Raw genomic sequence first — 136,869 nt, 5'->3', positions numbered from 1 at the left:
GAACAGTAAATGGTCAGAGGTTTGATCTTTCAATTTTTCTTGAAGGGAAGCTCGATGTTTAGTAAACTTGGTTCGATTGGGACTAAAGTTGTGACATTTGTTCCATTTTCAACAGGCACAGTTCTCTTTCACACCGCACACTGTCAAAGAAACCAAACCCCTTGAAAGAGCAGTTCCCCTCCTCACCTGCGGTGGCGGTGAGGATAATTATGCGGTGAACCTCATGTTTCTCTCCACTAATGCAGCACTCTGAGGGTGGTCGGCACAATGATGTTTTAAATCCATCCTATGTTGTTGTTTTTTACAAGTTGGTTAACAAATGTACCCCATTATCACTATAAATTCATTCAGGTTTTCCATATCTGGGAATTATCTCTTTGCAAAATACTTTAGCCACCAGAGCATCTTTTAGTGGAGAACAACTCTATCCATTTAGAGTAGGCATCTATTATAACCAGACAATATTTTTCCCTTCACTTTGATTTAGTTCTATGAAATCCATATGAATCATTTGAAAAGGATTTTTAGGTTCTGGAAACTTTCTTCTTCTTCTTGGTCTTAAGTTTCCCTGTTTCCCTGTGGGTTATGTTTAGCACAGATCAGACATGTTCTTCAAATTTTCTTTTTGTTTTAAGTAATATAAGTTTCAGTAATCTAATTAAGTAATATAAAAGGTCAAGCCGTAATGTATTATCCCCCCTGATGATGCATTACATGCTAATGTATCACAATTTCTACTACTATAAATAGAGATTTCGATGAAACAGGTTTATTATTTTACCTGAAACATTCTACCAGTATTCAAAGCTGCCCTTTTAGTTATCCACAATCATTTTTCTACTTCAGGGCTTCACTATTGCATATCTCTAGGTATCTTTTTGTGCAAAATAGTTTGTTCCTCTATATTTAACACTTTTATTTCTGCTGCTGCTTTTTGTTATTTGATCAGTAAACCTATTTCCAGTAGAGACCTCATTGGTACCTATTGTGTGAGCTACACACTAACAAACTGCTAGGTTAGCTGGCAGTTGATTTGCTTATAGATGATCTATTAGCAAAGGGGCGTTTTGTTACTGTTTTACCTGTAAATATGGTCAAATGTATCAAGGTAAAACACCACTAGATGGCCACAGTTATCTCTTCGTGCTTAGTTAAAAATGACCATCCTGAAATTAAACCAAAATCTCAAATCCTCTCATTTAAATATACATTTATAAATGTAATAATTTATAAATTTATATTTAAATATAAATTAAATATATATCAATTAATTGATATCAATTAAAACTTCCCATATTATTTCATTACTCATCAATCATTTGTTACTTCAACAACCCACTCTAAGGAGGAAATTGTTTCCTGAATTTAGGAAACTAAAGCTACATCAAAATCCTGCGTTATGTGATGATAATAACTTCTCTACAACTTCCTATAACCTGTTTCCAAGCAAAACCCAAAGGGTTAAAAAGCCTATTTCTATGTTCCTTAGGAAAAAGGTTCATTGGATCCTTTGTGATTTTAGATTTCACAGTTTATGTTTAAGGTTACTCCACTAGCCTGAGTTTTCTCTATTGTCAGATGGAGCACAAAACAAACCCACTCCCCCCTTCATGAACCTCCTCTCACCTCTTGCAGGGGCAGGAAAAAGAGCTGATAAGGATTTCAAGAGAAACTCCTAATTCTTCTGCTGCTTCATTAGCATTTGGCTCTTGTATCATGAGATATGTTTTAGTTTTCATTTTAAAATGTGGGAGTCTTCTGTTGCTTTACTTCTAAAGTTGTAACTTTGTTATCATGCTCTAGTGTTTTGCCAGGGGGCTTCATATGGTGGTCAGTTGGACCTGGTGGGGGTCGGAGTTGCAGCACCGCTGCAGCTTCTGCCTGTTCTCCCCTGCTGAGCTGCTGCAAGCTGCTGTGAGCAGGAGTTGCAACTCCTCCCTGGTGCTTCATTGTTCTCTAGTCTAAATAAACATACTTGTTGCTTCCTCCTGCTTATTTTTATTTGCAACACTCTCTCCTGTTTTTTAAAATGTATTTCTTATTTTATTTGCAACACTCTCTTCTTTCTGTAGTTGCTTTTAATCATGTCTTATTACAGTTTAGTGTTGATTCTCTACAAGTAGCTCCTCATGCACCAGTGTCACACAAAAAGATCTTTTTCCCAATAACCAATAGTTATTTCAGGCTTAATGTTAACCATTGATAGCAAATTGTGTAAATTTAGCAAAACTTCCTTTGTTTGATCAATTTCCATTTCATTCACTTCATCTAATCTGGGATGCAATGCCTCATTATCAGACTCTGGTTCACTCAGAGCTGATTCTAATTATACTCAGGCGTTTTGTTTCTCAGGACAGTTTCTGGCCAAATGTCCTTCTTTTCCACAACACCCTGAATTATTTGATCTTAGATTTCCTCTTCTCCCTCTAAAACCTCCTTTTTATAAAATATTCCTGCTGAAGCTTTTTTTTAATGTTTACTACCTTCTCAGCATGGAGGGAAATAATTCACATACTCATCTAATGTTCCAGTTCCCAATTCTATATAAATGATTTACTCATATTAACCCATAATTTACTATCCATTTGTTCAGAAGTTTTTATTTTCACAGGGTTCTGCCTTTCAATAACCTTCCAATCTTTACACTGCAGTTCATCTTTTGATTCACACTTACTGCTGTTTTACCCATTTTGAACAATTTAGTCCAGTTCATCAACACATAGGATTTTCTAAAACTGGGATTTTTATAGCGGGGTAACAATTTTAAAAAATATCAATTGTAGTCATTCTCATTAAAATATTTCTGAAACTGAACTGAAAAAAGAAGCAAGTTTATAAACAGTGTACAGAAACAATAAACCCCAGAAAAAAACACTAAAGTAAAAGCAAAACCGTAATAAAAATAAAAAGCACAAGAAACTCAAAACAAAAAACAACAGTAACAGAAGTTGTACCATTATGGTCTGGAAAGTGACCTCTTCACGGGTCCAAGCTTCTAGTTCTTCACTCGTGAAAGTTAAACTTGACTTTCCAGACTCGACTGTCTCTCCTGAGGGAAGATAGGAGGAATCCTTTCCTATGTCAGTGGTCTGGGCAGCAGTCGGTACCTGGATCCAGCTATCAATGGTGGCCTGTGTCCCATCGGTTTGTGCTGCCTTGGTCAAAGCCAAACTTGAGTTCTCAGGCTCAACTATCTCTTTCTCCAAGGGAAGGTTGGAGGAATCCTTCCCTCGGACAGTTTCCTGGATAGCGTCTTGGATCCAGGAACCAACTGCCACCTGGCACCAATCTTCTATTGCTGTGTTTGTCAAACCAGCACTTGAATTCTCAGGCTCAATTGTTTCTTTCTCCGAGGGAAGATTGGAGGAATCCTTCCCTCGGACAGTTTCCTGGATAGCTTCATGGATCCAGGTATCAACTGCCGCGTGGCACCAATATATTGCTGCGTTCGACAAAACAGCACTTGAATTTCCAGACTCAACTAATGCTTTGTCTGAGGGAAGATTGGAGAAATTGTTCCCTATATCAGCGGTCTGAACAGCGCTCTCTTTATGGGTCCAGTCTTCTTGTGCCGTCTTCGTCCGAGCAAAAGTTGAGCCTTCGGATTCAACTTCTGGGTCCTTACCAGCCGGTGAAGGACCAAAAGGAAAAGCACAAAGATCATCGTGCTCAGAGATCCAAGCTTCCCCAGCCGGGGAAGCTTGGATCTCTGGTGAGGAAGGCTCCTCTAAAACTTCCCCGGCCGGGGAAGTTTCAAAAAGGAACGCATCGAAATGAACATTCTGGGAGAAGCAAACTTCTCCAGCCGGAGAAGCTTGCTTCTGTGGCGAGGAAGGCTCGTTAGGAACCTCCACAGTGGAAGAAGGTTCAAAAAGGGATGCATCAAAATCATCGTATGCAGACTCGGTGCTCTCGTCCTTAGAGACACTTTCATCTGAATCGCTCCCAGGAAAGATCTTGTCAAAAGCCTTCTGCATTTTGGTGCTAACCAAATATCCAAGTCCAAAACCCAGGGGAAAAAACACGCCAACTAAAATCCTGTTCATGATGAAAAGCTTTGCTAGAAACAGTGTTGAAGTTCGAAGATCTGGCTGAATATGAACTGATGATTTGAAATACAAGCCCTCATAACCTCAGAAGTTCTTTGATCCTTTGACCACATCACAGATGAGGTCATAGCTACAATGAGGTCACAGTAGTTCTGAGGCAATGTCTGCTCGTTTCTATGGAAACGCTCAGATCAGTTCCACATGACCCAAAAAATTGACCCTTTGCAACTGTGTCACTTAATCATTCGAGGAGCCATGACAGACGTTGGAAGTGAGGATGGAAGTATGGAACGGAGCGACGAATAATTTTTAAAAGTTCTTTGGAGTCGGTGGTTTTTTTATTGCTTAAAAAACTTAATAGCTATGATAGCTGTTTAGTTAAGGTTTCCAGCAAAAAGGCGTGAAAATCTGTTAAGTATTTAGCGATTTATGATGAATTAAATGCGCTGATACTTCACTAACAGCACCGAGTGGAGCGGGCCGCTCTAAGATGGCGGCTCTATGTGACGTCAGCGACAATAGGCCGGAGCGGTCCATATGCCTCTGGTTTCTTTGCCTGCTTCTTTGCTGTTTGGACATTTTCTGCTCTATTTTTCAGCTCGCAGCCGGTTCTGGTTTTAGTTCTAATAGTTCATGGAGTGAAAACAAACAAACTTAGAGTTGTTCGAGTTCTCCAGAGCCGAGCATGAACGGTGAAGAATTAGCACTTGGCTCAGTTCACTTTCAAACTACTTTGGTAGTTCTTTATAAAAAAATACATAAAAACACTATGTTGTCGGTAAAGAAACTAACAGACTGCTTCCGACAGGAAGGTGAAACCCATAATAGCCTAGTTAGCTTACCTGACTTTCCACCGTGTTTTTCTCTTCATGGCAGATTCCTCTCCTCCCCTCAGCAGGTTTTCACCTCAGCTCAAATTAAAAATGGTGCTTAATTTCCCAAAATGGCCTTATATTGTTTTATCTTAAATTTTGGGGGGAGTTTCTATCGTTAAAAAGCTCCTGTGCTGCTTCTTCGGGTCATTTAAGTTTAATCAGTTCGGCCTATTTTGAGCTTTTAGAACGAGCCGTTTTAAGACTTCTTGTTACTTTAAATGCAACTAAGCTGCCGCTAGCTACGTCCCCATCACGTTTACACTCGCATTTGAAAATGGCCGCAATCTGATGCGCAATTATACAGCTGTACAGCTTTGAAAAGCAGAAGTAGAGCCTCCTGCACAACCAACAAGAATGCAGCACGTGGTTTCTGGATTGTAAGTCAACAACCAAACACTTGTCTTTTCCAGCAGCTTTTGTACAGCGTTAAACTCAGCTGAATAAAGTCCGGTCACAATGAGACGTTTGAATTAAAAGGCAGAAATGCCTTTGGGTTTTTTCTTTTTTTTTTTGCCTTTATTGAAAATTTTAAGAAAATAGAATGACAAGACACACATCAGTAACAAAAGTTTGACATGATAAACTGCGCAGAAAAAAGGATCAATGAAAAAACAATAGTCACACAAACTAACAATGTGAGGTAAGTAAAACAGAAAATGTTGCTAAATGTGAGAGGAATTTCAAAACCTAAGATATAAACATATTAGTATAAACATTGGGCCTTTGTGTTGCAATATTTAAACACCTTCTGAAATAAAAGTATTTCACTCAAATGTTAAAAATGGAGGTGATTTTTAGAAAACAGCATTTGTGAATAAAAAAACAAAACAAACAGGTTCAATTATTACTATATATTTGGTCTTAATCACCTTGTAGAAGACCAAACTGTATCATAACAGGAATTGGTATTTATGTTGAATTTCTTTCGCAAGTCATTCATAATTTTGAAATAATTTTTTTGTAGGAGTGGAACAGAAAGATATTTGGTTCTTGTTTTCTTTAGAGACATTATAACTAATAAAGTAAAAGTCATGTTCAAATTAAATAACTTTGTGGAAACATTTAAGAGTTCATTGTTGGATCTTAAAGTGAGAATAAATGCACGTTGCAGTAAGAACAGACCACAGTTCCTCCATAATGATGATGATTATTAAAACTAGATGATGACTACTTTGTCTCAGAATCTAAGAGTGACACGATGAAAACAAGGAACAGCAAAGGACAAGATAAAGACGACCAAAGTGACCACAGAAAGTGTAATGCAGGCCCTAAAAACCTTAAATTGTGGAAACAAGGAAACAGTGGAAACAAAACAAAACATGGTCAAAGTCAACTACGTCCCCGTTGGACTGTGTTGAGACGCTTATCAAGGACACACAGTTTGTTACACACATGGAATTCTTCACTTTTACACAAAGGCCTTTGTAGAAATAGAAACTTTAGCTGACGTAACACATCGGCTGATCACTGGGCGTGACTTAGCTGACGTACGACATGAACGACTTTCCAGAAATTTTGAATGCATTTGCAAGACCAAAACAAATGAATAAATGTGCCCCTATGTATTTTGCATTTGTGACAAAGATCTGAAGCATCAGGAAACATCTTCCGAAGGCAAACAGGTGTGTAATAGGTTCAGTAGAAGATTTTAAAGTTCTGCTCATGTATAGAAACCGAGGTGCAGTTGGGGAGAAGATACTTTTTAACATCATCACCATCATCATCATCATTTTTTGGGGAAAAATGTGTCTCGTGACCTGCATATTTTTATCATTTAAAAAAATCCAGATCTTACAATATAATTGCGCTTTCACCTGATGCAGTCTGCTACACAGCTGCCATGTTGCAACACCTGGAAATCCAAGGAAAAAGTAGATGTTTAGTGTAGAAGCAATGATTGTCGTTAATGAAACTATTTCGCTAAAAATGTACAGCTCTATGATTGTTTGTAAATATGCTGCAAGTTAAGAATCTTTTTCTTGTCTTTACATTATTTTAAAAAATAAAAAGTTACACTGTTTGTATAAACTCCAGCATTTCTCATGACTTGGTGCCTAAGAAATGAGAAGCAGCTTGACGGTCCTGCTCTCTCCTTGTTGGACCCTTCTGCGTTCACCAGCAGCCTGAGTTTTACCTCTCAGATCCTCTGACCTGCTGCCGTTTCACCTCCACTTCCCATCAGAGCTCCACAGTTCTCAGGTGTCTGTGAGGGGAAACTGCAGCCAGTATGCTCTGAGGCAAACACTCAGACTTCTCTGCTGTGTTGCCGCAGCAGGACCAGTGGGGCTTCCCTGGATGTCCCTTGTGGCCGTGACCGCAGCCTTTAAATCCTCCTGCAGAAGGTTTTGAATCGTCTAAAACATGCCTAAATGAAAACCATGCAAGCAATTGTTGTTTTTTTTTATATGTACCTGGCATGGTTCCTGGGCAGCCACAGCGAGCCTCTTTAGCGCCTCCGCTGGAGCAGAAGGAGCAGCAGTGAAAAGTCCCGTTGTGCTGCCTGAACTTCCTCTGCACATTCAGAATAAATGGAGAACCCTGCAGAAAAGCATTGTGAGCAGTTCATTCAGAAATAAGCCCAAACTTAACCCGTTTTGTTGTTGCAGGTTTCCCTTAAGTGTCTACTGAAGGTGTTTCGCTGCCATCTAGTGGCCAAAACTTTTGCAACAGTTATTCCAAGTTTTGCCAGGATGTGACAGAAATCTGAATCCTTTACATGTACTGTAGTCAAATTAACAGCGATTGGAACAGGAGAAACAGAAATATTACAGCAGAACGTTTTCTGGACCTGGACTTGTTCAGCACCTTAACATGTTGGGCTCTGACACAGACCCACACAGAGTACTCTCCTGGTTCCTCTGGTCTGTAAGAGACGCTGTAGCTTCCATCACTGTTGTCTACAACTATCGTCTCCACTGTGCTGCAGGACAAAAATAATTCATTTCAATAACAGAAGATTGGAAAATCAGAGAATTAGCTGTGAATATATATAAATAATTTCTATGGGTTTCTTATTTAGCTTGAGTATCTGTATTAGGTCAAAGAACAAAACTGTACACAAAAGTGCATTTCTGACTTATTCAACTTACTTTGAACATAAGGCCTTTTAAATGTCATTCACATAGTAATATTGTTTGTATAATAGATTCAATAATTTATAAAATACACAACTTTATGAAAAGAATTCAACTGAAACTTGTCTCAGTTTCTAACTCTTTCTGAATCAACGACGGCTGGCGGAGCGGACATGTTTACTCACCAGTTCTTCTTCTCTTTGTGGATGACGCTGACCAGGACTTGTTCTCCTCCTCGAGCCAACCGCTCCCCACCGGAGTCCCGACACACCAGAGTGAAATGTCCCTGCTGAGCTACCGTTCCCTGCTGCAGACCTGTGACCATGACGGGTGGAAGGTTAGAAAAACGGCGTCACTGAATTGTAACTGCATGGCATTAGAAAATCCACAAGAGATGTAAACTTTTCTTATATAGACAGAAACACTTCATTTCATCTCCCACAGAGTGTAGCCAACAACTGACACAACAAAGATAAAGATAAAAAGTTCGCTGCTCACCTTCTCCTTCAACGGTGCACCTGCTGACGTCCACTGTCCTGGAGAGGATCAAGCCCACCAACGGGTAGCCTTCCACCTCTCCTGCCGGCTCCCTGGGCAGGAAGCAGAAACTGCCGCCATCGTCAGGGGCAACCGTCGCTGGGTGGGGGTCGTACCCACTCTCCGCCAGGCTGGTCAGTCTTCTCAGGGTCACTCCTTTAGCGCTGAGGATCTCGGCATCGGAGCCACAGCTCAGCAGCCGCTCCGCAAACTCCACGCTCCCTCTGACGTCAAGCAGGGCCTGCTGCAGCTGCGCCCCCTGCAGGAGGAGGTGGTTTCTGAAGGAAGGAAGCGTTTATGGTAAACTAGGGCTGAAACGATTCATCGAATGATTCGAGTTCCTCGATGATTAAAATTCCTCGAGAAAAATTTATCTGCCTCGATGCTTCGTTAATTTATGTTTTATTATTTAATGCACCGTGTTCCGGCCGGGACATTATTTGCGTTGCGCGGAGCTCTGACTTCCACCTCTGAATTGTTGAAGAAAGCTGAGTGTTAGCGGCATAATGTCCAATGTTCAAGTTCGGCCCGTGGGGATTTTATTAATTTATGATAATGCCCAGGTTTTCATTGTCCTCGGGGGACCAATAAGTATCCTTTAAATCAGTGGTCCCCAACCCCCGGGCCGCGGACCGGTACCGGTCCATGGAACAATTGGTACCGGGCCGCGCAAAAAATATTTAAATATTTCCGTTTTATGTATTATTTGAGTCTGGAGGAGCTTTTATTTTGAAAATCCTTTAACCGGATTCTCTCGGTTACATGTTGCGCGCCAACATTGAGCCACAAGCAGCAAAATGAGTCAGAAACAGATCAGATTCTCTGGAAAGTTTCTTTATGAAGGGAAAAGGCCCAGAGAAGAGACAGGAGAATGGATTTATCCCGGCAGGTGATTCCCACAGTCCAAGCTCTACATGATATGGTGACCGGATGTTAATGAGGCAATGAAGCTTCAAACTGCTTCTCCACTAAAGACCATGAGCACCCTGAGCATCAGCAACACTTCGGGTGTTATTGTCTCTCTTCACTCCCAGATGGATCGTCTGGTTGCAGAGAAAGAAGCTCAGGGCTCCTATTAATTATCGTGAGTTAAAATTTTCACGAAAGTAAAATGTTTGTTTTTGTGGCGCATCTGTATCTTATTTTGAAGGGATATGTTACCATAGTGACCAGAGTCAGAGAGCGTTAGGGCAGTGGTTGAGACGAGATGAGAGGAGCAGAGCTTGTGAGTTTCAGGTCTGGTTCACACGGCACGATTTAAGGATTGTCGGCCGATTTTCCAAACCTCTGTGACCACAGAGCCGATAAAAGTCCAACAGGTTCGATCGGTCCGTGTGTCCAGCCACACGGCAGGAGCAACACGAACAGATTCTACTCACGAACATCCCGATTCCTGAAGAAAATCCAGTAAAACCCCCAACATACCGTACGTGAATTTAGAATAATCAAACACGGTGTAGAAGCAGCAGTGATAGTTTGTGACTCATTTTAAACGATAAAAGACGCAACAAAAAGAAAAGGCGTTTGATAAAAGACGGCAGGAGCAGCCGCTCTATTTGCTGCACTATGATTTGGATGTTTTTTCGTAGTTAACATTTTAACTGAATAAACATAACCACAAATAATAAATATATATAAAAATGACCTTTATATATAGTAACAAACATTTCCACATATCACCTCTGATGTCGACCGGACTCTCAGTTGCCACGTCAACTGTCTGGGATTCCCTCCGTTCTTACGTCATTGCGCTTTCTGATTGGCTACCTGTCACATTCAACAGGCTGCGTTCTGCTCCCAGTCAGGGAAAAAAAAACCACAAGCTGCGATAATCGGGCCAAGACAATGTTGAATATTCCAAATTTTAGATCGGGCATATTCAACACATCACACACTGCAGGACGTTGTAAGATTGTCGTAAAGGGAAAATCAGGGCAAAAAAAAAAAGGCTTTAGCAGGAACACCAATATGCAGAAGCCTTTCCCCCACCCCTCCACGCTGCAGCAAAATTGCCAAGTCTTGACCGGTCTGCGGTAATAAAAAGGTTGGGGACCACTGCTTTAAATGACTGGCGCGATGCCTGGAGTACGGCAGCCTTTCTCCTCTGGGAGCTGCTGGTTCAGAGCGAACGGCAGGAAGAGCACTGCAGGAGTATTTATACAGGTGAGCAGATAGACTGAACACTGCGGGTGGCTGAGTAGTTGATGTTTACAGTGTAAGTGTAACTTTGCGGACGAACCGCACAATAAATTTCATATCATCCCGCTTTCAACAAACTGGTGATGGAAATCATCGTTTCGGTACATGGCTGGTAGATGAGTTTCTGAGTGTGACGAACGAAGGTTCCATAAATATCCCGTATTGCTCCCCTGTTCTTACTTTTGTCCCCTGCTCTACCTGTACCTGGACTTAAGTTCGTCTGTCCCATAATCCAGCGGTCCCCAACCTTTTCAGTCGCACGGACCGGTCAGCCCTTCGCGATTTTGCTGCGGACCGGGGGGTGGGGGGTGGGGGTGCGCGTCGTAAGTATCGAGTTTGAGGCTGTTGTTGGGGGGGGGGGGTGCGCCGCAGTACTCCGATGTTGTTTTGTTACTCATTCTGCTGCAAGTTGGCTCAATTCTGACGCGCAAGACGTAATGGGTAAAATCCGGTTTAGGATTTTCAAAATAAAAGATCCAGAAGTAGCTCATTATTTCTTGCGCGGCCCGGTACCAATTGGTCCGCGGCCCGGTGGTGGGGGACCACTGCCATAATCTATTTCCTCCCCTCCACCCCATCCTACTTTTGTTCGTTCGCCTGCCCCCCACCTCCACCACTCCAAGCCCCCCCAACTCCAGGCAACATTTCCCGTATTCTCACCCAAAGCTTGACTGATATCTGATAGTAACACTAATGTTGTGCCAGATTTACCAATATTTTTTTTTTTTATCCGATTACTCGATTAATCAGTAGATTTCTCGATTACTAAAATATTTGTTTACAACAGTCCTACGGTAAACCAAATAGCAGGGAACAGTAGCTGTGTTTTCATTACAGAATCTGCTTTTAATATCTACAACAGTGACTACATGTTGTAGTCACACAGGTATATGCTACCTATTTTTATTTATTTTCCATAAAAGAAAGATTCTCATCTCCTTCTACAAAATAGTTTTTTTCTCTCTTTTTTCTAACATTGGAAAATAACAATAAGTAGGAGTAACTCTGTGAATGGACATGGTTGCTGACCTCTGACCCTAGGAGCATATCGGAATTGTTTTTATTTCCCCGTCTAAAAACTCATTACTGTTGCAGCAAAGCGCAGTAATGTCCTACCTGCGTTGTGCCCTGATCTCCTCCAGGCGGCGCAGCAGAGACAAGCAGTGCGCCTCCACAGCGCTGGCGTACTCTCGTGCGAAAGCTCTAATCTGATTGGCGGTTTCATCTACTCGAACCTGCAAACTTTCTTGAGAAATTTCCACCTTCAGGAGGATCAGAACGCGAAAAATAAAAAGTTGTGTTTTACATTCGAATATAAAAATCTAAACAGCTTATATTATTGAACAATAAATAAATGGGTGTTTTTGGGGACCTTTTGCAGCGAGTCCTCCAGTCGCTCCAGACGAGGCCGAAGGCGAGCGCTGACCAGCTCTCGTATCCGGTCGCCATGACGGTCGATGACGTCGTGCGTCGGACAGCAGCGGTGGTCCCGGTGCAGCGTGGCCGCGCACTCCAGACAGACCGGCAGGTCGCACGGCTGACAGAAGAGCCTCAGCTCCTGCCCGGGGTGAAGGGAGCAGAGGACAGGGCGGCAGAGACGACCGCGGGCCTTCAGCTCCGTCACGGCCTGAACAGAATGAGACGCGGTTCGCTTCTGCCGCCTGCAGGTAGGAGGGAGAACAGATCCTTCGTGATTCTTCTTCTTTGTGGGTTTTAAGGCGGGTGACATCCAACGTTTAGATGTAGTATCGCCATCTACTGTGCTGGAGTGTGGGGCTAAAGTATTTTTTCTTATCTATAATACCGTTTTCTTAGGAAATTTAATTTATTTATCTTACGTTTAAATACCTTGCTCAATTTTAATGTCTCCGAATCATATTTTCTTAATTCTTGTTTTAATTTTTCTTTACTCATCCTATATTTTTCACAGTGAATTCTTATATGCTTTACTGTTTCCATGTCCACACCAATACCACATCTACCTGTTGGATGTTTACCCACAAATGTAAAGTTTTATTTAACCCTGTATGTCCGAGACGTAACCTTGTTCCTTTCAGTTCTTCAAAATGTATGGCAAGATAAAAAAAAAAAAAAGATTCTGCCAAATAACGGAGGTCAAATAAGTCAGTGTAGTCAACAATGCACAAAGAACAGAACATCCAGACTGTCCAACAAAGTATTAGGGCCATTATATATAAAAAGGGGAAACATTGCCAAAAGGAGTATTTTCTTTCCAAAGAACTATGAAAATTTGAAATTTATTTTATGTTTATAAGTAAAAAACTTGGATATTCTCTGATTTTGAAAAGTGGCAACCAACAATGGTTTACAAGAGAAGAAATGATAGTTTAAGGCTGTAAAAGGCTTGAGACTGAAGTAGAGATTATGTCAAATTGGGTATCAGGGACAAATTTAAAAAGAAAAAAAATGTCTGCAGATGTTTTTTATGCAATCTGACTGCTGTTTTCTTTCTTTTTTATTGTATTTTTATTTATTTTTTTGGCAAAAATCAAGAGGCAAAAATTTACACCACAGAAGTTAGAAGAGATGTAGCCCAAAATACTTACATCTGTAAGTCTGGTGCAGAGGCTGCAAATCTAAAGTTTTATAGGCCTAACATTTTACAGCTTTAGTTTAAAAATATAAATAAAAGGTTTACAAGTATAATTTGTGTTGGTCTATTCATCCCACTAAAATATTACAGTTAGATATTGTAACTTCAAAAATAAAATAAAGAAAGAGGCATGAATATTTTTGAAAGGGTTTAAAACGATAAGAATTCAATTCAGATCCATTTTCAGAATAAAGTATTTAAATTTAGTCCTTTTTTTTTAGAGCACAGCAACACATTGTGTTCTCAGGTGTGGTTAACAAAAACTGGTGGCGTTTTGAGCTAAAACGGAGAGAATAAAACAGATTCAGTAACTTTGTCAGACTCCTTGAGAACAGTCCAGAAAGTAGGGCCTACTCCACCTGTGTGCCTGGCGGCAGAACTCGCACAGGTTCAGGCTGCACACCTCGCAGCGGCTCTCGGCGCTTCCTTCGCCGCACAGGTCGCAGCCCAGCGGGCCGTCGCTCACCAGGGTCTCCAGGAATACCTCGTCCAGCGCCAGGTGGTCTGTGCTGAGCCCGGCCGGTCCGGACTGGGGGATATCCACCTCGGTGTCACACTCGGGGCAGAGCACGGTGAACGAGAGCGAGTCTCGGTGCTGTTCCGCCGCCTCCGGTGAGGTGAAGCGGCCCCGCGGAGACACCGAAAACGGCTCCAGCTGCCCGATGCAGTCGGAGCAGAAGGTGTGCAGGCAGGGCAGGATTTTGGGCTCCCGGTACAAGTGTTTGCACACGCTACAGACTGCTCTGGGGCTTACAGAAGCACTTCTAGGTTCCGGTTCCGAGCTCACGGTCGGCTTGTCTGCGGTTTCTTTCTGCCCTGACTGGGACATGGTTGGTTTTGGGGGACTTCCTGTGCCACAATCAGAGCAAAACTCACCGTGAGACCCACCGAGTTCAGAAAAAACTCATCCCTGTATCCCTGTTGTTCTCTGCAAGTCGCACCGAATAACTGTTTGTCTCACACGAGTCATAAAACTACATTTACAAACTTTTCTGCCTAATTAAAATCCACTTTTCCTCGGTAAAGTAAGCTGCGTTCAAAGCCGCATGGGACATATGACACCTCACTGACTAACGGACCAATGGGAAGCTCCTCTTCGCTGTTCGGGGAGGTCCGTAAACATTCCTGGAGTCTTTACTGCCAAACAGGGACTCAGACAGATTATACTATAAAAAATATCTTATAAAAAGTCATAAAATATTTCTAACAGTAATAAGAAAATGCAATATTTTAATTAAACAAAGAACACATTTTTTATATTTGAAAAAGGGACGTGTAAATCATAGTATCTTAAACTTCAAAAGGACTTTTCTCATTTGCTGATTTAAAGAAAAGATTCTGTTTTGCAACTTCTTTTGGGCTTGATTGAAAAAAAAATGGAAATAAAGATATTATTCTGAGCAACAGGAAAAATATTTAGTCGGTCTTTCTTTTAAAAACATTTGCAATATTATATCAAGTTTAACAAAGTAAAGGCGCCACCTGCTCCTATGTATTGTGAAATTAAAGAGAAGGTAAAAATTAGGTTATTAAAAAATTTATACTTTGTGTTCAACTTAACATTTCATACAGGAAGAAGATTTTAATTTGTAATAATTTTTGATCTAGCTACAAATAAAGTCTCTATTTGGCTAAAAAAATGTTTTTTAATCATTTTATATGTTGCATATTCCCTTTAATCCAACCTTTTGTGATGTATTTTCCAGTTCTGTTGCAGTTACTTTATCCAAAACAACACAATCATTTACATCATTTAATAGAAGATCAGAAGCTAAAAATAAATACACTGTGGCCAGAAAAATAGACGTCTAAATAATTTTCTTGTCATCAGTTACAATACAGATAAAAACAATTATTTACATGTATATATAATAACCAGCACAATATTCCATGACATATATTACAATAAAAACGGACAGCTAAACTTTAGTAACCGCTACTTAAATAAACTGCATCACTTACTCTGTTCTTGAGTACATAGACAATATTTGACAACGATTTTAAAGCAAAGATAATAAGGTTGTATTTACCTACACCACATAAAACAAGCATAGGACACTGGTAATAACATTTAGATAAAACGATACAAGCTGCGTTGAAGCGACACTGAAGGTGAAGAATGTCCTTCCCAAAACACCAGAGCCTGGAAAACACACAAGATTAGACCCTGAATACAGGATTGTATATTTTAGACAAGTAGATGGCAATTTTCAGTTTCATAGTCTTATATTAAATATTTCGGCAACTTTTCACCTGAATTTATCGACTACAATTATTCAATAAGTGTTGCACAGCCCTTATGTTGAAGATCAAGATTCTTCCAATGAAGAGAAGATGTTGAAAAACTTCATAAGACACGTGCCACTGTACTGGAAGATTCACTAGGATGGGTCAATGTTTGAAAACAATCTGTAATGTGTATTTTTACTGCTTTTTCAGCAAAAATAAATAAATACAACACAAGTCTGAGAAAGATGCCACGCCCACAGTTACTGTGTTTTTGTTGCACATCTTAAAACTATTAAAACTAGAGCAATTTGCTAATCGTTGTGATGCCAGCTATTGTTAGCAATACATGCTGATGAAAATCAGTGACGTGCGGTGAGGTTCATAGCTGGTGAGGCACTGACTTTATCATAATCAGATTTACAAATATACTGCAGACCCCCTGCATGTTGTTGTTTACATAAGGAAATTTTGCGCATGAGGACAAAGCTGGAGGGCAAAAAGACTATTCTCCTACACCTAGACGCCTCATTGAGTGCTGAGTCCTGCGTTACGTCGCCGCCATCTTGTATGTGGCAGCAGAGCGATCGGAGTTCTCTAGTCATGTGCTGTTCTGACTTGTTTCAACAGTTTTACTATACAAACTGCATTCATGGGCATTACCTTTCACAGGTAAGGATGAAAGAGCAGAATTACTTGACTTTGCAGCCAGAAACTCGCTTCTAAACAACCGAGAAATGTTTCCTATGTAGCTAAATTGGCCCGAAGTAACCACTGATTGTTAGCGTAGCTAACTTTTTCATACTGTGTTTTCTAATGAGAGAGAGCTGATGAGAAACCGCCGTTAGAGGGGAAGTGCATTAAAAACCAGTGGATTTTGTGAGGAAAGGTCAGGAAAGGTCAGTGAGATGGAGCTGCTGTTCTTCAGTCTCTGTTTCACAGCTCGGCTTCACAATGTCGGTATTCAGCTATGTTATAAAGATGCTAAGAGTCAGAGCCCCAACACGCTGAAAATGTCTTTTTTCTGATTGTGAAGGAAAAATATACGTATTTTCTTTTACACTTTAGGATAATTTCTCTTTTATCCTGGGCTTTAGCTTGTGTACCAGGACGTCTCAAAAGTTAGAAACTCGTCTTTAGTCATTTATTTGATTACCAAACATATTAGTGTGTGAGAAAATGTGCCAATGGCAGGTATTAACTTAAAATACTTTGTAGAACAGCACTTTCTGAAGTTCGGTCCATTTACTTGTATTAGCTTACTGGCACATAAGCCACATCCAATATGGCGGACGCTGTGACGTATCGCAGCAACGGGCCGACCCGCTCCATCTACCGGCGTCTACGTATTCATGTCTATGCTTCTACATCCATAGCTGCGCTGCCACCGTAGAATAACTCTGTTCACTCAATCAAACTTGGACATGAAGATATTATTAATTTAATGCTGTGCTACACGGCAAAAACCGTTAAAGAACAACTCTGTATCAGCGCAGCTACGCGCAGACTGGTGGGCCCATAACACTTGGGCGAAGTGTCTTGCCAAAGGACTCAACAACGGAGACTAACGAATCGGGGGTTCAAACCGGCAACCCATCAGTTACATGATGAACTCCTATGTCCGGAGCCCTCCAGTTGACTTTACAACTCACTCAAACCAGCTTTGTATCTGATGGAGTCTATAAATCACACAGTTTGGTGAAGTTGATAAGAGTTTTTCCAAAATGTGAAAGCAAAATAACAAAATATGTTTCGAAGCATTTCTCGTCTGGCGTGACGATGGCTCAGGAAGTACGTATTTGTCCTGCAACCGGTGGGTTGCCGGTTCAAATCCTCTTTTCTCCATCTCAGTCGTTGTGTTTGTATCTTCACGGTCAAAGGTCGTGGTAGCGCCAATTAAATGGGAATTTTGTTTCTGTCAGGGCAACAATGTAGCTTAGCACCATTAGTGTATGAATGGGTGAATGACTGAATGTAGCGTAAAACACTTTGGTTTACTTGGACTTGATACAGCACAATGGAAATCCAGGACCTTTACCATATATTTTTGAGTAAAAGTATGCTGTATTTCATGAGTTTCGTCAATAGTAAATATGATGTGAATTTTCCCTTTGTTCAGTGTTCAAGAGCTCTTGTTATCTCAGTAGATGGGCATCATAAAGACTCAATCAAGACTGTACCTGTTATAGTTGTTTCGGTGACTGCCACCACTAAGTTGTTTTCGATCCTGCAGCTGTAGGTCTCGCTGACCTTCGCTGACTGTAGAGTGCTCAGGATACTGTAAATCCCTGGTGAGCGTTCAGTGAAACTTGTGTTTGCTTTCAGTTCGTTCCCGGTTTGGTTCAGCCACATAACAGCTGGTTTAGGAAACCAGCTGCTCGCCTCAGAGGTCAGGGTGTTGTTAGAGAACTTCAGTGTGGGCACCGAAAAGACTGCGACAGCAAAGGAACGTCTTTATTACGCACAAGGCAATTTTCTCAGAAAACTTCATTTAGGGAAACTGAAAGGTTACCTGCTGTCCGGAGCTGAATGCTGACTGTCCCTCGTCCCACAGAGGACCTAACGGTGCAGGTGTACTCTCCCTCGTCACTGCTTCTCACGCTCCGCAGCAGCAGAGAGGCGTTACCGGTGGCGACAACGTCAGGGAAGACCTGAGTTCTGCCTTTGAACCCCGAAGCTTGCCCATCAAGAGCCGGAGCTCCGTTCTGGTAACGATAAACCGTTCCCAGATCCGTTTTCTCCCAGCTGACCGACACTTTACCCAGCCTGTTTGGTTGACTTTCTGCAGAAACATAGCAGCTGAGAATCTGGTCCTCGCCGAGTTTGGCGACCGGTTTGGTGTTGCTGCTCATCACCTTGGACGTGGATTTTGCGGACGACAATTTGGTCTCAAAATATATTTTGTCTTATAGCCCAATACTTTAATGTATGAGGTGGGAAAACGTTTTAGAAGTACAACACTAGCTGCGTTTCCATTACGAATATGAGCAAACTTTGAAGACAGTCCGCTAACATTGAAAAAAACATAGTTTTACAATTGTGGTGTTTCCATTTCCATTAAATAAAAGCCGCAACTAAAATCGTACCTGAATAAGTTTGTTCACGCGATAAGTCAAACATTTCCTTTTGTCTTTTCTGCAAGTAAATAAAATCCAGTTGTCGATCCCAGGACTCGTGTGATACATAAAAAGCTTTTTCCATTACAGTTTTGCTACTGTTCATTTCAGTACACCCGAAAAACGACCTCATCCTCCGCAAAACACTTTTATTGAAAAACGCCAGTTTGTTTTAATCAAAATTTCCACGTTTCCATTCGGCAAATTTAGTTTCAAAATTCCAATTTTGCACAATTCTATGACCAATGGAAAGTGACTGTTAAATGGGGAAACTTCAACAAGAACAAGGAATCAAATGGAGGTTTACATATCAGGACGACTCTGCATAAAGAAACATGTGGTTGGTTGCTTGGAGATCCTTGTGTCATTCCAGCACACAGGGATCAACTGCTCTTCAGTATAAACAAACACAGAACACACTGAACACACCCATCGCATGTCTGCCATTACTAAGCCTGACTGAGTCACTACTACTACTACTACTACTACTACTACTAATAATAATAATAATAATAATAATAATAATAATAATAGGTCTGCAGGTCTTACTTGAGAAGGCCAGGGACAAGATGAGGATGATGAAGGCTGCTAACAGGACATTGAGGGTCACTATGCTGCATGTGGAGAAAAACAATCAGGAAACTGGAAGGAAGCAGGTTTAATAATCCATTTACATGTGAGAGATGAAAACTTCCTTGTTTCAGGATATTATGGCTCTTACATCCTTAATTGCTAGAATGTTACACTGGAAGTCTGATAAATGTCCCTCAGTATTCATGTGGGTTAAAGACATGAGGTTCTTTTTAGAACCTTGAGGAAATTACATGCACTATACAAGAACGTACAAAAATGGTTATACAAAAAAAAAACACAGCAATATTTTCTTAATTATTTTTCAAACGTAGACGTTTTCTTTTAAAAAAAAATCCTCAAAACTAGTGCATTGTATTGCATTTGTCCGATGCACTATTTTGTCAGTGTTATGTTACGGTGCATATATTCAACAAGAATCATATATTTATTGTAATCTGTTTGACTGCCTCCAATAAAAATATTTTGAAAACCAAAGTTCATCGTTTCATTCTGATAGTAGCACGAGTGGTTATGCATTTTACATATGTGCATTTAATTGAACACTTTCATATATATATATATATATATATATACATATATATATATATATGTATATATATATATATCTACATGCATATCACTTTTTCACACTTCATAACCTGAAACTGCAGCTGCAAGTGCATCTGGAAAAACAATAAAACCAAATTTCAGCACAATAATATAGTGAGACAAAACTGGGGTGATAAAAATAATCAGCTGTAGCAAAAACTCATTTCAAAATATTGAAAAAGTTCTCTGCATTATCAGAACCGAATTTCTGCATATCTTACGTGAAAAAAATGATTTGTCCGACCGTAGCCATGCCTCTAGAAGAGCCTCCTGTGGCTTGCTGCTTAGCTCCGTCCCGGTCCAGATGTTCTGCCTCTTATCTCCACAGATAATTCCTGTACATGTTTATCCTGCAGCCTGCACAGAGCCACTGTCTCCTGCCTTCCTCTCTGCATGTATAACACACCACCATGAGCAAACATTACACTGTAGGCGTGGGCTTCGTTCTGTTGTCACAGCGGCTCGTTTATCTCTGCAAAATGAGAACTTCAGCGTGACAGGTGGAAGAATTCAGTCAGTATCTAGTTTGGTTCATTTTAAGCTAAATGTTCATATTCTCATTATTGCATTTTTCAAATACTGACATAGCAAGCATGGTCAATGCTGGCTTAAATTCTTGGCGCGCTAGTGTATAACCTATTCTGAGGCTTTTTGTAATCTGTGCTGCTAAAAATTGCTTATAAAGATCATGTTTACGCTGTCGTACTTTATAATTAAACCCTGGACCTTGAATGCAACATTTGGTACGATGTTATAGCCTAAGTAAAGTACGTAAGCAAAAGTTTATTTATGTCGCACCTTTTCACAGACAGAGGTCATAAAGTGCTCGACTAAAAGGGCAACAGTAAACAAATTGGAAGAAATGTACAATAAGGAATAAAAGCTCTAGTTTATATAAGAGCATATTGGAATAAAAATGTTTTTAGCTGCTGTTTAATAGTTTCCACACAGTTCACACTCCGTAGAAGTCCATTCCACAGTCTGGGTCCAACATCTTGGAAAGATCGCTCTCCTCTTGGTTCTGGGTTGGGAGACCACTAAAACCTTTGGAGTTTTTAAACTCAGAATACAGGGAAAGGTATATATTTGAATCGAATATGAAATATGCAATGGACCCTGTAAAGGTCTGACAAAAATATTAAAATGAAACCCAGATCTGATTGGCGGCTAGGGTAGCAACATTAAAACAGGAGATGTATGGGTTTCTAGAACCTTGGACAATCTGAGCTTTCTTATGAAAACAAGTGAATCATGAAGAAAATATCACGAGGACGGACGCTTTATGATTGTGACAATAATGTTTCCTCGAATCCAGGAGGAAACAGAGAGACAGTGTGGAGCAGAAACAAAGAAGAAAGGAACCAAATCAATTTTAAATCATTACAACATTTTAATGAATAAAAAAGAATAATAGTAAACATATGCTTATGCATGAAAGTGAGAATAACAGAATCATAAAACAGTCCTGTCCTTCTGCATGATATACTGTTGCTAAAGAAAGTTGGTGTCTATGCTGGTCGTTCTTGTTCACGGTTGTTGTCTCCAGTTCCTTCTCTTTCGACTTCTGTCGTGTAAAAGGCCGATGCTGAGACTTTTCCCCAGACTTCAGAAATGTCAAGGACATTCTCACCGTCTGGTAGATGCTGGTGGTACCTGATGCTTTTAATGTAGGTCCCACAGAGTTTTTCTGCTTTCTCTTTTGCAATGTTTTGTAGCTGCTCATTCAAATGGTTGCCGACTTCCTCCGCCAGCAGGTTGTCATACACCACGCTGTAATAGGGAGCGCCACATCTGTACCCCGGTATGCAGGCTCTCCGAACTTCTGAGATGCTCCAGAGAAACAGAAAACCGCAGCACAGGTAAAGGCCGATGTCCTGAAACAAAAAGAGAAACAAATTTGAAAAATCTGCATTTTTTTTCTTAAGGGACGGTGACGGGAATTTCCAGCGTTTTCTCATTTTTGTTTAGCATCTGGCCGCTTTAAGGGTGACTGTCACTAGATGTTTTATAATATTGTATTTTAAGGTAATGCATGTTCTAAAGTCAAAGACTCAAAACCTTGTTGTACTCCTGTCTTCAGTCTGACAGCGAATTTCACTAAATAAATGTCAACATCACAGCTAAAGTTTGGAATGTCCTGTAAAGGAATGCAAAAGATTATTCTAAATAAGTTAAAGTTACTTGAAACTGACATCTAAACTAATCTGCGTTGAGCTCCATAATCAGTGCAGTGATACTCACAAGTGACGTGGTCTTGTACTCGTCCCGGATGCGTTGCTCTTCGTAGGTCAGATTTGCTTTGCAAGGCATTCCGGTCTGAGTTGAGTTGAAGTTTGTCTTCAGGCAAAAGTACCAGTCTCCATCAAAGAAAACCAGAGAAATCCAGAAAGCTGTGAGACTGGTAAACCTTATGAAAAACTTTCCGAAGTAGTTCACGACACATCTGTTTGGGCAATGGATTTTGAAGAATCGTTTACTGGAAAAAGGTTTTCGGCGGTAAAAAGGCTCAACAATGTTGACGACAAAAGTCAGGATCAAGGGAGGCAAAATCAAGTAAACGATGCCGCTGGCATGTAAACCAGGCCTGCAGGAGCAAACGAAGTGCATGTCAAATACATACTGCAGGATGGAGAAGAGGACGACCAGCAGGAACATGCTGACTGCATGTTGCACCAGTTTCAAGAGTTTTGTTGGAGACTTTGGATTCTGCTGCGCTGCGTCTGAGGAGTTGGAAGTCAGTGTTGCTCCCATGTTGCTCTGGTTGCGTCTTCTTGATGTTCTCGCCTTCCACTCTGGGTGAAGTCAAAATGGCTTCATCCCTGACGCTGCTGTCCACTTTTTAACAACAACTAAACCACAATCAGTGTGAGCCAGTGGTGAACCACAGTGTGCACTGTTCTGTAGCCTGCTTTCATAATGAGGCTGCCACTTGCTTTCAGTTTTCAGAGATTTCTGAAACTGTGCAACATTTTGTAATTTTAGTGAACATTTTAGTGAACATGAAGAAAGATGTACTTTGTTTTATGATTTTGTTTTTTCTGTTTACTTGTCCTATCTACCGTCCTGCTGCCTGTCTTGGCCAGGCCACCCTTCTGAAAGAGGTCTTGATCTCTACGGGTTTTTATTTGTTTAAATAAAGGTTTAATAAAAAATAAAAATCTGAATCCTTTTGTTCTCGCTCTGAAGGTGTGCGCATTGACAATCCTCTTTGAGTTATGATTGCACTAGACTTTTTAAAACCCCAACGCAGTCCGGCAGAGTCGCACTGACCCCGCATGTGCTTTTGTGTGGTTTTGGGAACTGACGGTCTGACGGGACACGCTCCATTTTAAAAGCCGGCGCACCTTTCCTCGTTCCTTGTGTGCAGGAAATATTTTGTTAATGTTTGGCAGAATGACTTTTGATGATTTTCAGTTAGTTTCCTTTTGCTTTGGTAAAGTTGTTACCAAAGTGGTTTCAATAGGGCGTCTGTTTCTTGGAAAGTCAAAGTTCAATGTGGTTGAACTGGTTGAAGCTAAATCTTTGCTAGCGGTTGTAAAAAATAAATAAGTATCTAAATTAAATGTAGTGGTGATTTGATCAACTTTTTCTAGGCTATTATGCAATTAGGCAACAGAATAACTGCATGATAGCCTTGCGTAATCTGAGGAAACCCATATGGTTTATGATTTACCCTCCAGTTCAGACCAACATGCTGTGAACCACTGCTTCAACATTTACAGGATGTTTTAATTTTGAAAGTGTGGTTAACAGCTGTGTTAATTCACATGAGGTTTACGTTCCCATTTCCTATTTGACACGCAGACCTTTGGCAGACTCTTTCTGCCGTCGGAAAAAACGTTTCATTACTTCCACAGACAAGTTTCTCTTCCCTTTTTGACTTCCATAGCTAATATCAAAAATGCCACAGATCTATTCTGTATCAACTTAATGGTTAGTTTCCAGTTTTTCTTACTTTGTTTCTTATGTTATTTAACTTTTTTGCTCCATTTTTTTCTTAAATAGAAACTCGTTATTATTATTTGAATGTATAGGAGTCATTTTGTGCCTTTTATGTGGGAAAATTAGGTTACCTTACTGTACTGTTTTCTGTATTTTGATAAATAGATAATAACAACTGTTGATCCATTAAAATCTTCTGTACAATGTAATGAAGAGGAAAACGCAGCTTAGTAATAGAAGAAAAGATGCTGCGCCTTCTGAACTTACACATATAATCTGATTTAACAGATGTAAAAAAAAAACAGACAGCAGCTGATTAAAACATCTTAAAAATTAGTTTTTTAACCAACCAAATGGTTGTGTGTTTAGGATTACATCCGGTCTGGTCATTCGTACTATAAATCACATGAATATTTGAGGTTGGTAGGATTTCTGAACAGGACATGAGAATTGATGTGGTTGCTTTTTTTTTTTTTCTCTGCTTGCTCGTGGATTCTAGGAAACCTTATGATAATCAGAATGTGTCTTCATAACATTCTTCACGACGCTGTAATCTGTTCACTTGTTTAGGTGTTTTAACAAGAGGCTGACTCGCCTTCAGGCTCACAACCTGCCTGATTCAGAACTCGTGGCCACTGTTTTAATGTTGCTACGCTGCATGCCAATCAAATCTGCTTCATTTAAAGCACAGAGCTTTATATGGACAGTTGCGTATTTTGGATTTGATTCAAATACCTCATCTTGTAGTCTTGAGTTTATCGACTCCTAACCTTTTAGTGGTCGCCCAAACTAATCCTTAATTCTTTCTCTTACGTTACATGTATAATTCCTATTTGCACTTTCTGAACCATTTGAAAGGAGGTTTGTTGCAGCTTATTTTTCAGCCTAATGTTTTTGTCTGTTTCAGTTTCTTTATTATTTATTTTTGCATTGACTGTTATACTGAACAAATCAAATGTTGTTTTTACATATTTGATCAAATTTGTGAAGTTATTGTTGTATTTTAGTGTGCTGTACTGGTCCAGAGCTATAAAATAAATTTGTAATTCAGTACATTTATGTCTGTGTTTTTAAAAAAAGAAATATTTTAACTCAATTCTGCACTGTTTATCTGTATCGTATCGGTATTGGCCAATACTAGATCACAAATATCGGTATCGGAAGTGAAAAAATTGGATCGGTGAATCCCTAGTTTTAAAACTCAGCCAATAAAGTTTTTATTCCTAGAAACTTTTACTTGAACTTGAATTTTTATGATACACATTAATGATCGTATTGCGTTTGTTTTCTGTATTGAACTGTTGACAAAAAGCTTCAAAGGTCCCACTCAGTGTAGCGATCTTGTTGCTAGGAGAGCCAGTGCTGGAAATTGAAATCACACAGGTGACTATCTTGCTCTTCTGATCGTAACTTAATTCTAAGATGTTCGTAAACATGCAGCTGGCCAGTTGCACAAACCACATGCTACACTGTGGACCTCCTGGGACACCATATTGGGGTTTTTATTTCCCTCCATATTGGTTTAGAGGCAAGTACAAAAACTACACAAAGAGCTACACAAAATAAATCCCTTCTTAACTATCAAAGTTAGAAAAATTGTTAGAGATACCAAAAATTGAGACCAGTAGTTTGTTCTTCTCTGACTTTATTTTGAGAGGGGGTGTTTGGCTGGGTAGTGTGAAGATTTCTGATGGAAACTGTTTTACAAACATTCTGAAAAATGAAGAACTTTGGAAGTAATGGACAAGATCTCATGTCATCTTGTCAAGACATGATATGAAGACCAAGATACAAGTTTTTACATTGAAATCCTATGAAATGCTTCTTACTCAGTGATTCTCTGTGGAGTGATCTGACTAATCTTGCGCAAAGTTTGGTTTTCTATATGTCATCTGGACGTGTGAGGTTAGGAGAATTTCCAAACAAGTCATGTGTTGTGCTGTGGTTGTTGTTTTAGTTATGAGTTCCTTAAGAACAAATGTATTATACCCCCCTGTCACGCAAATGTGATCTAAACCAGCCTACTGTCGTACCTGGATTTCTTCAGGCTTTATATCGTCAGTGACATTATGAACAATTACATTCAGACTTGGTTATTTGTGTATTTAGGATTTTAATAGACTTTTTAAACTAGTTCAACAAAATACAAAGCAAAGTTTGACAGAAAATGTTAAAAGAAAAGAAAAGAACACACACTTAGCAGCTGCTAGTAACAGACTACACAAGAAGTAGCTTTGCAGGAGCTAAAGTGTCAACATGACCTTTTCATGAAGAATTTTCTTACTTAACATTGAAAATCTAATGTGAAGAATTTACGCTGTCATTTTTGTGTTCAGCTACATTAAATGAATTTTGTCCTAACATTTATTTTCTGACACATCATTTGTTAAACAGTGCAGAACTCGATCTTGGTCTTCTTTTGAAATGTCAGCTGTTCAGACTTTGCAGGTGGCGAGTCCGTACCCGAGGCAGGCCCATTCGTTTGTCATCTCTATGAAGCCTGGAGACGATGTGAGGCCGCTTGCTGGAATATAGACATTTTATGATGAATATATCACATCATTTTACATCTATGCATAGTCATTAGCTTCAATAAGATTTAAACGAGACGCAGGTTTTAGTCAGTAAGGAACAGACAGATTTATTAAAGCAGTTGGTGTTGAGATGACAACACAGGATGGGAGTGGAAAATAAACGGTTCAGGTTGTTCACTCACATGAGAGCAGATTGTAGAGGTTACAGTAGTTGAGTCCATCATCAAGAAGGCTGGTGAAGCCCAGAGAAATGGACTGGCCCTGGCAAAAATATTACAAAAATATGCTTTTAAGGTTTTATGTGATGACCTAAATAATGATAAGAGCTTTGTAAAGAGCTCAATGTGTATAACTTTTAGCCATATGGTATAAACCATGATACAGGTGTTTTAAGATCTTTTTAAACCCTAAAATATGAAACAAGAAAACGGCTGAGTGTAGTGATAATCTTCTCTGATGCCCTCTGGTGGATAATCTAAGTACTGCATGTTGTATTAATCAAAAGCTCACAATCTCCACTGAATATAAACTATTTTTTTTTAATGTTTAGAATCAGACAATGTAAAATATCATTATTTTAAATAATGCTGTCTTTAATACGCAGAAGGAAGGACGATGAGAAAAAATTTGTAAAAATAAATAAAGTAAGAGAAAAATCTAATCTTAAAAATTTTTAATGAGGAATTTTTAGTTATAATTTCTAAATAATAAAATTGTATCTGTTTTTATTTATTATTATAAAATATAAGTCAATATAACTTATTGACACATTTTAATTTATCAATCTGCTTTGCTCCTCCTGCTAGCATAGCAAGTTTGTAACGAGGAAAAAGACCGGAGGAAACAGAAGCTGCTTTGGATTCTGCTGAAAAAACCCCAAGAATTCATGGCCGAAGGTAAGAGGCAGAATTTACACAAGTGTAATAATGATTAAATAGTAAATAAAACTGAGCAAAAACATTCTTGAGTCAGTGTTTCTTTATATATTTTGCAGCATTGTCTGTGGGCTAGCCAGAAGCTAACGCTGTTTCGGGGCTCATGGCATGAGATAGTTTGGAGCCTCCCGCGCTAAAGTGACGCTTCATGACGCTAACCGCTAAAGCTTCATGACGCTAACCGCTAAAGCTTCATGATGCTAACCGCTTTGCCCAATAAAAACAGGAAACACGGTGAGCGCGAGCAGCGGCCGTCACAGGTTCGAGTTCCGCTCACTCACATCCCGTTTCCTGTCTGAAAACTGTCAAATAAACGCAACTATAGCCTAAAAAATCCTTTAAAACCCCCCGAAATAACGGAGTTTCTTACAGACACTCGACAACCGCTGGCCATGATGGTGGGATTTAGCGTGAAGGTGATGTTCTCAGCCTGCAGGCCATCCGGAGACGTGTGGTTGGCTTTGAGAATCACAGGAGTGGCTGACACAAGCTGGAGAGGACAGCAGCAGTTTTATTAAAGAATTAAACTGCATTTAACCAGACTGTTAACTCTGAAAAGCTTCTACCTGATAATGGCATTTATCACAGCCGATCATCGGGCTGAAGGCTTCAATCTGCTTCACCAGTGAGGAGCTGATTTTAGTGCAGGGCATTTCAAAGAGCCTAGAAGGAGAAAAGTGAAACATGGGATTTAGAGCTGCGTCTGAGAGGACGTCCTCGCAGAAATGAGTGGGCCGCACTTACCAGAGAGAGCTGCAGAAAGCGTGGTAGGGGATGGGGATGGCAGCGAGGGAGCCAAACACTCCAACAAGGACAGCAGAGACCATCAGCCGAGTCGTCATGGTTACCGGTTACTCCCTGCTGTGTGGTCCTGAGATTGATGAGGGATTGTTGGTCTTCTTGACTTTTATAAGGGTTTGTCATGAGGGAAACCAAAGAGGCCCGAAATCGATTCCTTCACAGATGTGACTTCTTCCGACCATATTAATTATCTCCTGATCATGTGGCCCATCATTGCTCTGTTTACTTATTGTGACAATAACAAAGGCTTTGTGTCCTTTCTTCTTTTTTTCTTTGGAGATTCAAACATAGTAATGACCTTTTTTTAAATAAAAAGTGAAACATTAAGGTTTGTATTTATTAATTTTATTTCTATCATTCTTTAAAATAGCGTATTCTGTTCAAACTACGGCTGTACAATAAATCAGAATATTATTCAAAAGTCCACTGAAGTGAAACAGTAGCTTACTGCTAAAGAAAACAGGATATTTAAGATTAGAATATCACGTCAGGCTAACAACCTTTAAAATACAGAATTATGAGCTTAATAAGAATTATGTTTGAGGCCTGCTTAAAGGTACTTTTAATCTGAAAAGTCATTCTCAGAGGAGCAATTACTCTGTGGATGTAGTTCTTTGATTTTTGTTTTATTTTAGACATAATTCAATAATACTGAACAAAAAAATGTAATTTTTTGCATAAAACTTGTCAACACTTTTCACTCATTAATCTAACAGGAAGTGCTTCACTTACAGTGACTCTGTAATGCAGCAAAAGAGCAACTGGTTAAACTGGGTCAGAGCGCCATGGAGGTCAGCTGTGACATAAAGTTGAGATCTTGGATGCATAACTTTCATGTTTCTTCAGCTTTATGATTTACGGTACACGACACGCGTGTTAACGGAGGTACAAATGATCTTTCTGTTATAAATAAATTGCTATTAGCTTCATCTCTCAGGATTGTGACGACATTAGCAGCTTAAGGAGATTCTGACCCTGAATGACATCGTGACTGGGTGAATTGTTCTGAAGTCCATAGCTTTAAAATGAACGCCTTAAAACACAAGGATGGTCAGAAAAAAAAAACCCAACATGTTTTAATGTCAATAACTGTTATTAACCATTTTACGTTCTCAATTCTTTTAAAATCAATAGGAATTTACCAGAGAAATCTTGTGTCAACAAAAGCAACACAAACGTTACATCAAATGTGATGTTTTGAAAAGGTGTTTGTGCCGCTGGCTGTTTTCGCATTTCAGGGTACAAGTTAGCTCTATTTCCATATGCAAGGAAAATGAAGAAACTTTCTTTATGAAAAGAGGGAAACTTTTCATAAACAAGCTGCTACAACATGATTCAAACAGACACATAAAGCATGAAAAATGATTTATGCATTGTCAGCTGTGAGGGCAGCACAACAGTATTCACACTCCTCGACTGTTTCTGCACTTTGTCACATTACAACCACAAACAAAACGACCGGATATTTTTTTGGAATTTACGTCACAGACCAACACAAAGTAGAGTACTACAGTAAAGTAGAAAGTCTTCATTCAACAATGTGCTTTTGTTTTCAGCCCTCCTGAGTCAATACTTTGGAGATTCAGGTTTTGCTGAGAGAGACAACGTAGCATTAGCATATTATGCGCTGTCGCTTTTTTTGTAAAGGTTTAAACAAAGCGGAGGTGAAGCGTTCTGAGGCAGCCGGCCTTCGAGCTTATTGTGGCAGCGAAGGAATGTGTGTAATCTGAGAGGAGTCTCAGTGGTCAGGGCAGGTCTGAGGGGAACAACGGGGGCCTTGTTGGGAATCCTTCACACCTCATCTGTGTGGCTAAATGAGCGGCTTCCTCCTCCCACACATGAGGTGTCACAAGCTGCTCCGCATCCTGTTGTGTGCGTGACGGTTTCTTTACCTCTCTGGGTGGAGGGGGGGCAACAAGGAACACTGGAATCATAAAGCAACCTGAAGGGTTTCGGTCTCAGAGTTTCGTTTGCAGGTCTTCATTTCAATGCTCTACGTTGACGTACTTTCTGTATTTCTTATGTTTGTTTCTGTTTTAAACAGTTTTCCCTTTACATCTTCCTTCCATTAAGTTTTTTCCCTTGTTTTTTCTTTAACTCTCTTATTGCTGTTTGAATTATGAGTAAAGTGACCAAGACCCTCCATCTGTGCTTACTGCCCTTTTTTCTTCCTATATAAGAAATAACTGTTTAAAACTGTTTAAAATCTGTTAAATAACTGTTAAAAATTCTTTAAAATCATAATATTTTAAAGAATTTGTGATCAGTGTGTAATCTCCATGTCCAGACTGGGCCTGTCTTTAAGGATGTCTTCACACCTGAAGGTCCGGTCGATTCTTTTGGATTGGGAACCAAAGTTGCGACGTTTGTTACGTCTTCAGCTGATGTGGTTTGCTTTCACACGGCACTGATTCAGACAAACCAAACCTTTTCAAAGACCCAGCTTTGTAAGCTTCTCACCTGTGATGGCGATGCACCAAGAACCACTGAAGGAAACGACACAAAAATTCTTTCTTGACAAAATTTAAACAAAAATGGAGTGCCACCAGGTTGTAGGATTTTTCCTTTGTCTTTGCTAAAAGACCCATTTCTCCCGATAGCGCTATGTTCTTGTGTTTGTTTTGGTTGTTTACCCAGAATGCCCTGCACTATACAGTAGTTCACTTCCTGTCTTGGAGCGATCTCCAGTCTGTTAGCGTCAGAATTCACTTCAACCAAACCGAAATCTAGGTTTGTAAGTTTGTTTTCTCTTTGGTCTGCATCAGAGTTAGATTACACATCCACACCTCCCCAAACAAACTAGACTTTCTAGGCAAATGAAATAAGAGTTTGATTAAATCAGTCAAGAGTCCTTGCTCTGAGCCTCAACGGGGTTGATGGACTTCATGAAGGTCATTCCTCAAATTTTTCCTAAAATTAACACAGGTAGTTAGAGATCCGAAGTACATACCGAAGAGTGTATCTATCCTCCTCTATAGAGGCTTTCTGATCAAATTAAATCTTTAATCAACTATTAAACTGAACTTTCATTGTCCAACCCTTTCAGAAGGTCCTTTAAATCTTTAGACTTCATGTTGGTTTGTCTATCTTGTCAGTTAATTCATCATTTTAGTAAGTGCTAATACTTCAGTGACTCAAAATGTAACATCAGGTCTACAGTTTAGCATCACAGACAGAGAGAAATAACCCTGCAGACAGGTAGACACTGGTAGAGTTGAGACTGAAGAAAATCTTTTATTTAATGAAACTATTATAATATGAACACATAATGATACTTGTGTGTAAGCTTTAGTGACATTATTCCTATCCGTCCACCGCGCCGCCATCGTTTTCCCGTCTCTTCGCCGTATTTAGTTCAGTAGCTCCCCATCCTCTCCTGGTCTACTCCTCTCCATGCAGCCAGCTGACTGGGATCCACTGAGGCTCGTTCTGCGCCTGCTGGATGATGGAGCAGAGCTGCATGCAGGCGTCCTGCAGGTCGTCGTTCACCACCACGCTGTCAAAATACTGTTTGTATTTGGCGTCGATAAGCTGAGACGTGTCCTCCAGTTCCAAAAAGTCTTCCTCCTGAGTCGCAAGAAAGGGAAACCTTTCATTTCTTACTTCCATGACATTCAGCACTGGTGGTTTGTTCATTGTAATGCTGCTCCGTTCCAGTCCAACCTGTTAAATCACGATAGAAACGAGATGCATGGGGGCTCTTACTGTGAACGCCCTGTTGACGGCGTAGCTGGTGATGAGTCTGGCGTTTCTTCGAGTCTGTCTCAGTGTGTCTGGGCTCGGCGCTCTGATGAAAATCACGTACGGCTTCAGGTTTCTTAATCGCAACAGATGGATGCCCTGAGAATCAAGTAGGATAAAAACGAAACGTAATCAGCTCTGTCTGTCACAAAGAACGACTTGGGGAATCATTCGTCCTATTTTCCATCTTACTGCATAACAGATGTATGGTGATGCTCATCCCCTGGATTTTACATGCTACATACATGAGACATAAATGTCTCATGTACAATTATGTATAATTCACACCTATAATTTTTCTGCGTATCGTTTTTTTTAATCAGCCTGTAAATATAACTACTGGATCACATCATAAACACACTGTTGTCATTTGCACTGCTGCTGTTTACCACAGTTTATTCTTTGGATCAATTTCAGATTCATTATTTAAATTACACAGCTGTACTCACTCTAACTAGTCTTTATTCTGTAGATTCCTAATTTAAAAAAAATATTTTCTTCTACTGTACTAGCTAGCTAGCTAGTTGTCGATTTGTCAAGTTAGCTAGCGGCCTGTTTATCTAGCTGTCTAGTGAGCTAGCTGTTGCTAGCTAGCTGTTTACCTATCTATCTATCTATCTATCTATCTATCTATCTATCTATCTATCTATCTATCTATCTATCTATCTATCTATCTATGTTAAACTCACAGGTGGTTCAACGTCGATGATGCACGTCTGTCCTCGTTTTATCACCTCATCAATAGCATCAATGCTGGTTCCATACAGGTGGCTCTTACTCTCCCCATATTCTACAAATCTGAGCATAAAGCAAAATTCAGTTGATCACAAGTAGTGTGCAAAGTCAGAGATAAATGCTATAAGTAAAATATCCCTACCTGTGGTTGCAGACCATATACTCAAACAGCTCTTTGGTGACAAAGTGGTACTCTCTACCCGCCTGCTCCCCTTCTTTTATTGGACGGGTTGTGTCTGTGAGAAGACAGTGCGTGGTCATTTATTCATGATATTAACAGAACCCTAAAATGAAACATCATGATGTTTAAAATCTTCTTTCTCTCTGGTCCCTGGACGCCCAATATTATTGGCTGAAAATGTCAATTCACTTTTTCCTGAGTTATGTTTGCTGTATTAAATGTTGCAGTCAAACTCACTTCTGTTCACCTTTAACACATAACCTGTGGTCTTCATGAGACTTGTAGTGAAGAGCAGAATACTGCCAACAATTATAAAAATTAAAACAAACAAACCCTGTTTGGGTATCAAAGTATGTACATTTGTGCAAATCAGATAATTAAGGCATTCTTTTTGCATCACTTTTTGCATTCAAATGTCAGTGATGAGAAATTGTTATTGTCTTATTTATATTGTTTGGGGATATATAAATTATTGTTCAGCTTAATTAATTTAAGTCTCACAAACCGAGACACAGAAATTGTAAACATTATATTAAAGCGCAGCATCAATAAAAACGTAATTTTCTTGTTTTGTTTTTCATCCATTTCTTTTAATACTATAAAACCAGAGAAAAGCTGTTAAACTGAACGAGTTGAGGTCACATACGCGGTACGGGTCCCTGGAAGGTCGACGGGTTCAGTTTGATGAGTCTCTTCCTCAACTCATTGACTCCGACTCCTGAAGCTCCTGTTTCAGGAGGACACACACACACACACACACACACACACACACACACACACACACACACACACACACACACACACACACACACACACACACAGAGACTTTTGCACATCTGACTAACTTTTTGTTTGTTGAATGATCTAAAGTGTCCGAGTGCAACAAAAAAGCAAAAAGAGGAAATCAGTCGAGGGAGACGTGTTCTTCTTTTTTTTAATTTTTTTTTATGGCGCAGTGATTATTTAACTATCAAGATAAATAAACTGATGTCCTGATATGGTTTAGTACACGAACATGAAATATTTTGAGAATATCAGTGTTTGGGTGTGACTTGGGCCAGGTCTTCTCTCACCTATGAGGATGATGAGGCGGTGGTTCTCCTGCGGGAGGCGCTGGTACAACGCCACCTCCTCATACGGGGAGGACAGAGCGCCGCTGCTGGGCGAGCAGGAGGTACAGGACTTACGCCTCCTCTTATAGGACGTCCTCCTCCAGAGGCGGAAACTCCGGCGGAAGCCAGCTGGAGTGCAGAAGTTTTGTTATGCTTTGGACTAAAGATAACAGCATTAAATCTGATTTTTATGCTATTAATACAGCTTGATGACAAGTTATCAAGACCATGAAAGTATGTCCTTTAGCTTTAATGACTGGTGATTTATAATATTTATATATCTTAGTAAACTTGACATAAAACAAAACTAACTTACAAGTAACGTTTCACCAAGATATACAGTAGGAGCTTGTTTTAAGCCCGTAATTTCTTAATATTTATGAAAAATTGCATGTTCCCCTGGCAGATTATTTCACTTGTAACGTTTAAAAGGTTTTGTTATAAGTCAAATAATCTGCCAGGGGAACATACACTATTTTATACATAAATATTAAAACAAGCTCCTGTATCTCGGTGAAAGGTTTCTTGTTAGTTTTGTTTTATGTCACGTTTACTAAGATACTTAAGCTAGAAACAAGACAGAAATGCTGGGTAAGATTTCATGTTTTTGCAGTGTGGTTGCATTTAATTATGTAAAATATAAATGAATTGCACTAGAACTGCACTTTCCCAGTCCTACTCTACTCTGTTCTGACATTAAAGGAGGCGAGTTTGGCAGAGAAAGTTTATGAATTCAGAGGTAAATTCTAGATTTTATTCCATTTATTTAGAAACTTACAATGAGAAACAAATGTTATACAGTTAGTGAACTGACTGGACAATTTATAACTTTGTATATATTTATATTCAACAATCCGACTGAAATAAAATTCCTAAAACTAAACAAAGGTTAATTTTGCTGTGGATCCAGGAAGACGGCGACTTACCCAGGTAAATTCCTTCAGTAACATCTGGATCCTCCTCATCTGGAGAAAAGAAACGTTCAGAGTCTTTGTTCTGTTGCCAGAAATGATTTATTGTTTACAATAAGAAAAACTGAATTGTTAAAGTAAAAATTAAAATTCATCTAGTTAAAGGGGTGCACCTGAAATTATAGCTAACCAAGAAAATCTTCACTTTCATGGTTTCTTATGTTGATTTAAAGAAATAAAATCTCAAACCTGTTAGGTTAACTTCTGCTTCACACCACATTGAACAACGTTTTGTTTAGTTATTAATTCCCAAATATTTCCGATTGTGTTTGTTTGTATAACAGATGTAAATCAACTCCACAGACTTTATCTACAGGGTTAAATAAAAACAAGAGGAAATCTGAATGACCAAGGAATCTAAATCCTATTTGATTCTCTTAATTAGATGAACTACGACTGTTCTGGACAAACTTACCCACCAAAGTTTATTTCTTTACTTTTTCCCATATCTGTGGGAAGGAGAAACACGTTATCTTTAGTCGGACTCAGCCTTCAGCGGATCAAACTGGACCGGTGCCGTTACCTGTCAGGATCCTTTTGCCATCAGCGAGCGTCAGATCCTCGTCTGAAACCGACAGAATATAAAAGTGAAGCTTCGTTTCCACACAAGGCAACGTGACACTTTGGTGACTGAATGATGAAATCAAGAAACACTTTTTAAAAAATAACAGCAGATCGTCAGGATGTGGTTGTTGTGTCGAAAAGAGATCCAGCGGATTTAACAAAAGTTAAAATGATTTTTTAAACTTATTTTTATAAGGAACCAACAATATTATATAAAATATACAGCAACATGTTTCACAGAGTTTATTTACATAGATCAATTGTTAATACATGCAGTTAAAACCAGATATCAGAATAAGTCTTTTCTCTTTTAGGTCTTTTTCTGCCAAAGTTGGCGTTATTTACTAAATGCTAGAATAACAATAGACTTATTTTCACTCTATTTTTAATTCTGAAATTTACATACACCAAGATTACTTTGCCTCTAATAATTTGGCGAAGCCCATTTGTCAAATGGGGTTAACATAAAGAGCGATTCAGTTATTCAGAAATGTTCTTCAGTCAGAACATTTGAGCTGAACTGAGACACACTGTGGATGTGAAGCCATTAAGAAATTTAGCCAGATTCATCGCACCAGATTTATCAGGAGAAACGAGACAAAATTAAAGCTCTCTAAAGTTTAAATTTTTTAAAAACTTTTAAAGAAAATTTTACCAAAATACAAGGAAACATTTGCAAATTTATGACTTTAAAGAAAGTTACAAGAAATCTGATTTAAAAATGACTTTTTTCTGTCTGACATTTAGCAAATATACTGTGTATATATATATATATATATATATATATAAATATATATATATATATATATATATATATATATATATATATATATATATATATATATATATATATATTTGGACTGATTGTGTCTGTTTATGGAGTATATAAATATCTAGTTTTAACTCTAAGTGTGGGTGATACATTTAAAAAAGATACACCATGTTGGCTTGTTTTAAAAAAACATTTACTGGCGAAGAACAAACTGTGGGAAATCTAGAATTGTATGAGGACGAAAAGTTCAACCTGATGGTTCAGCTAATGTTTATAGAATTTATTCCTGAGATGATCATAAGAGTACTTCTCCCCAAATAACCTTTAAAAATAGGTTTTACTTAGACACTTTTAGATGGCAAACATTGTAGTAACTTTATTGGGTGCGACACTCACCGTTATCAGCCAGGCTGTCTTCAGTAGGCAGCGAGGGAAACAAACAGCTGCTATTTAAATGTAACAAGGCAGAAATATGAAGAAAACCACTAGATCATTGTTAATTATATCTGTAATATGTGTTTATAAATGATAAACAAGGGAGACAATAACAACTTTGGTTTTACACCCTTAAAAAAGGCTGTTAGACTTCACAGAAAGACAATAACCGGTAAATAAGTTGGTTAAAGGGAAATAACAAATTACTCTATTTAGTTTATAACGGGATTTATGTCCTGATTACACCAGTTTTATCATTTGCACCAGTGTGTGGGAGTGTTTATTGCTTTTTTTCCCACTGTTGAGTTCGTAACCATGCAGACTGTTTGCAAGAACTATGACTTTGCAATGAGAAACTTTTAAAAGTGGCATCAAAGAAGATCAAAACTACAGTCACAGGTAGAAGGCTGGTCGCTTTTTAGAGATACAGAGAGAAGATATGTCAGACAATAAACAGCCAGCTGACTAGATAGCTACATGTCAGACTGCAGTTTGAAACGGTTAACTCAAGAGTCGGACGCTTCGGATCAGCTGACTAAAAATGATGTAGACACGTAAAACAGAGATCTGTGATATCTGGATGTGTCACTACCTGCGTTTCCATTATAAATGTGTGCAAAACTTTGTCGATATTCTACTGATGTCGAAAAGAAAAATAGAATTTAGCAATTGGGTTGTTTCCATTAAGTAATTAAAATCACGGGTGAATGAGTTTGTTCACGTGATAAGTCATTAAAAACACGCTGCGCCATCTTCCTCCTACTACTTCCTGTTGTCGTCTCCTTCTACGTGGTGTTCGCCAGTGGTAACACCTGGCTGCTGATCGTGTGACTCATGATACAAAAAACGTGTTCCCGTTGCAGTTTTGCCAGATAAACCAATTCCGATGCTACCGATAAAACCACCCCATCCTGTCGTCAAAACTTTTAACCAGCAAAAACGTTTCTTCGAAATCGCTGCGTTTCCATTAAGCCAATTGATTTTCCAAATGTCAAAATGTGATGAGTGGGAACACAGCTAGAGAAACCCACATGAATTCAGAGATAATGACAAATATTCTCACAAGGCCTGATGCATGTGTGAACCTGGGATGGATGACACCACCACTGCTCCTTGTGTTTACTGTGAAGAAAAATGAGAGAGATGAACAGGGAAGTAATTACAGCTGCACGATATCAAGTAAAAATGCAGGACTCAGCAAGTACAAGTCATGCATTTAAAGCCATGAAAGAGCGCCACCTAATGGAGATTAAAAATGAGTCAAAGCCGTAAGAATGCTGAAGTGAAAGATTAAGTTCTGGTAATCTTTGTGTGAGGATTATAGTTACAGATTATAGTGGGGACATTTTGGTATGAATTAAAAGACAGTTTGTCTCTACTTTAGGGTCCAAGGAGCCTTTATTTTTTATTATTTACCTGCACCAGTAACACTTCTACAGCCAAGCAACGACATTTTGTTGCCAAATGCACCGTCGTGTCTTTGTGCAGTGACAATAAAGTAAGCCTGTCTCTAACTCTAGCGGTGACACAGTTATTAATGGATCAACCAATCAATTTATTTTATTTTGCTAATTGCTGCAATATCAATGAACAGATTTAGCATTTGTGTCTCGTATTGAAAATCAAAATGGAGTAGCGTGTAAAAATATAAAGAAAATGTCTTAAACGTTTAAAAATAGTAGTTGTGTATTAGAGGGGTTAATACTGAATTGTTTGATTCTTGAATTATTTAGAAATCTAATAACAAACTTTTCAACAACAACAACAAAAAAGGTTAATAAAATGCAAAGATGAAGGGTTTTGGGTTTTTTTCTTTAACATTTTGGCAAACCTGTTGCTCCCTCTGGTGGCAGTTTGAGCTGCTGGCAGGTATGCAGGTTGGTGTGTGGGTGTGTGTGTGTGTGTGTGGGTGAACCTAGTTCTTATGTCCTGGTGGGGCCCTATTTCTGTCCACAATGTGGGACTGTGGGGAACATTTCTCCTCGTGGGGACATTTTCTTGGTCCCCCTCAGGGGAAACGCTGTTTTAGGGTTCGGGGTTAGGAATGTGACGGTCAAGGTTAGTGGTTGGATTTAGAGGTATGATGTGAAATAAGTTTTGACTAGGATTGGGGTAAGTGTTTGAGTTAGGCATATCTGACTGAATGGAAGTCAATACAAAGCCCTAACATGTGTGTGTTAGTGTGTGTCACCTCCTCAGCATGCTAGCAGAGGGAATTAGCCCAGCGAAGGAAGCGCCGCAGGGCAGCTTCCTGGCCTGCCACCACAGAGCGTCTGATTGGTCGACCACCTCCAGCAGGTCGCCTCTGCTGAAAGCCATTCCTGCATCCGGACACGGGATGGAGGAGTCCTGCAGGGGGCAGTAGTCCACCATCGCCCTCATGTACACCTTAAAGACAGACACCAAGATCAACAGAGAGATACTGTAGGAGCTATTTCTCTATTTTCAGTAAAATCTTAGAATTTAGATTATTTATTTTAGTTTTGCTTACTTTCTGATTAATTTACAATTAGAATCTTTGTTTAATTTGTAATTTAAAATAAGTCCTTTGGTTTGTAATTCACTTAATTAGTTAATTAATTTCAGTTTGGGTCGTGGGTGTGTCACGGTAGAAATATGTAGGTTTTAGTAGCTCATTATGCACCTGGGTGGTCATATGGTTTTATACCAGTCAGTCAATCAGTCAGAAAACAGGTGCAGGAATCAGAGCAGAAGCAGCAGAATCCTGTGACGCCTGTAATTTGCTTGTCTGAACAGTGGAATAAAACAAAGAACTGCATTTTGACTTTTTTTTTTTTAATCTTTTTGGACTGCGTAAGCCAGAATCCACGGTGCATCAGGTGACTATTTGAGTTGAATTCACCTTTTGCTTTGACCACCTTAAAGTCTTGAGTTTTTTTATTTTTGAATTTGAATTTTGGACAAATAGTCACTATGGATACTTAGACTAAATGGAGCTAGGATCTTTTCTTGTCTTTTCTTTTTTTGATATGTTTATCCAAAAGTTGCAATGCTGCATTTTGTTTTCCACATGTCCAATGTGCTTCTAGATGATTATATATTAAGAAAAGTTGGTTAAAAAGTAATTTAAATGCTAAATGCTGTCTTCTTGACAGCATTTAGAGTACTGACTGTGAGGAAAGAAATGAGAGATTTGTTTAATTTTAGCAGACAGAACATGAAAGAACATGCTATAAAGTTACAAACTAACCTTTTGAACCAGCATATGACGGGTTTAGATTGTTTTTTCCCCCAAATATATAAAACTTCATCATTAGCAGCTTTGTGAAGTGACTGTTTGATCAATATACAGCTGTAACATAACACTGACAACCACTTGAAGCTTAAAGTGAGTAATTATTCCACAGAATCACCTGGAATCAGAATAAAAGTACCTATGAGAGTAAATAAAGTCACCTGAACCAGGGTTCAGCTGCTGCTCTGCTCCACATTTCTTGCCCTCCAACTTCCTGTCTGATGGCAGCACTGTTTCCTGATTGGCTTAAAGCTTTACCAACACACATGACGTTTTTAACTTTAAATCCTTTATCTCCTAAGGTTGCACATCCCAAAGTGGACGCACTTTATTGGATCTCCACTTCCTTAAAGCTCATTTTGGAAAACATTTTGCACGCACCTTTCCAAGGCATTCGATATATAATTGAACTTATTAAATTCAATTGAATAAGTCAATGCTTTACATATTTTTTGTACTTACTTTAGACTCAGTTTAAACCTTTTTCTTACCGGCTTCTGGCTGCTGGTGACCTGCGTTGACCTCGGGATAACTTTGAACAAAATAGTTCCAATGGAACTGTTCTGACGGGGAGAAACACAGACAGAACAATAAATATGACAGACAAATGGCTAAATATGCAGATAAACCACTAAACCATTTATCTGAAAAGTCAGATAAACCATTACCTGACTCTTCTGGGATGATTCAGAAATTTGGTGTCTACAAATTAAATCTAAAATGACTCACAAGAAAGGGTGATAGTGGATAAAAAGCAAAGGATGCTTCAGGATTTCTGCTGCTTCCTAGTTATTATTAACCTACATGTAATAATGTTTATAACAAATGATATTTACAACAGCACCTAATTAACTCCACTACCAAAATCAATAAAATTCATCCCACAAATTAAAAGTTAAAAAGAAACCAAGCAGAAAAAAACAAATTTAATTCACTGGATGCATTTGATTTCAATGAATTGTCTATTCTATCCAGAACAGTTGAAATACATAAATATTTCTTTACCTTTACAAGAATTTATTGAGATTTGTTTCCCTCAAAAGAATGAATTCACACATTCATATTGTCCCAAATGATAAAAAAAAAGCCATATAAAGTTTTCTTCAGCTGTTTTGCTGTGTGATTTGTGGCATTATACAGTAACTGATGTAATGCTGTGGTACATTTTAAAAATCTCATTCTTATGCTGCCAAATAACATAATATTCAGATTTCTTTTGTCAAGATTAAACGAAGATTACATAGAATAAAAAAACAGTTTTTAAAATACAGTGACTAATAGAGTGGCACAAAGATGAAACCATGACAGGGCAGTTTTATGTATTTTCCAGGCACATAGTGGCATTTAATAGCACAATCTAGTAACTGTGTTTCCTTCAGTTGTTATAAAACTGCTGTATATATCAAATATGACTTAAAGAAAATTTGACTGTAATTTAACGCCTTGAAATTGAGCATTCAGGAAGTCACCACAACATCTTTCCACCATTAACCCTTTGTACAAGCATTGTTCTGAGAAGTAGCTCCTACAATGAGCTCAGCAGATGTTCAGCTCCACCAGGTGTTTGCTAATTGCTGCTGGCTAGTCTGAAGGAGCTGAGTGGGGGAGCTGCAGGGGAGGGATACTCTGCAAGATGGAAGCTCAGAAGCTTTTAAACTGCAGCTCGGTGAAGGAGCCTTGTCCCTGAAGGTGGAGCTAGATTCACACAGGTGTTTTGCACAGCTGAATGGTTGCCATGGAGATTAAAGGATTTCTCAACCATGCACGAAATAATCAAGGCAACACTCCAGGTATGTTTCTGATGAGGGAATAACATTATAACATGATGCAAAGTTATAAAAAGTCAATTTTACACAATGCTGCCCCTTTAATGTCATTAAAGCAAAGTTGCAATTTTCTGTAAGAAGAAAAAAAAAACACTCTTCTTAACTTCAAGCTCATTTTTAACTGGCTACAATTATAAACAGGCCTATTTTTTCACATTCAGATAAACCTACCAGTTTCTGGATGACCTTTTCTGGTTCCAGTCCCACCACTGAGTTTCCATTCACCTCCACTATAAGATCACCAGGATGAAGGAGTCCTGAAACACAAATCAGAGATAACTCCTGAAAATATTTGTTTTGTTCTTGTTTTTAATCAAATACACTCTCCAGCAGTCTCACAGACGGCTGTGAAGAGTTTTATCTCACCACTGCGGTCTGCCAGTCCTCCATGAATCACTCGGGCAATGTAGATGTCTCCCGTCACCTCCTCCCTCCTTATAGTCGCCCCCTGATAGACAGAAATGACTCACCTGTAATGCCTTCTGAAACTACCGTAGTACTGATTGTCGGACAGGACTGTAGAAGAGTGGAAACCCAGTAGAGTAGTGGGAGAAAATGATGGTAATCAGAATGGCTTCTGAAAAAAATACGTTTTCCTGAAAGAAATCTGAAAGTTTTTTATTATTTCCAACCAAACATTTGGATGGCATGTAAAGACACAACCAACCAACCAACTGTACCTATACCTCATCCTTAGCAGGTTTTCGGGGGGAAACCTCAGACCGTAATAATATCTTATGCTCCAGACAACTGTAGAAATAATTCCAAGTTTTTTGAAAGCTAGCTTTGAGATTGAGAGGATCACATTTGCACATTTACTAGAAGAACTAGGGCTGGGCGACACATTGATTTTAATAATTGATCACATTTTCTATTTATCAAAATGTAATTTTTGTAAAAGGTGGATTTTTTTTTCTCTCCTTGGGTTTCCATTGTTCAGAGTGACGTTTGCCCATCCAGGGTCGCCATATTGTTTTACAAGCATGTTTTTATTTGGACTTTGAATTCAGGTCATCTGCCAGAAGGGATGACTGAAATAAAAGCTAATTTATGGAAAGATTTATCAATATATCATTTGTCATTTTGTTAAAGAAAATAACGGGATGTGGGGGGAAAAATGGCCTAAATCAGATTTAGTATGAAGATTTTATGTTTAAGCCCCAAACAGAACAGCAGCATAAAATGATGGCTTTGATGAGAAAATGGGAACAATTGTCACAAATAAACTCGATGAAAATTTAAATTAAGCACATAAACCTTTTTGTACCTCTTGTTTAATTTCATTTTACATTCTTCAGTTGATCCAGTAAAATGCAAAGCTGTCTGAATTTGTGGCAAGAAAAAGTTGATATGAATTTGTAAGAAAAAGCCTGGTAAATCAATTTCGTCTGTTTCTAATGATGATGCAGACGTTATTTCTAAAATAGCTGCTTATCTTTCTTCTTCTTCTTGCTTGTTGTCAAGCAGCCTGTGATATTGCAGTCCTGCTTGTCTTCTTGTTGAGCTCTTGCAACAGCTCCATTGTGGAATCGAATGTGTCTGTTATGGTCTGCAGCTTCTGATCTCTTGCTGGGTTTGTTTCCTCCGTGCAATCCCTTTGGGCTGCGGTATCCTGCAAAACTGTCTGCACAGGAACCAGCAGATGAAGAAGAAGAGGAGGAGGAAGAGCTGGAGGCAGCAGAGGAGTGCGAGAGCGGCTGTGGATAAGGCGTGGGAGGTTTGTGGATCATCACCGGAGATAACGAGGAGACTCTTGGCGGCGGCGTTGGCCGACGGTTCGGGTTCGGCCTGCATGGAGGAGACGTTTCGGTGTGGTTTCTGGCCACAATGATCCCTTGGAGCTTATCCACCACCTCGGCGAGAAGGTTGAGGGCCTGGACGTTTTCTTCGACGCGGTCCGTGATCATTTCTGTCGCCGCCACCATTTTCTGCTCCAGGTGGCGTACGTCCTGGCTACTGTGCTCGATACTGCTGGCCACGGTCTGAACCGTGGTCCTGAGCTCCTCCATGCTGCAGGTTTTGTCAAACCCAGGAGGTTGATGATGTTTCTGCGGTTGCTGTTGTGGTTTGTTGTGATGCGCAGAAGAATTGACCGCACATGAAGCCCTTAAAGACTCTTTCTGACAATGCCTCACAGGATTTGGGAGAGTGCTGACTCCTTGTTGCTTAGAAGAGGATTGAGTTGCAGGAATGACTGGTGCTGTGTGGACTCTACCAGGACTAAGAATGCTCCTTGATTCCCCTCCTGGAGCAACCTTTTTGTGCACGAGGGGAGAGTTGGGAAGACTGACAGTGTAGGCCGGGATTGGAGGGGGAGGGTAAGAATAGTCGTCACTGCTCCCTCCACTAGAAGCATCGTCCTCTTTGTTGGGCATGAGTCTCTCTGAAACGTACCAGTGGGTGAGAGCAAAAGAAGAAAAGTACAGAAGTTTAGAAGGTGCATGAAAGCACGGCAATGGAGTCAAGTGATGTTTCTTTTCCAAGGTTTCATGTTGGCATGAAGGAAATGATGAAAGGAATGAATGTGCATTTGATGTGAAAGATGCACAGATGTTGTACCTATGGAATGTTTAAAGGATAAAGATGGATCCACATCATGAAAGGTTAATGCTAAGAACACTGGATGGACGCGATGATGACTGGTGACGGGTTGACTCGTCATCATTTTTCACCCTTGTGACTTTGGTGACAATGGAGACAAAACACCGGTCGGTTCTTTTCTTACCGGAACATGTTTCTGGGTTCAAGACGGCCGGAGCCGAGTGGTTGAGCCCTCGCTCCCAAAGTTCTGTGTTTTGTGGACATAAACGACAACTTCCCATCGACTCGTAATGGGGAAGAAAGTGGCAGGGTGGATTTCCATGGAGAGGCAAAGGCCTGGCCGTCTCAGCCATTCTGAGCTCCTCCCCAGACCACGCCCTCCTTGCAGGGATCAGGCGCTCCAACGTGAGTCGACGAAGACTGCTCCAACGGCTACGGACCACTCCAACCTGGTCTTCTGAACTTCTGCAACCCTTTTCACTCTTGGAGCATGAACAAGAAGAAACTCAGTTTTTTTTTTTTAGGGTTTTAAGAGGGTTTTTGGTCAGTTGTCATTTTCTGTTTGGGCTTCAAATTCTTGGAATACACGACCATTACAACGAAGAAATATTACATCTTTGAACGGTTTCAGGAAATCAATTAAGCAATGGTTACGAAATAATTAAAATTACACTATATTCACTAACATCTTTATGGGTTTTTTTTCTTACAGAAACCATACTTATATCTCACCAGAGGCTGGTTATTCTTTACAAGACAAACGATCCTCATGGCCTCCTCGTCCTCTGGTAACTCGTCGGGCAGCGGAGAAAGGACGGGTAAATAGTCAGACTGCGCCACGCTGTCGTGAGATGATAGGAGGGCCTAGCGGATACATTCATGCGTGTTCAGACATCAACGATGATGTTGTCTGAATGAGGTGGGGAGGTTCTGCTGGAATCCAAAATCAAACCTGGACATGTGGAGAGCTGAGGAGGTTGTAGAGCTCACGAGCTTCAGCCGAAGGACGGTGCGCTCTTTGTATGACGGCCATGATCTGACGAAACAGGCAAGAAAATGGATGAATAGTGAACCATACATTTCTCCAACGTTCTGACAACGTTTGATACCTGAATTAATATGAAAGGGAACAGAGTGACATGAACATATTTCCTCCCAATTAATGTTTTTGCAGCTTGCCTTAATTTAGCTACAAAGTTTAGTGTATTTATTAGTTTGATACAAATAAACTGAGATTCTCTAGAATCCAAAAAATACTATTAAATCAGCTTTGGTGACTGCGATAGCACTTCTAGATAACTGTCAGGCCAACAAGACTTGGCAAGTTTGATGTTAATGGTCCTGATATGAAGTTGTAAGAATAATTGGTTAAAAAGAGATAAAACATGACAATATAAAAACAACACAGCTAGAAAGAATACGTAGGCCGTGTCAGAAGAAACACAGATCATCTTGTAAAACTTAGTGTGCATTCAGTCCAGTAGACTCTATTCAATTGGGGACTAAAATTGCAACATTTGTTACATTTTCAGAACTGTAGTTTGCATTCACAATGCACTGTGTGAAACAACTAAAACTAACTGAAAAACCTGTTCCCCCCGTCGCCTGTGGTGGCGCTGCACCAAGAACTACTGAAGGAATCAACAACAAACTTGTGAAGACCAGCACGACTTTCTTCTTCACAAAACGTAAACAAAAACGGAGCAGTGTCAGATTTTAGTGGTTGTAGGATTTCTTTATTGATATACTGTACATTATTAGTCTAGAGACAAACTGTTAGCCGCTAACGCTAGTGACGCTCCTGCAGGCGCCATTATTACGCGGTGAGTCTGTCCACTAAACCAGGCTTGGCCTTCACATACATTCGAACAACACAAGTGTTCACTTCAACCAAACCGAGACTTAACTCTGTGGTCTACATCAGAGCTGGATGGCGCATTCACACCTCCCAGACGAACCAGATTCTCTAGGTAAACGAACTAGAGTTTGATCAAATTGGACTAAACAGGGCTGGTGTGAATCCACCCTTTCTCACCTCAAATAAGAGTCCGGAGGCACAAGGTAGAAGGGGGCTTGGTGACAATCTCTGGAACCGCATCAGGCACTCGTAAATCTGAAGACGTAAAACATGCAGTTGTATAGGAATTACCCAGCTCCATATTAGGTTACATGCTTTGCTAAACCATAGAAAGACCTTTAGTAAGGCGCGAAGCCATGGAGCGCTCAGTAGTTCATGCAGAAGCTGAGAGCCACTAATGTTTCTGTTGACGGCTTCGCTAACATCCTCCACAACGCTGGATAATACTTCGCTGATCCCTGCAAGCATAACATAACAGAAACCTTAGAAGCATCATTTTGCTACGGATTATTGTAATGCCAAATACAAGGTGAAATTTTTAAACTGCTGGGATTTTGTGGTGTCAGAAAATCATGGTGAAAATCTCCTCCATAAGAGAGAAGACTTTTTTCCCCTCAGATCTCCATAAACAAAATGTGTGCATCAGTGAACCAATGTTCTAGTCGACTAAGTAGGACACTAGTTAGGACACTCGACGCAGTGCATGGTATTATGAACTCTTTTAGCTTTTTCAATTAAAACCCAGTTGCCAAAACCCAAAAGTCAGTGGGTCCTTCAATTTGATTGAAAACTTATGGCCAAATTAACAAAGAAATTGATATTTGAACAACAAAAACAACCTCTTTTCATTGCCATATCACTCCTCAGACCTACGTGCAAAATGCCTGTTGGCTGAGCAGCAGAAAATATAGAGTATCTAGGACCCTAATCAATCTAGAGAGAATTGTACTGTCCTGTCTGCAACAGGGTGTTGTGCAAAGTAGTAACAATAGAGGTACCAACTACCAATCATTGTTTAAATAAACAATATTAATTTATTTGAAAGATTTTAGCACATCTTTGCTAAGTATGACACGGTGCTGTAATTATACCCAAACCTCAGGTCACTATCAAAGTAGAACTGAAGCTCATTGAGTTACCTCCATTTTTGTCGTAATTGACAAAAGTGGTCAGATATGTCAGACTCTATCGAAGGTCTCACACAGGTGTGTGTCTCTCAATGTGTTTGTTTTCTCACCATCCTCCATAGTTTCTCTCATGGTGAACATCCAGAACCATCATAGAAGAAAAAAACGCTATTTCTCCTGTAAAGAAATCATGCAAAACACATTACGATGTCAACACAGAGAAATATTACAGAGCAAGTCGAATCTGCCATGTGTGGTCAGGATATTTGTTTATAATGCAAACTTAAAACAATGTATTTACACATCACATGTTTTACAGGTATGCATGTTTTCTCAAATAGGTCAACTGGTGCCAAAGAGAACCTTGATATTGCTTCAATCAAAGAGCAAATGTAAGCAACAAATGGAAATCCAAGAACAAGACAAAACCCCAATGTTCTCAAACAAAAGATGAGCTTAGTAGTTCAGGTATCTAAATATTGTATATGATATGCTATTAATGCTTTCTGTGATGTGAAGCACTATAAGACGGCTTGACAGTCCTATAGCCTAATCAATATTTTCTTGTCAATACCCTATCGATATCACTCTGGTCCCTGGTTTTGATTTCAGTTTGTGGCTGGAGCTGTTGACAGATGGCTCATCTGAGCTTTCTGTCATAGACTAAAGCAGCTCAAATTAAGGTGGACAGGCTGAAGGCAGCTGCTGGCCTTAATGCTTATCACTTTTAGCATCTGTGGTTAAACAAGCACATATAATCATGTTCCCAAGTGGAGGAGTTTAAGTATCTCATGGTCTTGTTCACAGATGAGGGGAAAATGGAGAGGGAGATTGATAGCCAGGTTGGCGCAGCGTCTGTACCGGTCTGTTGTGGTGAAGAGGAAGCTGAGTCAAAAGGCAAAGATCTTGATTTACCAGTTGATCTATGTTCCTATCCTAATCTGTAGTCACAAATATTGGGTGGTCACTGACAGAACGGGTGAGAAGCTCAGTCATCCAGTAGGGACTCAGGGTAGAGCTGCTGCTCCTCCAGGTCAAGAGGAGTCAACTGAGCTGGCTTGGGCATCTGGTTAGGATGCCTCCAAGGTCAGGTGTTCCTGGCACGTTTAACCGAGAGGAGACCCAGAAGAAAACCCGGAGGAACTACGCTTCCTAGTTCGTCTTGGGGTTCCCCCTGAGGAGCTGGCCCAATGGCTGGGGAGAGGGAAGCCTGAGCCTTCTTACTTAGGTTGCTATCCCAGCAGCCCAAAGAGGAAGATAGTGGATGGATGGATAATTAAATAAAAAAGAGAAGTGATTTGAAATTTGATTGACAGTATTTGAGGAAAAAAAAAGAAATAGGGCGAAGAAATCCCTGCTTTATACCAATTTACCAGGTTATTCTACATTTTCTATAAACCTGCTTCCTAATGTCCATTGTGACCACATGCTTGTTTAGAAGAAGGGGTTGCTCCTAAGTCAGTGACCCCAGGCAATCAGGAAGGCTTCCTTTGATAATATCTCATCAGTTGTTATTAGACACTGAAAAGCTGCACTATATTCTAACTAACCCATCTATTTGATTGGATTGGTCTGTTTATATATTCTGGCTCTAAGTTGGATCTATTTGCCTTGTAAAGTGCCTTGAAATCACATTTGTGTAAAATAAACGGAATAAACTTGAATAAAACAATTTGTTGACATTTTGCCTAGTGAGAAAGACAATAAAGGCTTCATTTTATTTTTTAAAAAGCAATTACATTTGTGTACACCATACAGCATCATTACAGCTGCAGTAGATGTCTGGTTTAATGTTAATCAGTTTAGTCTGTATTTTTCTCAATGCATAAAAAAACAAACTTACTTACATCCGGTCAGCTCACAGACAACAGCATCCAGTGTACCTTCCTCCCTTAGGTTTGGGTTTCCTGAGCGTGTTGATTTGAGACGGAGTGAATCAGCAGTGTGAGCATGTCAGCCGCAGCCAAACGTGACTGACATGGAGGTTAGTTTACAACCAAACCCAACCTGACACTAATCCTCTCTAACCCAGCTTAATCTACCAACCTCTCTCTCTCATCCCTCTTTCTCGCTGAAATTCACAAATCGTTTCCTTGTGTCGTTTTGTATAGGACTCAATCCATTGCACTAGCTTTCTTTTACATTTTTGTGTTGTAAGGGAATTCCTTTTTTCAAATTTTGTCCTTTCCTTCCTGTTTTACTCATTCTATGTAGCTCAGCAGATCACAAAGCTTCTTAGTCGGCCGCTGCTTTTAGCCACAGACACACAAACCCACACACTGTGAGGACCTTTGGTTACATAATCTATGAACCTAACCTGATACCAGATTAGGTCTTAACCCAAATATCCAAGTGTTAAACTATATGCAAATACTCCTTGAGCTTTCTGAAAGTGAGAGCTAAAAATCACTTCCTTACTTTTTTAAAGGACCCCACTAGGGGATATTAAGAGCAACTTGGTAGCAAGTGCTCCTCACGTTGCTCTGTCAACAAGTACACAAAAATGGAATAAATGCATAGTTACGTTACATTAAATCCCACTGGAACATCTGGGTGCTGAAGACGCCAGCTGCTTGCAGCTGTGTGCATGCGTTTGTGTGTGTTTGGAGTTATCCTGGTGCAAATGTCAGTGGGTCGCCTCTTCGGAGATTACCACTGATCCCACAATCACAGAAACAGAGACGGAGAGGCCGCACACAGGAATAGATGGAAGAAAACATGGCTTCCACGGCGGGAGTGATGCTTACCCACTGCTTTGTCAACCATGCAATATGTGTGTCAATACACCAAACATCCAGATAATCTGCAAAACATTGATTATTTTTTAGCAACATCAATGTCATTTTCTTCACGTAGGCTTGCAAGATGTCAGAAGGTAAAACTGGCCAAAAATCGACCACCAGTTCTAAAACGATTGACAGAGATCGATTTTCCTTGTTTTTAGTCTTTTATTTTGAAAAATTTGATAATTATACGTTAAAAACACTCCGTTCTCACACATAAATAATTTTGTATTTTATTGGTTCTATCGCTCATTCATGTTTAACACATCAAGTATATCTGTCATTTTGTGGAGCGCCATCTTTAAAAGCAACAACACACAACAAATATGTTCCAGTTCAAAGTAATTCTAAACAGATGAGTTTTTAGTCTGGATTTAAAAGAACTCAGTGTTTCAGCTGTTTTGCAGTTTTCTGGCAGTTTGCATTGTAAACTGTTTATGATTACATCTTAAACATTTAAGTGTTATAAATAGAAATCTAAAGAGGGCAAAACACATTTTCACAGTTGTGCTCCTACTTGCTTCAGGGGCGTTTGGATAATGCTCACTCTGTCTACACTACTGCAAAAAATGTTAAGGAATAAATTACTAAATTATACAAACAAGCAGCACATAGTTCATTTATAACTGGAGATTTCAAACATAGTGAGAAACATCTTAAGTTTTAAACACGTCACTAACAAATGGCTGAAACAATTCACTATATAATATTAACAAAATGAGGCCACACAATTATTATTAATGTTTCCTTGTATTTGTACAATAAATTTTTATAAATTACAAATCTATAAATTATGCGAATGCAAACAAAATCATCTAACTTCATCGGCAAATATGTGACGTAGAGATCAAAGGTAGTACAAGTAATTTTGAGGTCAAAATCTAGGGTTATTTGAAATATATAACCCCAAATTGTCAAATGTATGACACTTAAATACATTTGATTTTAACGATACATTTAGCTACATTTATTTTAGCAACTTAGTACAAAGAAAAAAAAGAACAATACCCCAATGTCTACATTTATTTCAAAAGAAGACATTATTACTAATTTCTTCATATATACAACCACTCTTAGGTTGTTTTGACATATTTTTAAAAATATATTTTTATGTTTTTATGTAGTTATTTCTATATAAAAAAAAAAATTAGGGCATACAACAACAGACAACAAAACCACTTCAGTTAACGCTGAATGTTGTCACATATTTTCACCGCTTTTGGGAAGACCTAAGACGACACAGGCAGTTTTTTTCTCAGGAATAGCAAAACAAAAATCCTCTTTCGAATCATCGCGAGTTTAAACCCGTAAAGCAGAGGATTCGTAAGTGGGGGAATAAGGACAACAGCGAGGGAGGAAAAGTTCTGGAAGCTCAGAGGGAGATCGGATGATGTAAATCGCATGTGCATCAAGTCAGACACCACAATGACGAATAACATGATGAGAGAGATTAGATGTGGGACGCATGTCTGGATAAACTTTGTCCTGTCCTCTTTGGATTGCACGCATGTTTTAACAATATACATGTAAGTCCAGACCACAAAGAGCCAATGCACTACATAGATTGACAAAGTGGCTAATGCGTAAACATTATTTATGACAGTGTTTGAGCCAGGGCAAGCAAGTTTAACAATCACCCAGTTTAGACAGAAGAGCCTCTGTATGTTTGTTCTGCAGAACCTCAATCTGGCTGTCAGGACAATGTTGATGGAAAAAATGCAGAAAGGAGTTAACCATGACAAACACACCAATGAGTAAACCCTTCTGTTTGTCATGATTGAGTGGTACTGCAGAGGCAGACAGATCGCCACGTATCTGTCATAAGCCAAGGCGGTAAGAATGGACGTATCACTGCAGACAAATGAGTATAAGACAAAAGCCTGAACCAGACATCCATGATAAGAGATGACCTGAGAGGACGACAGAAGGTCAGCGAGGAATTTTGGGTAAAACCCAGCCGTGCCGTAAAGACCATTAATGCAGTGAACACATAACAGAATGTACATTGGCTCATGTAAGCATTCATCTGAGACAATCACAATGATAATAGCAACATTAAAGGACAGGATAGCAAAGTAACACAGCGATGCAAGAGAAAAGACAACAGCTCTGTATCCGAGTGTGTCATTAAACCCTGACAAGGTAAAAGCCTCCTCCATGACGGAGAAGAATAACCTTCCTCCTCTGCTGCAGCTACCTGGCCCCTGTTTCCTCTGCACCTGGTATTAATATTCTGCTTGACAGAAAAGCAAGCTCTGGGGATTCTCAGTGTGATCTCAGCAAGGCCAACATTTTCTTACTTTTTGCTGTGAATGGTTTTTATTGTATTGAAAATAAATCTGTTTCCCAACCTGGCTAATTACTGCACAGGGTAACTGAAAGCAGTGAATGTGTATTACTCACGTCTTTGCACAGGTGAGAATGTGACAATTAATTACAATTCAAGCACTGAACAAATATGGACAACACAGATCTGCTTTTTAATTTAGCTGCAGAGATCTAATTACATTATTCATCCCAAAGTCATGTCTGCAATTGAAAGGGGGACAAAGATAAATCAGTAGTTCAAAAAAGGAGAAGATACCACCTCACTATTTCCAGTGTTTCTGTGCGACAACATATTGGGGCCATTATATAACAAAAAGGAGTAAATTTCCACCAGAAAACTTGGGAAAAACAAGGAAATTTCTGAGCTCCAAAAATAAAAAAATTTGAGAAACGTTTTGACGTTAGAAACTCAGAAAATTTCCAAACGTCAAAGATTTGTGACGTCTGAAACTGAAATATCTTCCTTGCTTTTTCTAGAAAATTTCTGAGATTATTCTAAAAATGTGGATATTTTTTAGTGAAAATTTACGCTTCCTTGTTTTTTCTAACTACAATGGCCCTAATATGCCATCGTACTTCTATCTTAGACTGCATGTCAGTTTTAGGCATAAACTAAATGTCTAACATTGCCCATCTTAATACTAAAGTAATGTTTAGTTTGCTTCTCCACAGCCAATTTTGTCTTTTAGGCGTAACACAGAACTCCCAGGAGGAAACCAAATAAGTTTGTAGAGTCACCAAACTTCTAAGGAACCACAAAGCACAGACACTGCGGTATGGCGCACCAGAAAGTCCGGTGGAGATGTCTTTTTGTTGTTTTTATTTCTCCATTATAAATATTCCACAAACTATATCACCTTTTGCTTCTTCCTTGTCGGCCATGTTTGACCTCAAGAGGTTTTTCTCATCTGACATCTGAATGTTTGGGAGAGAAATCTCTCTGTGTGTGGGTTGTTGTACAAGTTGACACACAAACTTAGTGAGCCAAGCTTACTGATATGTAAACAGTTGCCACAATAAGCTTGAGTGTGGCAGCAGGTGAAGGCCAGAGAAGGAAGAAGAATTAGCTTTTCAGAGATCCGGATGCAAGAGACTAATAAGACCTCCTTCCTTAATGTGCCTGTACTCATCCAGGAAAACCTTGAAGTAGAATCGTTGCTTTTCATAAACTAAAATATAAGAATACACCACAAAAAGTGTACTTTGAAAAACATTTGTCCTTTACAAATGTCTTTGTCACCAAGAACTATTTGTATGTGGACAAGCGGCGCAATGGAGCAGAAAATAGGTATGTTTGCAAACCTCCAGTGCTAATATTGACAAGTATGTGTTGAAGAGCAATATAGTTCACAATGGCTGCATAAAACGTATGAGCCAAATGAAATGATGCAGAGGGTTTTCTACGAGCAGAATGATGTCTGTAGGTTTGAGAACTACCTAAAAAGATTGGATATTTAGGGTTCATAAAATTCTGAATAAAGTTGAGAGATAAGTGACTTGGAAAATGGTGAGACAATGACATGTAGCATGTCCTCAAAGTCAGATCTATGATTATTTTAAAAATGTATTTATGTTTAAGCTTGCTGTCACAGTCCACTGCTTTTGAAATATAAAATAAACAATTCTAGGCTGTCATCCATGGGAAACAAACTGCCCTGTTCATGTGACTTGTGAATTAATTTAGTTTTAGAAAAATAAAACACTAACTTTTATTGTCGTGAAAGTTTAGTGGCTTGGCTCCAGTTTTGCCAGAGTTATTGACTCTGTCCGAATCTCATGAGACATTGATGTTGACCAACTCTACAATTACTTTTGTTTGTGATTAGAGACGTAATTAAGGAGAAGTGTTTGGATGCTATCTAGGGAATCTGTAATGACCTATATGACCCATCATATCAGGTCAGTTCAAAGCTTCTTTCTGATCACGTAGATGTATGCAACAACATCCCAAGAGTCCTTCTCACTGTGACCAACTGGGTCCTCATTAGTGGTTATAGACTGGCTGTAGATATCCAGTTCCTGAGGGATGCTCTGCTGTTTACCAAAGTGCCCACAGAGGACGTTAATGACAGTGACAATTCAAAGTCTCCAGGATGCCAAAATGTAACAATTAGTGTCACAAACTTGCTTCAAGGGCTTTTGGTTCTTTGGAAACAAACTAAGTTGAGTTAGAACATGGAACATGAAGGATTTCACCTTTCTGGTATCTGATATTAATGCCATTACCAGTCAAAATAACCCAACAGTTTGAAAGCACAGAACGTTTTGATACCAATGGGTTGAAAATATCAAAACTAATCAGTAGTTTAAACATCCTGTAGAAAACGGCCAATTCTTCCAACTCAAAGACAGGATACACCCCATCTAGTCATTGTTTTCTATCTCAAACTATAACATTGTGCCATGTTTTTTCTTTATTGGTTGGATTGTACAGTTAATGACAGCAAATGAGTTTTCTTAGATCCATGTAGGCCTTTTTACAGGGAACTTCTAAACACAGACTACCTCTTCTTTGCCTTTTCATGGGGCAGTCACTTCAGCTGCTCAGTCACGATACATAAATAGGAACAAGTAAGTCGCAGTTTATACTATATATTTCACACCTACAAACTAAGTGCTCTGTTGTTCAATCAATTCAGAGAAATAAGATTTGTGGGCCAACTTCAATCTACCATTTCTTACATTGATAATAGGCATGCAGAGCACATAGTGACTTTAAAGAGCGCTTTAAAAGGAATCAATGTTAAAGGGTGTATCATGTCATAATGTCATTCTCTCATCAATCACATCCCTGTAATGTTGCTTTGACTCATTCATGTATGCCTGAGAAATCCTCGGGTCTCCCATGGCATTAACGGGGGCCTACTCACGCAATGCACCGCCTATATTAACTATGAACTATTTCATTCTGGCAGCTATAAGAGTCAGTAAAACTGGTTAGTGAAGGTCACCACGAACAAATTGATTATTTGTACGTGTATCAGACAACATTACCGGCGTTTGACTGAGCTCAGGGCTTGTATCATGACTATACAAATCTGAAATAGAATCAACTATTAATATCCCACGTACAGAGTGTCATTAGCCCCACAGTAGAAATACCGGTGGTTTGACTGGCAGCTTAACCTGGAGGCAAAGCCAAGGCGGCAGTATCGACCCAGTGTTGATTTGCCAGAAACCATAAGTACCATAAGGAAACAGATATAGGCTGGTTTTCTTCAGAGAATACAAAATACAACATATTTTCTCTACATTGAGGGGGTGAATGGAAGTTCATCCATCCTTTTCCTAACACCCTTGTCCCTAGTGGGGTCAGGAGGTGCTGGTGTCTATCTCTAGCTAACGTTTCGGGCGAACTACAGACAGGTTGCCAGTCTGTTGCAGGGCAACATAGAGACAGACAGGACAAACAACAATGCACACACACACTCACACCTAGGGAGAATTTAGAGAGACCAATTAACCTGACAGTCATGTTTTTGGACTGTGGGAGGAAGCCGGAGTACCCGGAGAGAACCCACGCATGCACAGGGAGAACATGCAAACTCTGTGTGCAGAAAGACCCCGGGCCGGGAATCGAACCCAGGACCTTCTTGCTGCAAGGCAACAGCTCTACCAACTGAGTCTTTTCCAAATGAACTGCTGTTTGCATGTAGGAGTGGCAGAAGAGTTATGCTGCTCTCTGGTAATGGTTGCAGTCAATGCAGTGTAAGACAAAGCTTTGTCGACCGTGAAGACTGAAATAGAGTCTGGTTTGCGTACAAAATACTTAAAATATTACCGTACAGTGAGTGCAACAATATACATTAATTGAATATAACATTACATCTTTAAAGAAGTTAGACATCTCAACAAAGTATGTTAAGAATATAAACAGTTTGAATTATAAACAGTTATAGCTAAGGGAAACCTTATCTATCTATCTATCTATCTATCTATCTATATGTATATATATATATATATGGTGAATACTGTTATTTCAGGAGGGTAAACTTATAAAGCAACCATAAATTGTGCTGAGTGCATAGTACATTAAAGCACCTTGTCTATCAGTTTTATTTCATATTTTGTTTTTGCTCTGTCTATTCAACTAGTTATAGTTTTTGATTGTCACACCTGCTTTGCATCGATTTACACCTGCCAATAAAAATAATCAGTTTCCCAAAATGATTCCAAAGTCTTTGTCTTAGTTTGTTTTCTTTTATTGTTCAGGTAAGGCCTTCCTATATTTTGTATTTTCTGTCTTTTGAACATCCAGATCAGAAGCGTCTTTGATTTTGTTGTAAAAACAAAAACTTTTAACTTTTTGACCTTAAAACGTTGTCTACATTTGTTTTTTTTTATCCATTGTAATATACGTGGATTAGTTTTTCCCTAAAACAATGTCTTTAGTCAGTGAAAGTTGCAAAATGCACAATTTTGCATACTGATAGTTTCCAAGCGTCAAAGTTTGTTCACATTTCACATCATAGCCTCTTCACTGCTTTTTGTAAGACAAATGTTAGTTTTGAAATCCACAATCAGCAATAATAAGGCAATATTGGGCTTTAAAAGCCAGCTGTCAATACCATATCAACAATATGTTTTTATGTATTTATTCATTTTGACATTATGCATAGATACATCAACATGAGGGTGAAAGAAAGTTTTCCATAACTGGACTAGTTTAACAACACTTTGTGATTTCAGAGGACAGAATCATAAATCCCAGTGGTCCAGCTCATTGCAGCCACTGGGTGATAATTAACTGGTCTGGCTTGGTTCTAGTTAGGCCAGTCCTCTGAGGCCGGTCCTGTTTACCTCAGTGCAGTTAAAACACCTGGGAGGCCAAACAAAGGACACCAATCACAGTCATTAATGAACTCTGACAGGTCAAGAGAGACCGCTTAGCTCATTCCCAATCACGGGTCTTCCTCAAAGGGCCATGCCGAGGTTCTCTAAACATATTGCATCACGCTAAATGGAACTTTCTCTTTCTTTTCAACTTTGACACACTTGCAATTGCAATGCAATGCAACAACTTTCGTCACTTTCCAAACAACTTTCTGGTAACTTTCTAACTATGAGGTACACCTGGTTTCAGGTTTTCACAACTTAAGTTATTAATAAAGAAATAATTCATTTTTGACAGCAGGTAGAGATGGGAATGCATCCTTCACAGAAATATTAAAGAATAACAATTTGTACCTGACTTTAATACTGAGAATTGTTCCATGCTTTCCTGAACAGAAAAGCAGCATTTGTGAAAATTATTAGTGAAAAAGCCAAACCATGTGAGATCATTCACAGTGTGCTGGAGAAAACAGACTTCTTTAATCCTCTCTTTCTCCATATATCAGGTGGCTGACGACATTAATGTCCACACAATTAATGACTTAGTGCTACTACGTCACCTAATCATGTTTAGGCGCCATGACAGGCATCAGAAGTGAGGGACGGGAATATTGAACAGAGCAAATGTGATTGTTATTTTTGCCAGAATAGCCATGGCTTCCACTTGTACAAGTCAAGCTAGAACCCCTAGTTGAGGCTGATAGACGGCGATATTTACAGAAGTTGGAATAGCTTACAAACCGGTCCATACATTCTCCTTTCTGAAATGTTTGTTGATTTGATCAAATCTACCTGAGAACACTTCAAATGATTTATGCAATTAGGTCATAAACAGCATTTCCCATTACACCGTACCCGAAAGGGTACAAAAGTCTAGATGATAACCTATTTTTTCGTACATGCTAAGCTACGTGATGGTGTACTTTCTCCATGGTTACGAATGATTAGATGCCTACCTTCTTCATTTTGCCTGAAACCAAAAATACTTTTAGGAGAAATTCTGCTGCACAAAACCTTTTACCTTTACCTGAGTAATATGTTAACGCTACTAGTCTCTCCACTTCAGAAAACGTCACTGAATAAAGACATTTTAAGCAAACCTGGACCAGACCCAGGCCAGCAGTTTAGGTTAAAGTGAGACCTCTTGTTTATTCACAAGCTTTGTTGTTTTAATGTTGTTCTCTTTCTGTTGAAATGTTTGTACTCTTACACTCCTACATTTATCCATTTATCCTTCGTTAAAATATGAACCAATTATGTGGCTGGAATAGAGCTTTGGAACGTGACGTCACTGCTCTAGGCGTAGGGAAATGAGCGCCATCTTGTGAGGCCATATACATGACCGACAAAACGACTGTCTCACAGATATTTTGAATTTTTGAATCTAAGTTACTTACAGTTATTTAGCAATAGTTCAAACTTTATGCATTATTGCATGTAATGTCCGATGACACGACCAAAACGGTAAAAAGATGGAAAACGGACTTTCGTTTCACTGTTTTACTGTCTGTAAACAACGCGAGGAGGCTAAGCTATCGAAGCTAAGATATCGGAGCTAACGAAAAGGAGATGAATGTCCCGGGTATCAGCGGTGAGACGTCCTGATATTACCTTCTCCAACATCCCAAGATAACTACAAGTTTGCTCCAGACATGTTCATTCTGGCGAGTGTCTAAATTCGCTTTGTTGGTGTTGTGTCATAATGTTTTGCTATGATTTTGTCCGGGTGACTCATGTTCAGTTACATTGATGTTAAACGTCACTTACGTGACATTTAAGTGGGTCAACCTTGTTTAGGTCGGGCTTCTATTTTTTATGTAGCATAGTCCGAGTTTTGTCAGTGGACATCGAGGTTATTCCATTATTGTGAAGTAAACTATTTTACTAGTGTTATCAAATTTACAGCATTAATACTGACGTGTGTTCTGATATGTCCTCTTAAAGGCAAACCAACGTATGAAATGGATTAGCTCAATCCAGACTGAATCTTGGTCACTGCGATGTAAACGCCACAACATCAGACCGACATGCACTTAAATTAAAGAGGCAATACAGCAAAACCATGTTGGATCAACAAGTTACAGAGACTGTTTTCATTATTTACCCCAGAAGAGGCAAATAATGAAAACACAGCAGCGGAGGCTGTAGAAGAGGAGCAAGTTAGAGAGGCTGAGGAGGAAACCTCAGGAGAGGAGCTCAGCAAGGCTGCTCACTCTGAAGAGGAACAGGAACCATTTGTGTTGAAATATGTGTTCAGTTGGAAGTGGCTGTTTTCTATCATTTAATCATTTAATGTGATAAACATTCATGAAATCTTTGATTCAAGCTCTTCAAGTTGCATGTAAACAGGTGATGAAATGAATCACATTTTAAGTAAAAAGTTAATATTTAAAATATTTCAGGTAATAAACATACATGTAATGAAATATTATATTTTTAAATAAACATTTTATGTGATTAAAGTAAACAATTATATAATCAGACATTTTGCAGTAAACATTTAATGTAAACAATCAAACCAGATGAAAGAGCCCATCTATAAACATTTAACATTTTACTAATTTTTTTAAAAACATAAAATAAAAAAATTTAAAATGGGTCAAAATGTAATAAAGATGAGTGTGCTTCATCTATACAGTCTAAAAGAACAATTTCACACTGATTTTGAGTTAATTGGGCACACGGTTTGGAAGCTATTGAAGAAAACATTTAGTATTAAAATTATTTTAAATGTTGAATATGACTTAAAATTTTAATAGAGGATAATGTGTCTCGTGTAATAGCATGACTTATCACTTTTTTGTATCAGTTGGTCACAAGGCATTTATTTACAGGAGTGTTTGGGTCGGAAATTTACGGTCTCAACGTGAACCTCCAAGGCTTTATGGTAGCGGTAGGGAACAGCTGGCCGGAATTAGCGTTCATAAATCGGATCAACCTTGAGCTAAAGGCCACCTACTCCGCGGAGCGCGAAAATCCAATATCTAACTTGAAAACAACCTCGATGCGGTCGGTTACACTATGAAAACGCCGGAATAAAGTTTGTTTTGGTCTTTGGCCTCAAAAGATGGCGCCGAGCGACTTGCGCGAGACGTAAACGGGACACACAGTGACGTCAGTTCCAAAGCTCTATAGAGCGGCCAGTCAAGCTAACGGCTAATGTTGGTGTGGCCTCTTACCTCAGGTAACAAAGAAGGAGAAAAGACCGCTGGAAATGGAGGAAAAAATGGAAAATACAGCAAATAACATTTTTTATAAGAAGGGCCTGAACGGTTCAGTCATAATTAATGTGTTTTGGCGATTTCAAAAAAACAAAGCCGAGATCAACGCAAGTCATATCGAGCGGAAGTTCTGACGTCGTCAGGAAAAAACCCAAATCTGCTGAATCACCGGAAGCAGTGGCGCCCCCTGGAGCACGCTAAATGTAAACGTCAACAATTCCACGTAATATTTTTCATGGCGTATTTTAAGAAGTAATATTTAAAATAAGCTACACAAAGAAGAGATTTTGAGAATTTATCTTTTCACTTATTTTAGCCCAAAGACATTCCTATATACAACACCACCAAAGGCATGCATTAATAATTGAGATATATAGAACAATTAAAAATGTATTTACAATGAAAGGCCAAAACATTATATAAAATAAACAAACTTTCTATAGCTTTATTGATATGAATAGCATTGCTGTGCTCATTAAACAAATCTGAGAATCACACCAAAGATAGGTAATATTGACATATAACAATGTAATATATAGGGCTTAAAAAAGAGGAGGCAAAAAATGCCAAAACCTTAAAACAAACAGTCACTTTCCCCTCGTTTGGGAGAACAACCTTCTCAGGTGTTTATAGATTTCTTTCATTTTCAGTCCGTAAATGACTGGATTAAAAAGAGGACTGCACATTATTATACACATCGTCATCACAAACCGTACAGCCTTTGAAATGTCAGATTCCAGTCTCACAATAATCATGTCATAAGCAAACAAAGAGGAGTAGTTGATTAACACCAGCAGGTGAGGTAAACACGTCTGTGCTGCTTTTTTCCTCACATCCCCACAGCTTCTATAGGCCACTATCAGTATAACTGTGTAAGTGAACAATATGAAAACCATGGGAAAAACAGCAATGTTGAACAGAGCAACTAGGCCGTACGTCAGCAAAGCTCTTGGAGCCACACAGAAAAGATAATGCACTGAATTGTTGCAGAAAATGCCTCTCAAAGTGAAGCTGCAGAGCTTGGAATTGGCATTTCCAATGAAGGGCACAACGATGTGACAAGCAGGTACAAACCAAGCTAGAACAAGGAAAACACTCACTGTTCTTTTTCTCGTGATCATATGATATTGCAGAGGTCTACTTATTGACACAAATCTGTCAAAAGCCATGGCTGCTAGCAGCAAGTATTCTGAACAGCTTAGAGTGTAAAATGTAAATGCCTGAATGAGACAAGCCTCGTAAGACACAATCTGCTTCTCTGATAAGAAGTCAATCAAAAGCTTCGGGTAGATAGAAGAACTGAAAAGAATGGAGTTGATCAACAAAGCAGCAATAAAGATATACATGGGCTCATGGAGGCTCTTGTGAATCACAACCAGACAAACGACTGTAAAGTTGCTGGACAGGATCAAAATATAAGCTATGACCATGATGGAGAAATAAACATAGCGATAATTTTCCAACTCCACATAGCCACTGAGATTAATGTATGTTACATTCATGTTACAATCAGCAAGCAAGATGATTAAAAGCAGACAGAAATAAGAAAATGAGACAAGTTTAATGTCTAAAATGTTGCTCATGAGAAACAAAACAATTCTTCTGGTGTCTGGTTCTTGTGCAGGTCACCGTTCCCCTGTACGCTCTGAAAGGAAACACAGTAAGATCACCTATTTAAAGTCGCTCCTTTAACCACTATGGATTTCAGTCTATTCCAAGTGGAGCTGTTGGCACGCCAACAACTCCAGGTGTGTAGAAGTGTGAAAACGTATTACTGAGGAACAATGATTCAGGTCTGTGAAATTGTTTCACGCAGTAAAAAATGATATTTCACAAAGTAGCAGTTGCTGTTGTGCTGTTTATACCTAAAGGGTTAATATTCCTTCATGCTGAGTCTCATATGCAACCACACTAACACATGCTTACTACATATCTCTACCCAACTTAAATCCATTTTGGTTTCCACTGAAACTGTAAATATGAGGGAGAATTAAATCAGTTTTACCAAACAATAAAAACAAGTGCAGTGGTTATATGTTGGTGGATGCTGCAGAATCTGGCTTGTTTGACCTGCTGCTTTCTGATCAGACGTGAAGAAAGCATCAAAAGACTTAAACAGCTTTTATTCATTTCTTCTTTAAGGGGCAGTATTACTTGTTTTCCAGGCACAAAGTGCCATTTTATAGCACAATCAAGTAGCTATGTTACCTTCAATTATCAGAAAAATGTGAAATGAAAAATGACTTAAAAGAAATTTAACTATGTAATTTAATGCCTTGAGATTGAGCTTGTGTCTCCTCTGTTATCCCTTTAAAAACATTTTACCAGTGTAGCACTGAGAAGTAGCTCCTATAATGAGCTCAGCAGTTGCTCAGTTCTGTCAGGTGTTTGCTAATTGCTGCTGGCTAGTCTGAAGGAGCTAGTCTAGATGGTGTAGCTCTCACAGCACATAGTATCATGTTAAATTAAACTTCTTCACAACAAAAATACACTACCACTCAATATAAAATATCAGATGATTGAAATGTAATGTAATTTTTGTAAAAAAAAAGAATCTTATTCTGGGCAATTTTACAGTGGATGCTCCCTGTACATTTCTCCTTTGATCATTCTTTCAAATATAGTGAGTGCAATCAGTGACGTCCAAACAGTTAAACCCAGATTACAAGTAGTTTCTCCCATTATTTTACTGGATTGATTAGCTGTTCTGCAGAAAATTAAAAAAAATAATGTCAACATGGTGGAGCTTTCTGCAGTGAGTGTGCCTATATGCAGTGGATTGTTTATCGTTTTAATAGAGAAGATTGTTTCAGCTGGATGGAAGAAAATCTTGAAAACACAAATTGCAAAAAGCATTTTTTTTTATGAGGGTTACTTACTGCAGCTTTAACCAAGGTGTCAGTATTTTAATTGCAATACAGTCATATCTTACATACATCATTACTTTCTATAAAATATGTTATTATACCTCAAAAATAAAGAGAAAGACTTTTCCCCCCTCTGATAGATTTCAGTCTGAAAACGCTCCTGATGACCGACGCAGGCCTTGTGTTGGTCTGAGTCCATTCAAAATGTGAAAAAGTTCAGGGAACATGACAAATTTTGTGAGATGTTTTATTGTTAAGAAGAAAAAGCTCTTTTACAATAAAATTAGGCAGCACGCTTTCAACAAAGCCGTTAATATGTGCAGCAAATATTTCTGTCAAAATGAGAAGAACACATCTTCTAGTAGTAGTTTTGTTTTGGAAACAAATATTAAACAGTATCCATCCATCCATCCATCCATTTTCTGTTCACCCTTGTCCCTAATGGGGTCGGGAGGATTGCTGCTGCCTATCTCCAGCTACGTTCCGGGCGAGAGGCGGGGTCACCCTGGACAGGTCGCCAGTCTGTCGCAGGGCTATTAAACAGTACCTTTTGTAAAATATTCTAAGATAAAATCTACACAAGGATGGGCCTTAATTAAAATATTTGAAACGTTTTAAAAATGTTTTTAAGATAAAAGACAAAACAGCAAAAGCACAAGAGGCTGAACGTTATTTTTCTACCTTCATAGAAGAGAAATCACGTCACTCATTTTGTATTTCCACACAATGTAAAATGTGAAACAATGAAAGTTTCTATTCCTCAGCTAGAACGTCCATTTGAGCTGCTACAGATGCCGTCTTCATGGTGCCACGTTTTGTCTCCGGCTTTGAAATAAAACTAGAGAGAGAACGACTAGCAGGAACATAAGAAGCTTTCCGATGAATCAGAGAGACACTGGTACTCTTTGACAGTAAACGTTACCCACAGATTTTAAAAAGACAGAAATGATCAGTTAGACAGTGTGGGAGTCAAAACTAAAGCCTCCCATCGAAAGGCAAAAACGATGAAAGCTTAAAGCCGCTATTATTATCCTCTGGCGTGACAGAGCAACCGCTTCAGGTGTTTGTAAATTTCTTTCATTTTCAGTCCATATACGACTGGGTTAAAAAGAGGACTGTACATTATTATTTGCAGCGTCATCACAAAACTTACAGTCTTTGAAATCTCAGACTTCAGTCTGACAATAATCACGTCGTAAGTGAGCAAACAGGAATAGTTTAATAAAACCAGCAGGTGAGGTAAACACGTCTGTGCTGCTTTTTTCCTCACATCCCCACCGCTCCTACAGGCCACTATGATGATCACTGTGTAAGTGAACAGTATGAAAACCATTGGAAGAAGGCTGAAATTGAACAGAATCACTAGACCATAAATATAAAGCACTCTTGAAGTCACACAGAAGTTATAATTCACTGAGCTGTTGCAGTAAATGCCTTTCAAAGTAAAGCTGCAGAGTTTTAACTGGGAATATCCAACGGCCGGCACAACAAGATGGCAGGCAGGCACGAGCCAAGATAAAACAAGGAGAACAGTCACTTTTCTTTTTCTCATAATGGTTGGATATTGCAGAGGTTTACATATGGACACATATCTGTCATAAGCCATTGCAGCCAACAGTAAGAATTCAGAGCCGCTTAATGAATAGAACAAAAACATCTGAAAGATACAAGCTACATAAGCTATGATCTGTTTTTCAGATATAAAGTCGATCAAAAGCTTCGGGTAGACCACGGTGCTGAAAAGCATGGAGTTCATCAGCAGAGCAGCAATGAAAACATACATGGGCTCATGGAGGTTTCTGTGGATCACAATCAGGCAAAACACTGTGGAATTGCTGGACAGGATCAGAACATAACTTGTAAACATGAAGACAAAATAGACATATCTGTATTTTTCAATCTCTAAGTGACCGTCAAGAGTGATGTAAGTGACATTCATTGCAGTAGGCAACGTAGTTACGAAAACAGAAATGAAAAAGTGAGACAGACTAATAGTTTCAAAGTGCTGCACATGAGGAAAGTAGTCGAATGCAGCAGAGAGTCTGAAAAAAAGTCAGACTGTTGACTGTTTGATATCGAAGGACTCTTTAAAGAGCTTTACTGGCCACCATGGACTTCAGAGACTAGTCCTTGAAGAGATGTTGGCATGGTAACAAGCTTTAAGTTGAAGCGACGAGTGAGTCGGTACGGCTCATTGTGCATCCATTATACTTTTACAGCAACGTTTGTGATCCGTATGCAGATTTGTGCACTTTAATAAGGAGTAAACATAGGAAAACCTTTAAATGCCATTAAAGTTGGATTTGAAACTGTTTAATTTTGATCTGGATTTGGGGGGATCACAGGTTTATTACTATTCAATTTAACATTTTTTTGTATATTTTGTAAATTTAAAGTTTTGTCTTTCAATGCACAACAATAAGATGCCAACAAGTAACAAAAGAGGTGTAAAATAATGGATTTAAGTCATAAATTCACACGTTCAGTGATCAAAAATCAGTTTAATATGTTAAGAGTTCTGCATTTTGTGCAAAATTAACAGATTGTTCATGACAGTGGCTTTAGTAGCAAGTTTTCCCCCAGAAAACTGGCCAAGTCTGGTGGTTGGGTCAGTCATTCATCCAGCGGCCCGTCGTGTTTTTGAGTTAAAAAATGTTTCAAGTTGACAGGAAATTTGAAAATATCACTTGATAATTATATGTTACATGAAACATTGTTAGATTAATACCTGAACACCAATTATAATGTCTTAAAAAATGCAAACATTTAAAAAAAACTTAAACAAATAAGAAATCTTATCCTGGCGGGGGCAGAAGTAAAGCCTGGTGGCCCGCCAGGCTTATAATACTCTGGGGGAAACCCTGGATAGGTAATCACTTTGTATTCAAACTTATGTTTAACAGATGGAAATACACAGATAGCTATAGATGTTGTATTGTATTAATCAAGACTGATGCTTGTTGCTGTGACAAAATACAAAAGCATTTCATTCTGGTTAAGAGTCTAATTTGAAAACATCGTAAAAAAAAACCACACCAGTACCGTATTTTCCGCATTATAAGGCGCATAGAATAGACGCTACAGTAGAGGCTGGGGTTACGTTATGCATCCATCAGATAGGTCAGTCAAACTTTATTAATAAATTACAAACCAGTGTTCTGAAAACTCTGTTCATTCCTAAAATAAATAAACAGCTGTTTTATTATTTTCCCCGAGGTAAAGTCAGTGACGTGGTATTTTTGTGACACAGTTTATCTTTTAACAACAGCAAAGTATAACATGTAGTGGAGGGGAACTTTTCCTCGATTCAATAAACACGTAAAAAACAGTCTGATACTGTTACGGTAAATCAAACGTTAGTTAAATCACAATATATCCACTTCTGCACCATTGATTGGTTCATGTTAAATTCTCTCTCTGCTGCTCTGTTCCCGTGTTCTGCTGACTGACTGATCGCCTTGAGCTTAAACTCTGCGTCGTAAGCGTGTCTCTTAATAGGAGCCATTTTGGGGTCTTTACACAAAACCCAGCATGCACCACGCGCTTCTTCTTCTACGGGGGAAAATGAAGTCGGTGGCTGCTTACTGTAGCTGTGAGACCTGTTGTGGCTCAATATTGGTCCATATATAAGGCGCACCGGATTATAAGGCGCACTTTTGGCTTTTGAGAAAATTGAAGGTTTTTAGGCTCGTGAGAAAATTGAAGGCCTTATAGTGCAGAAAATACGGTAACCTCCATTTTACATTTATGCACAAACTAGTTTACTGTGTACTGTTCTTAAAACAAACTCTCATTAAAAATGTATTTACAGTTAAAATAATCATTTTAAAACAAAGTAACATGAATGTTGTTTGGTAAAAATAAGAGGCCACTTAAAATGATCAGTTTCTCTGATTTTACTTTTTATAAGATTATGTTTGAGTAAAATGAACATTGTTTTTTACTCTATGAACTACTGACAACATTTCTCTGAAATTCCAAACAAATATTTAGTTTATTGGCAGAAAATGAGAAATGGTCAAAATAAAGACAAAGATGCAGTGATTCCAGACCTCAAATAATTTAAAGAAAACAAGTTCATATTCATATAGAAAAAAACAACATTAATGTTTTAACTCAGAAATCAATATTTGGTGGAAGAACCAGGAGGTTTTCAATGGGGGTCAGTGCAGTGTGCTCTTCATGTTTTCCAGAGCTGGATAAATACAAAATGTTTAATATTTAGTTTTGGCAGTAAATATACAACTAAACCTTTCATAAAACATTGATAAATAAGATCACGTCAGTGACAAGCTTTATTAACGAAGATCTGCGCAGCATTTTGAATGTATATTTTTGTAAAAACACACATAGGCACAAGGACCTTCTTTAGCTTCACAGAATAACCATTTATTATGAAAAGAAAATATAATTAATAATAACAGTAGTACATCCTGTCTTAAATTACACAGGCTTTAAAACAAGCCTGAGGAAAACTAGTTAAGACTATCATTATTGTAGATAAGGTAAATGAATGTGAGAAACACACAAAACTGACCAAATTCCACGTTTACCTCTAATAATTAAAAAGTTTTCAAAAATAATTCTTTCCAGGGACAGAAAAAAGACAAAAACGACCGAAGTTTAAACAAGCTGTCACTTTCTTCTGGTGTGACAGAGCAACCGCTTCAGGTGTTTATAAATTTCTCCCACTTTCAGTCCATATATGACTGGATTAAAAAGAGGATTATACATTATTATCTGCAATGTCATTATGAAACGTACAGTTGTTGAAGTATCAGATTGTAACCTAACAATAATCATGTCACAAGTGAGCAAACAGGAGTAGTTGATTAAAACCAGCAGGTGAGGTAAACACGTCTGTGCTGCTTTTTTCTTCACATCCCCACCGCTCCTACAGGCCACTATCAGTATCATTGTGTAAGTGAAGAGGATGAAAAACATCGGAAGAAGGCTGATGTTGAATAGAACCACTAAGCCGTAGATCACTATCGCTCTTGAAGCCACGCAGAAAAGATAATTCACTGAATTGTTGCAAAAAATGCCTTTCAAAGTAAAGCTACAGAGATTCGAATGAGCAAACAGAACAGTGGTCACAGCCACATGGCAGGCAGGAACGAACCAAGATAAAACGAGGAGAACAGCCACTTTTCTTTTTCTCATAATGGTTGGATATTGCAGAGGTTTACATATGGACACATATCTGTCATAAGCCATTGCAGCCAACAGTAAAAATTCAGAACCACTTAATGAATAGAATAAAAAACCCTGAAAGATACAAGCTACATAAGCTATGATCTGTTTTTCAGATATAAAGTCGATCAAAAGCTTCGGGTAGACCACGGTGCTGAAAAGCATGGAGTTCATCAGCAGAGCAGCAATGAAAACATACATGGGCTCATGGAGGTTTCTGTGGATCACAATCAGGCAAAACACTGTGGAATTGCTGGACAGGATCAGAACATAACTTGTAAACATGAAGACAAAATAGACATATCTGTATTTTTCAATCTCTAAGTGACCGTCAAGAGTGATGTAAGTGACATTCATTGCAGTAGGCAACATAGTTACGAAAACAGAAATGAAAAAGTGAGACAGACTAATAGTTTCAAAGTGCTGCACATGAGGAAAGTAGTCGAATGCAGCAGAGAGTCTGAAAAAAAGTCAGACTGTTGACTGTTTGATATCGAAGGACTCTTTAAAGAGCTTTACTGGCCACCATGGACTTCAGAGACTAGTCCTTGAAGAGATGTTGGCATGGTAACAAGCTTTAAGTTGAAGCGACGAGTGAGTCGGTACGGCTCATTGTGCATCCATTATACTTTTACAGCAACGTTTGTGATCCGTATGCAGATTTGTGCACTTTAATAAGGAGTAAACATAGGAAAACCTTTAAATGCCATTAAAGTTGGATTTGAAACTGTTTAATTTTGATCTGGATTTGGGGGGATCACAGGTTTATTACTATTCAATTTAACATTTTTTTGTATATTTTGTAAATTTAAAGTTTTGTCTTTGAATGCACAACAATAAGATGCCAACATGTAACATAAAAGAGGTGTAAAATAATGGATTTAAGTCATAAATTCACACGTTCAGTGAGCAAAAAGCAGTTTATTATGTTAAGAGTTCTGCATTTTGTGCAAAATTAATTATTGTTCATGACAGTGGCTTTAGTAGCAAGTTTTCCCCCAGAAAACTGGCCAAGTCTGGTGGTTGGGTCAGTCATTCATCCAGCGGCCCGTCGTGTTTTTGAGTTAAAAAATGTTTCAAGTTGACAGGAAATTTGAAAATATCACTTGATAATTATATGTTACATGAAAGATTGTTAGATTAATACCTGAACACCAACTATAAAGTCTTAAAAAATGCAAACATTTAAAAAAAACTTAAATAAATAAGAAATCTTATCCTGGCGGGGGCAGAAGTAAAGCCTGGTGGCCCGCCAGGCTTATAGAATAGAATAGAACAGAATAGAATTACTTTATTCATCCCAGCAGGGAAATTATTTCGCAGTTACAGCAGCATAGAGACAAGACACACAACAATCACCACTGAGTAGCAATTGTAGACAAAATAAAATAAAATATAACATGCTGTCAATATAAAAAGCAGCTTAGAGCAGTCCTTGCAAAGATTCAAAAATGCAGAAACAGTATGTATATGTAAATATATGTACAGCAAGTGTGCCACAATGCAGTTGTGCAAAATTGGACTGATTAGTGCAGAACAATGATTTAGCTTTTATTGTACAGTGAGATGGCATGTGGCAGGAAGGATTTCCTGTATCTGTCCCTACGACAGCGGAGCTGGAGCAGCCTATGTGAGAAGGTGCTCCGCTGTCTGTCCACTATGTGGTGGAGAGGGTGCTGTTTATTGTCCATAACAGACAGAACCTTCTTCAGTGTCCTCCTCTCCACCACAGTTTCCAGGGACTCCAGCCTTAGTCCCAGTACAGAGCCAGCTTTCCTGATGATTTTGTCCAGTCTATTAGAGTCGCTGGCTCTGATGCTGCTTCCCCAACACACAGCAGCAAAGAAGATGGCACCGGCAACAACACTGTGATAAAAGGTCTCCAACATTTTGCTGCACACATTGAAGGATCTCAGCTTCCTTAAAAAATAGAGTCTGCTCATCCGCTTCTTGCACACAGCGTCAGTGTTAGATGCCCAGTCCAGTCTGTTGCTGATTACAACTCCCAGGTATTTGTAATCCTCCACCTCCTCCACCACCACTTCCCCTTTGACCTTTAGTGGCCGTGAAGGTATCTTCTTCCTTCTGAAGTCAATCACCATCTCTCTGGTCTTACTAATGTTGAGCCTCAGGTGATTCTGGTCAGACCACTCCACAAAGCTGTCCACCAGTGTCCTGTACTCCCCCTCCCCTCCATCCCCTATACACCCGACAACCGCTGAGTCATCAGAAAACTTCTGTAGGTGACATGACTCAGAGTTGTACTGGAAGTCAGTGGTGTACAAGGTGAAGAGAAAGGGAGAAAGCACAGTTCCCAGTGGAGCTCCTACGTCACTGACCACCACATCAGACAGGACACTGCCCAGATGGACAAACTGTGGCCTGCCTGTCAAGTAGTCAGTCACCCAGGAGATCACTGAGTCGTTGACACCCATCCTCCGCAGCTTCTCACCCAGCAGCAGAGGCTGGATGGTGTTGAAGGCACTGGAGAAATCAAAGAATGTGATTCTCACAGTGTCTCCTCCACCATCCAGGTGCGACAGTGCTCGTTGCAGCAGGAAGATGACGGCATCGTCAACTCCTAAGTGGGGCTGGTAGGCAAATTGCAGGGGGTCTAGAAACGTCCTCACCCAAGGCCTCAGCTGGGCCAGGACCAGTCTCTCCATGACCTTCATCACATGAGATGTGAGAGCAACTGGTCTGTAGTCCTCTGGGTCTGCTGGCCTTGGCTTCTTGGGAACAGGAACCACATGTGATGTCTTCCACGGCAGCGGGACTCTCTCCAGCCTCAAGCTCAGGTTGTACATGTGTGCCAGTACAGGGACCAGCTGGATGAAGCAGGTCTTCAAGATCCGTGGTGTAATGCCATCGGGTCCTGCAGCCTTCCCCTGGTGTAATCGCTCCAACTGTCTCTCAACCTGGCCTGTAGTCACCATTAGCTGGGGGTAGGTGTTGTTGTCTGCAGTGGAGATGGGGGACGAGAGGGGGTGGATGGGGGGCTGAAGGAGAGGTGGTGTGCTGGAGAATGCCGGTAGGTGGATTGAACAACTTGGGGCAGTGTGGATGTGTGGGGGGCTGGTGGTGGTATGGGAGTAGCAGGAGGTGAGCTGAACCTGTTGAAAAACTGGTTGAACTGGTTTGCTCTGTCCCGGCCCCCAGGTATCTGTGTGTCCTTCCCCTTCAATCCAGCGATGTTCTTCATTCCTTTCCACACATCTCTCACACTGTTCTGCTCGAGTTTGGACTCAAGCTTCCTCCTGTAGTTGTCCTTGCATGTCCTCAGTGTCTCTCTGAGTTCACGCTGGACTCTCCTCTGCTCCTCCTCATCTCCTGACCTGAAAGCCGTCTTCTTTTTCTTTAAAAGTGCCTTCAGGTCACTGGTAATCCAGGGTTTATTGTTGGAGAAGCAGTGCACGGTCCGGGCTGGCATGACAGTGTCCTCACAGAATCTGATGTATTCAGTGATGCAGTCAGACATGTTGTCGATGTCCTCCCCATGAGGCTCACAGAGCACATCCCAGTCTGTCGACCCAAAGCAGTCCTGCAGTGCCTCAGCTGCCTCCTGTGTCCACCTCCTCACCGTCCTGATGCGCACAGGCTGCCTACTCACTAAAGGGACATACTTGGGAGTCATCCTTACCAAGATGTGGTCCGACCTGCCAAGGGGGGGCAGGGCTGTGGCGCTGTATGCATCTTTGGCATTAGCATACAGGAGATCCAGGAGTTTGGTTTCCCTGGTGGGACAGTCAACATACTGCTGGAAGTTGTGTAGCGCTTTGTCCAATGAGGCATGGTTAAAGTCACCTGTGATGACCATGAAGGCGTCCGGGTGTTGAGTCTGTAGTTTGGCTGCAGTAGCGCTGATGACGTCACAGGCCACCGCTGCATCAGCTGATGGGGGAATGTAAACAGCGATCAAAATGGCGGACGTAAACTCCCTCGGTAAATAATACGGCCGTGTTCCCACAGCCAGAAGTTCAATGTCCGGGCTACAAATCTGTTCTTTCTCGTTAACATGACTGGGATTACACCACCTCTCACTCACATGAAGTGCAATCCCGCCGCCCTTCTTCTTCCGACTCTTGGAATGGTCCCTATCCCCCCGCACCAAGGAAAATCCAGGAACCTCCACGCTGCGGTCTGGAATAAGCGAGTGTAGCCAGGTTTCCGTGAAGCAGAAGATACTGCACTCCCAGTACTCCTTCTGGGTCCTAACCAGCGCCGTGATTTCATCTGTCTTATTCCCCAAAGACCTCACGTTCCCCACAATAATCGCCGGTATCGCCGGTTTGTGCCGTCTCCTCTTCCCCCTCCGTTTAGCTCCAGACCTGCAGCCCCGTCGTCTCCTCCATAGCTCCTTTGGGACCACAGGCCCGTCTCCGGGCAGCAGCAGAGGCTTACACAGCGCAATCAGCTTTTCACGCTTGTAAACAATGCCCCTGCTCCGTTCAGCGAGGTTCTCCGTAACAATCATGCCTCTACTCCGTAGAGAACAGCGACAGAACCGACAGAACCACATCCAGCCATTGTGGAAGCTTAACTGATGATCTATGGGTTCTTTAAGCAAATATACACAGATTAACACACACACGACGGAAGCTGCGTCTGCAGGCAGCCAGCTGAACCGGCGCCATTTTGGAAAAAAAAATATATATATAATAATATAAAATATAATTATAATACTCTGGGGGAAACCCTGGATAGGTAATCACTTTGTATTCAAACTTATGTTTAACAGATGGAAATACACAGATAGCTATAGATGTTGTATTGTATTAATCAAGACTGATGCTTGTTGCTGTGACAAAATACAAAAGCATTTCATTCTGGTTAAGAGTCTAATTTGAAAACATCGTAAAAAAAAACCACACCAGTACCGTATTTTCCGCATTATAAGGCGCATAGAATAGACGCTACAGTAGAGGCTGGGGTTACGTTATGCATCCATCAGATAGGTCAGTCAAACTTTATTAATAAATTACAAACCAGCGTTCTGAAAACTCTGTTCATTCCTAAAATAAATAAACAGCTGTTTTATTATTTTCCCCGAGGTAAAGTAAGTGACGTGGTATTTTTGTGACACAGTTTATCTTTTAACAACAGCAAGGTATAACATATAGTGGAGGGGAACTTTTCCTCGATTCAATAAACACGTAAAAAACAGTCTGATACTGTTACGGTAAATCAAACGTTAGTTAAATCACAATATATCCACTTCCGCACCATTGATTGGTTCATGTTAAATTCTCTGGCTGCTGCTCTGTTCCCGTGTTCTGCTGACTGACTGATCGCCTTGAGCTTAAACTCTGCGTCGTAAGCGTGTCTCTTAATAGGAGCCATTTTGGGGTCTTTACACAAAACCCAGCATGCACCACGCGCTTCTTCTTCTACGGGGGAAAATGAAGTCGGTGGCTGCTTACTGTAGCTGTGAGACCTGTTGTGGCTCAATATTGGTCCATATATAAGGCGCACCGGATTATAAGGCGCACTTTTGGCTTTTGAGAAAATTGAAGGTTTTTAGGCTCGTGAGAAAATTGAAGGCCTTATAGTGCAGAAAATACGGTAACCTCCATTTTACATTTATGCACAAACTAGTTTACTGTGTACTGTTCTTAAAACAAACTCTCATTAAAAATGTATTTACAGTTAAAATAATCATTTTAAAACAAAGTAACATGAATGTTGTTTGGTAAAAATAAGAGGCCACTTAAAATGATCAGTTTCTCTGATTTTACTTTTTATAAGATTATGTTTGAGTAAAATGAACATTGTTTTTTACTCTATGAACTACTGACAACATTTCTCTGAAATTCCAAACAAATATTTAGTTTATTGGCAGAAAATGAGAAATGGTCAAAATAAAGACAAAGATGCAGTGATTCCAGACCTCAAATAATTTAAAGAAAACAAGTTCATATTCATATAGAAAAAAACAACATTAATGTTTTAACTCAGAAATCAATATTTGGTGGAAGAACCAGGAGGTTTTCAATGGGGGTCAGTGCAGTGTGCTCTTCATGTTTTCCAGAGCTGGATAAATACAAAATGTTTAATATTTAGTTTTGGCAGTAAATATACAACTAAACCTTTCATAAAACATTGATAAATAAGATCACGTCAGTGACAAGCTTTATTAACGAAGATCTGCGCAGCATTTTGAATGTATATTTTTGTAAAAACACACATAGGCACAAGGACCTTCTTTAGCTTCACAGAATAACCATTTATTATGAAAAGAAAATATAATTAATAATAACAGTAGTACATCCTGTCTTAAATTACACAGGCTTTAAAACAAGCCTGAGGAAAACTAGTTAAGACTATCATTATTGTAGATAAGGTAAATGAATGTGAGAAACACACAAAACTGACCAAATTCCACGTTTACCTCTAATAATTAAAAAGTTTTCAAAAATAATTCTTTCCAGGGACAGAAAAAAGACAAAAACGACCGAAGTTTAAACAAGCTGTCACTTTCTTCTGGTGTGACAGAGCAACCGCTTCAGGTGTTTATAAATTTCTCCCACTTTCAGTCCATATATGACTGGATTAAAAAGAGGATTATACATTATTATCTGCAATGTCATTATGAAACGTACAGTTGTTGAAGTATCAGATTGTAACCTAACAATAATCATGTCACAAGTGAGCAAACAGGAGTAGTTGATTAAAACCAGCAGGTGAGGTAAACACGTCTGTGCTGCTTTTTTCTTCACATCCCCACCGCTCCTACAGGCCACTATCAGTATCATTGTGTAAGTGAAGAGGATGAAAAACATCGGAAGAAGGCTGATGTTGAATAGAACCACTAAGCCGTAGATCACTATCGCTCTTGAAGCCACGCAGAAAAGATAATTCACTGAATTGTTGCAAAAAATGCCTTTCAAAGTAAAGCTACAGAGATTCGAATGAGCAAACAGAACAGTGGTCACAGCCACATGGCAGGCAGGAACGAACCAAGATAAAACGAGGAGAACAGCCACTTTTCTTTTTCTCATAATGGTTGGATATTGCAGAGGTTTACATATGGACACATATCTGTCATAAGCCATTGCAGCCAACAGTAAAAATTCAGAACCACTTAATGAATAGAACAAAAACATCTGAAAGATACAAGCTACATAAGCTATGATCTGTTTTTCAGATATAAAGTCGATCAAAAGCTTCGGGTAGACCACGGTGCTGAAAAGCATGGAGTTCATCAGCAGAGCAGCAATGAAAACATACATGGGCTCATGGAGGTTTCTGTGGATCACAATCAGGCAAAACACTGTGGAATTGCTGGACAGGATCAGAACATAACTTGTAAACATGAAGACAAAATAGACATATCTGTATTTTTCAATCTCTAAGTGACCGTCAAGAGTGATGTAAGTGACATTCATTGCAGTAGGCAACGTAGTTACGAAAACAGAAATGAAAAAGTGAGACAGACTAATAGTTTTAAAGCGGTGTGTGGGAGAAGAGACGTCTTCTTTGTTGGTAAACTGTTTGAGACACGGCGACCTTTTAAAGAGACTTCTTTATCCACCGTGGATTTCAGACACTATTCCTTGAAGACATGTTGGCATGGCAGCAACTTCTGACAAGTTTAAGGGAAGTGTGCGGAGTAGTGGCTCAAATTGCATACGCATTACTTTTACAGTAAAGTCGGCTTCCATTAATCACAATTATTTTTTAATTTGTCATAAAACAAACATCAAATTGTCTGCTAAGTGTAGACATTTAACGGCGCTGACAGTTTACATCTACTAGCCTATCTGTTCTAATTTGTTTATGTGCTTTGTGTTTTTAACTTGCAGCTCTATCCACCTTATTCAAAGCCCCCATGAAGCTTTGCGTGATTTGTGGGCACGACTTCCGCCACAAACCGGAACCGCCATTTGTTTACATGTTAGCAACTCGCTAACCGGCTTTTGTCAGAGCTTTTACGCCATAAAATATGTGGGCATCAGCTATAAAAGCTTAAATGTGGCAATATTGTTTTACTGCTACTATTAAGAGAGGATAATTTAATGTTAACTTTGGACAAAACATTTGGCTCTTTCCTCCTTAATCTTCCGGATCCTCAGCAGGCGGCGGCGTGCTGCTAAAGTGAAAACAACAACGAAGCGTGTTGACGTCACAGATCACAGAGTTTAATTCCATACAAAGCAACGCATGAATCAATCAACAAAGCTGCTGAGTAACAGAGATATGCATTGTTTATCTTATACAAACAAAGACAGACAAGGGAAAGACAGACAAAAACGAAACAAAGACGAACAAAAAAGCAAAGACGCGTCTTTGGAGAGAGCCGATGTAAAAAAAGGCAAAATGTTGGCTGCTCTCTGTATTTTTTCTCCTGACACGTAATCTTATAGTAAGGAGGTGTTTTTCTATTTAATTTATGCACTCAACGCGTTCCTCCTGTTGACCAACTGGAAACTCCCTTAAGCACTCAGAGAAACTTGGAACTCCCGTTAATTTACGGCAAAGATCAAAGGGCCATCTGGCTTCTGGCGAAACAACAGAGCGGATCGCTGGCCCTGACCCCCCCCCGTGGCTCCCACGGTCATTCTGAGTACAGAACGACCAGAGATAAAATCTCACAGATACCTGTGAAATCTATCCAGTGCTTCTGCCCTGCCGGGAATGCTAATTTTATGGCTTCGTGGCCTCAGCAGGGAGGCCCCACATGTCTGAATGCCTGCTCATCTGCTCAATCCCAAATGCTCGACACAAAGCTGTTCCAAATAAGAGTGTTGAATATACCTTTTACACATGTCGTAAGATTAACTGCACTGAAAATAATCATTTTTCCTTAACACTACCTACAGCTAATGCGGGGAGTGATGGCGACTTGAAGAAATGGCCGCATTTCTTCAAGTTGCACTAGCATATGTAGCTACTTCACTGACTCAGTTGCTTTGGACGCAGATGCGGGTTTTCTTCTGTTGCTTTTTGTCCACACAATGAAATGAAGCACAAAAAGCATTTTGGGTTCTCTCTTCAAGTTTAGAATTTTTAGCCAAATTCTTTTTGTTTGCTTATCTGTCGGTAGGCAATGAAAACTACCGCTTTTGCATTGGGAGCATGTTCAAAACACACTTGCTGCTGCAGCCACAAACTAAACTTGGTCTGATTATTAGAGTACAGCCACGAACAGCACAACAGTTACCAGAGCTGCACAAAGGGCATCTTCCGACACTTTCCAGTGGCAAGTTGCTCTCTATAACAGGTTAATGTGTGATTCGGTTCGGTTCTAGTCCAGTGGGGAGATTCTCCGTCTTACGGTCTGGAGCGCAACAGCTGCGGTCATTTCTCTGCTGATTTGCAGCGACAGTCAGCAACGGAGAACCTCGAGGTTCTGGTTCTGATAGACTAAATAATGTCAGATATTTTATTTTGTCTTATAAAAAATGGCATCCAAGCATGCTGGCAGCTCACTATCTACACACAACACATCCACCGTAAATGGCACACCAGGTCCAAAATGAAACCACGCTCCCGATCACTGCCACACACTCTAACGGCCAGGAACAGCCAGCCGGAACCCCGGGGCCACTTTGGCCAATGAAGGGTTGGCCTTCGCAGTCAGGACTCATGATCCAAAAGTCCAAACAATCCTGGGAGAACCGGAGTCCCCACAAAGCCTGAAGCCACATGGCTTGCTCCTCCTCCTCCTCCTCTAACCCCCAACTCCTATCAGAGAACAGAGGTATGAAAAGACCCCAAAAGACTTTTCCATAAGTTGTGGGGTTTCTCCTTATCCTAAAGCCGAACAGAATCATAGAAACGTTTATTGGTAATGTTTGTGTTTGGTGTTCAATGCTTGTGTGCGAGTTTGGAGTGGCACTGTGGAGGAACCCATGTCGGGGCTGGTGTGAAGAGGTGAGATCCAGAGTTTAGATTGTTGGGACTGTTTGTGTCTGTTTCTGTCTGGACTCTTTCTGGCCCGTCTCCAGATGGGGTCGGGATCGGCGTCTCGTCCTGGTTGGCGTTCAGATTCAGGTGTTTGTCAGATGCACTCTTGCTATTGCAACTAAATACATCTTGTATCAGCTTGTACTTTCCAATGATGTCAGTTATTAGTATTATATGTGCATATGTTGTTGTGGTTTCTTGAACTCTGACTCCCACGGGTCAGAGTTCAAGGGTCTTGACTTTCTCTATCCTTATTTTTCTTCCCTACTCTTATCTCCTTTCTTTTTAAACCTTTTCCTTTTTTCTATTTTATTTGTGTCCATTACATTTCAAATAAACCGAACAATTTTTTAAAATAAAGTTTTATGTACAAATCAAGTAGCAAAAGCCGTAATTCTCCGCTTGTGAAAGTAAATCTGTTGGGCCTGATGGACGATGTTGTTGACTGATGAACTGGACCTCCAGAGACGAGCTGTCTAGAGGTTTATAACATGCTGAAGCAACCATATAAAATTTTATCACAGGCTCAGTGTGCGTCATTTCAAGCAGCCGACTCAGAGTGCACTACCATGAACAATGAAATGAATGCTACCTACATTTTTCTGGATGGGTATGTGGAAATGAGCAAATACAAATATGCTTACTTTTTTCTGATGTTCTCTGCCTACATCCTAATCATATGCAGTAATTTGACTATCGTGTACCTCATCTGGGCTAACAAAAACCTCCATGAACCAATGTATGTCTTCATTGCTGCTTTGCTGGTGAATTGTGTCTTTTACAGTAGCACCACTTACCCGAAGCTTTTGATTGACCTCTTGTCCGAAAAGCAGAGAATAACCTACGAAGCCTGCCTTCTTCAGTTTTATTTCTTTTACTTCGTGGGTCCGGCAGAGTTCTTTCTGCTAGCGGTCATGTCTTATGATCGGTACGTGTCTATATGCAAGCCCCTGCTTTATCCAACAATTATGACAAACACCACGGTCACCGTTTTCCTGGTTTTCTCCTGGTTTGTTCCTGCTTGTCACGCATCAATTCCACTAATAATGCTCAGCAGCACCAAAGTTAAACTCTGTAGCTTTAACATCAGAGGGATATTTTGTAACAACGCAGTCTACACGCTTCAGTGCGTGATGCCGAGATCTCTCGCTATATTCGGTGTGTTTGCCATTCTAGATATTGTAATACTTCCTATACTTTTCATCCTGTTCTCCTACACAAAGATCCTGATCATTTCTTACAGAAGCAGCAAAGAGGTCAGGAGGAAAGCGGCCGAGACCTGCCTGCCCCACTTGTTGGTGTTGTTCAGCCTGACTTTGTTGAGCATATACGACATATGCATTGTGCGCGTGGAATCGGACTTTTCAAAAACGGCGCGTTTAATCATGACGCTGCAAATTGTTCTGTATCACCCTTTGTTTAATCCGTTTATATACGGGTTCAAAATGAAGGAAATTTACAAACATCTGAAGCGGTTGTTCTGGCAGGCAAAAGTTGTCTTGAGTAAAAATCAGCAGTGATTATAGGCAGGCAGTCAATACTTCTGATATGCAAAATATGTTTTATCTAATGTCGTTTAAAGTTTTACGGTTATTACTGTGTCTACGTATCTGATGCATGTCAATATTATAAGTGTGCAACGGCTAAAGATTATAAGTAAAATCACTAAATTAGCCCATGTGTACAATGTATTGATTTGTAAATGTTTTTTCTATTATCCTTTACAGAATAAAATTTCCCAAACTATTTTTATTTTGTTATTTATGCCTCCTTACTCTAAAACCTGTTCTTCTGTTTGTAATTTCCAATAGTCTGAGAGATGATCAGCCAGTGTTGGTCATGAATTAAAAATGTACACAATCTCAATTAGAGGTGCGACTAGTAGTGGACCATAGATCATATTAAATTACATTTAAGATGAAGCAATCCTTTAAGTTTACTAGATAAAATAACGCACGTCACGATGTCAGTGTTTTGGTTTGTTGTCGTTCAATAGGTTCAGTTATCTTCCAGATAAAGGTTTTATTTCTTGCTTGCATGTATCAGCTCAATCTCCTTCCTGTTAATGTAACTCATGTTTTTCACCTGAGTCTCCTGATCAGTTCTTCCCTCCCCCTGTCCAGCATAGTATTTTAGTTAGAGTCATGGCTTTTGCAGGATTCTTGCACATCTTATGTCTGTTATTTGGTCAAGTCTCTGAAATGAATCTACGCTATGCCACGCTGCCGTTCGCATTTTGGCTCACTTTTATTTCCTTCGCCACCAGGCCTGAAAAGACATGCTTAAATATTGTCTGCACTTTTTAATCGAGTTAATTGCAGGGTTCTAGTTACCTGCATTGTAAGTGAAAACCATATGTCAATGTTTTTAATTCAGGAACTTTTGCTGCAAAAGTACTAAATAATTAAGACAAGTGAGCTCAAAAATAAATATGTTTTGCTTTTAACCTGTTACTTAGGTTATTCAACCATGAGACTGGTGAGAATATACTCGTTCGGCTTTCAAGTGTTTTAGGAAGCCTTGATCATTCGTGGAACTTCGTTGAAAAAAATACTTCTTTAGAAATGCAAACTGTAGATGTTGACATTTGCGTTGGGGACAACCCCCTCCAAAAAACACATGCAACACAAACCCACAATCAAAACATGTATATAAAAAACAGCCATCTTCCCACATCTGCCTCCTGGCGTGCATTCTGTTAAAGTTTTAAATCGAAGGAATCCAAGTAAATAAGATAAAGTCCAGACTGTGGTGTGAAGAAAGATTCTAATCGAATGGACTCACACAGGAAGGCACCTAAAATATTGTAAAGAAACTGGCAGGGGCATGCCGTGGTGGCGGAGAGGTTAGCGCGACCCACATTCAGGCAAAAACGTAGCCTCGACGCGGCTGTCGCGGGTTCGACTCCCGGACCCGACGATATTTACCACATGTCTCCCCCTCTCTCCTTCCCCCTTTCCTGTCAGCCTACTTTGAAAAAAGGGACACTAGAGCCCACAAAAAAGACCCCTTGTGGGGCGATAAAAAGAAAAAAAGAAAAGAAACTGGCAGTAGTTCTCAAAAATAAGGTATATTAGGAAGAGTGACCAACTGCAGCTTATTAGCATTAAACTAGGACTACCAAAGATTCCCAAAATGGGAATCTTCGTCCAGGTACCAGAGAGGGGCCAGTTTGGCCCTCCGAGAGAGGGTGTGAAGAGGCGCCTTTGTTATGTAAATAAGGCCATTACTGACGCACCACAAGAGGGGGGCAAAGCTGAACTCTGCATTCCAAAAGAAGGGTCATTGAACACTTCAGGCTCAGGACAATGTTTGAGGTTCCAATGTTGTGAGTAAAATAAAATACAGTATAAAATATGAATATAAATCTAAATATAAAATATAAAGTGCAGGACTGACAGTAAAATAGAAGTCCACCCGTCTCTCCTGCACCCCAATGCATGCCTGATAAAGCACATGTGCATTCAGTGCTGCCATGTCAATCATGTTTGCCAGGTTTGCTGACCAGCTGTCACATAGTGATGGAACCTTGGTCACCCCCCGCAAGATTATGACTGAAATAAATGCCATTAGTTCTTGTGAACTAAATAGGTGAAGCAGTCACCTATTTATCCTCCACAGCACAAAAGGCTGCATGCAAATTTGCATGTGCAAAGTCTCCCAGATTTCTTTTGCTTACACTTTTTGCATGATTTTTTTGAGGTGGATCAACACAATTAATTTGGTTAGTTTATTTCTAAACTGTCATTTTATACCCTCTTAGCTTTATTTCAAAGAGAAACATTACTAATTTCTTTTAGAAAAACCTTTGCATACTTTTTGAAACAGATTGTATGTTTTGCAAACTCTATGTACATTTGGCAAAATGACCTGGATAATGCAACACAACATCATGGATCAGCTGCAAAAGGTCACATCTCTCCAAAAACACTTCATGTATGCTTCAAAACTAGACTGACTAGTCGTAGGTATCATAGATACCCACCCCCAACATGGACTATTCACATCCCTACCTTCTGGCCTGACGGTCAACGACCACATGTACAATAGAACAATAGAAGAATAGAAGAATGGATGAAGCCAGTCTGGGGAGAAATCGAAAACCTGGCCCTCTCCTAGTGCTAATCAATTTAAATTTCATGTTATTTCTTTATTTTATTTTATCTACAACTTCAAGTTGTAGATAGTCTCTATTCTCTATGCTGCAAAAGCGAAGTAATTTCCCTGCTTATATAATATAAAGATTGTATATATGTTATATTTAGCTTAGTTTTATTTTAGCAAAAAAGCACAATGAATTATTTTTAATATTTTAAATGGAGAATTAGAAATTTTACAGACAGGTACCAGATGTATTTGTGTCTAAGTCAAGAGGTCAAGAGGCTTTTTAGTTTGCAAGAAGCAGGATGGAGAAGAGGATACAGAAGATATACAAAAAAATATACAAAAGAACAACTGTTATTTGTTTGAATGCTTTTTATTTTTGTCATTAATAACAATAAAAAAAATACAAGAAATAAAACAATTCCGCAATTATTTGCAATAGGCACAGTGGCATTTCAGCCCTCATTCTGTGCACTGTCTGCACTGTCGGCACACATCTGGCACTGCCAGTTCATGGGCTTGCTGCATTTGCCACATGCGTATTTGAAGCAGTCAACGCATCTCCTATTTGTACTATTTTTAATGCATCGACGGTTGATTTGGCACTTCGCCCTTTTGCCTGGGCTGGGTGTGGCAGGTTGTTGGCAAAGCAGTTGCTCCTTGCACGCCTTCTTCTCACTCACATGAGAGTTAGCCAACTCTTTTGCGAGCTCCACCAGGAAGTCCACCCGTCTCTCCTGCACCCCAGTGCATGCCTGATACAGCACATGCGCATTCAGTGCTGCCATGTCAATCATGTTGTAGAACACGGCAACTGGCCACCTCCGTGTTCCTGCACGCACGCTGTACTCCCGCACCATTTTGTCCATCACATCCACACCGCACTTTGCTTTGTTATATTGTTTGATGGTCTTTCTTCTGGTGGTATCCTCAGTCTCAACCACGCTGTGCATGCTGCTGAGAATGTAAACGACCTTCTTCCTTTTGGGCACATACACAGTCAGCGTGGCATCAGATGTTGAAAACACCTGAGTGGTGAATTCAGTGCGATCCTTACGTTTAGTGGATTGTGGAATTTCCCTGCGACACTTGTTGACTGTGCCGAGGATGGTGGTTTTCCGGCTACGCAGTCGTTGCACAAGTGACAGTGATGTGAAGAAATTGTCCGTGGTTACAGTTCTGCCCTTGTCCATGAACGGTTCCATCAGCCTCATCACTACAGTCTCGGACAGTCTCTCCCCGCTGGGACGACTGGGGTCCTTGCCAAGATATGGGAAGACATTGCAGATGTACTTTGATTTCAAGTCGCAAGCCACCCAAAACTTGATGCCAAACTTGTCCGGTTTTGTTGCTATGTATTGAAGGAAACAGCAGCGGGTTTTAGTGGGGAAAAGCTGTTCATCAACAGTGATGTGTCGACCAGGGCTGTAGGATGAGATGCAGTTAGCGGCAAACGATTCCCAAAGATCAGAGATTGCAGCGAATCTGTTGGTCTCCGCTCGCTCACGGCGTGTAAACATGTCATCAAAGCGTAGGTGTCGCATGATGTTTTGGAAGCGGTTTCGGGCCATAGTTGAAATGATCATTGGGTTTCCCAGGTTTGCTGACCAGCTGTCACATAGTGATGGAACCTTGGTCACCCCCCGCAAGATAATGACTGAAATAAATGCCATTAGTTCCGGGAGATCCATGAACCAATCCTGCTGCTCCTGACTTGCATGTTGGGTGGTCCACTGTTGAATGGTACGAAGCATCTCCAGAGTAATAAAACAGAGGAAGCTCTGAAGGCGACTCCGGATGCTTCGACTGGCCTTAGCGCTTGGCTCTCCATCTTTGGCGTACGGCTCAATTGGAGTGAAATGGAGATGTGTCCCCACTTGTTCCTGCCGCCACACTGTACCATCCTTCGTGGTCTCTGTCGGCTCACTCCCCGAACGAGCTCTCTTTTTTGGTAGCGGGAGAGTCTCCTCATCTGCAAGAAAAACAATTTCAAATCAACTTTTTGTTTCTTTCTAAATAACAAAATAGTCAGGAAAATAAAATAAGCAGGTTGAGAAAACTAACCTGAAGAGAGCTCAGAGTCCGAATCCGGTTGAGCGTCTAGGTCTTCTTTGTCTATGACTTCTTCATCTATATCTTCTCCTTCTGAATCCCAAGGCTTGGAATTCTGCATAAGTAATTCCAAAGCCTCTTCAGCATTCATCAGCTTCTGTGTCCTCTTCGCCATCTTGATTCTTGCAAACTAAAAAGCTGAGTGAATGTCCAGATATTTATACTCCACAGCACAAAAGGCAGCATGCAAATTTGCATGTGCAAAGTCTCCCAGATCTGGGAACCACCAGAAGTAGTTATTTTCAAAATTTCTATCCTGTTCCAAGGACAATCAGCGTGAAAGTTGATGTAGTGAGTTTGGCTCTCCTCCCCCCTGCTCATCTACAGGGATGCTAATTAGACCATTCAGAGTCGTCAGTTTGGCCACATTTGGATGCTAATAACCCAGTTTGGCCCTCTCTCGGTAGCTCTAGGAAGATACCCAATCTGGCCCCTCTTGGTAGAGATAGGAATTTCTCAAAATCCTGGTAATCCTAGGTACAGAGACCTAAAACAGGTCATCATGAAAGGAGCTCAAAATAGGCAAAACTGAGCAGGTGAAATTTCATTGTCTATAATTGTGTGCAATAAATATAAAGGCCGTGTTCGTTTAGGCCTAACTTGATTAAAAGGAAGCACACTAGGTAACCTTTAAAAAAACCTTCGCTTCGTCTTTTGCCTCCACTTATGTCCAACGTAGCCTAGCTGTAGCCTTCCTGAGTTATTCTGTTCTCTTAAGATCACAGGTCAACTCAGACATACTACTGCAAACCACATTCATATCATCACATTTCAGCTGTGATTATATGATGCAAGTTTAATGGTAGTTGGACAAAAGTAGAAGAAAACCCACGTACCGAATAACCTGGGCACAAACTGTTCAACAGAATTCACTATGAATATGGCGACCATAGTTACTATTTGCGGAGTAGTGATAACTTTAAGAAAACCTTTAGCCTCCAAGGATGAACTTGGTAAGCTGCAGCAATATTTTTGAGCTAATGAGTCCCATGGAGAATAACGTGAATGTAATAAAAACTTCTGTGCACTAAGACCAACTGCTTTGCACATTTTGAGAGCAAACAGACGACAAACACACTTTCAAATTCCTTTCGATTTTTAAAAGTGAAACCATTGCCATTTTCTGTTCATGATGTTATCATGTTTGTGTACAGCATATTTATGGATGGTGAAGTTAATGAAACGTATTTAACTCTAGACGGACATGTAGAGTTGTATAAATACAGGTATCTGTATTTTGTTGTCACACTGACTGTGTATATTTTTATTGTTATTTCTAACCTGACCATTGTGTATGTTATATGGACGCATGAAAACCTCCATGAGCCCATGTACGTTTTCATCGCCGCTTTGCTTCTGAACTCTGTTGTTTTCAGCACTAACATCTATCCCAAACTGCTGTCAGATTTTCTATCTGAGAAACAGATTATATCATATTCAGCTTGTTATGTGCAGTTTTTTCTCTACTATTGTTTGGGCGCTTCAGAGTTTTCACTGCTGGCAGCAATGGCCTACGATCGTTACGTGTCGATATGTAAACCTTTACAATATGCAACAATAATGGGGAGAAACACGGTTAGTATTTACTTGAGTTTAGCTTGGCTGGTGCCTGCTTGTCTGATTGCAGTTATGGTAATACTGAATGTGAATGTAAAGCTCTGTAAATATAATATAAATGGAATTTTATGTAATAATTCAATCTACGGTCTCCACTGTGTAGACTCGAAGGTGCAAACTGTGTTTGGTGCTGTTGTGCTGGTCTTGACTCTGTTGTTTCCTCTGCTTTTCATCGTTTTTACTTACAGCAGAATATTGATCATGTCCTATCGTAGCTCTAAAGAAGTCAGAAAGAAAGCTGCTCAGACCTGCTCGCCCCACTTGCTGGTGCTGATCAGTTTCTCCTGTTTGTGTGCGTTTGATGTCATCATAGCTCGACTGGGATCCAACCTTACAAACTTAATCCGTTTAATAATGACTCTACAGGCAGTTTTGTATCATCCTCTATTTAATCCAATCATATATGGTTTAAAAATGAAGGAGATATCTAAACAACTGAGAAGGTTGTTTTCTAAAGCTAAAGTAATGCACTTCTAAAGTTTATCATTATACCAACGTGAGATTGTTTGACACTTTCTTATACATTTGTATTGTTATGCAAAATAAGTAAATGTGCTATGATTTACAAAAACCTTTTTATGAAAAGCAATCTTATCTAACTAATGTAAGTTTTCTGGTTCAAGTTTGCATAGCTTCTTTCTTAAGTTTGTCGTGTCGGAAAAAAACTAAGGTTGAAATACACAAAAATTATAAACAACATGAACAGAAATAAACATATAAGTCAGTTATAGCTGGCCTCATGTATAACGTAAATGTGACTGGCACAAGAGAAAGAACTGTACAGTGTCTTAAAATAATTGACTTTTGAATTAAAGCCATTTTTCCCCATTAAAAACCTCTGACTACATTGTTTTTATGTCAATGGTGTATTCCTGCTCAAGCATGAGTATAAATTTAATTCCAATTGATACTTGCTTACTGGCTCAATAAAGCTATACTGATAAAGTCTACATGTTACAGGTTAACTGTGTTTTCACTGCTTTAATACCTCAGATAAATCAGATTAAACAGTTGTCTCTCAATGGACGTTATGTACCACGTTGGGAGTTTTTATTGTGTTCGACGTAAATTTTATATACGTATAAATCGTCTGCACACAGAAATGCTAGGTATGAACGCATGAATAGGAAATGCATGCTCACGTAAAGCTACAAAGACACTTGGCACTTTCAACTTCCACTTACAATTAATCAAATACTCAAACCAACGACTCCAAAACAGTCATGCAGACGAGTCACTAAAAGTCACAGCAACGTGGTGATATTCGTTTCACGAATGCCGGCCGCTAAAGGCAGCCTGTTCATTTCAATAAAGCACTAACTTTAAATTAAATTTAGCAAAAATATCTGCATTTCGACTGACCACAGAACTGCACTAATGGAAACAAGCTAATTTTGACAAAACACTCACAATTTTTGATATAAAGTCGTCGCGTTAGGATGAGGCGGGTTTTTTCAGCCTTCTTGAAATAAATGCATTTAGCAAACCTACAATGGACACACTTTTTTCTGCAGATGATATGTTTTGTTTTTTGGATTTTTTTTAGGTTTTGTTGGCTCTAGTGGCCTTTATTTGATAGCTAATTGACAGGAAAGTGGGTAAAGAGAGAAGGGAAAGACATGCGGCAAAGGTCGCCAGGCCGGGAATAGAACCTGCGACGGCCGCGTCGAGGACTAAGGGCTCCATATATGGGTTGTGCTTAACCCCCGCGCCACCACAGCACACTGTTTTTGTTGTTCTTTTTTAGAAAATGTGTAGCTGGCTCCCCCGGAGCTCACAGCATCGCACACTACAATTTCCCCAAAATGCCGCCTACGTCAACGTCTCCTCTGACGTTGGCATATGGTGAGCACTATCATCATCTGCCAAACAGAGTTGTAGAAACTCATTCAAAAAAATCCACTTCCTAAGTTTTGTTCTGGGTACAAATGAGAAGAGGCTTCTGCTACGTCTTTAGCTTCTTTGAATATATCTCAAGTACAACTTGTACCAGTCACTGCCATGATTTTCGTTTTGCACGTAGGCCAACATTGTTCCTCCAGGATGCCGTCCGTCTTCTTAGGGTAAGCCGAATACCTGCATAGCAAACTTTATTCTTCTGGACTGGACGCCTTGCCTGGACTTCCACACCTGGATTTCTCACCTGGATATTTGGGACATCATCCAGGAACAGCCAGCGACCCAGGAGATGTGTGAGTACGTATTATCCCTCTGCTTCCAGGTCGGGGAGGCACCTTCCAGGAAAACATGGCAAGTTGATATATTCCCCTGCAAAAAATAATATCAGAACATACTTGTCATCTAATACAGTGGTATGTTGGGGACCACTGTATTAGTGGTATGTTGACCAATGGGCTCTTTGCACCTGCTGCGCTGATGTCACAACCGCATGCGCAAATGCGGTGCTTTGAGTTACCATGACAGCTAGAAAAGACAAAGTCCTATTTCAGACGCAAATAAAACAATACTATGAACATTGCTGTCTTCCTAATATAATGGGCTTTTAAGTTTTCATGGATTTCCAAGCGATCCTGAATTAAGAAGACGGTGGTTTGTAAATATTCGTGGCTACCAGTTAAAGCTAACGCCGCACAGCAAAGTTTACAGCCTTCACTTCACTCCGGATCAGCTTCTTCAGCCTAAAGCAGAAGGTAAAGGAGCCTCCTGTGTTATTTCCATGGAATCACTTCTGTATTCAACCTGAAAGAGAGTTTATGGGAACCAGAGAGCAGACCAGAGCCAGACAGCCGAACTACTGATCCGCCTGTACAAACCGCTGTAAACACCGTCCTGCTTCACAAGAAGCATGCGAAACTAATAAAGGAAATAACACGGAGACCTTAAGGAACACGGCCATATTTATCTAAAAGCAACAACTCTGAACCTGAACCGTCAGCTGAACTAGAACTCCGACACCAGAGCTGCTCTACTGTTAAGTTATGGGCTTGTTGTTCCTCAGGCTTCAGAAGCAAAAAGCCTGAACCGTAAAATCCCCGTTACTTGGTCTCTGACACTGACGACAATAAATGTACGTAATATACTTGAAAACAATGTAAAAACATTGTCCGTTGGAATGGATGAAAAATGTTTAGATACTTAAATAGCACATTTTTACAAGACAGATGTCACAGAATATTGCCTACTAGCATAAGCTAAAGCTAATGTTAGCCACAAAGTTTAAAGAAAGTAAAACTCACCTTCGTATCTGTGTATAAGGAGGCAAACATCTTAAAACCTTTCTCCAGCTTATTGTTGGAGCTTTGGATCGATGTACATCATTAACTGTTACCTTGAACAAGCCCTGCAAATATCCAGTGTAAAGAGCCTTTTTCAATAGATCGGAAACAATTGAGCCGCTTTTCCCCGAACGCAGAAGCTGAGGTGCAAAGAGCCCATTGGCACATTTCCACGATTAGGCTAAGCTAGCTGCTAACGTTCGCTGAAATGTTGTATAACATGCTGTTAATAAGCCCTATACGGGTTTTTCGTCAACTCAAGCGAAGATAAGTGTTGAAGTTTGCAGCCGCACACTCGGCATGTTTTATGCTTTGATCATAATTAAGAAGAAGACCCTACTGACACGCCACCTTCATTCCTTGGTCACAGCAATGCTTCACCATGCTGTCCTTTGATGTCATTTACATCTGTCCTGACAAACTTTCTGTTTGTCTGTTTTCTGTTTTACTTTTTTATGTGTGGAAATAATTTGAAGAATTGAAACGTAGTTTTCGTTACTTCGTCTGAAGTATTTTGTGTATTTAAGTTGATGTTGCAAACCTGATCTGACCCTGGCTATTGTTCACTTTTAGGTTTAGATACGACACGTTGAAACAAACGATGGTTCCCAATAGAAGAGCTTTAATATTCGATGTAAATGTCACCGCCCTGTTAGAAGGAAACTTTGTGGGAGTTTTAATGAGTTCCATTGTGACCAAAGGAATAAAATAAAAGATTTCAACGCCCTAAGAGCAGCTTCTCTATAGCTGTTGGGAAGGAACAATCAATACATATGTTTGAATCTCCTTGTTATTCTGAAGGAGGAACTATTGCTACTCTTTGATTGTTTTAGCTGTTTATGATATTATTATGTCTTTGTGAAACACATTTATGGATGGTGAAGTTAATGAAACTTATATAACCCTTGAAGGACATGTAGAGTTGGACAAATTCAGATATCTTTATTTTGCAGTCATGCTAGCAGCGTATGTTTGTATCGTCGTCTGTAACCTGACCATTGTGTATGTTATATGGACGCATGAAAACCTCCATGAGCCCATGTACGTTTTCATCGCCGCTTTGCTTCTGAACTCTGTTGTTTTCAGCACTAACATCTATCCCAAACTGCTGTCAGATTTTCTATCTGAGAAACAGATTATATCATATTCAGCTTGTTATGTGCAGTATTTTCTCTTTTATTCTCTAAGCGGCTCAGAGTTTTTACTGCTGGCAGCAATGGCCTACGATCGTTACGTGTCGATATGTAAACCTTTACAATATGCAACAATAATGGGGAGAAACACGGTTAGTATTTACTTGAGTTTGGCTTGGCTGGTGCCTGCCAGTGTGACTGGTGTGCAGGTGATACTGAGCTCCAACATTAAACTGTGTAGACTGAATTTGGATGGGGTCTTGTGTAACAATTCAATCTACCATATGTACTGTGTAAGCTCAAAAGTCCACATTGTATTTGGTGCTCTTTCTGTGGCTTTCATTGCTCTTTTCTCCCTGATTTTCATCGTTTTTACTTACAGCAGAATATTGATCATATCCTATCGTAGCTCTAAAGAAGTCAGAAAGAAAGCTGCTCAGACCTGCTCGCCCCACTTGCTGGTGCTGATCAGTTTCTCCTGTTTGTGTGCGTTTGATGTCATCATAGCTCGACTGGGATCCAACCTTACAAACTTAATCCGTTTAATAATGACTTTACAGGCAGTTTTGTATCATCCTCTATTTAATCCAATCATATATGGTTTAAAAATGAAGGAGATATCAAAGCAACTGAAAAGGTTGTTTAATCAAACTAAAGCTCAATAATGACAAAGTTGATGTATTGATCTTAGTCTATCATCTGACACTTATTGTTAGTATTCCTAACGTTTTTTAAGTTAATATTAAAATGTTAAGATGTACATGTATAGTTTAAGGGAAGTGTGTGTGAATTTTACAAATGGCTGACAAAAACAACAGTAACACACATTTGCTTAACCAGAGAATCTTGAAGACCGTCCATCTCCTGTTGAACGTTTTCATGATTGGTCCCAAGTTCCTAGTATTACGCTTTCTGTCTTTGAATTAAACGCGTTTTCCAAATGTGTTTGATGTTTGATTGTTGCTCCAGAACAGCTTTGAATACATGTTGCCGTGCACAAGCTTGTAAAGTGATCGCAGGCCAGATAAAGCAGCAAAACGCTAAAAAGGTGAAACAAGAGTAGTCAGTGGAAGGAGGCTTGGAACATACATGGAGTTTAAATGCTAACAACGTCAACGGTATGGACATCAACGTCTACCAAAATGACTCGTGGTGCAGTCCCCAACCCCTAACAATATAGTTCAATAAACATAAGAAGAAAGGTTTAAAAAATACTAATATATTTTATTAGATTGTATTTTTTTTGTTCATATACTGTATTTGTTGTGGGTTGCTGCTTCCTCCAAACCTCTCCAGGTTCTAGTTTGGTATCCAGCTGATCTTTTAAACCATGTCAGTTTATTTCTGCATCCACGTCAGTAATCTGACGTGCCGGATTACTTTACGTTCAAGGCAACCTCACAATGGACTTGTTTATTTTATGATGAGCCAAGATGAACACACACACACACAACTATATGATGTTGAAATAAAGGTCTAATGTCCAGAGTAGCCCGCCTGTTACCTCGGAGGAGAAGCAATACTGACCAGCGAAGTTCAATTATGTAATTTAGATTTGGATGGAAGATTCTGTAACAATGGCATTTTTACCCTTCACTGTGTGAAATCCAGAGCACTTACAATATTTGGGATTGTTTCCTTGCTAAATCTTGCAATGATTCCTGTGCTGTTGACAATTTTTACATATCCAAAGGTTTTAATAATCTCTTATAACAGTGCTAAAGCATTTAGAAGAACGGCTGTTGAGACGTGCGAGCCGCATCTGCTGGTTTTAATCAACTTCACCTCTTTGTCTACATACGACGTGGTCACGGCTTGAGTGGAGTCAAGATTTCCAAAACCTGTTCGCTTCATCATGACTTTGCAGTTACTTGTTTCAACCTTTGTTGAATCCATTTAAACAATTCTAAATGGATTACATTTCTTCATTTTTGGCTTGAAAACGAAGGAAATTTCTAGACATTTAAAAATGTTGCTCTCTTTGTCCAAAATCTATGAATTATGCATCTCTGTGAATGTAACATCTCCGCCTGTGATGATTCCTGAGGTGAAATCCTACTTTTTTTTTGTTTTAAATGTAAGAAATGTTTTACATTAAGACATTTGAAATTCAATAAACTTGTATATAATTGTATCAAAGCTGTTGTTGTGATGTTTTCTTGCTTTTTGTTTTGGTAAGTTTATAGTTTATAACAATATTATATTTGGTTTTGCTCTAAAAATGACACAGAACATATGTAAGAGAAGTGATATGTTTTTCTCCAGTAATAATGTGATAAGAAGTCGTATCCTAAGAATGATTACTGAGCTTTGAGTGGGAATATGTTTTGCCTGAGCCGGTAGTTTTTTTTTTAAACCAGTGAGTTACAGTGTTGTTTTTTTTTTACTGCTTTCTTGTTTTCCATTCCCAACATCGTGCTTCGTCCATGGTTTGTGTTTTATTATTTGAACATCAAGTATAATTGTTTATCTTCTTCTCAGCATGTAGATTTAACAATTTCTCCCTTTACATCCCTTTTTGATGTAAAGGGAGATTATTCAGATTGGAGTCGAAGGTTTGATATTTTTACAGGATGTTATGAATAAAGATGGCCGCCCAAGCACATAAAATCCTAAATATTTTTTTTCTGTTCTTGCCCATGCAGCAGCTTGCAAAAGTATTCATACCCCTTTGAACATGTCAATATTTCGTCAGGGAAAAGTAAATGAACAAATGTGGACTTTATGGAAAGAGTGGCAAGGAGAAAGTCTCTGCTAAGAGAAAGACTTCCTGTTTGCAGTTCTGCCAGAAGCCATGTTGGGAAAACGGCAAGCAAGTGGAAGACGGGGCTTTGTTCAAACCAGAACAAAACTCAACAGTTTGGCCAAAATGCAACACGCCATGTGTGGCGGAGAACTGACAACGCGTCACTCTGAACACACCATCCCAACTGTCAAATATGGCGGTGGCAGCATCATGCTGTGGTGGTGCGTCTCTTCAGCAGGGACAGGGAAGATGGTCAGAGCTGATGGGAAGATGGATGGAGCCAAATGCAAAAAACTGAGGTGGCCGACCCTAAACAAAAAGCCAGGGCTACAATGGAACAAATGGTTTAAAACAAATAAAATTCACGTGTTACAGTGGCCCAGTCAAAGTCCAGACGTAAACACAATCGAGAATCTGTGTTCTGAAAACTGCTGTTCACAAGCGCTCTGTGTCTAATCTGACTGAGCTTGAGCAAATAGACTCAAGAGCAAGTCGAGCTAGTAATCTTAGTTACACCAAAAACAGCGAACAAGACCCAGCAGTCTTCAGGACCTTTCAGAAAGAGGGACTAGTGAAAGTTATGGGCTGAGTGAGTGGATGACCTGCGAATTCGTAGCTTTTGGAGTCAAGTTGCTATAGCAACATTGTCTGTGAACCAACACTAACTCTTCAATCAACAGAAACAGACATGTTTTATTTTATACATGTTTTATTTTACTGCAGATTTTCATCCACTCAACAAGTCTTTACGTTGATACCATTGTCATTGTTGCCTCCAAGTCGACCTACAGGAAAGGCTTCGTTAAAGCGTCGCTAAGGGTTTCTATAGTTTCATGTAGTTTGCTACCTGTTTAAAAAAAAACTGGGTGGGTCTTTAATGAGCTCCATTGTGAATAAAGCAATATAATAATATTTTTCAGCGCACTAGGATCAGCTGCTTTCTACATTTTGAGAGAGAACAAACAATGCTGCACGTTTGAATGTGCTGGTCATGTTCTGTGACATGAGCTGTTAGTTGTTTATTGTACTGTTTATGATATTATTATGTCTTTGTGAAACACATTTATGGATGGTGAAGTTAATGAAACTTATATAACCCTTGAAGGACATGTAGAGTTGGACAAATTCAGATATCTTTATTTTGCAGTCATGCTAGCAGCGTATGTTTGTATCGTCGTCTGTAACCTGACCATTGTGTATGTTATATGGACGCATGAAAACCTCCATGAGCCCATGTACGTTTTCATCGCCGCTTTGCTTCTGAACTCTGTTGTTTTCAGCACTAACATCTATCCCAAACTGCTGTCAGATTTTCTATCTGAGAAACAGATTATATCATATTCAGCTTGTTATGTGCAGTTTTTTCTCTTTTATTCTCTAAGCGGCTCAGAGTTTTTACTGCTGGCAGCAATGGCCTACGATCGTTACGTGTCGATATGTAAACCTTTACAATATGCAACAATAATGGGGAGAAACACGGTTAGTATTTACTTGAGTTTGGCTTGGCTGGTGCCTGCCAGTGTGCTCGCTGTGCAGGTGATACTGAGCTCCAACATTAAACTGTGTAAATCAAATTTTCAAGGAATTTTCTGTAACAACTCAATTTATAGCGCCCACTGTTTAAACTCAGAGGTGAATGTAGTATTTGGTGCCGTGGCACTGGTTGTGATTGGACTCTTCCCTCTGCTTTTCATCGTTTTTACTTACAGCAGAATATTGATCATATCCTATCGTAGCTCTAAAGAAGTCAGAAAGAAAGCTGCTCAGACCTGCTCGCCCCACTTGCTGGTGCTGATCAGTTTCTCCTGTTTGTGTGCGTTTGATGTCATCATAGCTCGACTGGGATCCAACCTTACAAACTTAATCCGTTTAATAATGACTCTACAGGCAGTTTTGTATCATCCTCTATTTAATCCAATCATATATGGTTTAAAAATGAAGGAGATATCTAAACAACTGAGAAGGTTGTTTTCTCAAGCTAAGGTCTTATAGTGACGTTGATGAATTGATATAAATATTAGATTATTCAATACTTTGTACTGCACACAGATTCCAAAATTAACTCTTTATGTTTTGAATTGTTTGTTTAAGACTGTCAGATCTGAAATGTGTAAATTATGCCACAAACAATAAAGATTAAATCAGTTACAGTCAATATGATGTTTAAGAACTGAACTGAGGCCACATGTAGCCACTTTCTCCTTACATGTCATTTGTTTTCCTGCTACATTTGATTTTATATTGTACCAAAATGTTACATTCAATCATAACTTGAAAGTGTTGCCTGGAATCAGACTTGGAACAAACTGAGTTTAAAGGCTTAGTTCGTTCTTTTCAGAAATGCTCTCTATGATTTACTGAATGCAGCCAGGCATTGGCTTGACTGATCCAAGACAGACCGAAAACCAGGCAGATAGAAAATGATCTAGGTTAATTATAGGAAATGTTTTTGTTGGCTATCAAAGTAAAAAAATGGAAATTGTGCGTTCGGTCTCGGTTATCGATAAATGCCTGCCTGCTAGAAACGCTGCACTAAACAACTGAGAGCAAGATGAAAGAATGATGAAACAGTAAAACATAAAACATACAAATGGGATTAAAATGATGCAATGATGTTGCAGTTTAGTATGAACTGCGAATGTTGAGAACCATGGTTTGTTTATTAAGACGTTTGAAAATGACACTAAATTAGTTTGAACTCATTCAGATTGATTTGCACCAGAATATGCTGCGTGTTCAGCAGCAACAGAAATACGAAGCAAACTGAGCCTGAAATAACCTGTAGACTCTTAACGCTAAAGAACAGCAGAAACAACCCAGACTGAACAGGGAGTCACACACACCGACGCCATCTTTAATCAAGATGCTCTCCTGATCTATGAAGGAGGATGTGTGTGTGTGAGAGAGAGACGGCGTCTCAGGGTGGATCTACTTGATGTGTCCAGGACAGGCGGCGTCACCTCATTGTGTTTGTATAAAACGTTACTTCTGTATAACATGCTGATTGAGCCATCGACAAAAACATTTCTGAGCGAAGCCAAGGGTTAAATACCATGAGGTATTTATACTATTTATGCTTAAGTTTAAACTCTGATTCAAACTGGTTTTAAACAGAACGTTTACTTTTGCCTCTACGCAAATCCACATGTAAGATTTGCAACTTGGATACGTAATACAGACACAGTTATTTAACAATATAATGATAAGTTTTGTCCATTTAAATCACGTTACATTCATACTGATAATCTGGTCCACAGAGGGCAGCCTCTGTGTTGATGTGGTTTTTGGTGAAATGGAGTGTGACGCACCCAGCCTACGCCAAACATCAGTGATTTTCCAATATGGCACAGGAAAAATGTGTCATAATGATATTGTGCTTTTAAATCTTACAAACCGATGGTACTCAAATTGATCTGTGAACTATTTTTTAGACTCTGGACAAAATTTGTTGTAAATGTTAACGGTGTGCCCTGCGACAGACTGGCGACCTGTCCAGGGTGTACCCCGCCTCTCGCCCGGAACGTAGCTGGAGATGGGCACCAGCAACCCTCCCGACCCCATTAGGGACAAGGGTGGACAGAAAATGGATGGATGGATGGATGGATGTTAACGGTGCCATTAAAATAAAGATATTTTAACTTTTAGTCACTTTTGACTTGAAAACACATTTGAACACTTTATTTCAAGAAACAAAGTGTTTCTTATTTCTTAAAGGCAAAGGCTGGAAAGGTTTCAGTCTTTGCGGTGCTTAGGCTGAGACAAAATGCAGACACAAACTTTAGATATGACATAATTTAGCACAATGGTTAACCGTACACAGGTGTTGACGGGGGCTAAAGGCCTTTTGACGTTGAGTTTCAAAGAAATAATTTTTTGTGAATTGCTTTCCCAGTGCTGTCATTGGTGTTATTGCATTATGCAGCCGCAGTGCATGTCAGATGAATCTGAAGCCTCCAGAGGTGAGATCTTTGGAGGGAAATGCCGTCCGATAAAAACACAACTCCCCACTGGCGCAGAGAGTAAGATGCAAACTGTGCCAATAAATAAATGCAAGACGACTGCAGTGTTTTCCTGAGAACATCCATGGATGATCATTTGAACGTACACGTTTATGGATGAGTTAAACGGTACCCACATAACCCTTCGTGGATATGTCGAAATGGAGAAATACAGATATCTGTATTTCACAGTTATGTTTTTAGTTTACGTCGTGATAGTTTGCAGCAACTCCACCATCGTGTACTTGATCTGGACTCACAAAAACCTCCACGAGCCGATGTACGTTTTCATCGGTGCTTTATTGTTTAACTGTGTTATTTACAGCTCCACTTTTTACCCGAAGCTTTTGACCGACTTCCTCTCTGATCAACAGGTCATACCGTATTCTGGTTGTGTCTTTCAGTTTTTCATGTTTTATTCTGTAGGTGGATCAGAGTTCTTACTGCTAGCGGTCATGGCTTTTGATAGATACGTGTCGATATGTAAACCTCTGAGATATCCAGCCGTCATGAGGAAAACCACGGTGAAATGTCTCCTGGCTTTTGCTTGGCTCTTCCCTCCGTGTCAACTTGCCGTCCAAGCAGTGCTGTGTGTCAAAGCGAAGATATGCAACCTTAATTTGGAGGGAATATTTTGCAACAACGCTATTTACACAGTTCACTGTGTTAGATCAAGGACAGTTACTATAATTGGGGTTGTTATTTTATTAAATGTCGCAGTGCTCCCGATGCTTTTCACAGTTTTCACATATGCAAAGATTTTCATAATGGCTTATCAAAGTAACAAAACATTTCAGAGAAAGGCGGCTAAGACCTGCGTACCACACTTGTTGGTTTTGATCAGCTTTTCATATCTGTGTGTGTATGATGTAATTGTAGCTCGAGTGGAGGCAGATCTTCCAAAAGCTGCACGCTTCGTGATGACGCTGCAGTTGTTTCTGTATCATCCGCTGCTTAATCCCATAATATACGGGCTCAAGATGAAGGAAATTTCTAAGCATCTGAGGAGGTTGTTTTGTTCTACCGAAGTCTAGCTGGACATGTGCTTTTATTTAATTGTTTTCACATTCTCACCAATGTAAAGTTTGGTTTATATTTGTAATTGGAGAATATTGCATTAAGGCAGTGGTTCCCAAAGTGGGGGGCGCGGGCCCTAAGGGGGCGCAGGAAGCGGTATGGATGAAAAAAAAAACCAGTTACACAAAAGTGTTTCACTGTAAAGATGGTTTGTAGTTTGTTTTGTTGCAACCTGAAGTGTGAAATAAACTTCAGTGGAGTTTGAAAACAAAATATGTGTGTGTGTTTATGTCTGGTTGATGTGTGTGTGCCCAGTTGATTCTTTTTTTCTTTTTTGGGGGGGATTTTATTGTAATCCATGGAGGGGCCCAGAAAATCTTTAGGAAGCACTGGACTAAGGTCTGGAAGTAAACCGGCCCATATGTGTCTTATTATTTTTTCTCAGTTTGTGTTTCTTTTGTGTTACAGTTTGATTTTCTCCAGGTGGGATATCTGATAAGTTTACTATTGGATAATTTTCTTATGCTGTGATAAATATCTATTATTACATTGTATGGTTATAGAGATAAATAAAGATGAACCTTAGTGCCTGTCTCTTTTTCAGACCACTCAATAAAAACTTAATTATGACAGCATAAGTAGAAATTTGGAGGCCATAGAATTCACCAGTAGGATTTTCTTTTCCAGAAATTTCCTGACATTCTTTATTCAATTAAAAACTTGCTGAAAGAAATGACTCACAGTGGTCACTGAAATACCCTAAACCTGACAAAAATAGTAATAGCTTATAGATAAATGTTTTTGAATTGTGGTTTCACAGATTCATTTTACGTTTATAATACTATCGAAGTTTGGTGATGAATTATTTATTCATTTCAGTTGGTATGGTATTAAATTTCTATTAAGGTATTTATTCAAGCATAGTTCCACAGACATCAACATTTGTTCATATTCTTATACGTCTTAAATGAATGAAACTTTTCTATGATTTCATTGACTTGGGTCACCATGAAATCTTATGGCAGTTTAGAGATATTTATTGGAAAAGTATTTGTTAGGATTTGAGTTTTTCTGTGTTTATTTAGGTTTCTGTGGAGCATGAGTCTCTTGTTTCCCCTGATCTTCTCCCCGTCTATTTAAACCCACCTGAGTTCCTTGCTCTTTGTCAGATCTTATGTCTAATCTGTCTGGTGTGTCTTGCTGTCTTGTCAGCTGCCAGTAATTTTGTACCAGTTGCTACCAGAACTTGAGCTCTTAGTCTTCCGCTCAATCTGTGCTGCCTGGATTTTGTATTTCTGACAACATCATTTTTTTTTTAATAATTATATTTATTGGTTTTCAATGTTTTGACAAATAAACAAATACAATACAAGAACAAGAGAACAGTCCAGCTCTTATAGTTACATACCTGTGTATATACATATGCATACACATACACACCAAAGAGAAAAGAAGGAAGAGAAAAAGGAAAAAAAAACAAAAAAACAATGAAAGACAAATGGTCTACACCAGAACATTTCAGATCTTTACAATTCGGTCCTCCTCAAATTACAAATCCTCTCCAGAGAAGCACAGAAGTTTCAAATCCTACATAAGAAATAAAAGGTTCCCAAACTTTATGAAAGTTATCTTTTTTATCGTGCAGTTTGCTCGTTAAATAGTCCAGAGATATATAGTCCAGTACTATATTTAGCCATTGTGATTTACTTGGAGCTTTGTCAGAAATCCAATTCAGTACCACACATTTTCTTGCACAAAAAGTAAGCATTCTGTAGAGTTGACGCTGACATTTACCAGTAATGCTGGCGTCAGTTAAACCAAGTAGTAAATACAATGGATTGAATTCTGTGCAAACAGAGAAAATCTTATCTAATTCACATTTTATTATATACCAAAAATGTTGAATTTCCCTGCAGGACCAGTAACAATGTGTAAGACCACCAATATCTGTTCTACATTTTAGACATAATGGCGAGAAGCTTGTATTGAACTTACTTCGCTGAGAAGGAGAAATGTGCGCACGGTGTAAGATTTTCAATTGCATGGCCTTAACCCGATTGCAAATACTTAAAGACTTTGCATTCTTCCAAGCCTCGTCCCACCCCTCCTGATCTATTGCCCACTGCAATTCCCTTTCCCAGACTTCTTTTAAGTGTAATGTATTTGATAAGGGGTGTGCTCTTTCAGTAAATTGTAAAAGATTTTAATTGAAGTTCTTACCATAGGGGAAAATAGCTGTTTTTCACACACTGAAATTGTTTGGTCTACATCGAGTGTGGTTTTTTTCTGTATGAAATCTCTAATTTGTAAATAGCGAAAGAAATCCTGTCTCCCAATGTCATATTTATCCATTAGTTGCGAGAATGATAATAACGTAGCACCTTCCATCAAGTCGGAAAGTGTACGAATTCCCTTTATTGACCATATTTTAAAGCCAGAGTCCATAGCGCCTGGTAGGAACATGGGATTATCACAGATAGGTGTAAGAGGTGATATATATTTTGGAACCTGTCCTCAAGTTTTTGAACCATTTGCCATGCCCTCACAGTGTTAATAGTAATGGGGTTACTGCAGTACATTTTTATAATATTATTTTTTTTCAAAAAAAGTAAATTTTTTAAAGGGAACCTGGACATAGAGCTTTCTATATCGAGCCACAGAGAGGCAGGACCCCCTGTCCAATCAGCAGCAGCACGCATATGGGCACTGATCTGATACTTTCGTATGTCTGGGAGAGCTAGGCCTCCACTTGTGCCCAGGAAGCATAGTGTAGAAATTTTTAAGCGTGGTTTTCTTCCTGCCCATATAAAAGAACTTAGCCACCCATTTAGAGCCTTAATTGTTTTACGGAGAAAAAGAACTGGAATCATTTGTATGGGATATAAAAGTCTGGGCAGGACATTCATTTTTAGGAGAGACACGTGGCCCAACCAAGAGAGAGGCAGTGTCCTCCATCTTTCGAGGTCCAGCCGAATCCGTTCAAATAAGGGAGCGAAATTGGCCCTATACATTTTGTCGAATGAGGGGGTAATTTTTATTCCCAGGTATGAAAATCCTTCTGGGGACCAAGTGAAAGGAAAAGGAGCAGGTATAGATGGTTGATGTTTTAATGTGCCTAGTGGCATAACCTCTGATTTGTTGTAATTGATTTTATAGCCCAAAAAATCCCCAAACCTGTTAATGGTCTCTATGAGATGTGGAATAGAGTCCTCAGGCTGAGATAGAAATATGAGCACATCGTCGGCATATAAAGTAATCTTGTGTTGTCTCTCTCCAATGGTCAGACCGCCTATCCCCCCATGGGTCCGCACCGCCTCTGCCAGAGGCTCTATAACTAGAGCAAAAAGCAGGGGCGAAAGGGGGCAGCCTTGGCGCGTTCCCCGCCGCACCTGAAAATTTGCCGATCGTAGACCGTTAGTAATAACAGCTGAACAGGGCTCACTGTAAAGTATTCTGATCCAATTGACAAAATTTTCCCCCAAACCGAACTTTCTCAAAGTGTAGAAGAGATATGACCACTCAACGCGATCAAATGCCTTTTCAGCGTCTAGGGAGACAACTAGACCAGGCATTGCACTTTGATTGAAGAACTGGATCACGTTGAGCAACCTACGCATGTTATTGAAGGAGCTACGTCCCTTAATAAAGCCAGATTGATCTTCATTGATAAGTGTTGGAAGTAGAATCTCCAAACGTTTTGCTAATATTTTTGAAAGGATCTTTAAGTCTACATTTAATAAGGAAATTGGCCTGTATGAGGCACAATCTTCCGGTGGTTTGTTTTTTTTAAGTATTAGAGATATATTGGCTTCCCTCAATGACATGGGCAAATGACCCTTCCGAAAAGAGTCGTTAAACATGTGCAGCAGTGGTTCGACTAGTAGAGTGACGAACTCTTTGTAAAATTCTACAATAAGAAAGTCAGGCCCTGCTGTTTTTCCAGGCTGAAGACCTTTAATGGCCTCCGTAACTTCCTTAATAGTTATAGGACTGTCTAGTGTCGACTTTTGGATTTCTGTCAGACAAGGAAGGTTAAAGTTGGAAAAAAAGGTGTTCATTAGCTCTGTAGTGTCAATAGAGACCTGGGATTTGTAGAGATTCTCGTAAAAATATTTGAAGGTATTATTAATACCATTTGAGTCAAAGAGCTGTTTGCCATTCCTGTCATTAATGAATGATATATTTTGAGAATCTGATTTCTTTTTGATCACGTATGACAAGTATTTCCCAGGCTTGTCACCGTGTTCGTATAGTTTTTGTTTTGCAAATCTCATTTTTTTCTCTGCTTCGTTTGTTAGCAGGCAGTTCAGTGCTGAGCGGAGAGTCTGAATTTCTTTGAGTTTCTCCGTGGTGGGTCTAACTTGATAGACTTGCTCAGCCTTCTTCAATTTGGATTCCAGAATTAATCTTTGTTCTGCTTGCCTGCATCTTTTACCATTTGTAAAAGTAGTAATGAGGCCTCTGCAATAAGCTTTGGAGGTCTCCCACAGTAATGATGGATCATCGGTGGATGCTGCATTAACTGAAAGAAAATGTTTGAATTCCTTTGCAAAATAGGTTTTAAATTTTCTATCATATAAAATAGAGGAGTCAAAGTGCCACCGTCTTGATCGACTGACCACAGTTCCTATGTTACATTTAATGTACACAGGCGCATGGTCTGATATTATTATGTTGCCGATTGAGCTGGAAATGACTGATGGTAGGAACTGCCTGGGGACAAAGAAATAATCAATTCTTGTATAACAAGAATGTACTTTGGAGAAAAATGTGAATTCCTTATCTGCTATATGTTGCGTCCTCCACACATCAACATATGCCAACTCCTCGCACAGAGTCGAGACCATTTTGGCCTGAGATGAAATACGACATTTGCCAGCTGGGGATTTATCAATCAAGGGGGAGAGATGGCAATTAAAAGCTCTGCCCACAATTGTATTCTTGATGTTCAATTCCACAAGTTTTGTAAAAGCAGACATTAGAAATTTACCTGGTTGACCAGGGGGGAAGTAAACGTTCATAAAGGCAATCTCCTCCCCAAACATAATACCCTTCACAATAATATATCTCCCACCGGTATCTTTTATGCAATCTATACATTTAAATGGTACATTTTTCCGGATCAGAATGATAACACCTCTACTTCTAGATGAAAAGGAGGAGAAGAAGGCCTGGTTGAAAACACCCTGTTGTAATTTTGCATGTTCTTTAGCATCCATATGGGTTTCTTGTAACAAAGCTACTTGAACATGTGTCCTTTCAAGATATGTTAGGACCTTTCTCCGTTTAAGAGGTGTGTGAATGCCATTAACATTCCATGTACAAACATTAAGTACTGACATAATAGCATTTAGCTACACATAAAAAGGCGCATGGATAATACATACTGTAGTTTCTTGGTGTAATGAAGTCGAACATTTTTCTCTCTTCCTCCCCCTCCCTCTATATTTTAAAAAGAGCTGGAATAAAATATAACAAGCAGTGAAACTAACTAACTGCCAACAAACATTGCCTAACATTGGCAAGACAGATACACTATTTCTCCTCCAAACGGTGAAGTGCAAGTGTGTAGGTCTTCTGGCAACAAACAGTCACTTGTTTAGCTAAATCAAGAGCAACAACAAAAAAAAAGAAAAGAAAAGGGGGCCGGCGCTTGGATAATATGACCCATTATTTACCCATTTAATTCAAAAAAAATAAAATAAATAACATATGACGACAAGCATAATGTCTCTGCATAAGAATACTATTCATCACAATAGTTTGAGTTCACATAGGCGTATTAAACAGCAGAACGAAGTACCTCTGTGACCCATGGCGCTGACAGCAGGGCTTATTTAAGCTGATCCAGATATCGTTCAACCTCAGCTGGGTTCTGATACACCCTTGTAGTACCACGGTGAGTGACTTTAAGCCTGGCGGGGTAAAGGAGCCTGTAGTTGGCACCCGCGGCTTTCAGACGCTTCTTAACGCCATCAAAGCTTTTACGCTTCTGTGCAACAGCCGCTGAGAAATCCTGAAAGATCATCACAGAGGCACCGTCGTGCTCCAGGGGTTGCCCATTCCTGCCCCTCTCCAAAGACGCGCATGATCCTCTCCTTGTCGCGGTAGTTATGCAGCCTGACCAGGACTGGGCGCGGCCTTTGGTCAGCGGCGGGAAGTGGACCTCCGGTGCGGTGAGCTCTGTCCACTTTTAGCTTCCCGGCCTCCGTTCGGATGTTTAACACTTTTGGGAGCCACTTCTCAAAGAATAAAGCGGGATCATTCCCTTCCGTGTATTCCGCAGACTCTCGGAGCCCAATTATGTTATATATACCAATTATGTTTCGTCTCCTGCCCCTATTTTCCATGTCGTCCATATGATCCGTGAGCTCTTTCACCTGCTGCTCCAGTGACTTGAGCTTGTTGACGATAGGAGCCGTTTCGTCCTCCACAGTGGAGATACGGGATTCTGTCTCTGTGATGCGCTTCGCTGCTCACGGTAATCATGCATAAATCTCGAGATCGGATCAAGCTGGCTCCTTAATTTGTCTTCGAAAACTTTCGTAAGGTTTTCGGTTACCGCACGAATCACCTCCTGAAGAGCCGGATCCATTCTCTCAGAGTCGCTAACCTTTTCGTTAGCCAAACCACCAGTAGCCTCATTAGCTTCTCCGCTCGATTCCTCTGTCGTCTCCGTCACGGTGTTTTTCCTTCGTGGCTTGTTCTCAGACGGCCTTAAAAAGTAATCACTAATACTCATTGCAGATTTAGCCAACGAAGAGAGACTGCCTTGTCGCTTTTTGCAGGGTATAAACTGGAGAAATAAGTAAAATAAGCGCCGGCGCCCCTCGTCCCGACTGTCCTTCAAGCCGCCATCTTGAAAAACCTCCCTGACAACATCATTAAATTCATCATTTCCTTCACAGGGTCCACTGCGTCTGCCTCACCACCTCAGATGACGGTATTAAACTTAGAAAAAACTTAAATGTCATTCCTCCAGTAAATATGACCACCTTGAATTTTTTTTAAAAATTACTTTTAATTTAGATCTGAATGGTAGAAAATGGCGGTTACCTTTTTACCTTTTTTTTTACAGCAAAAACTTTCAACTGGGGACATTAAAATAGAAAAACATGATTCCACGTGTAAACCTGAACATCTTGGAATAACTTTGTAATTTTTGTATGAATTATTAATTTCATTCTAAATTTTCCAAATTTAGGGAAACACTGAACAATGGGGGTTAACATGACTTATGAAAACTCATTACATAAAGTTACATAAGCCCTCTCCAGGACACTACCTCGACAAAAACCAGCTCCTTGTTCGACGCTTCACTTTGTCCGGAAAGTCTGGACTCGTTGTTGGTGACAAACGGTACCGGCCACCTGCTTCTTCAAAGAGTGGACTCTGTTAAAGTTTCACATTTTATCCGATGGCCAACGTTTGGCCGTGACGTACGTCATGCCCTGGTTCAACAATGTGAAGTTAACAACCATCCTTCACTGCCAAAACCAAACGGAGCAACTGTTGGTGTTATTTCAATGTTTGGCTCACGGAGGGAACGGCTTCGTTCGCCATAAATAGTTTCATGCTCAATTCTTAAAGTGACCTCAAGTTTTAAAAAAAGGCCAAAGGCGCTTGTAAATGAAATGTATGATTATTACTCCTTACTTGCTGTCTTCTCTGAATACTGTGATCTCCTTGACAATTTTGTTTTAAATCACGATTCATTTTGGTGGCACTGCTTGGGCCTTTTTGCTGTTAAAGAGATTGATGCTAGCCTCATCTTATATTTTACTGACCAGCTACATAATATATTTCTTTTATAGAAAATGACAAATAATTTCACAAAACACCATCTAATTTTTTTTTAACTTGCATTAAAAAAATGTTTTATGTCATTTTAACTCATTATGTTAACACTTTTTTTTGTAGTCAACATCAATCACTACTTCACATGTGGCTGACTTTGAGTGTTAAACATTTTGACAGACGCCCTCCAGAGCTTCTAGTCCCCAACGCCGAGATCCAGCTAGAGATAAAAACCAACCCAACGACAAACTCCTAAAGTTTCCATCCAGCTAATGACGGGAACACAACAGTTCTTCTCCTCTGGACTGAATCTCTTCGCCTTGAAAGACAAAACACATTGATGGATGAGCTGAACGTCAGCCACCTAACTCTGACCGGATACGTAGAGATGAGCAAATACAGATGCCTGTATTTTTCCGTCTTGTTTGCTGTGTATGTTTTGATCATCTGCAGCAATGCTACCATCGTGTGTCTCATCTGGACTCACAAGAACGTCCACCAGCCGATGTACGTCTTCATCGCAGCGTTGCTGTTCAACTGTCTCCTCTTCAGCACCACCGTTTACCCAAAGCTTTTGATCGACTTCCTGTCTGAGACGCCGGTCGTCTCCGTGTCAAGTTGTCTCCTGCAGTTTTTCCTGTTTTATTCCATCGGCGGCACAGAGTTCTGGCTGATAGCGTCTATGGCTTTCGATCGGTACGTGTCGATATGTAAACCTCTGAGGTACCCGGCCATCATGAGGAGAAGTACCGTGAAAGCGCTCCTCATTCTGGCCTGGTTGGTGCCCGCCTGTCACATTGCGCCAGAAGCGATACTGAGCGCCAAAACGCGGATGTGCCGCTCAGATTTGAGCGGAATATTTTGCAACAACGCCGTGTTCACGCTCCACTGTACAAAGCCACGTTCGCTCACTGTTCTAGGAGTCGTTGCTTTGTTAGACCTGGTCATACTCCCGATGCTTTTTACGGTTTTCACGTACACGAAGATTTTTATAATCTCTCATCAAAGTGGAAAGTCATTTAGGAGGAAGGCTGCCGAGACCTGCGTGCCTCACCTGATGGTCTTAATCAGCTTCTCCTATTTGGCTGCATATGATGTGGCCGTAGCGCGAATGGAGACCGATTTCCCCAAAACTGCACGACTAATAATGACGATGCAGATATTTCTGTATCACCCTTTGTTTAATCCGTTTATCTACGGGCTGAAAATGAAAGAAATCTCTAAACATTTAAAACTGTTGTGTACAACAAGAGTATAACTGCAAATGTAATTATGTCACATGCCTACAGCAACACCGTTTATCCAAAGCTTTAAACTGCTGGTTTAAAATTTATAATAATAATAATAAAGTTGTCTGATTGAATTTTATAAAAAATTCCCAGGAAAACATTTTATTTTTGAAATTCTTTACTGCCTCTGATGTTGATATATTTTATGTTGTAATTAGAACAAGGTCATGTAACACTCTTTATAAGTATTTATCACTTCAGTCTTTTAAAGTTGAGTAATTTTCAGAATGGAAATAAGAGTGAGTCTGAAATAGTTTTTTGCTTTTTAATAATTATGAAGAATTTAATTGCAAATAAGTTTGTGGGTTTATGACCGATTTTATATTTGTTAGAATGTTGGTTCATATAGTTTTGTGTTGCACAGAATGAGATGAACAGAGAGCGGTACCGAACATTAATTCATCAGTGAGAGTCCAAACTGTTGTCATGGCAACCTAACAAACTCAGTGTTTTCCAGTTTGTTTGTTGTTTTTTCCAAGTCAATATGCTAAAATCTTACATAGAAAATACAGGTTCTGTAAAAGTAAGATACATTTTTGAGTTTGTGTAAAAAAAATGTTTATTATTTCTTTTTTTTTTTTTGCCTCATAAAAAAATCCACTTATTTGTTTTTACATATTCTGATAGATGTATGCAATACCTCAATAACTCAAATCTTAAATATTCAGTTGTTTGTTTTACTGTAGAAAAAAAAAAGTATTTTTCTGGTGAACTTTCAAGCTTTTCATAATGTGTTTAAATAAAATTTAAATAACATACGTTTCTGGCCATTTATTTTAGATCATGTGGCTCTAAAAGAAACAGATTCACTCACTGAAATGAAATATTAAAAACAAATTCATCACATTCAGCACTTTGTTTTTGCAATTGGGAAATTAATGAATGCTTGCTCTCTAAATCACAAGTCAAGGCAATAAAAGGCAAAACAATATTCTTGCATCCATTTTATTTTCAACATAAATGTTAATCGATTAAAGCCCCGTCCGCACAGAGATGAACACGGTACATTGTTTACTATATTTTAACTGTGGACTGATTATTAGCATATATCAAAATGTATCCTATTTTTGGTCCAGCTGGGTGATATTGATCATGTGAGAGCCACAGTGATGTCACTGTTTTGTGAAAGACACTAACTAGTGAAGCAGCCCTAAAGAGACTACATCCTTGGAGGGGAAAACTGTGTAATAAAAAACTTTCCACAGGCGCACACGAGCCTCATTATGCACCAGATTCAGGTAACGAAATAGACGCCTGTTGTGAGCTGGATATTGAAGAAGTTTGTCTCAGTTGTTCATGTACTCTGTGTGTTTACTGACTGAAGCTCAGAAGAATGTGTTAGCACAGTCATGGATAGTAAAGTAAACGTCACCTACATAACTCTGTCCGGATACGTAGATCTGAACAAATACAGATATTTTTACTTTTCTGTTATTTTCACAGTGTACATTTTGATCATTTGCAGCAATGCTACTATTTTGTATCTCATCTGGGTTCACAAAAACCTCCATGAGCCGATGTACATCTTCATCGCAGGTTTGTTGATTAACGGTCTTCTTTACAGCACCAACATTTACCCAAAGCTTCTGGTGGACTTTTTATCTGAAGAACCGATCATATTGTATTCGGCCTGCCTCTTACAGTTTTTCATGTTTTATTCTGTGGGCGGCTCAGAGTTCCTCCTGCTGGCAGCCATGGCCTTCGACAGGTATGTGGCGATATGTAAACCTCTGAGATACAGAAATATAATGAAAAGAAGCACCGTCAGTACGTTCCTGATTCTAGCCTGGTGTTTTCCTGCTTGCCATCTGGCCGTGCTGGCCATCCTGAGTGCCAAAGCCAAATTGTGCAACTTTAACTTGGACGGGATCATCTGCAACAATAAGATGTACACGATTCACTGCGCCAGATCGAGAGCGCTGACCATATTTGGGGTCGTCGCTTTATTCGATTTCGCGATCCTTCCCACCCTCTTCACAGTTTTTACATACGCAAAGATATTCATGGCGTCTCATCGGAGGTGCAAAGAATCCAGGAAAGCGGCTGTGCAGACCTGCGTGCCCCACTTGTTGGTCCTGACCAGCTACTTCTGTGTGATGACGTACGACGTAATTGTGGCTCGAGTGGAGGCGGATTTCTCCAGAACCGCGGGCTTTGTGATGACGATGCAGACGTTTCTGTATCACCCTCTGATAAATCCGTTCATGTACGGGTTCAAGATGAGAGAGATCAACAAACACCTGAAGACGTTGCTCTGTCCAGCCAAAGCATGACGGAAGCGGTTCTGTCTGAAATTATTTTGGCTAATGAAATGTCTCGTGCTACATCTACTGTATCAGGAAGCTGGCCATGTTTTCAAAAATAATTCAAGCATTCAAATTCCCCATAGCAGTTTCGTGTCTCATGTTAGCCTGACATGCAGGTTTTCAGACTGTGTAATAAACAAACACTTCTGGCATCGTTGTTACTGCATCCTTCAGTGACCCAATGTGCAAAATGGCTGAGATTGTGTTTAGTTTGTTTTTTTTGCGATGTGGAAGGAACAATTATATACGAGCCGATCTGTATATGGGTCGGTTAAATGTAATAATGTATGAAGGATGTATTTAGACGTCTGGAGAAAGGACCATTGTGACACAGAGGTCTTTCCACAATTTGCCTCGTTTGGAGCCAGAAAGACTGAGAGACATTTTTCCATTGTCTGTAAACATGTATATAACTTGACCAAGAGGTTATATGTCAACGTTGAATTTGTTGACTTCATCAAAATGTCTTGCATTGTCTGCCTTTCCTTATTTGAGATTTTCTAAATCCTGTCGTCTGAGTCTGTTTATGTTCTTACTTTTGTTTGATTTAAATTTCATCACGGTTTTCTATTCATCTTGTCTTTAAAAAATAAAAATAAAAACAGCTTGTGATCAGTGGATAAAACGAGGCCACTCTAAATATGTGTGCTGTTTGTTTATTTTAGCCTTTCTGGGGTTCTGGGGATTCACTGACATCACCGTTGCACTCCATGCTGTCGTGATGTTGGTCGGTGTCGTGTTGGGCCCGAATGCAGAGAGGCGGAGGCAGCAGCTGAGCTTGTGGATTCTTCTTCTGCCTCCCAAAACCCACTGAAATGCTCCTTAACTTGGGGACTTCTCCAGTAGTGAAACGGTTCGAATCACAACAGATAACTGTCCGGTGCGGCTGATATCTGGAGTGCAATCTGGAATTATAGAAGAAAAAAACACCACTTGTTTAATGTCACTAACGATCGTTGAAATTGTTTATGCCGATGAGTTCATTTTGAATGTGGTGACTGCTGGTCCCTTCCTCAACACGGTTCAGGTGTTCTTTTATAACCGGGTCAAATTTTGCCATCAGTTCAACCTCTTTAAGGAAATTGCCATTTGATGGTGAAAACGATGCTTCTGTGTGTAACTTAAGTGACAAATTTCCAAATGTTACTAGATGGTAGCAGTGAGACAGGTCAGCACAGCCCTCCACCTTATTCTCTCAGCCTCAAAAAGTCCCATCTCTTTTATTTTTTATCCTTACTGCCAACTCTTTGCTTTCATTGAATTTAGGCGTTCAAGGCTGTCGTCGTGTGACGTGAGCTGAGAGCTGGCATGTTTCCAGGCCCAAATTTGTTAGACTTCTATTTTAAAAAATTTTTTTTTTAGAAAACAATTTGTAAAGTAAGGAAGGAAAGGCTGTTACTTTTTTCGGAATATACAAACCAAAAATACTGGTGGTGGCAACTTCTTCCATCACCTTGGTTCCTTGGGAAAACAAAGTCAGGTGTTACTTGACTTGGCTTTCTGCGAACCAGAAGTGTGCGAATTTTCAGCTCCGGGCATTTCTACAATCGCAAAACATTTGCATCAGTACACATACGTTGTTTTGAATTTATAGAGGTAGAAAATAAAATGTAATATAAAAAAAAACTTTCAAACTGGCCCTATTCCCCTCTCCAACGCACACACACCTGGAGGATGTAGATGGAAATTGGCCTTCGTCCTCAGGATGGGACAACATGCGTAGAGACACATTTGTGGGTGAGGACGAGGACAGTTCCTGTCCCTCAGGCTCCAAGTCCGCTGCTGAAGATACATGTTCAGCTGAGGAAGAGGATGGCTCCTCATCCTGGCCTGTGCCAGCTGGTGCACAAAATATCTCAGACTTGACCCTGAATTAGCATCAGAATACCAAACATAAAAACTCTGGTGCACCATGAATCAGTTGTGTCATCAAACATTCATAATTCTAACCCTCATGTTATCGGCTAGAGAGGGAAGTCTGGGTGTCTCTGCTAACCCCATGGACGGACGGACTCCTATAAAATAGTTGTATTCTTTCTGATCTTTAGAGAGATGCTTGACCTGTTTAGTGTGGAGTAGTAGGAGAGGAATTCATATTTACAGGTAATTATTTACACTTTCAGCATAATTTACACATCAGATAATTAATTGTATTTGTAGAATACTGTGGTTTGTTTATTGCTGCCATTGAGCATGTACAGTTATAGACTGCGTCTTCGTAACAATCACTCTGTCTTCTTTATCGTACTTTGTGTGAAATGCAATATTTGCAATACCACCGTGTGTCTGAATGGTTGTGTAATGATACTGTATGATACAACAGAAAGAACAGTGGGATCTTCAGAGATTACAACCTTCAGAGGGGAGGGGAAGGTCTTATAAAAAACAATCACTCAGCAGACTCTCTACAGTTTTGTACATTCTGCTGATCATAACACACTAAATTCGACTGCAGGTAATGACATGTATTGAGAATGGTAAAACTATAATGTGATGAAACTGTTTAAACTGAATTTACCTGTCTGGAGAATTTCAGTCGGCTGTAGAAAATATCATGGAAGACCAGATCAACATTTCCTACATAACTCTGTCTGGGTATGTAGATCTGAACAAATACAGATATTTTTACTTCTTCATTGTACTCACTGTGTACATCTTAACAGTCTGCAGCAATGCTACTATTTTGTATCTCATCTGGATTCACAAAAACCTCCATGAGCCGATGTACATCTTCATCGCAGCTTTGCTGTTTAACGGTCTTCTTTACAGCACCAACATTTACCCAAAGCTTTTGATTGACTTCTTATCTGAAAAACCGATCATATCGTATTCAGCTTGTCTTTTGCAGTTTTTTATGTTTTACTCTTTTGGTTTTGCAGAGTTCCTCCTGCTAGCAGCCATGGCCTTCGACAGATATGTGGCGATATGTAAACCTATGAGATACAGAAAAATTATGAGAAAAAGTCATGTGAATGTTTTCCTGGTTCTAGCCTGGTCTCTACCTGCTTGTTATCTTGCAGTGCTAGCTATCCTTAGTTCTAAAGCTACATTGTGTAAATTGAACTTGGAAGGAATATTTTGCAACAACACTATTTACTCCCTTCAGTGTGTGAGATCAACAACAATCACTGCACTGGGGATTGTAGCTTTATTACATGTTGTAGTGCTTCCTATGCTCTTCACAAGCTTCACGTACGCAAACATATTTAGAATATCTTACCGCAGCTCTAAGCAATCCAGGAAAACAACAGTAGAGACCTGCGTGCCTCACCTGCTGGTTCTGACCAGCTACTTCTGTTTGATGACGTACGATGTGGTTATAGCCCGAGTGCAGTCCGATTTCCCCAAAATCGCACGATTCATAATGATGATGCAGATATCTCTGTATCACCCTTTGTTGAACCCGTTCATATACGGTTTCAAAATGAGGGAAATTAACAAACATCTGAGGAGATTGTTCAGCTCACTGATTTAGTGATTTTTTTATTTTATTTTATTTTATTTTGAGCATTTCGATTGCGACGCGACCGATCGTTACTGCGCAGCAGCAGCAACAGGACGGAATCGTGTCGTCACATGAGGACAACAACTTTGCTTCCCAACTCCAAGTCATCGTGACAAGACAACCAAGTCTTGAATGTCCACTGAAACCAGCAGGAGTGCTTGTGGATTGTTGGAGCAGTTCATTCACTGGACTGTTTAAAACATAACCTGCCTAAACCAGCGTCTCGTTTGACCCGAGCTCCATTTACCTGTTTTTTTGTAATTACAGAGTTTCACTGCGTTCCACTTAGGGAACACAGTTTGGTGTCTTTCCTGATGATTGTGTGTGATGCTGTGTTATTGAAAATAAATACTCTAAGGGAAGATATGTTTGGGAGAGATTAATCATGCAAATGTCTGATTATTTGACTGGTTGATAGCCAGTAAGAAAATAAATTTTTAAAAAAAAGCTCAAGTCTAGACTGGACTTTCTTTTCTTAATGGGACATTTCCTCATGATCAGTAAAGAAAAAAACTTGATTATGCTACATTTTTAAATATCTTTGACTGTGGTGACTGTATGTTAGCTGCTTTCTCTGCACATATGTGACCTTTGTGACCTCATACATGCGTTTGTTGTACGGTGTACTTCAAAAACTGGATGAGACACCTGTAGATAACTTTGTGAAAACTTATACTTAATAAACTGCTTTCCTATTTAAACATGCTTTTTTAAAACTTTCAAACACTTGCTGGGATTACAAGCTGGCTTCTCTCTGCTGCGCTGCTGGAAACACTCCAACCTGACTTTGTTGCACAGATTCTGACCGAAATTGAGGGAAATAAAGTCTTAATCATATTCTATTAGTGTAAAATGATATTTTATTTCAAAGTCTGTTCTGGGATTGTACGACTCAGAAGCTGTAAAGACAAACTGTCTTAAGTAAAGATCATATTCTGCTCATTTTTATAACCAGCATTCGTTTAATTTCAACTTTATGTTGAACTTAAAGCCTTGATCGTCTCATCTAAGCTTTGCTATGAAGATGTATTTGTCAAAAGTCTGAACCAGGAAGTTAGAAGCAGTAAAAAATAACTTTCCCAAACACACATGTACATAAAACTCCTTGATGGTGTCTGATGACGTCGTGATGGATAACTACGCCCAGAGCAGGGTTCAGACATCATCTTGGTGATCTCCACGCTTCAGAGGGGAGGGCAGGATCCGATCAAATAAAACATTCAACAGACTCGGATACGTATTCATAGCTTCTGCTGGTCACAGCAAAATCGACTGGAGATAATTACTTGTACTGTGAATCGGACGTTGATCAAACTGTGTTATATTTGAATTGAACCTGTCTGGAGAATTTCAGTCGGCTGTAGAAAATATCATGGAAGACCAGATCAACATTTCCTACATAACTCTGTCTGGGTATGTAGATCTGAACAAATACAGATATTTTTACTTCTTCACTGTACTCACTGTGTACATCTTAACAGTCTGCAGCAATGCTACTATTTTGTATCTCATCTGGATTCACAAAAACCTCCATGAGCCGATGTACATCTTCATCGCAGCTTTGCTGTTTAACGGTCTTCTTTACAGCACCAACATTTACCCAAAGCTTTTGATTGACTTCTTATCTGAAAAACCGATCATATCGTATTCAGCTTGTCTTTTGCAGTTTTTTATGTTTTACTCTTTTGGTTGCTCAGAGTTCCTCCTGCTAGCAGCCATGGCCTTCGACAGATATGTGGCGATATGTAAACCTATGAGATACAGAAATATAATGAAAACAAGCACCGTTAGTATTTTCCTGGTTCTAGCTTGGTCTCTACCTGCTTGTTATTTTGCAGTGCAAATAACACTGAGCGCTAAAGCTAAGTTATGTAAATTGAACTTGGAAGGAATATTTTGCAACAACACTATTTACTCCCTTCAGTGTGTGAGATCAACAACAATCACTGCAGTGGGGATTGTAGCTTTATTACATGTTGTAGTGCTTCCTATGCTCTTCACAAGCTTCACGTACGCAAACATATTTAGAATATCTTACCGCAGCTCTAAGCAATCCAGGAAAACAACAGTAGAGACCTGCGTGCCTCACCTGCTGGTTCTGACCAGCTACTTCTGTTTGATGACGTACGATGTGGTTATAGCCCGAGTGCAGTCCGATTTCCCCAAAATCGCACGATTCATAATGACGATGCAGATATCTCTGTATCACCCTTTGTTGAACCCGTTCATATACGGTTTCAAAATGAGGGAAATTAACAAACATCTGAGGAGATTGTTCAGCTCAGCCAAAAAGGTGCCAGCAGTAATTCAGTGATTTTATTTTGTAACTGCTCTCAAATCCCTTTCTTGTGTCTCATTTGGTTTTCAAAGTGTCACGATGACTAAAATGATTCTGGATTCCATTAAAACCACATTTGTTGTTTCAACTATTTGACTGCAAGCAATCAAAATTGTATTACTGCACGTAATACAACATGAAAAAGTTATTTCATCATTACTCCAGTACAAGACTGACCATATTGGGTATCCACCTACGCCTGAAAATTATTTTTATGCTATATATTTAAAATATCCTTAATAAGGGTGAAATTATGTACATGTGCGCTGCTTGCTTCCTCCTCACTTCATTGTTGAGATTCTGCTTGGCTTCTTTAGTGTTTATAGACACATTTGTTGTACTGTGAAGTTTAGAATCTGAAGGAAACAACAACATGGGCAAATAATTTTGTTTAAACGTTTACTTAATAAACTGCTTTCATATTTAAGTATGCGTTTAGTTCTTTCAAACACTTGCTGTGTTTTCAAGTTGGCTTCTCTTTGGTGGTGGAAACACTCAAAAATTGACTTTGTTACACAGACCTCATTCTGACCAAGATTTGGAGAAAAGTAGTCTTAATCATTCCATTCTTACACTGAAAAAAATGAACTTCGGGGGTTATTACATTAACAAAAGAATATCATGTACTTTTCACACAATAATTTTATGTTTGAAACGAAAACGTGATACAATCATGTTGCATAAGCAAGAAATTCAACAACTTAACGTTTATGAAATTTAATCATGTTGAGATAACATGATTCATTATAGTCAGATTGATCTCCCTGCGAGGAGGGTCTAGTGAGATCAGGGGATCACGCCAGATTATGGAAGATCACGCCACATAACTGTCTGTGCCTGGGAAAACTTCAAAGCGGTTTTAGTTACACATTAAACTATAGATATTTGTTTTTCTCTGCAGATCACTATTGGCATTTAAGAACTGCACTGTAACAAATTTCTGTAAAAACTACAGCATGAAAATACAGTAAGGCGGCTGGGTTTTGAAAATACAGTTCATTTGTACCTTTTCTAATTGTTGAGTGTTCGTTTTACCCTTTCAGCCCGTCCTGTCTTAAAACACTTAATGTAATGTATCTTAAAAACATGTCTTTGAATTAACGTAATTAAATTATAGAAAGGATTTCCGCGCGATTAAATAGCTTTCTTTCAGCATGAAGCATGTTTGTTGAGCTAACTTAATATTCATGAGTTGGATCAACTTAATTAACATAAGTTGGTTTCTTGGGCGTGCTGTGGTGGCGCGGTGGGTTACCACGCCCCACGTTTGGAGGCTTTAGTCCTAGACGCGGATGTCGCTGGTTCGACTCCCGGTCCCAGAGACCTTTGTCAAATGTCCTGCCCTCTTTCCTGCCTACTGTCACAAAAAAATACGAGCCACTAGCGCCGCAAAAACTCTTTGGAGAAAAAAATTGGAAAAAAGAAAAAGTTGGTTTCAACTAATGCAATTTTCTAAATTTGCATTAATCTTAATCAAGTAAAATAAATTATTTGGTCCAAACCATTGCAAATTAGTTGGGCTGGCTCTTTTAAATTACATTGGGTCCAACTATAGTAAATGAGTTGAATCAACCATAATAAATTAAATGGAGCCAACTCATTCCATTTAAATTAGAAAAACCATAAAATAATAAATTGAGCCAACACATTTGCTTTCAATAGGAATAACAGAATCATATGGTGCTGAAATAAAGCAAAGTAATCAGGTGGAAATCCTGTCCATAATTTTTTTATGTTCATCCAAAGAGTTATTCTTTTCAATGTATCAAGAGGGAAATAATCTTTTATTTTGGAGGCTGTACTCCTGGGACTGTGAAAATACACTGACTGTGAAACAGTTGTGACAAACTGTTTTAATTTAATGCTGACAACATAATGTAAGTAAAGATCTTACGCTGCTCATTTAGAACCAGCGTTCCTTCATGATCAGCTAGCTTCATGTCAAACCTCTTTCAAGAGAATATGGCCGTCTGCTGTTATTGTCAGTCAACTTGGAGAACCAGGTTTCTGTGAAGCAGCTCAAAACAGTTCTGAGTCTATCTGTGTAAGGATCCAAGCATGAAATTCTAAGACTTTACTTTCCATTGACTGAAGGTTTGCAAACAGTATGAGCAGGATATGCAGGTACAACAATTACTGTAGTGATTCGTCCCATATCTCTAACTCTAACCCTAGAGTTAGGTACATAGGATGAAAACCAGAAGGATCACTTGCTCATTTGTTTGGTACAATTTGACCTTTGATTGTGAGAGTTGTAGTATTTTGTTTGCTTTGGCGAGTATGCTGAGTTTGCCGCATGGCCACGCCCCCTAAACATGGTCAAAAACTCACGGTTTTGATAACTTTTAATCCCCCATTCAATGACTGCATACTGAAGGAAGATGAAGCTGATAGTTCAAAATCCAAAGGAGGAGTTTGTTCAAGTTTGAGTTGTGTAAATGTGAAAAATGGGCCAAACTTGCACTTTGACCCAAAATGGCTAGCTCAACGTATATTTTACAACATACCTCCAAGAAACTTTTTATTTCGCTCTACATGGCCACGCCCACTTTCAATTCCATTAAATATATTTAATTTTCACATGGAGGACAATTTTGTGCAAAGTTTGTTGAGTTCTTGAACATGTTTAGGCCACCAAACTTTACATTTTCATGGAGAAGAGAACAATTAATTCTAATATTACAATAGTGGATTTTCACAAAACCACTGATTTTTATGGACACATGAAATTAAATTTATTGAACCATTTTTGAGTATTGAGAAACAGTTACCTTCTTCAAATCTAAGTGGTTGAAAGATAATTAGAAAGAAACAACAAGGACAAAGTTTCTTTAAAGATTTTTCACAAGTTCCAGATTGAGGCATTTTAGGTTGTATAATTAATACAGAAAGTTTATTTTTATCTACTTTTAGTTGTACAGGATGAAATATGTGATTTGAGGCGACTACTAGGATTCCATTTTCCATTTTAAAAAAAAAACGTTCTACATTATTTTTATTCTTGGTTATTTTTTTGAGATGGCCACAGTTATTCATATTTTTAGCACTATTTATTGAATACGATATAGATTTTATTATAATTGCGAAATTACTATGTACATTTCAATGTACATAATTTCTTATGCACATTGACAATGTAGTTTAGCCACTGCTTTGTAACACTGAGTTTGTCTTCTTTCTCTTACTTTGTGTGAAATGCAGTCTTTACTGCAACACTGCACCAGTTTGTGTAATGGTACGGGTCTTCAGAGATTTACACCTCTGAAGTGGAGAGGGAGGATCTAATAAAAGAAGCATTCAGCAGGACTCAGACTACAATTTTGTAACCTCTGCTGGTCATAATACACCAAGTTTGATAGCAGGTAATGACACATGTCAGGTTTGAACTGAATTTGTCTGTCTGAAGACTTTTAGTCGGCTGTAAAAATATATATATGTATGTATATATTTATCTATATTATGGATGACAAGATCAACATTTCCTACATAACTCTGTCTGGGTATGTAGATCTGAACAAATACAGATATTTTTACTTCTTCATTGTACTCACTGTGTACATCTTAACAGTCTGCAGCAATGCTACTATTTTGTATCTCATCTGGATTCACAAAAACCTCCATGAGCCGATGTACATCTTTATCGCAGCTTTGCTGTTTAACGGTCTTCTTTACAGCACCAACATTTACCCAAAGCTTTTGATTGACTTCTTATCTGAAAAACCGATCATATCGTATTCAGCTTGTCTTTTGCAGTTTTTTATGTTTTACTCTTTCGGCGGCTCAGAGTTCCTCCTGCTAGCAGCCATGGCCTTCGACAGATACATGGCGATATGTAAACCTCTGAGATACAGAAATATAATGAAAAGAAGCACGGTTAGTATTTTCCTGATCACAGCTTTGTTTGTGGCTCTTTTTTATCCTGTAGTGCTAGCAATGCTGAGCTATCAAGCTAAATTATGTACATTTAACTTGGAAGGAATATTTTGCAACAACACTATTTACGCCCTTCAGTGCGTGAGATCAACAACACTCGCTGTGTTTGGGATTGTAGCTTTTTCAAATGTTGTAGTGCTTCCTATGCTCTTCACAAGCTTCACGTACGCAAACATATTTAGAATATCTTACCGCAGCTCTAAGCAATCCAGGAAAACAACAGTAGAGACCTGCGTGCCTCACCTGCTGGTTCTGACCAGCTACTTCTGTTTGATGACGTACGATGTGGTTATAGCCCGAGTGCAGTCCGATTTCCCCAAAATCGCACGATTCATAATGACGATGCAGATATCTCTGTATCACCCTTTGTTGAACCCGTTCATATACGGTTTCAAAATGAGGGAAATTAACAAACGTTTGAAGAAGTTATTTTTGCAGCGCCGCCAAAAAAACCAGTCAGCAGTAATTTGCTGACATGTTTGCCCTCTGATCATTTTACTGCTTCTCAGTTCGACGTTCAAAATGTAATTGTGTTCATTTAGATGCGTCTTGGATTCTTTGAAGCTGTATTTACTGTCAGTGATTAAATAATCCAATGTTAATGGAATGGACTAATTGTTTCTGTGGTGAAAATAGTTTTCAACACAGCAGCTAACAGAGTAAATGTTTGGGTTTCCCATCAGACTGTCACTTGTGCATACAGCATCATGCTACACGTGACAAATCGGTTAGTAATTTGAAAGTAACAGCAGTGGACTCATATTGTGAACATTAAAATAAAAATTTTAATAGGCAGAGGAAAAGACATGTCAGGTAAACTATGTTCATATTTCATAATTGTTGGATTTTTTTTCTTTTTTAGTTCTGTAACTGAATTCACTAATTAAACACATTAGATAGATTCCTTTTACACACACTCACAAATTATTTTATCATCAAAAGTGTTTATAACTGGTTGTTTTTTTCCAAAAAGTACTTTTAATCTGACAAATGAGTCTCATTGGGAAGCATGTTGTAATTTTGACAGTGTGACAGGATGCTAAGTAACAAACCATGAAAAGTTTTTAAAAAATAAACAAACACTAGAGGAAGCAAAACTTCTGTTTAATGAGTTTAAAGACTTCTTTCACCAAAGTGGAAGATAAACATTTTCCCTGTAATAATGTTGACTGATGTTTTATTTTCTGTCAGTAGACGGCATTTATGGTTACATTTGTTTTGTGTTTTTTTGTAACACTGGGCCTTCCGGGCCAAAGCTCTTTGAGAAAGAAGCGACTTTCTAGTTAAATAAACTTTGAATCAACAAGAAAAAATAAAACGTTTCCTGTTGTGATGCATCGAACCTGGTGGATTTACACTTTGTCTCACGTCTGACTGAAACCAACATGTTTCTGATGAAGAGACACGCCAGCGCTGAACCAGGCCTAGTAGAACCTGCTTGGTGGGACACAATGTGTTTGGTTATTTCTTTTGTTGCCGTTTGTTTTTTTTGCTGGATGCACATTAAGGTGAAGACGACATGCAGTGAAGTCAGGAATGACACATTTTCAAGGTGAAATGTGAGACAGAAGTTGGTAGGGCCCACAAATTGTAAGAGTAGCACTACTTCAACAAATTACTACTGAAGTAAAAGTTGATAGTAGCCAAAGGCCAACTTACATGACTAACATTTTTTTTTCCAAATCAGTTTCTTTCAATATAAAACGAATGAAACTTCAACCAGAGCCTGCAGGTTCTGGTCAGGAGTACCAGAGCCTGCAGATCACCAGTGTATCTGGTGAACTTGGTTGGTTAAAACAAGTTTTTTCTGCGTTCAGTGAAGTTACACACGGTGGGTAAAGCATCCAGAAGTCTTACTGAAGTAAGAGCAGCGATGCGTCGTAATAAAATTACTCAACAATCAGAGTCGGCCTGAAGCGCAACGAAATTTGTTTCAGCGAGAAAGACGAAGAAAAGACAAACAGCACAACACCTGGGTAGATGGTGCTGTTTCATTAGAATAGACAACGTCAGGGTGGATTGAGGAAGTAAACGTAAAAAGGACAATAAAAGAGTAAAAATACTCCTCAAAGTACATGTTTTTCCAAAATGTTACTCAGTCAGTGTGGCTCGTTTCTAGCCTGGAAAACACATAATACTTCCCCATTCAGGTGCTCTGATGTGTCCTCATGTAGAAACTGAGGGAAGTAAAACCCAACAAATTCTGATGATGATTGAGAAAACGATATGGTTAAAATCCGAGTGGAGCAGAACTCCAGCCACCGGCTCTGAGGCCTCCGGGCTCCAACCTGCTGTCATGTGATCTGTAAACACTTTAATGAAACCCACAGAGAGGGACGAAGTCAGATAAAAACTCCTGCACTCGCTCCGGTCTCGTTCCTTCAGGTGAGCCCACCCAAGCTCACTCCTGTGTTCATGTCAGTTGTTTTCACAAATTGCTGTTTTTTTTGTTTTTAACTTTAAAATCCAGCTGTTATGGATGCTGCGGCTGGTAAGCTAAACGCTACGTACATAACCTTCGGCGGGCATGTAGAGCTGCGCAGGTACAGGTTCCTGTACTTCGCCGTCATGTTCGTCGTCTACGTTCTGATCATCTGCAGCAACTCCGCCATCTTGGGCCTCATCTGGGTCCAGAAGAGCCTCCACCAGCCCATGTACGTCTTCATCGCGGCCCTGCTCTTCAACTCGCTCCTCTTCAGCGCCGCCATCTACCCGAAGCTCCTGGCGGACTTCCTGTCCGACGAGCAGACCACGTCTCTGTCTCAGTGCAGCCTGCAGAGCTTCGCCTACTACTCCCTGTGCGGCGCCGAGTTCCTGCTGCTGTCGGCCATGGCGTACGACAGGTACGTGTCCATATGCAGGCCCCTGCAGTACGGGGCCACCATGAGGAAGCCCACCGTGGCCGTCCTGCTGGCTCTGGCGTGGCTTCTGCCCGCCTGTCAGCTCGTGCCGTCGCTCTTCATCAGCAGGGGCTACCGGCTGTGCCACTCGACTCTAAACGGGATCTTCTGCAACAACGCCATCTCCCAGCTCTTCTGCATGGACTCCAGGGCGCCGTACATCACGTACGGCGCGTTCATCGCGCTGAACACGATCGTTTTGCCCTTGGCCTTCATCCTGTTCACCTACACAAAAATACTGATCATCTCCTTAAGAGGCTCCGGAGACACGAGGAGGAAGGCGGCGAAGACCTGCTCCCCTCACCTGCTGGTCCTGGTCAGCTTCTCCTGCCTGTGTTCGTACGACGTCGTGGCGGCCCGGCTGGAGGTCGACCTGGACAGAACGGCGCGCTTCGTCATGACTCTGCAGGTGGTGTTGTATCACCCCCTCTTCAACCCCATCATCTACGGCTTGAAGATGGGAGAAATCCGCAGGCACCTCGGAAAGGTTTTCTCTCGCGACAAACGCGGGGTGAACGTAACATGTTAAGACTTTAACGATGCTCTACAGTTCTAATGTTTAAAATGTGACGCTTTTTCTTTAAGTCAACCTTTAGTGTAATTACTGCCGTGACTGTTGTGTTTATTGTATTGGAGAATACAGCAGAAACATATTCTGTCCCTCTAATAATGTAATAGCTGCCAAAGACGGGGACGTATTATTCTTATTTTATTTATTTTCAGTTTCAGTGGTTTCTGACTTTTGATTTGGTGAAGAAAAATAAGCCCTAGGTCATGTACTGTATGTTTTGCTAAAAAAAAAAAAAAAAAAAAGTGTGTATTTTGAATCCATGTTCATCCTTTTTAATAAAGTCAGTCGGTGATGAAGAGGTGTCATCGTTTCAACCCAAGTGTACAGAACATGCAGCTCAAGACACAATAATGAAATGCACAGGAGTAATAATCAGGTAAAAGAGTTTTGGCCAGTCTTTCCTTATTACTATTATCTCCCATGAAATCACAGTTTGTGCTTAGCAAATCAGAATATGAGGATTATTTGTCCGATTAAAACCTTTTGAAACTTGACAACCTTCAACCAGGTGTGAAACATCATTTTCCTTAAGCCCACGTCTGTATTAAGATTCTCTTCTTTTTTTCCCCATTGGTCTGATGTTAAGTTTAAATGTCATGTTTTCATGAAAGTTGCACTAAGTAACTTTTTTTTTTGTACACATTTGTTGACACTGTGAGAAATATAATTTGTGACAAGAATCGAGCTCCTCTGCCTTCTAACTGGAAACAACCAATCACTTCGTTTTCTTTTTTCCAGTGGCCTTTATTTGAAAGTTGTTTGACAGGAAACAGCGTAATGAGAGAAGGGGGAAGACATGTGACAAATGTCGCCAGGCCGGGAATCGAACCTGCGACCACCTCCACGAGGACGGAGGCCTCAATATGTGGCTTTGCCCCTGCGCCACCAATCACTTATTTTATTTACCTTTTCACTGTTTCTGTACATATTCTGTCTTGTTCAGTTATGTAAAAGGAAAAAAAAATCTCCTAGGAGGTGAACTGTGTGTATTTCTTCATCTGAACACAGTACTTCTTTCGGGCTTGTGCTTCTTCCTAAGAAAAGGGTCCTGACACGACACTCGGGGACTAAAATAATCCGAATACATACTCGCTAACCAAGGATTGATCTCCATGGCAACCATTCAGAAAAGGCCTGGGGGTGCTGAAGGTGTGTCTCCTCGGCTTTTGTAGTTGCAGCTACACCTAGGAGTTGCAGTTTGCAAGCCGCTGAGCTTCTGGCTCACATGGCACTCATCCCCCATTCAGCTCCTTCAGACTAGCCAGCAGCAATTAGCAAACATCTGGTGGAACTGAGTATCTGCTGAGCTCGTTATAGGAGCTGTTCCTCAGAACGATGCTGGTAAAAACGTTGTCAAAGGGATAATAGAGGAGCCATGTTGCGATGACTTCCTGAAGATGGAGTTTCTGAAAGAGACAGAGGCCCAATTTGAAGGCATTAAATTAGGAAGTAGGGTTTTAAGTCACATTTGATATATAAAGCATTTTTATAACACCTGAAGTTAATATAGTTCCTATAAAAATGAGTCTAGATGGCTGGAAAACACGTAATACTTTTAATTAGTTTCTGACATGTAAGAAGCAAATAGTGATGAAATTTTCACGCCCAAGTTCTCAGGCCTTAATGAACCCGAGTTCCTGTCAGACGTAAACACGTTAATGAGGTCCAGTCAAAAACTTTGACTGGACTCGGACAGCTCATTTTGAGGCGAGAACGCCCGAACAGGCGCGTCATAATATCCGTTAACAGGAACTGCATTTCTGTGAGGCGGCCCTTTTGGATTCCTGCCGTTGCTTTGTTGAACTTTTACAATGGATCAAACGAACGATGAACCGAACGTAACATATATTACTTTTGGCGGCCATGTTGAATTGCAGAAATACCGCTTCCTGTACTTTGTGATGACATCCGGCGTGTACGTCCTCATACTCTGCAGCAACTCGACCATCCTGTGCCTCATCTGGATCCGGAAGAGCCTCCACCAGCCCATGTACGTCTTCATCGCGGCTCTGCTCCTCAACTCGCTCCTCCTCAGCACCAACGTCTACCCGAAGCTCCTCATCGACCTCTTATCCGACCTGCAGGTTACATCTTATTTGGCGTGCAGAATTCAGGCCCTGATTTATTACTCTTTGTGCGGTTCTGAGTTCCTCCTCTTGGCGGCCATGGCTTATGACCGCTACGTCTCCATCTGTAAACCGCTGCGATATCACACCGTCATGAGGAAAAGGACAGTGACCGCCCTGCTGGTTCTGGCGTGGCTCCTGCCATCCTGTCAGCTCGTGCCGTCGCTTATTCTAGGCGACGGTTTCAAACTCTGCAGATACACGCTGAATGGGATTTTTTGCAACAACGCCGTCACCAAGCTTTCCTGCATGACCTCGGCAGGGCCCTACATTATATATGGCGTGTTCCTTTTAGTTAATACCATATTCGTCCCCTTGGCGTTCATCCTTTTCACCTACTGTAAAATACTCATCATATCCTACAGAAGGGGCCCGGACGTCAGGAGAAGGGCCGTGCAGACCTGCGCGCCGCACCTGCTGGTCCTCGCTAGTTTTTCGTGTTTGTGTTCGTACGACGTCATCGTGGCCCGACTGGAAGTCGACTTGCCCAAAGCAGCGCGCTCCGTCATGACTTTGCAGGTGGTTCTGTACCAGCCCCTGTTTAATCCAATAATCTACGGCCTGAAGATGAAGGAAATCCACAAACACCTGAAGAGGCTTTTCAGCCGCAGCAGAGTCTGCGCTTCTGTTGCGCTGATCGATAACTGATAGTTCAGTTCAGGCTACGATATAAATAAATATCGTAGATGTCTTAAAATAGACGACAGACCCAGATCCGGTCTCACTAGTGTAATGACCAAGTTATTTATTGTTGAACTGATTCTTATATTTTGTTAGTGTAATAAGGTTTGTAAGAGTCAACATTAAACTAGGTCTTGTCATATTCTTTTACTGTAAATCATTAATATATCTTATATTTTTTTTGTATTCTTATAGTAAGAATTAATTCTATTAGACTGAGTCATGATATTCATTTAAATTCGTATTGCATTTTGTTCCACTATGCTACACAGTTAAGACAATGTGACATTTCATAGCTTGGTTTTCATAAGTTCCTTTCTTACGTGAAAACGTCTTCTAATGGGGACGTTTATTGTTTGCCTGTGTTTTGAAAAGTTTCCTCTTTTTTTCTTAAAGACTTGATGAAAAAATATCTCTGCGCGTCTTTGCTCATTCGTGACAACCGCCGGTTTAAAGTTGCTTTTGAGCCACAAGGGGAACATTGACCAACATATTTGCTGTGTGTTGATGATTTGTGAAGACGGCTTGTTGCTGGTTTCTCAATCAGTGACTGCATGTTGTTTTTTATGACCTTTTATTTCTGTGTTTTTATGCTGCCTTGCTGCTGAAATGTGCTTTACGAATAAACCTGATTGATTTTTGGATTGATTGATTGATTGATTGATTGATTGATTGATTGATTGATTGATTAACTTGCATGTACTGTGACCTCTGGTTAAACTAATATACTTCCTGTTGGCAGATGTTATTAACTGGAGTCACACATTCATATTTATTCATAGATTATTGGTAAGTTCAAGAAATGTTTGTAAAATGAACAGACCTTAAATTATACTACAAGCTGCAATGATGCGGTAAAATCAGTGTTACTAACGTCGGCGTTCAGTGGTCATAATGTTATGCCTGAACATTCCAGTTGCCACAGTTAATGTACTGTATAATGTGCTTTTTTCAGAAACACATAGATCTTCCCAATTAATCAATAAAAACATGTTACTTGCAAGAATATTTGTTAGTTTTCACCAGAAGGATTTATGTCAAACTTCAACATTTTAAAGCCGTTTATGATGAAGTTATCATTTTCACATATAAGCATAAGTAAACGAAGGTGATGCAGAACGTTATGTCCTATATCTTGTCCCATATCAACGAAATTGAGAACAGATTGTCAAAAAGAATCACTAAAATTTCATAATAAGCTGATCATTTACAATTCATAAGGTAAAATGAATCAAACTGCATCTGATTCATTTCAGTGCAGACACATAAATATTACAAAGTGGATTCTATGTGAAAAGGAAAATGTGGAAATCATTGCAAATCTCTAGAGCAGCGGTCCCCAACCTTTGTATTACTGCAGACCGGTCAAGACTTGGGAGGAGGACTTTATTCAGCTGATTTTAACGCTGTACAAAAGCTGCTGGAAAAGACAAGTGTTTGGTTGTTGATTTACAATCCAGAAACCATGTGCTGCATTCTTGTTGGTTGTGCAGGAGGCTCTACTTCTGCTTTTCAAAGCTGTACAGCTGTGTAATTGCGCATCAGATTGCGGCCATTTTACAATGCGAGTGTAAACGTGATGGGGACGTAGCTAGCGGCAGCTTAGTTGCATTTAAAGTAACAAGAAGTCTTAAAACGGCTCGTTCTAAAAGCTCAAAATAGGCCGAACTGATTAAACTTAAATGACCCGAAGAAGCAGCACAGGAGCTTTTTAACGATAGAAACTCCCCCCAAAATTTAAGATAAAACAATATAAGGCCATTTTGGGAAATTAAGCACCATTTTTAATTTGAGCTGAGGTGAAAACCTGCTGAGAGGCAGGAGAGGAATCTGCCATGAAGAGGAAAACACGGTGGAAAGTCAGGTAAGCTAACTAGGCTATTATGGGTTTCACCTTCCTGTCGGAAGCAGTCTGTTAGTTTCTTTACCGACAACATAGTGTTTTTATGTATTTTTTTATAAAGAACTACCAAAGTAGTTTGAAAGTGAACTGAGCCAAGTGCTAATTCTTCACCGTTCATGCTCGGCTCTGGAGAACTCGAACAACTCTAAGTTTGTTTGTTTTCACTCCATGAACTATTAGAACTAAAACCAGAACCGGCTGCGAGCTGAAAAATAGAGCAGAAAATGTCCAAACAGCAAAGAAGCAGGCAAAGAAACCAGAGGCATATGGACCGCTCCGGCCTATTGTCGCTGACGTCACATAGAGCCGCCATCTTAGAGCGGCCCGCTCCACTCGGTGCTGTTAGTGAAGTATCAGCGCATTTAATTCATCATAAATCGCTAAATACTTAACAGATTTTCACGCCTTTTTGCTGGAAACCTTAACTAAACAGCTATCATAGCTATTAAGTTTTTTAAACAATAAAAAAACCACCGACTCCAAAGAACTTTTAAAAATTATTCGTTGCTCCGTTCCATACTTCCATCCTCACTTCCGACGTCTGTCATGGCTCCTCGAATGATTAAGTGACACAGTTGCAAAGGGTCAATTTTTTGGGTCATGTGGAACTGATCTGAGCGTTTCCATAGAAACGAGCAGAATCGAGACATTGCCTCAGAACTACTGTGACCTCATTGTAGCTATGACCTCACCTGTGATGTGGTCAAACGATCAAAGAACTTCTGAGGTTATGAGGGCTTGTATTTCAAATCATCAGTTCATATTCAGCCAGATCTTCGAACTTCAACACTGTTTCTACCAAAGATTTTCATCATGAACAGGATTTTAGTTGGCGTGTTTTTTCCCCTGGGTTTTGGACTTGGATATTTGGTTAGCACCAAAATGCAGAAGGCTTTTGACAAGATCTTTCCTGGGAGCGATACAGACGAAAGTGTCTCTAAGGACGAGAGCACCGAGTCTGCATACGATGATTTTGATGCGTTCCTTTTTGAACCTTCTTCCACTGTGGAGGTTCCTTGCGAGCCTTCCTCGCCACAGAAGCAAACTTCTCCGGCTGGAGAAGCTTGCTTCTTCCAACATGATGATATCAATGCGTTCCTTTTTGAACCTTCCCCAGTTGGGGAAGTTTTAGAGGAGCCTTCCTCGCCACAGAAGCAAGCTTCTCCGGCTGGAGAAGTTTGCTTCTCCCAATATGGTGATTTTGATGCCATCCCTTTTGAACCTTCCCCGGTTGGGGAAGTTTTAGAGGAGCCTTCCTCACCAGAGATCCAAGCTTCCCCGGCTGGGGAAGCTTGCTTCTCTGAGCACAATGATCTTTGTGCTTTTCCTTTTGGTCCTTCACCGGCTGGTAAGGACCCCGAAGTTGAGTCTGAAGGCTCAACATTTTCTCTGACGAAGATGGCAGAAGAAGACTGGACCCATAAAGAGAGCGCTGTCCAGACCACAGAGATAAGGAACGATTTTTCCAATCTTCCCTCTGAGAAAAAAACAGTTGAGTCTGGAAATTCAAGTGCTGTCTTGTCAAACGCAGCAATATATTGGTGCCATGCGGCAGTTGATACCTGGATCGAAGACGCTATCCAGGAAACTGTCCGAGGGAAGGATTCCTCCAATCTTCCCTCGGAGAAAGAGACAGTTGAGTCTGAGAACTCAAGTGCTGGTTTGACCAAGGCAACACAAACCGATGGGACACAGGCCACCATTGATAGCTGGATCCAGGTACCGACTGCTGCCCAGACCACTGACATAGGAAAGGATTCCTCCTATCTTCCCTCAGGAGAGACAGTCGAGTCTGGAAAGTCAAGTTTCGCTTTCACGAGTGAAGAACTAGAAGAAGAGAGCACTTTCCAGACCATAGTGGTACAACTTCTGTTACTGTTGTTTTTTGTTTTTAGTTTCTTGTGCATTTCATTTTTATTACGGTTTTGTTTTTACTTTAGTATTTTTTTCTTTGGTTTATTGTTTCTGTACACTGTTTATAAACTTGCTTCTTTTTTCAGTTCAGTTTCAGAAATATTTTAATGAGAATGACTACAATTGATATTTTTTTAAATTGTTACCCCGCTATAAAAATCCCAGTTTTAGAAAATCCTATGTGTTGATGAACTGGACTAAATTGTTCAAAATGGGTAAAACAGCAGTAAGTGTGAATCAAAAGATGAACTGCAGTGTAAAGATTGGAAGGTTATTGAAAGGCAGAACCCTGTGAAAATAAAAACTTCTGAACAAATGGATAGTAAATTATGGGTTAATATGAGTAAATCATTTATATAGAATTGGGAACTGGAACATTAGATGAGTATGTGAATTATTTCCCTCCATGCTGAGAAGGTAGTAAACATTAAAAAAAAGCTTCAGCAGGAATATTTTATAAAAAGGAGGTTTTAGAGGGAGAAGAGGAAATCTAAGATCAAATAATTCAGGGTGTTGTGGAAAAGAAGGACATTTGGCCAGAAACTGTCCTGAGAAACAAAACGCCTGAGTATAATTAGAATCAGCTCTGAGTGAACCAGAGTCTGATAATGAGACATTGCATCCCAGATTAGATGAAGTGAATGAAATGGAAATTGATCAAACAAAGGAAGTTTTGCTAAATTTACACGATTTGCTATCAATGGTTAACATTAAGCCTGAAATAACTATTGGTTATTGGGAAAAAGATCTTTTTGTGTGACACTGGTGCATGAGGAGCTACTTGTAGAGAATCAACACTAAACTGTAATAAGACATGATTAAAAGCAACTACAGAAAGAAGAGAGTGTTGCAAATAAAATAAGAAATACATTTTAAAAAACAGGAGAGAGTGTTGCAAATGAAAATAAGCAGGAGGAAGCAACAAGTATGTTTATTTAGACTAGAGAACAATGAAGCACCAGGGAGGAGCTGCAACTCCTGCTCACAGCAGCTTGCAGCAGCTCAGCAGGGGAGAACAGGCAGAAGCTGCAGCGGTGCTGCAACTCCGACCCCCACCAGGTCCAACTGACCACCATATGAAGCCCCCTGGCAAAACACTAGAGCATGATAACAAAGTTACAACTTTAGAAGTAAAGCAACAGAAGACTCCCACATTTTAAAATGAGATGAAACTAAAACATATCTCATGATACAAGAGCCAAATGCTAATGAAGCAGCAGAAGAATTAGGAGTTTCTCTTGAAATCCTTATCAGCTCTTTTTCCTGCCCCTGCAAGAGGTGAGAGGAGGTTCATGAAGGGGGGAGTGGGTTTGTTTTGTGCTCCATCTGACAATAGAGAAAACTCAGGCTAGTGGAGTAACCTTAAACATAAACTGTGAAATCTAAAATCACAAAGGATCCAATGAACCTTTTTCCTAAGGAACATAGAAATAGGCTTTTTAAACCTTTGGGTTTTGCTTGGAAACAGGTTATAGGAAGTTGTAGAGAAGTTATTATCATCGCATAACGCAGGATTTTGATGTAGCTTTAGTTTCCTAAATTCAGGAAACAATTTCCTCCATAGAGTGGGTTGTTGAAGTAACAAATGATTGATGAGTAATGAAATAATATGGGAAGTTTGAAATGTTTCACAACTGCAAAGAAAATAATAATTTGGTATTATTATTATACCAGACTATAATAATAATAATAATAAAAATAATTAGTATTTTTATTAATAATAATTATTAATTCTAATAACTTGGTATAATAATAATTTGTTATTGAGTGGACATCCAGAGAGGTTGACAAGCAGTGTTAAGGTGCCAACCTGAACATTATCCAACTTAATACATCAATTTAGGCTTTGATGAGAAGAGAGCTGCTGGTTTGGTTCCACGGATCCAGAACTGGATCAATAAAACTTAGGAATGAACTCTTTAAAGGGTTCTTTCTCTTTAAAGGGTTCTTTCTCTTTAAAGGGTTCTTTCTCTTTAAAGGGTTCTTTCTCTTTAAAGGGTTCTTTCCCTTTAAAGGGTTCTTTGAAATGCAAAGTTAAGTGACATTTTAATATTTTAAGTTGCTTTAGTAGATGTAACTAAATTGATGAAAGTAAATGAAAGTAATATTTTCTAGACTAAAGTTTAGAACCTTTTAATCGTCTTTAATCTTCCCATCTCCTGAAACGACCGTGATTCTTGGTGACCAAAATGTGAAAACATGAATAGTTTGATTAAAAGTAGAACCAGTCAGATTAGAAAGAACACAGCTTTATTTGCTCTCAGTATGAACATCAGTTTAATCATAATTAAACGTATTGAGAAGCTAAAAACAACAGATCGTTAATGCACATCAACTCTGTAAGAACATCAGCCACATTTTTTTTTTTTTATTAGAAATGTTTCATCAGCACATCGGGCTCATGTGATCCCAGCTCCAGAAAGGTGAAGGTCTCTGGACATCCTGAAGGTCAAACACCGAGTGGCAGTCAGGAAGACGGACACTTGATGAGACATCCTGCAACTCAGAGGCTGCAGAAGCACCGCACTGATGGTTTACCAACATCTGGAAACACATCGGAATATATTAGGAATGGATTCTGACACTTAGGTTATGTGCAACATCCTGACTAAAATTAGCGCATGCATATTCGGCACTATTGCAGGTTTTATAGTAGTTTAATGCAAAAATCACCGTTAGCTCACCTGCACCGTCTGAGCCACCAGCTTTCCTCCCGCTGCAAGGCGGAGATCAGCTGTCCTCCTCCCACCGGCGTGTTTCTAAGCAACACAATCTTAAGACTGCCTTGTTTTTTGTAGATTTTTTAAAAAAAATTCTGAAGACTTCTTCTTCTCTTATGTTTTTGCCGTGGGGAGTCTGACAGAGCATTCTCTGCTTCACTGTGTTCACATGCAACAAACATTCCTCTTCCTCTGATCCAGAACTAACAAGCCGACCAGCAGAACCCAGAGAATATGAGGAGCAAGGACAGAGAATTATAAGGACCGAAGTTAACTTTTCCATCCAATTCAATGCAGATTGAAACACTCAGATTGAATTGTTGTTCACTTATTTTTCTTCATTCTGACTTCATATTGCTGCAACCAGACATGGGTTAAAAAGTGGGAGACCCAGGCTGAGTTACTTTATAAATGTGTCTTTTGCTTGATTTTTACATTTCATTTAACAGGCCAGCTACACAACAGCAGCTATAATTTAATGTGAAATAACCGGTTCGTTGTCATTTTATGAAAGTGTTTAGCGCTAGTTTGAAGCCGACTTCATGCATGTAAACACAGCCAGCATTGTTGCCATTTAGCTGCACGACAGGAAGAAATACAACGCTAACTCATCAGGATTATGTTTGATAGTGATCAAAGGCTGGTGCTGCTCTGTCATTGTTCCCCAGCGCTATGTGTTGTTCTGTCTTTGTTAACCTGGACTGCCTTCTCTGTGGGCAAAGACGGCTTCAGAATGAGCGAATGCCACAAAGTGTGTGTCGTGTGTGTGTGTTAGTTACGACTGACAATCTTCAACTGACTTTGTTCTCTCATTTCCTTAAGGCTTTTATAAACCTTCAGTTTGTATTTTTTACTCTAAAGCACTTAAGTTTTTTTTCTGTCCTTTGTGTTTGATACAATCTTGTTACTCTTAAGATTTATATTTATACAGATATACATATTTTTGGTATCTTCTTATCCTCTTTTGTCTTTTTTCCCCAAGTTTTGTGCTAATGTTGAAAAACCATGATCGCAGTATTCATGGATACATGTTGTAATATTGACTTTTTTTTTTTTTTTACATTCATGTATGAACTGAAAATTGTAAAACAAAAAATACTTTTAATGTCCTGGTGTGTAAAATGTATGTATAAATTAAATTAACCAACTTGAACACGAGTGGATTCATATGTGAAAGAAACATGACGCCGTAAAATTGTTTTAGATGTGCAAGTAAAAATGCTTAAATGAAATGAAGAAAGAAAAAAAAAAAGGTGTAGGCCAGCCTAGACGTATTCATTACCATGGAGGATCTGGTTATTATCGGCAACTTTTAGAAGAACCTTATGAGTTAAAGCAAGATTTAATATATTTATAAATATTTTCAAGCTGTTATATTGTTTTTTTTCAGATTATTATCTCAAATTAAGACTTGAAATATAAATTAAAGTTTATCCTGGAGAAAATGTTGGCTTTGTATTATTCAGTAATGCATCGGGTAACAATGTCCGCCGATTGGACCACTTCTGGATTTATAATGTGATAGTTCGTGTCTTAGAATGACTGCAAATAATTATCTGAGCATTACTATATATATTATCTGCTTCTGAAAGAACCTGCATAAATGTGGAAAGGGTTCCCTGCATTAATATTTGGGTCGAGGAGCGGTTGGCCAGTAGGTGGTAGCATACGGAGTGATGAACAAGACAACGCGATACTTGCGTTATCTGCGTTATTTGTAGTCCAATTTCTCTCACGCACCAGCGCGTGCGTTCGTCAATGGAAGTCATGGCAACGACGTTAGCGTCCTCGAGCCTATAAATGACGCCGACCTTCTGAGTTCTTTCCCCTTTGCGACGGGACTTTTGACAGAGACGCCTGAAGGAGCCTTTAAAGCCTCGGAAGGTTTGAGCTTGTCGAGAATCTGCTGTGCAAAACTTGCTGAAGAAGAACTTGCTGAAATTCGCACTTGCTGAAGAAACCCGTGGATACCAAACCTGCGAAAGACGTTTCCTGACCGGGAGAAGAAGCAGCAGGGTGACCAGCTGGAAGGTTCAAATCATTCTTCTACTATTTTTAATAAACCAAAGCAAGTTATTACTAAGATATTAGTGACTTGTTTAGTTTATTTTTGCGTTCGTGTGTGTGTGTTTTAAAGAAATACTGACTGCTGTAGAAAAAAAGACGAGTAGCATTCTTTGCTAGCATAGATCTAACTAACTAGTTAACTAATGAGCCTTTTTCTTTACTGAATTTCGCTGGAAATGTCGGGAATGTTAAACTGTGGTGTAATAATTTAAGAAATATATGCATTTTACTGAATTATAGTCAAATTAGTTCAATTAACTTCAAATTAATGAAAAAGTTGCTTGTTTTTTGACCGTTAGTTTTTGAAAAATGCCGTGGTAAACACTCAGTTTCCATGGATACGCAAAATGAAATGACTTAAATATTTAATATTTTTAAAAAAAAAACATTTTAAAAAATAGTGTTTACCCTTATAATAACCTATATTTGAATTGTTTAGTTTCATTATTTTTTCAAGATAGGGACATGTTGATGTGTTTTGGGTTTTTTTTAAATGCCCTGACAAACATACTTGGTTTCCATGGTAATGACATCAGACTAACGGTTTGTTAGGACGCTTTCCATAAAATTTCCATTCATGTCCGCGTTCACACACTGATGTTTATAAGCTAATGGATTGTAGCCACAGATGTTGTATGGTGCCAGCAATAAACTCCAGCTAAAGGTGAGAGAAGTGTCTTGCTCAAGGACACAACGACAGAGGCGGACCATTGCAGGGCAAACTCCTACCACTGTCGCCCCAGTAATAAGCATTGTAAGTGTGTGTGTTCGTTAATGATAGACCATTAATAGGCAATGAATGGTGTATAGTCGTAGTGATCATCAATCAAAGCTAATTTTCACAAACAAAATAATGATTTATTTGTGAAAATCATCTTTGATGACTTTGGATTCCAATTCTTGGTAAACTGGATGGTTCTTTGCCCTTTTTTTCTTTTTGATAAATGCCTACACAAACATATTTAGTTTCCATGGATACATTGGTGACATTATTTAAAATGACTTCAAGCAGCTTTGTGAAAAATGTGTTCTATGTAGTCTCCATGGATACATTGATTAAATAACAACACACAGCTTTATTCTTATAAAAAGTCATTAAAGAACAATCAGTGTGTGCCTGTTGATTTCACAAAGTAACTAAATTATTTAGTTTATTGTAATTACTCAAGACCAGAAAAACAGCCTTTTGTTCCATTGCATTTTAGTGACGTATCATTTTCAGAAGTCACTTGAATGTTAACAGTGAATGTTAAAATTTATTAGAAAAACAATCATCTCAGTTTCAGTTGGTCCAGTTGTGATTCATTTGTTAGTTAAAATCTTGGAGGGATTGCAGGGGTTTGACGTTGTTTATGTGGTTTAAAAAGTTATTTCTGGTTTTAGAAGATCCGTTTTGTTTTATTCAGATCTTTGGAATAAGTAGTCAGTGTCTGGTCCAGGTTTCAAAAAATGCCTCAATAACACATTTGGTCTCCTTGGATACGTTGCTTGAAATAAAACCTTAATACTTGAATATTAGAAAAGTTTTTAGATACATATTTGTCCTGTATTATTTCTAAGTAGTTTAGTTAATATTTACTAAACCATTATTGCTTAGTTTGCATTTTCTAAGAAAGAGGAGTTTTGAATAATTAGTTGTTTACGAAATGCTGTGTTGGTCCTTTGCATGTTTGGAGCTGTAATATATTTTCACGCTGATTACATTTTCAGAAAGAGTCAGCAATATTAATAGTGGTGATTGGAAAACATTTGACTTTAGTTTGAGAAAATTACTTTTAGTGAATCCATTTTGTTGCAGGGTTTTATTTTATTTTAAGAGTTTATGGCTAGGGATGAATTACCAATAAATCTAAATTTGATTTATTGTGTTTAATGATTGATTGGTACCAAGATGAAGCTGCAAGTTTGTTTGTCTGAGTGCTGATGGTTTATACGTGTTTGATCACTGAGTTTTAGAGTTTGTTCTGGTTTTTATGTAAAATTGTGTTTTTTGCTGGTTTTTTTGTGACTAAATATAAGCTTTATTTATTTTATCTCTTAATTCCCGTTCTTGTTGTATAATCACATCTGGCATAGCATTAATATCGCTAATTAAATATATTCAAGAAAAACAAACACATTCACAAAGCTGGGTTATTGTATTGTTGGTATTTCAGTGTTCCCTCTAAACATTGCTTTGGACTTTTGTGATTTTTTCAAGATACAGATTTATAGCTTTTTTGGCTTTGTTTTTTTCTTCACAGCCCATACCATGGCGCTTCCAGCAGATGGATCCCCAACGTTGGAGGGACGTCCAGATAATGGTGAGGAACACGGTAAGTTGTGGTTAAATGAAGCCGACATGGTTTCTGAAGACCACGGAGAGGAGTTGAAGTATAGTTCACCTCCGCAGTCTGTGGACTGTTCTACCAGCTCCACTGACAGCAATATTACCAGCTCCAGTGGTAGCTCTACTTACAGCTCCAGTGAAGACGAGGTAGGTAATGGAGACCAGGATGACTTTAGATCCCGATTTCGGGTTG

The 136,869-nt window shown here is 39.5% G+C and overlaps 18 protein-coding genes, 2 long non-coding RNA genes and 3 pseudogenes across 21 annotated transcripts; 13 read left to right on the top strand and 10 right to left on the bottom strand.

Annotated features, from left to right (window-relative positions):
* Positions 1 to 5,911: 5,911 nt before the first annotated feature.
* On the bottom strand, positions 5,912 to 14,575 carry trim45 (tripartite motif containing 45). 2 transcript variants are annotated; one of them, XM_028024305.1, is made up of 9 exons: positions 13,708 to 14,575; positions 12,107 to 12,395; positions 11,851 to 11,996; positions 8,497 to 8,813; positions 8,184 to 8,313; positions 7,730 to 7,844; positions 7,336 to 7,462; positions 7,059 to 7,257; positions 5,912 to 6,776 (listed from the first exon to the last, which is right to left on the bottom strand). In XM_028024305.1, the coding sequence occupies exons 1-8, from the start codon at positions 14,175 to 14,177 to the stop codon at positions 7,103 to 7,105; spliced, it is 1,749 nt and encodes a 582-aa protein (XP_027880106.1). In that variant the 5' UTR covers positions 14,178 to 14,575; the 3' UTR covers positions 5,912 to 6,776; positions 7,059 to 7,102. The 2 variants fall into 2 exon arrangements, with proteins under 2 accessions (XP_027880106.1, XP_027880105.1); XM_028024304.1 differs by having other exon boundaries at positions 5,912 to 7,257; positions 13,708 to 14,574.
* Positions 14,576 to 15,149: 574 nt separating this feature from the next.
* On the bottom strand, positions 15,150 to 20,247 carry vtcn1 (V-set domain containing T cell activation inhibitor 1). The gene is made up of 5 exons (XM_028024306.1): positions 20,094 to 20,247; positions 19,240 to 19,304; positions 18,087 to 18,443; positions 17,755 to 18,006; positions 15,150 to 15,491 (listed from the first exon to the last, which is right to left on the bottom strand). The coding sequence occupies exons 1-5, from the start codon at positions 20,123 to 20,125 to the stop codon at positions 15,379 to 15,381; spliced, it is 819 nt and encodes a 272-aa protein (XP_027880107.1). The 5' UTR covers positions 20,126 to 20,247; the 3' UTR covers positions 15,150 to 15,378.
* Positions 20,248 to 31,315: 11,068 nt separating this feature from the next.
* Positions 31,316 to 49,175, bottom strand: LOC114147581 (MAGUK p55 subfamily member 4-like). The gene is made up of 21 exons (XM_028022062.1): positions 49,051 to 49,175; positions 47,314 to 47,380; positions 46,413 to 46,534; positions 46,254 to 46,331; positions 45,171 to 45,254; positions 44,951 to 45,082; positions 42,044 to 42,125; positions 41,849 to 41,934; positions 40,343 to 40,414; positions 38,787 to 38,983; positions 37,659 to 37,717; positions 36,557 to 36,574; positions 35,348 to 35,389; positions 35,244 to 35,273; positions 34,780 to 34,818; positions 33,815 to 33,982; positions 33,388 to 33,468; positions 32,703 to 32,796; positions 32,515 to 32,623; positions 31,790 to 31,924; positions 31,316 to 31,651 (listed from the first exon to the last, which is right to left on the bottom strand). The coding sequence occupies exons 2-21, from the start codon at positions 47,342 to 47,344 to the stop codon at positions 31,466 to 31,468; spliced, it is 1,845 nt and encodes a 614-aa protein (XP_027877863.1). The 5' UTR covers positions 47,345 to 47,380; positions 49,051 to 49,175; the 3' UTR covers positions 31,316 to 31,465.
* LOC114147583 (uncharacterized) lies at positions 36,645 to 41,269 on the top strand. The gene is made up of 4 exons (XR_003596079.1): positions 36,645 to 36,655; positions 36,917 to 36,919; positions 40,584 to 40,588; positions 41,160 to 41,269. It is a non-coding gene; the product is annotated as an uncharacterized LOC114147583 (long non-coding RNA).
* Positions 49,176 to 51,215: 2,040 nt separating the features above from the next.
* On the bottom strand, positions 51,216 to 52,145 carry LOC114148930 (olfactory receptor 52K1-like). Its single transcript, XM_028024439.1, has one exon. The coding sequence runs from the start codon at positions 52,143 to 52,145 to the stop codon at positions 51,216 to 51,218; it is 930 nt and encodes a 309-aa protein (XP_027880240.1).
* Positions 52,146 to 60,955: 8,810 nt separating this feature from the next.
* On the bottom strand, positions 60,956 to 61,870 carry LOC114148664 (olfactory receptor 52E2-like). Its single transcript, XM_028024078.1, has one exon. The coding sequence runs from the start codon at positions 61,868 to 61,870 to the stop codon at positions 60,956 to 60,958; it is 915 nt and encodes a 304-aa protein (XP_027879879.1).
* A 2,392-nt stretch (positions 61,871 to 64,262) lies between these two features.
* LOC114148927 (olfactory receptor 11A1-like) lies at positions 64,263 to 65,383 on the bottom strand. The gene is made up of 2 exons (XM_028024438.1): positions 65,337 to 65,383; positions 64,263 to 65,277 (listed from the first exon to the last, which is right to left on the bottom strand). The coding sequence occupies exons 1-2, from the start codon at positions 65,381 to 65,383 to the stop codon at positions 64,263 to 64,265; spliced, it is 1,062 nt and encodes a 353-aa protein (XP_027880239.1).
* Positions 65,384 to 67,870: 2,487 nt separating this feature from the next.
* LOC114148926 (olfactory receptor 11A1-like) lies at positions 67,871 to 68,812 on the bottom strand. The gene has a single exon (XM_028024437.1). The coding sequence runs from the start codon at positions 68,798 to 68,800 to the stop codon at positions 67,871 to 67,873; it is 930 nt and encodes a 309-aa protein (XP_027880238.1). The 5' UTR covers positions 68,801 to 68,812.
* Positions 68,813 to 74,898: 6,086 nt separating this feature from the next.
* Positions 74,899 to 76,311, bottom strand: LOC114148924 (olfactory receptor 11A1-like). The gene is made up of 2 exons (XM_028024436.1): positions 76,300 to 76,311; positions 74,899 to 75,915 (listed from the first exon to the last, which is right to left on the bottom strand). Exons 1-2 carry the CDS (start codon positions 76,309 to 76,311, stop codon positions 74,899 to 74,901), a joined length of 1,029 nt encoding a protein of 342 aa, XP_027880237.1.
* A 2,320-nt stretch (positions 76,312 to 78,631) lies between these two features.
* On the top strand, positions 78,632 to 79,854 carry LOC114148919 (olfactory receptor 6N2-like). Its single transcript, XM_028024433.1, has 2 exons — positions 78,632 to 78,645; positions 78,903 to 79,854. The coding sequence occupies exon 2, from the start codon at positions 78,904 to 78,906 to the stop codon at positions 79,852 to 79,854; it is 951 nt and encodes a 316-aa protein (XP_027880234.1). The 5' UTR covers positions 78,632 to 78,645; position 78,903.
* Positions 79,855 to 82,893: 3,039 nt separating this feature from the next.
* On the bottom strand, positions 82,894 to 84,779 carry LOC114148914 (piggyBac transposable element-derived protein 4-like). Its single transcript, XM_028024428.1, has 2 exons — positions 84,503 to 84,779; positions 82,894 to 84,410 (listed from the first exon to the last, which is right to left on the bottom strand). The coding sequence occupies exons 1-2, from the start codon at positions 84,663 to 84,665 to the stop codon at positions 82,894 to 82,896; spliced, it is 1,680 nt and encodes a 559-aa protein (XP_027880229.1). The 5' UTR covers positions 84,666 to 84,779.
* A 911-nt stretch (positions 84,780 to 85,690) lies between these two features.
* Positions 85,691 to 86,644, top strand: LOC114148579 (olfactory receptor 11A1-like). The gene has a single exon (XM_028023955.1). The coding sequence runs from the start codon at positions 85,691 to 85,693 to the stop codon at positions 86,642 to 86,644; it is 954 nt and encodes a 317-aa protein (XP_027879756.1).
* Positions 86,645 to 90,253: 3,609 nt separating this feature from the next.
* Positions 90,254 to 91,201, top strand: LOC114148633 (olfactory receptor 52E4-like; annotated as a pseudogene).
* Positions 91,202 to 94,326: 3,125 nt separating this feature from the next.
* LOC114148568 (olfactory receptor 11A1-like) lies at positions 94,327 to 95,274 on the top strand (annotated as a pseudogene).
* Positions 95,275 to 97,381: 2,107 nt separating this feature from the next.
* LOC114148661 (olfactory receptor 13C2-like) lies at positions 97,382 to 98,314 on the top strand. The gene has a single exon (XM_028024075.1). It carries the CDS (start codon positions 97,394 to 97,396, stop codon positions 98,312 to 98,314), a length of 921 nt encoding a protein of 306 aa, XP_027879876.1. The 5' UTR covers positions 97,382 to 97,393.
* Positions 98,315 to 106,434: 8,120 nt separating this feature from the next.
* On the top strand, positions 106,435 to 107,352 carry LOC114148910 (olfactory receptor 13C2-like). The gene has a single exon (XM_028024420.1). It carries the CDS (start codon positions 106,435 to 106,437, stop codon positions 107,350 to 107,352), a length of 918 nt encoding a protein of 305 aa, XP_027880221.1.
* Positions 107,353 to 108,679: 1,327 nt separating this feature from the next.
* Positions 108,680 to 109,656, top strand: LOC114148677 (olfactory receptor 11A1-like). Its single transcript, XM_028024111.1, has 2 exons — positions 108,680 to 108,692; positions 108,731 to 109,656. Exons 1-2 carry the CDS (start codon positions 108,680 to 108,682, stop codon positions 109,654 to 109,656), a joined length of 939 nt encoding a protein of 312 aa, XP_027879912.1.
* A 2,587-nt stretch (positions 109,657 to 112,243) lies between these two features.
* LOC114148908 (olfactory receptor 6M1-like) lies at positions 112,244 to 113,164 on the top strand. Its single transcript, XM_028024415.1, has one exon. The coding sequence runs from the start codon at positions 112,244 to 112,246 to the stop codon at positions 113,162 to 113,164; it is 921 nt and encodes a 306-aa protein (XP_027880216.1).
* A 1,402-nt stretch (positions 113,165 to 114,566) lies between these two features.
* Positions 114,567 to 115,508, top strand: LOC114148907 (olfactory receptor 6N2-like). The gene has a single exon (XM_028024414.1). It carries the CDS (start codon positions 114,567 to 114,569, stop codon positions 115,506 to 115,508), a length of 942 nt encoding a protein of 313 aa, XP_027880215.1.
* Positions 115,509 to 118,970: 3,462 nt separating this feature from the next.
* LOC114148640 (olfactory receptor 6N2-like) lies at positions 118,971 to 119,931 on the top strand (annotated as a pseudogene).
* A 1,944-nt stretch (positions 119,932 to 121,875) lies between these two features.
* On the top strand, positions 121,876 to 122,984 carry LOC114148575 (olfactory receptor 2AT4-like). Its single transcript, XM_028023947.1, has one exon. The coding sequence runs from the start codon at positions 121,941 to 121,943 to the stop codon at positions 122,892 to 122,894; it is 954 nt and encodes a 317-aa protein (XP_027879748.1). The 5' UTR covers positions 121,876 to 121,940; the 3' UTR covers positions 122,895 to 122,984.
* Positions 122,985 to 124,699: 1,715 nt separating this feature from the next.
* LOC114147726 (olfactory receptor 2T2-like) lies at positions 124,700 to 126,874 on the top strand. Its single transcript, XM_028022302.1, has one exon. The coding sequence runs from the start codon at positions 124,748 to 124,750 to the stop codon at positions 125,708 to 125,710; it is 963 nt and encodes a 320-aa protein (XP_027878103.1). The 5' UTR covers positions 124,700 to 124,747; the 3' UTR covers positions 125,711 to 126,874.
* A 5,031-nt stretch (positions 126,875 to 131,905) lies between these two features.
* LOC114147732 (uncharacterized) lies at positions 131,906 to 132,505 on the bottom strand. Its single transcript, XR_003596121.1, has 2 exons — positions 132,245 to 132,505; positions 131,906 to 132,104 (listed from the first exon to the last, which is right to left on the bottom strand). It is a non-coding gene; the product is annotated as an uncharacterized LOC114147732 (long non-coding RNA).
* Positions 132,506 to 136,869: the final 4,364 nt, after the last annotated feature.

The sequence above is a fragment of the Xiphophorus couchianus genome, chromosome 7 (assembly GCF_001444195.1).
Source record: "Xiphophorus couchianus chromosome 7, X_couchianus-1.0, whole genome shotgun sequence".
NCBI classification, from domain to species: Eukaryota; Metazoa; Chordata; class Actinopteri; order Cyprinodontiformes; family Poeciliidae; genus Xiphophorus; species Xiphophorus couchianus.
The sequence above is the reverse complement of the archived record's forward strand: the minus strand, read 5'-3'. Positions and strand labels throughout refer to the sequence as shown.

Bases quoted from the DNA above. Each gene is read 5' to 3' on its own strand.
- LOC114148908 (XM_028024415.1), top strand. From the start codon at position 112,244: ATGGAAGACCAGATCAACATTTCCTACATAACTCTGTCTGGGTATGTA.
- trim45 (XM_028024305.1), bottom strand. From the start codon at position 14,177: ATGTCCCAGTCAGGGCAGAAAGAAACCGCAGACAAGCCGACCGTGAGC. The intron at 11,997-12,106 runs GTCCCCAAAAAC...ATCCTCCTGAAG, and splicing joins TGGAGGACTCGCTGCAAAAG to GTGGAAATTTCTCAAGAAAG. The intron at 8,314-8,496 runs GTGAGCAGCGAA...TCATGGTCACAG, and splicing joins GTGCACCGTTGAAGGAGAAG to GTCTGCAGCAGGGAACGGTA.
- LOC114148910 (XM_028024420.1), top strand. From the start codon at position 106,435: ATGGATGAGCTGAACGTCAGCCACCTAACTCTGACCGGATACGTAGAG.
- LOC114148914 (XM_028024428.1), bottom strand. From the start codon at position 84,665: ATGGCGAAGAGGACACAGAAGCTGATGAATGCTGAAGAGGCTTTGGAA. The intron at 84,411-84,502 runs GTTAGTTTTCTC...TTTTTCTTGCAG, and splicing joins GGACTCTGAGCTCTCTTCAG to ATGAGGAGACTCTCCCGCTA.
- LOC114147581 (XM_028022062.1), bottom strand. From the start codon at position 47,344: ATGTTCACCATGAGAGAAACTATGGAGGATG. The intron at 46,332-46,412 runs GTCTTTCTATGG...TTACGTCTTCAG, and splicing joins GGCTTCGCGCCTTACTAAAG to ATTTACGAGTGCCTGATGCG. The intron at 33,469-33,814 runs GTGAGAGAAGAC...CTCCTGAAACAG, and splicing joins CCGCCTCATCATCCTCATAG to GAGCTTCAGGAGTCGGAGTC.
- LOC114148907 (XM_028024414.1), top strand. From the start codon at position 114,567: ATGGAAGACCAGATCAACATTTCCTACATAACTCTGTCTGGGTATGTA.
- LOC114148664 (XM_028024078.1), bottom strand. From the start codon at position 61,870: ATGAATGTAACATACATTAATCTCAGTGGCTATGTGGAGTTGGAAAAT.
- LOC114148927 (XM_028024438.1), bottom strand. From the start codon at position 65,383: ATGCCAACATCTCTTCAAGGACTAGTCTCTGAAGTCCATGGTGGCCA. The intron at 65,278-65,336 runs GTAAAGCTCTTT...ACTTTTTTTCAG, and splicing joins TCTGAAGTCCATGGTGGCCA to ACTCTCTGCTGCATTCGACT.
- LOC114148579 (XM_028023955.1), top strand. From the start codon at position 85,691: ATGTTTGTGTACAGCATATTTATGGATGGTGAAGTTAATGAAACGTAT.
- LOC114147726 (XM_028022302.1), top strand. From the start codon at position 124,748: ATGGATCAAACGAACGATGAACCGAACGTAACATATATTACTTTTGGC.
- LOC114148575 (XM_028023947.1), top strand. From the start codon at position 121,941: ATGGATGCTGCGGCTGGTAAGCTAAACGCTACGTACATAACCTTCGGC.
- LOC114148919 (XM_028024433.1), top strand. From the start codon at position 78,904: ATGAACAATGAAATGAATGCTACCTACATTTTTCTGGATGGGTATGTG.
- vtcn1 (XM_028024306.1), bottom strand. From the start codon at position 20,125: ATGGCTACGGTCGGACAAATCATTTTTTTCAC. The intron at 18,444-19,239 runs GTAAGACCTGCA...TGTCGTCCGCAA, and splicing joins CTTGTCCCTGGCCTTCTCAA to AATCCACGTCCAAGGTGATG. The intron at 18,007-18,086 runs GTAACCTTTCAG...TTGCTGTCGCAG, and splicing joins CATTCAGCTCCGGACAGCAG to TCTTTTCGGTGCCCACACTG.
- LOC114148926 (XM_028024437.1), bottom strand. From the start codon at position 68,800: ATGTTGCCTACTGCAATGAATGTCACTTACATCACTCTTGACGGTCAC.
- LOC114148661 (XM_028024075.1), top strand. From the start codon at position 97,394: ATGGATGAGTTAAACGGTACCCACATAACCCTTCGTGGATATGTCGAA.
- LOC114148930 (XM_028024439.1), bottom strand. From the start codon at position 52,145: ATGGAGGAGGCTTTTACCTTGTCAGGGTTTAATGACACACTCGGATAC.